Below are 102,887 nucleotides of genomic sequence, written 5' to 3'. Positions count from 1 at the left end.
CCTTCAATTTAAAAATGACATAAAATACATAAGTTGTATCGCATTTGAATGAGTTTCAGTGGCATTATAGGCTCGGTAACATGAATGAGAAGGGAATGAAAGTGATTTAATCCAAAGGGAAGCTACCAGGGTTGAAACTGTAAACAAAAATGGAGTTGGTTCACACTGATGTGTGGGGGCCTTTAGCTGTTACTTCTCTTGGTAGCTCTAACTACTATGTGACATTTATTAATGATGCAAGCAGAAAGGTATGAGTTTTTTCCTGAAAAAGAAATCCGATGTCTTTGATACATTTAAGAGATGGAGAACAATGGTTAAGAATGAGACAAATTTGAAGGTGAAATGCCTACAATCAGATAATGGGGGAAAATACATAAATAATGGAATCAAGATGAGGAAACCATTCCTGGAAAACCTCAACAGAATGGTATGACTGAGAGGATTAACAAAACTTTGAACGAGTGTGCTAGGAGAATGAAATTACATGCGGGGTTGCCGAAGATGTTCTGGTCTGAGGCTATTAGTACTGCTGCCTATTTGATCAAAAGAGGTCCCTCAACACCATTGGATTGCAAAATACCAGATGAGGTTTGGAGCAAGAAAGAGGTAAATTTTTCTTTCTTGAAATTTTTTGGTTGTGTTTCTTATATTCATATTGATTTTGCTACTAGAAATAAACTTGATACTAAATCTCAGATATGTTTATTTATTGGCTATGGTGGTACCGAGTTTAGTTATCACTTTTGGGATAACCAAAGTCGTAAGGTCATCAGTAGCAAGGACGTGATCTTCAATGAAGGTGCATTATATAAAGACAGGTTCAGAACATAGTCTAAGATCACAAGTGATGAAGCCCAGAAGTTTGAAGTGATTTAGTTGAGATATCTTCCAGCTAATTGAGATGGAGAATATTACTTAGGAAACCAAGAGAACATAACCCCAGAAGTAAATTAGAACATTCCTTTGACTGAACTTAGAATTATTATTATAGTTCTCACCTTGAGGCAAACTTGTATTAATCTTGTTGTTTGTTTTCGTGCTTGCTTTTCATTTCTTCCGCGATTATTATTATTGTTCTCGTTAGTTTGGAATTAGGGCGTTTAATTCCTAACACAATACAAAATGACAATGATCCAAAAAGGGGAAGCATGCGTAACACTCCAAAGAGGCATATACCTATTTTCACATTCATTCAAATTATACTAAACCCTAGACATACTCGTAGACAAAAAAATCTAGGCAATCCATTTCACATATCAAAATTCAATACATATCAACTAATAAAATAAAAAGCATATACAACTAAAAATGAGTCATGAATATTGTTTAAAAATTATACGATCAATGTTTTCAAGAAGGCTGAGCTTCACAGTTAAGTAATGAAGACCCTTTATATGATGTAGTCTGAGTTTGTGAAGAACACGAGATCTTAACATTACAAAACTAAGGATCAAACTTTTGAAAAATATACAAATTTATGAAAAAACTAATACAAGCTTAATTAAGTAATAAAAATAACAATCATTTTATCTTTTTCTTTTAAATAGTGGGATTAATAAAGAAAGACAACAATCCCAAAAAAGAAAGCATGCATAAGGCTCCAAATAGGCAAATACCTATTTTCACATTCATTTCAATTAAACTAAACCTAGCTCGTAGACAAAACAAATTAAGCATTTGAGTCCAAATATAAGAATTTAATACAAATAGATAATTAAAATAATAAGCATATTCAACTAAAAATGAGCCATGAATGTTGTTTTAAATATTATACCTTCAGTGTTTTCATGGAGGTAGAGTTTCTTAGTCAAGTAAAGAAGGTTTTTTATGTGATTACTCTGAATTTGTGAAGAATACGAACTCTTAACATTACAAAACTACTAATCAAACTTTTGAAAATGATACAAATTTAAGAAAAACCAATACAAACTAAATTTAGTTAATAAATCATATATCATTTTAACCTTTTGTTTTAAAAAGTAGGTTCACTACAGATACACAACAATCCCAAAAGGGGAAGCATACATATCATATACTATTTTCACATTCATTCCAATATACTAAACCCTAGATATACCTATAGAAAAAAATAAATTAAGAATTCCAACTCCAATATCAAAATTCAATACAACTCAACAAATAAAATAATAAGCATATTCAACTAAAAATAAGCCATGAATATTGTTTTAAATATTATAACATCAGTGTTTTCAAGAAGTTGAGTTTCACAGTAAAGTAGTAATGAAGACTCTTTATGTGATGTACTCTGAATTTGTGAAAAACACAAGCTCTTAACATTACAAAACTATGGATCACAACAATTATTTTTATCTTTATCTTTTAAATAGTGGGATCAATATAGAAAGATAATGATCCCAAAAGGGGAAGCCCGCATAAGGCTTCAAAGAGGCAAATACCTATTTTCACATTCATTTCAATTATACTATACCTAGCCAATATACAAAACAAATTAAGTATTCAAGTCCAATATCTGAATTCAATAAAAATCAACATGTAAAATAATAAGCATATTCAACTAAAAAAAAGCCATGAATAATTTTTTAAATGTTATACTATCAATGTTTTCAAGAAGGTTGAATTTCACATTTAAGTAATTAAGGCTCTCTATGTGACATACTCTAATTTTTTTAAGAACAAGAGTTGTAAACATTACAAAACTGCAGATCAAACTTTTGAAAAAAGTACAAATTTAAGACAAACTAATACAAGCTTAATTAAGTTAACAAAAGAAGCAATCTTTATATCTTTTTCTTTTAAATAGTGGCTTCAATAAAGAAAGACAACAACCCCAAAAAGGAAGCATGCATAAGGCTACAAAGAGGCGTATACCTATTTTCACATTCATTCCAATTATACTAAACTGTAGACATACCCGTAGACAAAAAATGAGAAGATCAAAACACCTTGTTGGTGAAAGCACACATGTAATGAATGCCTTGGGCTTCTCTTAAAGTGCTTGAAGAATCAACAGTGCAAAAGCACCAGTCTTACCGGAGCCAGTTTGTGCAAACCCAATTAGATGTTTTCCTGAAATATTTGGCTCATTTATTAAAAAAATTTAAACAAAATATATTGGTGGTCGTAGTGAGACAAACTTGAAAATGAATAAATAAAAAGAGAGGGAGATGATCGCAAGAATAAACCTTCTAGAGCATGATGAATGACTTCTGCTTGAATCTTAGATGGGGCCTTCCATCCTAGACTTTCACAGGCTTCAGTGAGTGGGTCATAGAGGCCTAAGCTCTTGAAGGTTTTATCTTCCTCAAAATCTGCCATCAGTGTTTTCAAGGAGGTTTGAGTTTCACGATTAAGTAATGAAGGCTCTTTATGTGATGTAGTTTACATTTGTGAAGAAAACAAACTCATAACATTACAAAACTACAGAACAAACTTTTGAAACAAGTAAAAATTTAAGAAAAGGCCAATAAAAGCTTAATTTAAGTTAATAAAAGCATCAATCATTTTTATCTTTTTCTTTTAAATAGTGGATTCAATACAAAAAGACAATGATCCCAAAGAGGGGAAGAATGCATAAGGCTCCAAGGAGGTATATACCTATTTTTACATTCATTCTACTTATACTAAACCCTAGACTTACCCGTAGACAAAAAATAATTAAGCATTCTAGTTCCAATATTAGAATTCAATACAAATTGACAAATAAAATAATAAGTATATTCAACTAAAAATGAGCCATGAATATTGTTATAAATATTATACCATCAACGTTTTCAAGAAGGCCGAGTTTCACAGCTAAGTAATGAAAGCTCTTTATGTGATGTACTCTGAATTTGTGAAAAACACGACCTCTTAACATTACAAAACTACGAATCAAACTTATGAAAAAAGTACACTTTAAGAAAAAGTCAATACAAGCTTAATTAAGTTAATAAAAGCAATAATTATTTTTATCTTTTTCTTTTAAATAGTGGGTTCAATACAGAAAAACAATGATCCCAAAAGAGGAAGCATGCATAAGCCTCCAAAGAGGTATATACCTATTTTCACATTCATTCCAATTATACTAAACCCTTGGCATGCCCGTAGACAAAAAAAAAAGTAAGCATTTCATTTCCAATATCAAAATTTAATAAAAATTGAAAAATAAAATAATAAGCATATTCAACTAAAAATGAGTCATGAATATTGTTTTAAATATTATACATTAATGTTTTCAAGGATTCTAACTTTCACAATTAAGTAATGAAGGCTCAATATGTGGTGTACTCGGAATTTTTGAAGAACACGAGCTTTTAACATTACAAAACTATATATCAAACTTCTGAAAATAGTACAAATTTAAGAAAAAACCAATACAAATTTAATTAAGTTAATAAAAGCATCTATCATTTTTATCTTTTTGTTTTAAATAGTAGGTCAATGTAAAAAGACAATGATCCCAAAAGGGGAGAATGCATTACGCTCCAAAGTGGCATATACCTATTTTCACATTCATTCCCATTATACTAAAACCTAGACAAAAAAATTAAGCATTCTAGTTCTAATATATAATTCAATACATATTGACAAATAAAATAATAAGCATATTCAACTAAAAATGAGCCAAGAATATTGTTTTAAATATTATACCATTAGTGTTTTCAAGAAGATTGAGTTTCACAGTTAAGTAATGAAGGCTCTTTATATGATGTACAATGAATTAGTGAAGAACACGAGCTCTTAACATTACAAAATTATGGATCAAACTTCTGAAAAAAAAAGTACAAATTTAAGAAAACCCAATACAAGCTTAATTAATTTATTAAAAGCAATAATCATATTTTTTTTAAATAATGGAATATAGAAAGACAACAATCCCAAAAGGGGAGCATGCATAAGGGTCCAAAGAGGCATATGCCTATTTTCACATTCATTCCAATTATACTAAACCCTATACGTACCCGTAGACAAAAAAAATTATGAATTCCAATTCCAATATCATAATTTAATACAAATCGACAAATAAAATAATAAGCATATTCAACTAAAAACGAGAAGATTAAAACACCTTGTTGGTGAAAACACACATGCAATGAATACCTAGGGTTTCTCTAAAAGTGTCTGAGGAATCGGTAATGCAAAACCACCAGTCTTACTGAAGCCAGTTTGTGCAAGCCCAATTAAATCTTTTCCTAAAATATTCGGCTCATTTATAAAACAAAGTTAAAAAAATTTATTGGTGGTCGTAGTGAGACGTACTAAAAAAATAATAAATAAAACAAGAGGGAGAATATTGCAAAAATAAACTTTCTATAGCATGAGAAATGACTTGTGCTTGAATCTTAGATGGGGTCTTCCATCCTAGACTTTCACAGGTTTCAGCGAGTAAGTCATAGAGGCCCTAGCTCTTGAAGGTTTTATCTTTTTCAAAATCCGCCATCAGTGTTTTCAAGGAGGTTTGAGTTCCACGGTCAAGTAATGAAGACTCTTTATGTGATTTATTTTACATTTGTGAAGAAAATAAACTCTTAACATTACAAAACTACGAATCAAACTTCTGAAACAAATACGAATTTAAAAAAAAGAAGCTTAATTTAAGTTAATAAAGCATCAATCATTTTTATCTTTTTCCTTTTAATTAGTAGATTCAATACAAAAAGTCAATGATCCCAAAAAGGGGAAGCATGCATAAGGCTCTAAGGAGGTATACACCTATTTTTAGATTCATTCTAATTATACTAAACCCAAGACTTACCTGTAGACAAAAAAAAAAATAAGCATTCCAGTTCCAATATTAGAATTCACTACAAATCAACAAATAAAATAATAATCAAATTCAACTAAAAATGAGACCTGAATATTATTTTATATATTATACCATCAATGTTTTCAAGGTGCCTGAATTTCACAATTAAGTAATGAAGGCTCTTTATGTGATGTACTCTGAATTTGTGAAGAACACGACCTCGTAACATAAAAAAACTACGAATCAAACTTTAGAAAAAAAAGTAAAATTTAAGAAAAAGCCAATACAAGCTTAATTAAGTTAATAAAAGCAACAATCATTTTTATCCTTTTCTTTTAAATAGTGAGTTCAATACAAAAAAGACAATGATCCCAAAAGAGGAAGCATGCATAAGGGTCCAAAGATGCATATACCTATTTTCACATTCATTCCAATTATACTAAACCCTTGACATACCCATAGACAAAAAAATAAACATTACATTTTCAATATCAGAACTTAATACAAATCAACAAATAAAATAATAAGCATATTCAACTAAAAATGAGCCATGAATATTGTCTTATATATTATATCATCAGTGTTTTCAAGGAGTCTAAGTTTCATAGTTAAATAATGAAGGCCCACTCAGAATTTTTGAAGAACACGGGCTTTTAACATTACAAAACTACGGATCAAACTTCTGAAAAAATGTACTAATTTAAGAAAAACCCAATACAAATTTAATTAAGTTAATAAAAGAATCAATCATTTTCATCTTTTTGTTTGAAATAGTGGGTTCAAGACAAAAAAGACAATGATCTCAAAAGGGGAAGCATGCATTAGGCCATATACCTATTTTCACGTTCATTCCAATTATACTATACCCTAGACATACCCGTACAGAAAAAAAATAAGCATTTCAGTTCCAATATCAAAGTTCACCACGAAAAATAAAATAATAAGCTTATTCAACTAAAAATGAGCCATGAATATTATTTTAAATATTATATAATTAGTGTTTTCAAAGGGGCTGAGTTTCACTGGTATGTAATAAAGGCTATCTATGTGATGTACTCTGAATTAGTAAAGAACACGAGCTCTTAACATTATAAAACTACGGACAAAACTTTTGTACTAATTTATGAAAAAGTCAATACAAGCTTAATTAAGTTATTAAAAGCATCAATCATTTTTATCTTTTTTTATTAAATAGTGGGTTCAAAATAGAAAGACAACGATCCCAAAAGGGCAAGCATGCATAAGGGTCCAAAGAGGTATATACCTATTTACACATTCATTCCAATTATACTAATCCTTAACATAACTGTAGACAAAAAAATTATGCATTCCAATTCCAATAGCAAAATTCAATACAAATCAACAAATAAAATAATGAGCATATTCAACTAAAAATGATCCATGAATATTGTTTTAAATATTTTACCATTAGTGTCTTCAAGGAGGCTGAGTTTCATAGTTAAGTAATGAAGGCTCTTTAAGTGATGTACTCTGAATTTGTGAAGAACAAGAGCTCTTAACATTACAAAACTATGAATCAAACTTATGAAAAAGGTACAAATTTTAGAAAAAGTCAATACAAGTTTAATTAAGTTAATAAAAGCAACAATCTTTTTTATCTATTTCTTTTAAATAGTGGGAACAATATAGAAAGACAATAATCCCAAAAGGGGAAGCATGCATAAGGCTCCAAAGAGGCAAATACCTATTTTCACATTGATTTCAATTATACTAAACTTAGACCATAGACAAAACAAATTAAGCATTTGAGTCCAATATCAGAATTCAATACAAATCAACATATAAAATAATAAGCATATTCAACTAAAACAAAACCATGAATATTGATTTAAATATTATACCATTCGTGGTTTCAAGAAGGTTGATTTCCACATTTAAATAAAGAAGGCTCTCTATGTGATATACTCTGAATTTTTTAAGCACAAGAAATATAAACATTACAAAACTACAGATCAATCTTCTGAAAAAAGTACAAATTTAAGAAAAAAACCACTACAAGCTTAGTTAATTTAATAAAAGCAACAACCATTTTTATCCTTTTCGTTTAAATAGTGGGATCAATATAGAAAGACAATGATCCCAAAAGGGGAAGCATACATTAGGCTTCAAAGAGGCAAATACCTATTTTCACATCCATTCCAATTAAACTAAACCCAAGAAATACCCGTTAACAAAAAAATTATGAATTCCAATTGAAATATCATAATTTAATACAAATCGATAAATAAAATAATAAGCATATTCAACTAAAAATGAAAAGATTAAAACACCTTGCTGGTGAAAGCACACATGTAATGAATGCATGGCCTTATCTAAAAGTGCTTGAAGAATCGACAGTGCAAAGCCACCAATCTTACCAGAGCTAGTTTGTATAAGCTCAATTAGATCTTTTCCATAAATATTCAGCTCATTTATAAAAAAAATTTAAATAAAATGTATTGGTGGTCGTAGTGAGATAGACTTAAAAATGAATAAATAAAAAGAGAGGGAGAAGATTGCAAGAATAAACCTTCTAAAACATGAAGAACGACTTCTGCTTGAATCTTAGGTGGGGCCTTCCATCTTAGACTTTCACAGGCTTTAGCGAATGGGTCAAAGAGGCTCAAGCTCTTGAAGATTTTATCTTCATCAAAATCCGCCATCAGTTTTTTCAAGGAGGTTTTAGTTTCACGATAAGTAATGAAGGCGCTTTATGTTATGTATTTAACATTTGTGATGAAAACAAACTCTTAATATTATAGAACTACAGATCAAACTTTTGAAACAATTACAAATTTAAGAAAAAACCAATCAAATCTTAATTTAAGTTAATAAAAGCATCAATCATTTTTATCCTTTTTTTTTAAATAGCGGATTCAATACAAAAAGACAACAATCCCAAAAAGTGGAAGCATGCATAAGGCTCCAAGGAGGCATATACCTATTTTTAAATTTATTCTAATTATACTAAACTCTAGACTTACCCAAAGACAAAAAAAATTAAGCATTCCAGTTCCAATATCAAAATTCAATACAAATCGACAAGTAAAATAATAATCATATTAAACTAAAAATGAGCCATGAATATTGTTTTAGATATTATACCATCAATGTTTTCAAGGAGGTTGAGTTTCATAGTTAACTAATGAAGACTTTTTTATGTGATGTACACGACCTCTTAACATTATAAAACTACGAATCAAACTTCTGAAAAAGTAAAATTTAAGAAATAGCCAATACAAGCTTAATTAAGTTAATAAAACTAATAATAATTTTTATCTTTTTCTTTTACAGAGTGGATTCAATACATAAGGACAATGATCCCAAAAGAGGATGCATGAATATGCCTCCAAAGAGGCATATACCTATTTTCACATTCATTCCAATTATACTAAACCTTTGACATAACCGTAAACAAAAAAAATAAGCATTCCATTTGCAATATCAAAATTAATGCAAATCAAAAAATAAAATAATAAGCATATTCAACTAAAAATGAACCATGAATATTGTTTTAAAAATTATACCATCAATGTTTTCAAGGAGTTTGAGTTTCACAAGTAATAAACACTCCATATGTGTTGTACTCTGAATATTTAAAGAACACGAGCTCTTAACATTACAAAACTACAGATCAAACTTCTTTAAAAGTACACATTTAAGAAAAAACCAATAAAAATTTAATTAAGTTAACAAAAGCATCAATCTTTTATATCTTTTTGTTCGAAATAGTTGGTTCAATATAAAAAAACAATTATCGCAAAAGGGGAGCAAGCATTACGCTCCAAAGAGGCATATACCTATTTTCACATTCATTCCCATTATACTAAACCCTAGACATACCCATAGACAAAATAAAATTAAGCATTTCAGTTCCAATGTTTGAATTCAATACAAATCGATATAGAAAGACAATGATCCCAAAAGGGGAAACATGCATAAGGCTCCAAAGAGGCAAATGCCTATTTTCACATTTATTTCAATTGTTCTAATTCTAACCCATAGACAAAACAAACTAAGCATTCAAGTCCAATATCATAATTTAATACAAATCGACATATAAAATAATAAGCATATTCAACTAAAAATGAGCCATGAATATTGTTATAAATATAATACCATCAATTTTTTCGAGGTTGAGTTTCATAGTTAAGTAATGAAGGCTCTTTATGTAATATACTCTGAATTTGTAAAAAACACAAGCTCTAAACATTACAAAACTACATATCGAACTTTTGAAAAAAGTACAAATTTAAGAAAAAGCAAATACAAACATAATTAAGTGAATAAAAGAAGCAATCTTTTTTATCATTTTCTTTAAAATAGTGGGTTCAATATAGAAAGACAACGATCCCAAAAGATGAAGCATGCATAAGGCTCCAAAGAGGTGTATATATAGTTTCACATTCATTCCAATTATACTAAATCGTAGACAAAAAAATGAGAAGATTAAAACACCTTGTTGGTGAAAGCACACATGCAATGACTGCCTGGGCTTCTCTAAAAATGCTTGAAGAATCGGCAGTGCAAAGCCACTAGTCTTACTAGAGCCAGTTTGTGCAAACCCAATTAGAACTTTTCCTGAAATATTCCCCTCATTTATAAAAAAAAAAAGTTAAATAAAATGTATTGGTGGTCGTAGTGAGATAGACTTAAAAATGAATAAATAAAAAGAGAGGGAGAAGATTGCAATAATAAACCTTCTAAAGCATGAAGAATGACTTTTGTTTGAATTTTAGGTGGGGCCTTCCATCCTAGACTTTAACAGGCTTTAGCGAGTGGGTCACAAAGGCTCAAGCTCTTGAAGGTTTTATCTTCTTCAAAATCTGCCATCTATGTTTTCAAGGAGGTTTTAATTTCACGGTAAGTAATGAAGGCTCTTTATGTTATGTACTTAACATTTGTGATGAAAACAAACTCTTAACATTAGAGAACTACGGATAAAACTTCTGAAACAAGTACGAATTTAAGAAAAAGCCAATAAAATCTTAATTTAAGTTAATAAAAGCATCAATCATTTTTATCCTTTTTTTTAAAAGGGGGATTCAATACAAAAAGACAATGATCCCAAAAAGGGGAAGCATGCATAAGGCTCCAAGGAAGCTTATACCTATTTTTACATTCATTCTAAGTTTACTAAACTCGAGACTTCCCCGTAGACAAAAAAAAATTAAGAATTCTAGTACCAATATCATAATTCAATACAAATCGATAAATAAAATATTAATCATATTCAACTAAAAATTAGCCATGAATATTGTTTTAGATATTATACCATCAGTGTTTTCTAGGAGGTTGAGTTTCATAGTTAACTAATGAAGACATTTTTATGTGATGTACTTTGAATTTGAGAAAAACACGACCTCTTAACGTTACAAAACTACGAATCAAACTTCTAAAAAGTATACTTTAAGAAATAGCAAATACAAGAGTAATTAAGTTAATAAAAGCAATAGTAATTTTTATCTTTTTCTTTTAAAGAGTGGATTCAATACTGAAAGACAATGATCCCTAAACAGGAAGCATGAATAAGCCTCCAAATAGGCATATACTTATTTTCACATTCATTCCAATTATACTAAACCTTTGACATACCTGTAAAAAAAAAAAAAAAGCATTCCATTTCCAATATCAAAATTTAATACAAATCGAAAAATAAAATAATAAGCACATTCAACTAAAATTGAGCCATGAATATTGTTTTAAAAATTATACCGTCAGTGTTTTCAAGGAGTCTGAGTTTCACATTTAAATAATAAAGGCTCCATATGTGTTCTACACTGAATATTTGAAGAACACGAGCTCTTAACATTACAAAACTACGGATCAAACTTCTTTAAAAAGTACGCATATAAGAAAAAACCAATACAAATTTAATTAAGTTAATAAAAGCATCTATCATTTATATTTTTTTGTTTGAAATAGTGGATTCAATATAGAAAAACAATGATTCCAAAAGGGGAGCATGCATTACTCTCCAAAGAGGCATATACGTAAACCATAGACATACCTGTAGACAAAAGAAAATTAAGCATTCCAGTTCCAATATTGGAATTCAATACAAATCGATATAGAAAGACAATGATCCCAAAAGGAGAAGCATGCATAAGGCTCCAAATAGGCAAATACCTATTTTCACATTTATATCAATTGTTCTAATTCTAGCCCATAAACAAAACAAACTTAGCATTCGAGTCCAATATCAGAATTTAATACAAATCGACATATAAAATAATAAGCTTATTCAACTAAAAATGAGTCATGAATATTGTTATAAATATAATACCATCAATTTTTTCAAGGAGGTTGAGTTTCATCTCTTTATGTGATATACTTTGAATTGGTAAATAACACAAGCTCTAATTATTACAAAACAAGATATCGAACTTTTGAAAAAAGTACAAATTTAAGAAAAAGTAAATACAAACATAATCAAGTGAATAAAAGAAGCAATCTTTTTTATCTTTTTCTTTAAAATAGTGGGTTCAATATAGAAAGACAACGATTCCAAAAGAGGAAGCATGCATAAGGATCCAAAGAGGCGTATATATAGTTTTACATTCATTCCAATTATACTAAACCGTAGACAAAAAAATGAGAAGATTAAAACACATTGTTGGTGAAAGCACACCTGCGAAGAATGCCTGGGCTTCTCTAAAAGTACTTGAAGAATCGGCAGTGCAAAGCCACCAGTCTTACTAGAGCCAGTTTGTGCAAGCCCAATTAGATATTTTCCTGAAATATTCTACTCATTTATAAAAGAAAAGTTAAATAAAATGTATTGGTGGTCGTAGTGAGATAGACTTAAAAATGAATAAATATAAAGAGAGGGAGAAGATTGCAAGAATAAACCTTCTAAAGCATGAAGAATGACTTCAGCTTGAATCTTAGGTGGGGCCTTCCATCCTAGACTTTCACAGGCTTTAGCGAGTGGGTCACAGAGGCTCAAGCTCTTGAAGGTTTTATCTTCTTCAAAATCTGCCATCAGTGTTTTCAAGGAGGTTTTAGTTTCATGTTAAATAATGTAGGCTCTTTATGTTATGTACTTAACATTTGAGATGAAAACAAACTCTTAAAATTACAGAACTACGGATCAAACATTTGAAACAAGCGCGAATTTATGAGAAAACCAATAAGATTTTAATTTAAGTTAATAAAAGCATCATTCATTTTTATCCCTTTTTTTAAATAGTGGATTGAAAAAAAAAACAACGAGGTTGATTTTCATAGTTAACTAATGAAGATTTTTTTATGTGATGTACTCTGAATTTGTGAAAAACATGACCTCTTAACATTACAAAACTACGAATCAAACTTCTGAAAAAAGTACATATTTAAGAAAAAACCAATACAAATTTAATTAAGTTAATAAAAACATCAATCATTTAAATCTTTTTGTTTGAAAAAGTGGGTTCAATATAGAAAAACAATGATCCCAAAAGGGGAGCATGCATTACGCTCTAAAGAAGCATATACGTAAACCTTAGACATACTCATAGACAAAAGAAAATTAAGCATTCCAATTCCAATATTAGAATTCAATACAAATCGATATAGAAAGACAATGATCCCAAAAGGGAAAGCATGCATAAGGCTTCAAAGAGGCAAATACCTATTTTCACATTTATATCAATTGTTCTAATTCTAGCTCATAAACAAAACAAACTAAGCATTTGAGTCCAATATCAGAATATATACAAATCGACATAAAATAATAAGCATATTCAACTAAAAATGAGCCATGAATATTGTTATAAATATAATATCATCAATTTTTTCAAGGAGGCTGAGTTTCATAGTTAAGTAATGAAGGCTCTTTATGTGATATACTCTGAATTTGTAAAAAAAACAAACTAAACATTACAAAACTACATATCGAACTTTTGAAAAAAGTATAAATTTAAGAAAAAACAAATACAAACATAATCAAGTGACTAAAAGAAGGAATCTTTTTCTTTAAAATAGTGGGTTCAATATAGAAAGACAACGATCTCAAAAGAGGAAGCATGCATAAGGTTCCAAAGAGCTGTATATATAGTTTCACATTCATTCCAATTATACTAAACCGTAGACAAAAAAATGAGAAGATTAAAACACCTTGTTGGTGAAAGCACACATGCAACGAATGCCTGGGCTTCTCTAAAAGTGTGTGAAGACTCGGCAGTGCAAAACCACTAGTCTTACCAGAGCCAGTTTGTGCAAGCCCAATTAGATCTTTTCCTGAAATTTTCGGCTCATTTATAAAAAAAGGTTAAATAAAATGTATCGGTGGTCATAGTGAGATAGACTTAAAAATGAATAAATAAAAAGAGAGGGAGAAGATTGCAGAGAGGGAGAAGATTGCAAAAATAAACCTTCTAAAGCATGAAGAATGACTTCTACTTGAATCTTATGTGGGACCTTCCATCCTAGACTTTCACAGGCTTTAGCGAGTGGGTCCCAGAGGCTCAAGCTCTTGAAGGTTTTATCTTCTTCAAAATCCGTCATCATTGTTTTCAAGGAGGTTTTAGTTTCACGGTAAGTAATGAAGGCTCTTTATGTTATGTACTTAACATTTGTGATGAAAACAAACTCTTAACATTAGAGAACTACGGATAAAACTTCTGAAACAAGTACGAATTTAAGAAAAAGCCAATAAAATCTTAATTTAAGTTAATAAAAGCATCAATCATTTTTATCTTTTTTTTTAAAAGGGGGATTCAATACAAAAAGACAATGATCCCAAAAAGGGGAAGCATGCATAAGGCTCCAAGGAGGCTTATACCTATTTTTACATTCATTCTAATTATACTAAACTCCAGACGTACCCGTAGAAAAAAAAATTAAACATTCCAGTTCCAATATCAGAATTTAATACAAATCAACAAATAAAATAATAATCATATTCAACTAAAAATGAGCCATGCATATTGTTTTAGATATTATACCATCAGAGTTTTCAAGGAGGTTGAGTTTCATAGTTAATTAATAAAGACTTTTTTATGTGATGTACTCTGAATTTGTGAAAAACACGACCTCTTAATATTACAAAACTACGGATCAAACTTCTTTAAAACGTACACATTTAAGAAAAAATCAATACAAATTTAATTAAGTTAATAAAAGCATCAATCATTTATATCTTTTTGTTTGGAATAGTGGGTTCAGTATAGAAAAACATGATCCCAAAAGGGGAGCATGCATTACGCTCCAAAGAAGCTTATACGTAAACCCTAGACATACCCGTAGACAAAAGAAAATTAAACATTCCAGTTCCAATATTAGAATTCAATATTAATCGATATAGAAAGACAATGATCCCAAAAGGGGAAACATGCATAAGGCTCCAAAGAGTCAAATACCTATTTTCACATTTATATCAATTGTTCTAATTCTAGCCCATAAACAAACCAAACTAAGCATTCGAGTCCAATATCAGAATTTAATACAAATCGACATATAAAATAATAAGCATATTCACCTAAAATGAGCGATGAATATTGTTATAAATATAATATCATCAATTTTTTCAAGGAGGCTGAGTTTCATAGTTAAGTAATGAAGGCTCTTTATGTGATATACTCTGAATTTGTAAAAAAACACAAACTCTAAACATTACAAAACTACATATTGAACTTTTAAAAAAAGTATAAATTTAAGAAAAAGTAAATACAAACATAATCAAGTGAATAAAAGAAGGAATCTTTTTTATCTTTTTCTTTAAAATAGTGGGTTCAATATAGAAAGACAACGATCCCAAAAGAGGAAGCATGCATAAGGCTCCAAAGAGGAGAATATATAGTTTCACATTCATTCCAATTATACTAAACCGTTGACAAAAAATGAGAAGATTAAAACACCTTGTTGGTGAAAGCACACATGCAACGAATGCCTGGGCTTCTCTAAAAGTGCTTGAAGAATCGGTAGTGCAAAGCCACCAATCTTACCAGAGCCAGTTTGTTCAAGCCCAATTAGATCTTTTCCTGAAATATTTGGCTCATTTATAAAAAAAGGTTAAATAAAATGTATCGGTGGTCGTAGTGAGATAGACTTAAAAATGAATAAATAAAAAGAGAGGGATAAGATTGCAAGAATAAACCTTCTAAAGCATGAAGAATGGCTTCTACTTGAATCTTAGGTAGGGCCTTCCATCCTAGACTTTCATAGGCTTTAGCGAGTGGGTCACAGTGGCTCAAGCTCTTGAAGGTTTTATGTTCTTCAAAATCCACCATCAGTGTTTTCAAGGAGGTTTTAGTTTCATGGTAAGTAATGAAGGCTCTTTATGTTATGTACTTAACATTTGTGATGAAAACAAACTCTTAACATTACAGAACTACGAATCAAACTTATGAAACAAGTACGAATTTAAGAAAAAACCAATAAAATCTTAATTTAAGTTAATAAAAGCATCAATCATTTTTATTCTTTTTTTCAAATAGTGGATTCAATAATAAAAGACAACAATCCCAAAAGGGGGAAGCATGCATAAGGCTCCAAGGAGGCATATAACTATTTTAACATTCATTCTAATTATACTAAACTCTAGACTTACCCATAGAAAAAAAAATTAAACATTTCAGTTCCAATATCAAAATTCAATACAAATCGACAAATAAAATAATAATTATACTCAACTAAAAATGAGCGATGGATATTTTTTTAGACATTATACCATCAGTGTTTTCGAGGAGGTTGAGTTTCATAGTTAACTAATGAAGACTTTTTTATGTGATGTACTCAGAATTTGTGAAAAACACGACCTCATAACATTACAAAACTACAGATCAAACTTCTTTAAAATGTACACATTTAAGAAAAAACCAATACAAATTTAATTAAGTTAATAAAAGCATCAATCATTTATATTTTTTTGTTTGAAATAGTGTGTTCAATATAGAAAAACAATGATCCCACAAGGGGAGCATGCATTACGCTCCAAAGAAGCATATACGTAAACCATAGACATACCCGTAGACAAAAGAAAATTAAGCATTCTAGTTCTAATATTAGAATTCAATATAAATCGATATAGAAAGACAATGATCCCAAAAAGTGAAGCATGCATAAGGCTCCAAAGAGGCAAATACTTATTTTCATATTTATATCAATTGTTCTAATTCTAGCCCATAAACAAAACATACTAACCATTTGAGTCCAATATCAGAATTTAATACAAATCGACATATAAAATAATAAGTATATTCAACTAAAAATGAGCCATGAATATTGTTATAAATATAATACCATCAGTTTTTTCAAGGAGGCTGAGTTTCATAGTTAAGTAATGAAGGCTCTTTATGTGATATACTCTGAATTTGTAAAGAACACATGCTCTAAACATTACAAAACTACATTTCGAACTTTTGAAAAAAGTACAAATTTAAGAAAAAGCAAATACAAACATAATCAATTGAATAAAAGAAGGAATATTTTTTATCTTTTTCTTTAAAATAGTGGGTTCAATAAAGAAAGACAACGATCCCAAAAGAGGAAGCATGCATAAGGCTCCAAAGAGGTGTATATATAGTTTCACATTCATTCAAATTATACTAAACATTAGACAAAAAAATGAGAAGATTAAAACACCTTGTTGGTGGAAGCACACATCCAATGAATGCCTGGGCTTCTCTAAAAGTGTTTGAAGAATCGGCAGTGCAAAACCACCAGTCTTACCAGAGCCAGTTTGTGCAAACCCAATTAGATCTTTTCCTGAAATATTCGGCTCATTTATAAAAAAAGTTAAAAAAAAATGTATTGGTGATCGTACTGAGATGGACTTAAAAATGAATAAATAAAAAGAGAGAGAGAAGATTGCAAGAATAAACCATCTAAAGCATGAAGAATGGCTTCTGCTTGAATCTTAGGTGGGGTCTTCCATCCTAGACTTTCACAGGCTTTAGCGAGTGGGTCATAGTGGGTCAAGCTCTTGAAGGTTTTTTCTTCTTCAAAATCCGCCATTTGTGTTTTCAAGAAGGTTTTAGTTTCATGGTAAATAATGAAGGCTCTTTGTGTTATGTGCTTAACATTTGTGATGAAAACACACTCTTAACATTATAGAACTACGGATCAAACTTCTGAAACAAGTACGAATTTAAGAAAAATCCAATAAAATCTTAATTTAAGTTAATAAAAGCATCAATCATTTTTATCTTTTTTTAAATAGTGGATTCAATAATAAAAGACAACGATCCCAAAAAGGCTCTAAGGAGGCATATAACTATTTTTCCATTCATTCTAATTATACTAAACTCTAGACTTACCCATAGAAAATAAAAATTAAACATTCCAATTCCAATACCAGAATACAATACAAATCGACAAATAAAATAATAATTATATTCAACTAAAAATGAGCGATGAATATTGTTTTAGATATTATACCATCAGTGTTTTCAAGGAGGTTGAGTTTCATAGTTAACTAATGAAGACTTTTTTATGTGATGTACTCTGAATTTGTGAAAAACACGACCTCTTAACATTACAAAACTACGGATCAAACTTCTTTAAAAAGTACACATTTAAGAAAAAACCAATACAAATTTAATTAAGTTAATAAAAGCATTAATCACTTATATTTTTTGATTTGAAATAGTGGGTTTGATATAGAAAAACAATGATCCCAAAAGGGGAGCATGCATTACGCTCCAAAGAAGCATATACATAAACCTTAGACATACCTGTAGACAAAAGAAAATTAAGCATTCCAGTTCCAATATTAGAATTCAATACAAATCGATATAGAAAGACAATGATCCCAAAAGGGGAAACATGCATAAGGCTCCAAAGAGGCGTATATATAGTTTCACATTCATTCCAATTATACTAAACCGTAGACAAAAAAATGAGAAGATTAAAACACCTTGTTGGTGAAAGCACACATGCAATGAATGCTTGGGCTTCTTTAAAAGTGCTTGAAGAATCGGTAGTGTGCAAAGCCACCAGTCTTACTAGAGCCAGTTTGTGCAAGCCCAATTAGATCTTTTCCTGAAATATTTCGCTCATTTATAAAAAAAAAAGTTAAATAACATGTATTGGTGGTCGTAGTGAGATAGACTTAAAAATGAATAAATAAAAAGAGAGGGATAAGATTGCAAGAATAAACCTTCTAAAGCATGAAGAATGGTTTCTGCTTGAATCTTAGGTGGGGCCTTCCATCCTAGACTTTCACAGGCTTTAGCGAGTGGGTCACAGTGGCTCAAGCTCTTGAAGGTTTTATCTTCTTCAAAATCTGCCATCAGTGTTTTCAAGGAGGTTTTAGTTTCATGGTAAGTAATGAAAACTCTTTATGTTATGTACTTAACATTTGTGATGAAAACAAACTCTTAACATTACAGAACTACGGATCAAACTTTTGAAACAAGTACGAATTTAAGAAAAATCCAATAAAATCTTAATTTAAGTTAATAAAAGCATCAATCATTTTTATCCTTTTTTTTAAATAGTGGATTCAATAATAAAAGACAACTATCCCAAAAAAGGCAAGCATGCATAAGGCTCCAAGGATGCATATAACTATTTTAACATTCATTCTAATTATACTAAACTCTAGACTTACCCGTAGAAAAAAAAATTAAACATTCCAGTTCCAATATCAGAATTCAATACAAATCGACAAATAAAATAATAATTATATTCAACTAAAAATGAGCGATGGATATTGTTTTATATATTATACCATCAATGTTTTCAAGGAGGTTGAGTTTCATAGTTAACTAATGATGACTTTATTATGTGATGTACTCTGAATTTGTGAAAAACACGACCTAATAACATTACAAAACTACGGATCAAACTTCTTTAAAATGTACACATTTAAGAAAAAACCAATACAAATTTAATTAAGTTAATAAAATCATCAATCATTTATATTTTTTTGTTTGAAATAGTGGGTTCAATATAGAAAAACAATGATCCCAAAAGGGGAGCATGCATTACGCTCCAAAGAAGCATATACGTAAACCCTGGACATACCTGTAGACAAAAGAAAATTAAGCATTCCAATTCCAATATTAGAATTCAATACAAATTGATATAGAAAGACAATGATCCCAAAAGGGGAAGCATGCATAAGGCTCCAAAGAGGCAAATACATATTTTCACATTTATATCAATTGTTCTAATTCTAGCCCATAAACAAAACATACTATGCATTCGAGTCCAATACAAAGTTTAATACAAATCGACATATAAAATAATAAGCTTATTCAACTAAAAATGAGCCATGAATATTGTTATAAATATAATACCATTAGTTTTTTCATGGAGGCTGAGTTTCATAGTTAAGTAATAAAGGCTTTTTATGTGATATACTCTGAATTTGTAAAGAACACATGCTCTAAACATTACAAAACTACATTTCGAACTTTTTAAAAAAGTACAAATTTAAGAAAAAGCAAATACAAACATAATCAATTGAATAAAAGAAGGAATCTTTTTTATCTTTTTCTTTAAAATAGTGGGTTTAATATAGAAAGACAACGATCCCAAAAGAGGAAGCATGCATAAGGCTCCGAAGAGGCGTATATATAGTTTCATATTCATTCCAATTATACTAAACATTAAACAAAAAAATGAGAAGATTAAAACACCTTGTTGGTGAAAGCACACATGCAATGAATGCCTAGGCTTCTCTAAAAGTGCTTGAAGAATCGGTAGTGCAAAGCCACCAGTCTTACCAGAGCCAGTTTGTGCAAGCCCAATTAGATCTTTTCCGGAAATATTCGGCTCATTTATAAAAAAAAAAGTTAAATAACATTTATTGGTGGTCGTTGTGAGATATACTTAAAATGAATAAATAAAAAGAGAGGGAGAAGATTGCTAGAATAAACCTTCTCAAGCATAAAGAATGGCTTCTGCTTGAATCTTAGGTGGGGCCTTCCATCCTAGACTTTCATAGGCTTTAGCGAGTGGATCACATAGGCTCAAGCTCTTGAAAGTTTTATCTTCTTCAAAATCCGCCATCTATGTTTTCATGGAGGTTTTATTTTCACGGTAAGTAATGAAGGCTCTTTATGTTATGTACTTAACATTTGTGATGAAAACAAACTCTTAACATTACAGAACTACAGATCAAACTTTTGAAACAAGTACGACTTTAAGGCTTCAAGGAGGCATATACCTATTTTTACATTCATTCTAGTTATACTAAACTCTAGACTTACCCGTAGACAAAAAAAAAATTAAGCATTCTAGTTCCAATATCAGAATTCAATACATATCTACAAATAAAATAATAATCATATTCAATGAATATTATTTTAGATATTATACCATCAGTGTTTTCAAGGAGGTTGAGTTTCATAGTTAACTAATGAAGACTTTTTTATGTGATGTACTGTGAATTTTTTAAAAACACGACCTCTTAACATTACAAAACTACTTATCAAACTTCTGAAAAAATTACAATTTAAGAAATTGCCAATACAAGCATAATTAAGTTCATAAAAGCAATAGTAATTTTTATCTTTTTATTTTAAAGAGTGGATTCAATACAGAAAGACAATGATCCCAGAAGAGGAAGCATGAATAAGCCTCCAAAGAGACTTATACCTATTTTCACATTCATTCCAATTATTCTAAACCTTTGACATTCCCGTAAACAAAAAAAAAGCATTCCATTTCCAATATCAAAATTTAATACAAATCGATAAATTAAATAAAAAGCATATTCAATTAAAAATGAGCCATGAATATTGTTTTAAAAATTATACCATCAGTGTTTTCAAGGAGTCTGAGTTTCACATTTAAGTAATAAAGGCACCATATGTGTTGTACTCTGAATATTTGAAGAACACGAGCTCTTAACATTACAAAACTAAGGTTCAAACTTCTTTAAAAAGTACACATTTAAGAAAAAACCAATACAAATTTAATTAAGTTAATAAAAGCATCAATCATTTATATCTTTTTGTTTGAAATAGTGAGTTCAATATAGAAAAACATTGATCCCAAAAGGGGAGCATGCATTACGCTCCAAAGAGGCATATACCTATTTTCACGTTCATTCCCATTATACTAAACACTAGACATACCGATAGACAAAAGAAAATTAAGCATTCCAGTTCCAATATTAGAATTCAATACAAATCGATATAGAAAGACAATGACCCCAAAAGGCGAACCGTGCATAAGGCTCCAAAGAGGCAAAACCTATTTTCAAATTTATTTCAATTGTTCTAATTCTAGCCCATAGACAAAACAAACTAAGCATTCGAGTCCAATATCAGAATTTAGTACAAATCGACATATAAAATAATAAGCATATTCAACTAAAAATAATCCGTGAATATTGTTATAAATATAATACCATTAGTTTTTTCAAAGAAGCTGAGTTTCATAGTTAAGTAATGAAGGTTCTATATGTGTTATACTCTGAATTTGTAAAGAACACAAGCTTTAAACATTACAAAACTACATATCGAACTTTTGAAAAAAGTACAAATTTAATAAAAAGTAAATACAAGCATAATTAAGTGAATAAAAGAAGCAATGTTTTTTATCTTTTTCTTTAAAATAGTGGGTTCAATATAGAAAGACAACGATCCCAAAAGATGAAGCATGCATGTGGCTCCAAAGAGGCATATATATAGTTTCACATTCATTCCAATTATACTAAACCGTAGACAAAAAAATGAGAAGATTAAAACAACTTTGTTGGTGAAAGCACACATGCAATGAATGCTTGGGGCTTCCCTAAAAGTGCTTGAAGAATCAGCAATGCAAAAGCATCTGTCTTACCGAAGCCAATTTGTGCAAGCCCAATTAGATCTTTTCTTGAAATATTCGGGTCATTTATATGACAAAGCGAAACAAAATGTATTGGTGGTCGTAGTGAGACGGATTCAAAAATGACTAAATAAAAAGTGAGGGAGAAGATTGCAGTAATAAACTTTCTAGAGCATGAGGAATGAATTCTGCTTGAATCTTAGATGGGGCCTTCCATCCTAGACTTTCACAGGCTTCAGTGAGTGGGTCAAAGAGGCCAAAGCTCTTGAAGGTTTTATCTTCTTCAAAATCCGTCATCAGTGTTTTCAAGGAGGTTCGAGTTTCACGGTTAAGTAATGAAGGCTCATTATGTGATGTGCTCTGCATTTGTGAAGAAAACAAACTCTTAACATTACAAAACTATGGATCAAACTTCTGAAACAAGTACGAATTTAAGAAAAAACAAATAAAAACTTAATTTAAGTTAATAAAAGCATCAATGATTTTTATTTTATTTTTTTAAATAGTGGATTCAATACAAAAAGATAACAATCCCAAAAGGGGAGCATGGAAAAGGCTCCAAGGAGGCATATACCTATTTTTACATGCATTCTAATTATACTAAACCCTAGATTTACCCGTAGACAAAAAAAATTAATCATTTAGTTCCAATATCAAAATTCAATATAAATCGACAAATAAAATAATAAACATATTCAACTAAAAGGAGCCATGAATATTGTTTTAAATATTATACCATCAGTGTTTTCAAGGAGGTGAGTTTCACAATTAAGTAATGAAGGCTCTTTATGCGATGTACTCTAAATTTGTGAAGAACACGACATCTTAACATTACAAAACTACGAATCAAATTTCGGAAAAAAAACAATTTAAGAAAAAACCAATACAAACTTAATTAAGTTAATAAAAACAACAATCATTTTTATCTTTTTCTTTTAAATAGTGGGCTCAATACAGAAAGATAACGATCCCAAAAGAGGTAGCATGCATAAGGCTCCAAAGAGGCATATACTTATTTTTCACATTCATTTCAATTATACTAGACCTAGCCCGAAGAATTCAATATAAATCGACAAATAAAATAATTAGCATATTCAACTAAAATGAGCCATGAATATTGTTTTAAATATTAAAACATTAGTGTTTTCAAGGAAGTTGAGTTTCACAATTAAGTAATGAATGTTCTTAATGTGATGTGCTTTGAATTTGTGAAGAACTTGAGCTCTTAACATTACAATCCTTTAGATCAAACTTCTGAAAATAAGTATAAGCTTAAGAAAAAGCCAAGACAAGCTTAATTAATTTAATAAATGAAATAATTATTTTGATTATTTTTTAAATAGTGGGTTAAATACACAGACAATGATCCCAAAAGGGAAAGCATGCATTAGGCTCCAAAGAGGCATATACCTATTTTCACATTCATTCCAATTATATTAAACCCAAGACATACCCGTAGACAAAAAAAAAAATTAGCATTATATTTCCAATATCAAAATTCAATACAAATCAACAAATAAAATAATAAGCATATTCAACTAAAAATGAGTCATGAATATTGTTATAAATATTAGACCATCAATGTTTTCGAGTCTAAGTTTCACTATTAAGTAATGAAAGTTTTTTATGTGATGTACTCTGAATTTGTGAAGAACATGAGTTTTTAACATTACAAAACTACGGATAAAACTTCTTAAAAAAGTACAAGTTTAAGAAAAAAACACTACAAGCTTAATTAATTTAATAAAGCAACAATCATTTTATCCTTTTCTTTTATATAGTGGGATCAATATAGAAAGATAATAATCCCAAAAGGGGAAGCATGCATAAGGCTTCAAAGAGGCATATACCTATTTTCACATTCATTTGAGTTATATTAAATTGTGCTCGTAGACAAAACAAATTAAGCATTCCACTCCAATATCAGAATTCAATACAAATTGACTAATAAAAAAATAAGCATATTCAACTAAAAATGAGCCATGAATATTATTTTAAATATTATACCATTAGTGTTTTTAAGGAGGTTGAGTTTCACAGTTAAGTAATGAAGATTCTTTATGTGATGTATTCTAAATTTGTGAAGAACATGAGCTTTTAACATTACAAAACTATGGATCAAATTTTTGAAAAAATTACAAATTTAAGAAAAAACCATTACATGATTAATTAAGTTAATAAAGATAAAAAATATTTTTATCCCCTTCTTTTAAATAGTGGGTTCAATACAGAAAGACAACAATCCTGAAAGGGGAAGCATGCATAAGGTACCAAAGAGGCATATACCATTTTCACATTCATTCCAATTATACTAAACCCTAGATATACCCGTGGACAAAAAAATTAAGTATTTCATTTCCAATATCAAAATTCAATACAAATTGATAGTTAAAATAATAAGTCGTGTTCAACTATAAATAAACTAAGAATATTGTTTTAAATTAGGATTCTTTGTGGCACAGAGCTCTCCTCCAGTTGCGGTGGAGAAATAAAAGGATAACAGGTTTTTGGGCTTGAACGGGCGACTGTATTAACACCCCTCCTCGAAAACCTAGACAAGAAGCAAATTTTTTAATGCGCTCTTTTAATAGAAATACGATATTTAACGTCATTGAGGCAATGGGGAGACGATATTTGTTCTTGGGGGGCGCCACGACAAGATAACCCAGCCATGGTGAGTTTTTAACACTCGACCACAATTAGATCGATGATTAGATAATAATCCTTGGGCATGGTATACCCTTTGAATATTTGCGTTGTCTTCCAAAAAAAAAAATTGGATTAAACAAATCGCCTAACTGCAAGTCAATGGAACCAGGTCTCAATGTGTATCGACCTCACTCACCTCAAGCTTAGGCAATTGGTTAGATCCAAGAAATTTCTATACTCCAGCCAGACCTGCCTATACACTAACACTACCCCTCCTGTCTGTTGTATTAGAATTTATTTTTATTTTTTAATAATAATATTGTATTCTTCCCTAGGCGTATTGAATTTTGGATAATGATATTATATATATTTTTTAAAATTAAAATTTTATTATTATTTGTTTTATCTGATATAAATTTTTTATACAAACCAATACATGAACAATATTGATATATCGTATTTAATTTTATGGGGCCTGATATTGTATTGGATGTCGATATAGATACTTTTGGCCGAATTTGTCATCGTAAGGACAAAGTGAATCTGGTATTTATGAGGCCTTTTATTTATATATTGAGGATAACTAGATTATAAGTTTAACTTCGTGTAAGTTATGCCTTGGGTGCTAGAACTTCCTGTGAGACATCCTTTAACCCCTGCTTTCTTCCGTAGATAGCTCGTGAAAGCACTCCGGTAGGCTACCAAAATAATGGTCCAACCAATGTGACAAAACACAGATGGGCTACCGAATTTTTAGCGTGATCAATTTCAGATTAACTAGATGGACAAGTTTGAAGTCAAAATATATGACTTTTAATACCATTTGCCGTTCCAGAACCTAAGAATGAAGGGAAAAAAGACAGGCCGAAATGAATGAGAAACTCAAACCTATTTGCTGTGATATCCCGGACTCTTGTTGGCTCCGTTTTCTGCCTCATAAACGTGAACAAAGAATAATTCCTTCGAAGATTTGTCTGCAGCAATGAATAAAAATTTGAAATTATTTTCCCTATTTTATGGGCTTTGTTTTATAATCCATATGTACCTCAAATTTGATTCTACTAGGCTCTGTACTTTTTCCTTTGGTTTCACTGGCTCTGCTCGGAGTACCAAAGCTTCTTTCGGGAGATCAAAATTTTTATCTTGTCAACACCGTATTCTGTATCATGTTTCTGACAAGTTCATCTCATTCCCTTCCCTATAGTTGATATGGCAGCAAAAAAATAGTTTGATTCACGGATAATTATATATCCATTAGGACGCAGAATTCGATCCACCTCGAGCGGCACATATTTCATCTCACACCTGCAGAAGCAAGCACCAGTCATGCAGTTATGACATGTCATACATGAAAATAAGCTCCATTCTAATTTGCAATTAAATCTAAATGGAAACATGAGAGGGTTTCTAGCATGAGGTCTAGGGTTCAACATGCCAAAAAACTAAAACTAAAAATAAAAATAGATACATATATTCACTTAATGCCATGTATATACTACAGATAAACCCCAAGTGATCAAATCTTCATTTAAGTCAAACCTAACGAAACAGAATTCTTCTATTAGAGATACAACTTCTGTAAAGCATTTTGGTTCTCAATCCTATGATCATGAATGAGTAACAGCATTACCAATGTTGTTCTTGAAAAAAATAAAAAGAAAAATAGCCAGAGACGTTTACATGTGACACTCAGCAATGAAAAGACCATCAAGATGCAAGAGATCATATGTTCGAGGATATGTTTAGAAAACCTCACACCTACAGTAGGAAAAAGAAAGAAAAGCATCTAATTAAGCACAATTGTACAGATAGCAAAAAAAAAGAAAAAAAATATCGAAGTCCATAAGTGAGTACTCACAAATCATGTGTTTTTTTAGGAAGGGAGTTTGAAGCATTTATTTACCAGTCATGGACGGTGCCAATCAGTCCCCGATTGTAGACCGCACCAAGGGTGTTCAGACCATATGAAGAGACGACATTCATGACCCAGATGGGATCATCAATAAGTGTTCATGTCCATAACATTTTGTATCTGATCAGTTCCAAGGGCCAGCAGCAATGTCTTGTAATGCTTTACCCTCACCTTCCACTTACTGTCATCATGTTTCACTGCACTAGCACTTGCACCAGGTACCGCATTAATTCGCTCTGGTGCAACGTGAAGCCGATCAGGCCACTTGGGAGTAGATGTTAGTCCAATCTTTTTCAAATTTTTGTCAGGAGTTACAAGGCAAGACCTGAGAGGGATGTACCATGCAGCATCTGGTTCAGTACTGTCATCACACTTTGGAGGGTAAGCATCAACATCAAGCTTATTATAGCAACTACTATCTGATGCTTTCTGCCATACTGCTATGTCATCCTTTTGGGCATATAGCTTGAAGCACATGCTTTTCAGAAGCTTTTGCAAATCATCATACAGGAGGGCCTGACAGAAACCAGAAGCCACCCAGGCGGAGGATTCTATGTATTTCAATGAGGTAAACACCACCTGAAAAAAGGACAGTCTCTTCATAGTGAGCATATAATATTCAAGTAGAAAATATTATATCAGAGAAGAAAGGGGAAGAAAATAAACATACCGAATTCGGTCCATGGGATAAGACATCTGGAGCAGTGCGCCATATCAAAAGAGTTGGAGGGTAAAGGAAGACGCTGTGTAGAAATGATACCCAAGATGGCAGGGATGCCACGTTCAAGAGCAAACTGAACCTGAGCTTCATGGTTATCTCTTGGTGCAGGAGAAACTGTTAAAATTTCACGGCCCAACAAATCACCACCCCAGCTTGCAACCTGCAACAAAAATGTGAAAAATGAAAACAAAGAGAATTTGATGCAACTCACACATACAATAAAGATATGAAACAATCAACTGTAAATGGACAAGACTTCCTTCTTGGATGTCCATCTAACCTCTGAAAATTCCTAAATTTGGAAGGCCAAATTAATTAGTAAGCGCAAATTTGGGGTGGTCTTCCCATAGTTAACCCCAGAAGTATTTTAAAAAAAAAAAAAAAAAGTTAACCCAAAAAGTAGAATACCCCAAATAATAATCTACAAGGGCATGAGACCTTCTCTCAATGAACTTTAAAGTAACAAAGAGGGATCCAAAGAGTTTAACATCATTTAATTAGTAATTGACAGAATTTAGTCATGCAAGCAGCTTTGGCAATTTGTAAAAGACATCTAACTGAACTAAAAAAGGCCCCCAAATTTAAGCTACTTTAATCTTTTTGTTAGCTTTACTGATCGAAAGAAAATTAGACTGCATAGTTTTGTTGAAAACATGTCATCAAACAATCTATTGTATTTGAAAGCATCATTAGTTGAAAACAAAGCAACTCACCCCACATCCTGTATCAATTGCCGTACGAATAGTTCCATCCTTCGTCTCAGGAATCAAATCTTGCATCAAATGAACATATGCACTGACTCCTCCCTCTGGGAAACATGGTACCTCCCCCAGGAAAGAAGAATTTGTCGCCTTCTTTATGCAGCCAGTTCCGGTTAGACTTCTGTTTGTTAATCCAATCATAGAGCACATTCCTGAAAACAGAAACCATTTGGGAGGCAGAAAATGATCATGCAGTGAGAATGAAATAGGACTAGAAAATTAACTCATAGAAATGTACAAAATGAAATTTCTACAGATAGTTCGCAGAGAAAGCCAGAACAGAGAAATTTAAGAAAACTAGCTTACCTATACCAGCATTGATCTTTGCTCTGAAGCCATCAGGTGGAGGGACTAAGCATTCTTTTCTTTCAAAGAGAGGACAGTGACGCTCCATCAATGTGAGTCGGTGAGTAGCAAACTTTCTCCATCACTAAAAAAAGGTATTTCATTATCAGTGCGGCATAGCAATGAGAGCAACACTCCAGATCAACAGGAAATATTGCATAAAAACAATACTTCAATTTGCACACATAAACAAATGTTCTGACACGTAATTGAATATATTTATGCAGGCAAGCAGCTGTACACATAGTTAGCTAAGAGCGGTAGTGTATACCCTTTAATCTGTGCCTGGTGTGTAATCTTGGTAATCGCTGTCACATTCAGGAAAGCCAACAGGTTTACAGCACAGCCACTTCTGGGAGTAGGAACTGATTGTGCAACCTCTTTTATGATGACTCTGTTCCTCTCAGAGAGAAACACACCGCCAAGATAGAATGAAAATCCACAGAGTATGATAAACTTCAAATACATGGGAACTACCCTGGAGCTCTTCTAAGGATATTTGAGATCTTTATTCTTCATTTTGTCCGACATCAGGAACCTGCTAAAAACCAAAATCCACATAAGAGCATGTTAGTACAGACATACAGATGCATGTGGAAAATGGAAGACAGAAGCGCCACACTACTTTGTCAGCCCTATTGTCTATCACAGAAATAGTCCTGAAAAATCACTTAGCAGTAAAAATTTCCAGGTATCTCGACCTGGAGCATCATGGACCAGCATAAAGACAAAAGAACGTGCCGAAGAAAAATCCATTGGTGGCATTGGTTAAACTAATAGGCTCTAAATTAAAAACTAAAAGTAGAGAGCAACATAAAAATACATGGGATTTAATTGCGAATAGTAGAAAAATTAAGGAGAGGAATGATTGTTCCTTCCCCTAAAGAATTCAAGGATCATCTAACATCTCAATGTGACACTAAAACAAGGTGTAAAGAGAAAAGTAGTGAGTTTGTGTGCCCAAGAAACTAAAATGCTCCATAGTCTAATTGCAGCTACCAGATATCTTTTTCGCACGACTTTTGCAATCAGTAGAATGATGACCCAATCATATAAGTGCCAGAGCCAGCTTAAGGTGTCGCCAGTAAGCCCCGAACACTCTATCACACAAGGCAGACAAGTGTAAGCAATAATTTTTCCTAAGTGAACAAACCAATGGTGTTTTGGCTGAACAGTTGGTATTGTTTCAGCCCCTGGAGTTACTGAAATCAGTCAACAGCCTAAAAAAAATCTCCAAAAAACTTCTAAATCCACATTTTCAAAAACGACTCCCCAAAAAAAAAGAATCTCATTCCATCTATTATTGAGTTTTCTCCGGGAAGTAAATCCACTCATCAACAGCATCGTCCAGCCTCCCGATCAAATTAAATCACATCGAAATTGAACGACAAGTAAGAAACCAATTAGATCTCTCCAAGGCATTTTAGAGATCGATAACTAGCAAAGAAATTAGACAAAACACCTTTACTTATATCCACGCTCTCTCCACCTTCCAAATCTCAACCGATCTTCCCTACGCTGTACGAAAAATTAAAAACAACAAATGAAACCAAAATGAGATAAAACTAAATGGACTGAATCTTATACAAGCATACACAGCACAAAGCACCTTGAAGCAGAATCACGTGCCAAAGCCGAAAACAAAAGCTCTCAACTAAAGAAAGAAGAAAGGGATCCAAAATCGAAAAACACCGCAGAAGCGACAGCTAGCAAGCAACAAATCCTCAAACCGACACAAACAAGCCTCAGCCAAAAGTACCTAATTCGGTCACCAAACCAAATCTTCCTTCTAGGAGAACGCTAATTGTCGAACCGAGGTTTCTCTGTTTCTGTAAACGATCACAAAGGTATCTTAAACAAGTTCAAAGCTGGAGATTACAACATTCTTATTTGCACTGATGTAACAAACATATTCCTTCTGTGAATATGGTTATCAATTATGACATACCTAGAAATTCTAAGGTTAGTTCTGCAGTTGCAACTTTTTACTTTCTTTTTTTCTGAAAACGTGTGACATTGCTTTATAGTAGTCTAATGATGCCTTGGATACCTGGGAATCTTTCCATGGTTCTTGTCGAAATTTTCAAATTGAGTTATGATTCTAGAAACTAAAAAAACAAATGAAGCATGGATGCTTATACTCAATATTCCAAAATGGTTTACTATATTTTTTTTTAAACTTTGATGCAGGATTATATTCATCAAGTGGGTAGGACTACATGTGTTGGATGTTTTGGGGTGGCAATATCATTGGTGAACCAATAAGAGGTGGAGTGGTACATACTGATAGAGAAACTTATTGGTATGGAATTCTCTTGAACTGTTAAACATACATGTGTACTAATCTAAATGCGAAGGTATCCAAGGCATCATTAGACCATTATAAAGCAATGTCACACATTTTCAAAAAAAAGAAGGTAAAAAGTTACCACTGTCAAACTAACCTTAGAATTGCTAGGTATGTCATAATTGATGACCATATCTACAGAAGGAATATGCTAGCTACATCAGTGTAAATAAGAATGTTGCACTCTCCAGCTTGGAACTTGTTTAAGACACCTAGTCTCTTTGCCTGTTACATGAACCAAATGAAATAAATAGAACATATCAAATCTTATTTATTAGCTAAGGCATCATTCTTGGCAGTTAAGACTAACTATCCCAGTAATCGAACAACCAGGTGTAGCACAAGTGAAAAAAGTCTTGGAGATGGTTTGGGCATGCATACGATAGACCCAGTAGTGCACTACTTAGAAGGGGTTTCTTCTTGTCAATGTTACTTTGAGGGGAACGATACCCTGCAACCATCCCATGAGTGTGGGATATACCTTTCTTTTGTAAAAAGGCTGGATAGGTGTTATTCGTTATTAACTTTTTCTTTCTTAATAAAATCATGCACATAGTTGTCAATTAAAAGAAAATCTGTATGTTCATGTTTTCTACGAGATGGTTAAGGAATCAAAAAGAAAACCCTCAACCCATAGGCAACTGTAGCTAGGCCTCTCCCTTGATATAATTGATTGTATTCACAGGAACACCACCAGGTCAAAAATATCCTACTAGTCAGAGTAAGTAGGAGTTCAAATACCCAATACTATTCTGCAGATCACAAAAGTTATTGACCCCCGGTGAAGCCCGTATTTATGATGATATGGGCATACCATCTCAATTCAGATGCTAAAAAACACTGGCTTAGCACCAAATGACTGCCACAAATTTATATGCCACCTCTTCCGAATCCGCAGCTTACGTCAGAAGAAAAGTTTTTAATATCCATTTTCTACTTTTGGAGCTATACTTTTCTTATGAAACTAAGGCAGGATAAGTGTAGATGTAGCCTGGATCTGAAACATCAGCCAAGTCAAAACCAGATTTGGTCATACTTGTTATCCTGGTCCTCAAACCAGAATCAAACAGAAGATGGATTCAATCAACTAACCCCAATCACCCTTTTTGGGTGCGGATATACTTTAATAATTGATGAGGATCTTCATGAATTCTCAATTTTTTTAATAACTGATGGGGATCTTCATGAATTCACAAATTTTATAAAAAAAAATTACTGCACAGTTAGAATTGTCCTGCTAACTTTCATGGCTATAGCAGCTCAAACACTAGGATTTAATACAAACTTGTATTTTTTTACATTGAAAATAAAATCCTACAGTTAGCACCTCAGACAGAATTTATGTACCTTTTTGGTCATAGTAGTAGAGAATAAGTATGTTTTCCGCTCCCGGGGAATAACCCCCAAAATTATATCAATCTCTTTTGAAAAATCCATGTTAATAACCTATCTGTCTCATCCCAAACCTGTAAATGTACAAGCATTCAATAGAATAAAATAAAAAAGCAAGTAAGCAATAAATTAATTTGTGCAAGGAAGGGAGAGAGTGAGTTTACAGCTATGGAAGTAACATGCTACTAAAATGACATAAAGAATATAACTTGGAAAAGAAAAAACTTTTCAGCAATATTTACTTTCATGGAATCGTCTTTCTTACTGTCATTTTAAATTTAAAAAATTCATTTATGGTATATGACCCTTTATGAGAATGGGACAGTAGTAATTTTTGAAATTAAGAATAATAAATAAATGATAAATAGAAAAATAGTCAGGGACGTTTACCTGTGACTCTCAGCAGTGAAAAGACCATCAAGATGCAAGAGATCATATCTTCGAGGATATGTTGAGAAAACCTCACACCTACAGTAGGAAAAAGAAAAAAAAAGTATCTAATTAAGCACAATTGTACAGATGGCAAAAAAAAGAAAAAAAATTCAAGTCCATAAGTGAGTATACCTCACAAATCATGTATTTTTTTAGGAAGGGAGTTTGAAGCATTTATTTACCAGTCATGGATGGTGCCAATCAGTCCCCGATCGTAGACCGCACCAAGGGTGTTTAGACCATATGAAGAGACGACATTCATGACCCAAATGGGATCATCAATAAGTGCTGCAGCAAAACCTCCATATAGAGTGTTCATGTCCATAACATGTTGTATCCGATCTGTTCCAAGGGCCAGCAGCAATGTCTTGTAATGCTTTACCCTCACCTTCCACTTACTGTCATCATGTTTCACTGCACTAGCACTTGCACCAGGTACCGCATTAATTCGCTCTGGTGCAATGTGAAGCCGATCAGGCCACTTGGGAGTAGATGTTAGTCCAATCTTTTTCAAATTTTTGTCAGGAGTTACAAGGCAAGACCTGAGAGGGATGTACCATGCAGCATCTGGTTCAGTACTGTCATCACACTTTGGAGGGTAAGCATCAACATCAAGCTTATTATAGCAACTACTATCTGATGCTTTCTGCCATACTGCTATGTCATCCTTTTGGGCATATAGCTTGAAGCACATGCTTTTCAGAAGCTTCTGCAAATCATCATAATCCTTCTTCTGCTCTGAAATGGTTGTATTCCATCCTTTTCAAAGGTTCTGATAGTTCACAGGAGGGCCTGACAGAAACCAGAAGCCACCTGGGCGGAGGATTCTATGTATTTCAATGAGGTAAATACCACCTGAAAAAAGGACAGAGTTTCTCTTCATAGTGAGCATATAATCTTCTAGTTGAAAATATTATATCAGAGAAGAAAAGGGAAGAAAATAAACATACCGAATGCAGTCCATGGGATAAGACATCTGGAGCAGTGCGCCATATCAAAAGAGTTGGAGGGGAAATGAAGACGCTGTGTAGAAATGATACCCAAGATGGCAGGGATGCCACGTTCAAGAGCAAACTGAACCTGAGCTTCATGGTTATCTCTTGGTGCAAGAGAAACAGTTAAAATTTCACGGCCTAACAAATCACCACCCCAGCTTGCAACCTGCAACAAAAAAGTGAAAATTGAGAAGAAAGAAAATTTGATGCAACTCACACATACAACAAGATATGAAACAATCAACTGTAAATGGACAAGACTTTCGTCATGGATGTCCATCTAACCTCAGAAAATTCCTAAATTTGGAAGGCCAAATCAATTAATAAGCACAATTTTGGGATGGTCTTCCCATGGTTAACCCCAGAAGTATTTAAAAAAAAAAAAGTTAACCCAAAAAGTAGAATACCCCTGATAATAATCTACAAGGGCATGAGGCCTTCTCTCAATGAACTTTAAAGCAACAGAGAGAGATCCAAAGAGTTTAACATCATTTAATTAGTAATTGACAGAATTTAGTTGTGCAAGCAGCTTTGGCAATTTGTAAAAGACATCTAACTGAACTAAAAAAGGCTCCCAAATTCAAGTTACTTTAATCTTTTGTTAGCTTTACTGATCGAATGAAAATTAGACTGCATAGTTTTGTTGAAACATGTCATCAAACAATCTATTCTATTTGAAAGCATCATCAGTTGAAAACAAAGCAACTCACCCCACATCCTGTATCAATTGCCGTACGAATAGTTCCATCCTTCGTCTCAGGAATCAACTCTTGCATCAAATGAACATATGCACTGACTCCTCCCTCTGGGAAACATGGGACCTCCCCCAGGAAAGAAGAATTTGTCGCCTTCTTTATTCAGCCAGTTTTGGTTAGACATCTGTTTGTTAATCCAATCATAGGGCACATTCCTGAAAACAGAAACCATTTGGGAGGCAGCAAATGATCATGCAGTGAGAATGAAATAGGACTAGAAAAATTAACTCAAAGAAACGAAGAAAATGAAATTTCTACAGATAGTTCGCAGAGAAAGCCAGAACAGAGAAATTTAAAAAAACTGGCTTACCTATACCAGCATTGATCTTTGCTCTGAAGCCATCTGATTGACACCTTGTAGCCATCAGGTGGAGGGACTAAGCATTCTTTTCTTTCAAAGAGAGGACAGTGATGGTCCATCAATGTGAGTCGGTGAGTAGCATACTTTCTCCATCACTAAAAAAAAAATATTTCATTATCAGTGCGGCACAACATTGAGAGCAACACTCCAGATTAACAGGAAATATTGCATAAAAATAATACTTCAATTTGCACACATAAACAAATGTTCTGACACGTAATTGAATATATTTATGCAGGCAAGCAGCTGTACACATAGTTAGCTAAGAGTGGTAATGTATACCCTTTAATCTGTGCCTGGTGCGTAATCTTGGTAATCGCTGTCACATTCAGGAAAGACAACAGGTTTAATTTGAAGAGGAACAGCACAGCCACTTCTGGGAGTAGGAACTGATTGTGTAACCTCTTTTGTGATGACTCTATTCCCCTCAGAGAGAAACACACCGCCAAGATAGAATGAAAATCCACAGAGTACGATAAACATCAAATACATGGGAACTACCCTGGAGCTCTTCTCAGGATATTTGAGATCTTTATTCTTCATTTTGTCCGACATCAGAAACCTACTAAAAACCAATATCCACAATAAGAGCATGTTAGTACAGACATACAGATGCATGTGGAAAATGGAAGACAAGAGGGGGCCACACTATTGTCTATCACAGAAATAGTCCATTGGTGGCATTGGTTAAACTAATAGCTCTAAATTAAAAACTAAAAATAGAGAGCAACGTAGATTTAATTGTGAATAGTAGCAAAATTAAGGAGAGGAATGATTGTTCCTTCCCCTAAAGAATTCAAGGATCATCTATCATCTCAATGCGACACTAAAACTCGGTGTAAAGAGAAAAGTAATCAGTTTGTGTGCCCAAGAAACTAAAATGCTCCATAGTGTAATTGCAACTACCAGTTATCTTTTCTGCATGACTTTGCAATCAGTAGAATGATGACCCAATCATATAAGCACCAGAGCCAGTTTAAGGTGTCGCCAGTTAAGCCCAGAACACTCTATCACACAAGGCGGACAAGTGTAAGCAATAATTTTTCCTAAGCAAACAAACTAATGATGTTTTGACTGAACAGTTGGTATTGTTTCAGCCCTCGGAGTTACTGAATCAATCAACAGCCTTAAGAAAAAAATCTCAAAAAAATTTCTATATCCTCATTTTCAAAAACGACTCCCAAAACAAAAAGCATCGCATTCCATCTATTATTGAGTTTTCTCCCGGAAGTAAATCCACACATCAACAGCATTCCAGTTCAAATTACATCACATCGAAATTGAACGATGAGTAAGAAACCAATTAGATCTCTCTAAGACATTTTAGTGATCGACAACTAACAAAGAAATTAGACAAAACACGTTAACTTATTTCCACGCTCTCTCCAGCTTCCAAATCTCAACCGATCTTCCCTAACGCTGTACGAAAAATTAAAAACAACAAATGAAACAAAAATGAGATCCAAATAAATGGACCGAATCATATACTAGCATACACAGCACAAAGCACCTCGAAGCAGAATCACGCTCCACAGCAGAAAACAAAAGCTCTCAACTAAAGAAAGAAGAAAGGGATCCGAAATCGAAAAACACCACAGAAGCGACAACTGGCAAGCAGCAAAAGCTCAGACAGACACAAACAAGCCTCAGCCAAAAGCACCTTATTCGGTCACCAAATCAAATCTTCCTTCCAGGAGAACCCTAATTTACGAACCGAGGTTTCCCCATCTCGGTAAACGATCACAGTGCTACCGCATTAACTGAGATCCCTCTCCCCTCTAGGAAACCCTAAAATAAACAACTCCTGTGACTAGTGTGGCTCGCTGATTCGCTGGGGTGGCTATTTCGTCGGAGAACCAATATGAGATTTAATGGAGAATTCTATTGAACCGTTGAATGTACACGTGATGGATCTATTTCATCTTTTTTGCTTCCGGTTTCGTAAAACAAATTGGGTTGTTGGAAGACAAATACTTTTTATAGTGGAAAGTGCCAACGAAGCCAAAACAAAACTTCTTGTGATAAAGATCAACCACATTATGCCCTTCATCAGTTTGAAGTAGTTAGTGGAGTGCAGATAACATTTCATCTGGATGTTGGGGATAAAGTTGTCCTTCATCTACACGTTATAAAAAAATTCAAATGGTTTCTGACCCTCTTTGCTATTCACCCAAACGAAGGACGCGGGGGTTCGAACCCCAACATTTCTTTTGTTTTTTTCCCCTCTCTCTCCTTGCACTCCCCTCTCTCGCGGTTCCTCATTTTCATTTTTTCTTCCTCTCTCCCGCACCCCCTCTCTCGTCTCCCTGCGCCCCTGACGTCTTTGCTCCCTCTCCTCTCGGACTTTCCTCTCCAGCCTCTACCTTTGCTCCCTCTCTTCTTCGATCTCCGTCTCTCGGTCTTCTCTCGAACTCTCCCTCTCTCGGTCTTTTGATTTTGTTTGATTTCCCCATTTCGATTTTGATTTTCTTCGATTTTGACTTTTGAGCATCAATTGTGTAATTTGTACTTCGATTAGGCATCGATTTCCCCATTCGGCAAAGAGCTTCTAACGCTATTGGCACCGTTGCTGAAGAAGACGATGACCGCTTTTCTCCGTGATCTCATGCCGAGTTGTCGTTCAGAAGAGACAACCCTACGCTGTTCGAAGACGACGACATCTTGCGGAAAAAACTTTTCTGCCCGAGCAGCCTCAACCTAGTCCGAGTTAGCTCGGAATACTGCTTAGGCGAGGGGGAGAAGAAGAAGTTGATCTCCCGAACTATTCGGCACCGGGAAGAGGAAGACGAAGCACTGTTCATCAATATTTCCTAAGTTGAAAATTTCAATTGAGCACCGAGTTTAATTAACTCATTTTTATAATTAATAAAATCAATGGTTTTAAATTTAATGGAAAAATATTTTTAATTAATAATATGTAAAAATATATAGTGTGTTAAAGTTAGTATTTGATAGATTTTTCCTGTTTAATAATGACTTTTTTATGTTAAAGAACATCATATATTATCAATAAATTAATAACTTAAATGTATTATATTCGTTTATGTTATTTTTAACGTTTTTTTATGATTAATCATGTGCACAATTAATTGACTCATGTAATTACTGTATTAATGTACAATAAACAGTAATCTTTAAATAATATAATATATAATTAATTTAATTAGTACATTAATATGTTTTAATTATACATTAAATTAGTTATTCGTGTAGTAATAATATTTATTTTACCTAATTTAATGTTTAAGTATTATATTTTAATTAAGTATACTTTACAAGTTATTAATTCTCTTATTTTCTGTGTTTTCCTTATTTGGGGCACTAACACTGGAAATTGTTTTTCAGTGGATATGAACTTGTCCACACTAACACCCATTTCAAATATGAAGATCATGTAGATGCATGAGATTAAGATTAAGATGAAGATGAAGATCAAATTTTCATTTTGTTGACTAACCCTTCCTATGTTAAAAACTCTTTCGAAATATTCCTCTTTTATTGATGTGGGTATTAAATAAATTGGGTTCGTAAACGAGTAGAAAATGAAAACAAGAATGTTGCTCTCTCCAGATTTGAACTTGTGTAAGGCACCTAGTCTCTTTGCCTGTTACAAGAACCAAATGAAGTAAATAGAACATATCAAAATTTTTTTATCAACTGAGACATCATTCTTAGCAATTAAGACTATCCCAGAACAACCAGGTGTAGCACAAGTGGAAAAAACAAAGGCTTGGAGATTGTTTGGGCATGTATAAGATAGACCCAGTAGTGCACCACTTAGAAGGGGTTTCTTCTTGTCAATGTTACTTTGCCCGAAACGATACCCTGCAACCATCCCATAGGTGCGGGATATACCTTTTTCTTCTCTAAAAAGTTTTATATGAAAAGCATAACAGTTCTCCATTCACTAAAGATTATCTTAATGTACAAAGCAAAAGCACAAAATTGAAATCCAACTCGTATCCACTGTAGTCAGAAACCCCACCCTCCGTAAGTAAAAAAATTCAAATAGCAGGATCAAGAGTCTACTTTATTAGTTATGGAGTATCAAGCAATCAATACCTGAGTCATTTGACCACTTATTGGAATGGCATTCAATCCGAGTTGTCGCAGTATTGGTGACAGTAACCTTGTTGCTTCACAAGTACGGGTAAAGACCATTGATGTACTCCCAGACATCTTGCTAAAAATATATACAAGATAGCAATCTTGGGTATGCAAATATAGGAAGAAGATAAAAGAGAATAACAAAATTCAACGAAAAAAAGCAAATTTACAAGTGAAGTAAAGAAAGAAATGAGAAACAAGAGTGATACATTGATCCAGCAAACAGAGGAAGAAGAGTAAATAGCTCAGCCATAATCGCACCCACTGCCCACATATTTGGAGTAAAAGTGAAATGAATAAGAAAATAATACTTAAATTAAAGAAGTTTGTTATAAATATTATTTCCTTCCAAGAATCTCACCAACAGTAAAGCCATACATGGATACCTAGAGCAGAACTTCTGGTGCTCGTTACCTTCCACAATAGAAAAGGAAAAAAGATAAAGAAGGATCACATTGTGATGAGTATGGAACCTATTTTAGCCTAAAATAAGGAAGGAACTAACTGGAGTACTCACCATCGCGTTGAGACATATTCAGTATATGGTGGCTTAGATGTAACTTCTCGAGCAAGACCAAAATTAGCAATCTTAATAACATCCCTTGTGACCAATAGATTCTCTGCAATTCATGATGAACACATTAGCTAAAGTAAACAAGAACAGAAAAACAAGGATATAAGAACTCTAGAGGCTCATATCTGGATTGAACCTTGCAACTATAGAACCTTGACCAAAACTTTTATTACTAGCAAAGACACAAGAGAATACACCTTCTTGATCTTAACATTAACTTAACAAGGCGTCAACACTCTTATCTGTAATATGGATAGTCATACTGATCCTTTCAGGCCAATCACAAGTTTTTGGGTGGAATCGTCAATCTGCTGCCTTCCAGGCTTAAGATCACGATGGAAATATCCACGTTGATGCATATAGGCACGAGATTGGAACATTTGAAAACACCAGTTTCTAACTTCTGCCTCAGAGAATAGCTTCCCTCGGTCTTTCATGAGCTGGTACAGGTTACACTCCTGAAAGCAATTCAACAATGGACAATGTTAGTGTCAATTTATTAACCACAAACTAAAGAAACTCACATACCAGTCTCTTACAGTACAAGTAATCAAAAGAAATTACATAACAAGATTGTTATGTACAAGTAATAAAAATGGAAGCCTCATTTTTTTTATCGCTTATCAAAACTGAAATAAAACAAAGGAGCAACTGAACTATTCAAGAAGTGTGAGAACTGACATTTTGACATCCTGGCTTCTATATTTAAAGCTTGAGATTTCAATCCGATGATATATACTGATCAAACAAACTGAACCAAATCCAAAAGGATGAAGTTGCAACTAAACTAGGTTTAAATGAAGGTAAGTGACAATATTGGCAGAGCCACATAACATCAGGCATCAAATGAGAGAACTTCCAGTAAAACACAAGACTTATCCAAAGTCTAACCATTCATCACCATGATCATGATTTCCAAAAATAGCTTCCGTGGTTTAGGTAAAAAATCGAACACAGACGCACCAGAAGCCTAAATCCCCTAATCCACGAAAGAAAAACCAGATCTACTGCCAGGTAAAAACCAATAATCCACCACCGAACAATATCAAAACATATAATCGATATTTAACTATGGAAGGCGCCACGACAGGATAACCCAACAACGGTGAGAGATCAACAATCAGATAATAATCGTTGTATCGGTTGACCCATAATTTTTTTTGGATCAAACCAATCACCTACCCCTCTTGTGTATGGATCTCACTCACCTCGGGCGGGCTTAGGCAATTGGTTTGATCCAAGAAATTTCTAGACTCCAGCCAGACCTGCATATACACACTACCCCTCTTGTGTGTTGTATTAGAATTATTCTTCCCCAGGTGTTGAATAGGATGAGTGGTTTTGGTCTAATCAAGTTAGACCTCATTCAAACATAGGTTTGACAGGGTTCAATTGCGCCACTTTTTTTTTTTTTTTGTATATATATATATATATATATATATATTTGGATATTCATGCAGGTAACCTACCTAATTAGATGAACCTACACATTGTGAACCACCAAATTAATGGTCCATCCAGCATTGCAACCGATGTGACAATACACAGATGGGCTACCGAATTAATTTCATATTACCTAGTTTGACATCAGAATAAATAATTTTTAATGACATTGATGTACAATAACCATGATTATGAAAGCTTTACATTTATTTGTTGGACTAGTTTGCGTCAATATCTAATCCTTCCTTAATTGAGAGCTCCTTCTCTAGCATGTATCATTTAATGTCTCCAATTTCGACTGTATTGATACAATACGTGTAGATATTAAATCTTTAATGACCAGTTGGTGATCGGATTGAATGCCCATGATTAGCAGTTTTACAGTAAGGGGGAGTGAAGGAAACGAAGTTCTCATATTATTAAGGTGCATAAGAAAGAACTGCCACTGCCATGGTTTAAGCGTGGCCTCAATCTGATGGAACTGGTTCAGTTGTAAATTACTTTCAAGTCCCCAACCCACAAATAAAAAACAGCCCCTGAAGCTTCTGCATGAACCAAAAACCATTTCAAATAGCAACACAATTTCCTTGTCTGTTATGTTTCTGTTCATGTACAAAACACTACCTGTTCTTCGATTTTTTAAATTTCTTTCTCAACTTCCGTGTTAGTAGTTCTTCAATTTCTTTATCTCCATCATCTTCTCCTCTTCTTCTCTTAAAATCAAAACCTTCCTTCATTTTCTACAAGTTTACCAAGACAAACTATTTAATATCCACATCAATAAAAGTGACATGTTTCAAAGGAGTTTTTAATGAAGTAGTGATCATACCACAAGAGCTTTTCTTTTGGCTTCATTGACTCTTTCCAACATAAAAATAACTTCCTCTTCCTCACACGGAAATTCAGGAAGTTCCTTGCCTGCAACCATTCATTAAAAGAAGTAAAAAAAAAATGAATTAGATCATTCGCACTTGTATTAGAACACATGTCTGTTCAACAGTTCAAGAGAGTTCCGTACCAATCAGCCTCTCTATTAGTATGTACCACTCCACCTCATATTGGTTCAGCAATGAAATGGCCACCCCAGAACGTCCAGCACGTGCAGTCCTACCCACTCGATGAATATAATTCTGCATCAAAGTTAAAAAAAAAAAAAATATCAGTAAAATATTTTGGAATATTGAGTATGATCATCCATGCTTCATATTTTGTTAGTTTTTAGTATCATAATTCAATTTGAAATTTTCTACAAGAACCATGGAAAGATTCCCAAGTATCCAAGGCATCATGAGACTACTATGAAGCAATGCCATTCGTTTTCAGAAAAAAAAGAAAAAAACAAAGGTAAAAAGTTACCTTAGAATTGTTAGGTATGTCATAATTGATGACCATATCTACAGAAGGAATATCTAGCCCTCTGCTAGCTACATCAGTGCAGACAAGAATGTTGCACTCTCCAGTTTTGAACTTGTTTAAGGCACATAGTCTCTTTGCCTGTTACAGGAACCAAATGAAGTAAATAGAACATATCAAATTTTATTTATCAGCTGAGGCATCATTCTTAGCATTTAAGACTAACTACCCCAGTAACCGAACAACCAGCTGTAACACAAGTGAAAAAAAAATCTTGGAGATAGTTCAGCAATGTATAAGATAGACCCAGTACTGCACCACTTAGAAGACGTTTCTTCTTGTCAATGTTACTTTGAGGGGAACAAGATACCCTGCAACCATCCCATAGGTGCGGGATATACCTTTCTTCTGTAAAAAGGCTCGCTAGGCATTATTCATTATTAACTTTTTCTTTCTTAATAAAATCATGCACATAATTGTCAATTTAAAGAAAATCTGAATGTTCATGTTTTCAACGAGATAGTTAAGGAAGCAAAAAGAAAACCCTTAACCCATGGGAAACTGTAGCCAGGCCTCTCCCATGACAGTATTCACAAGAACATCAGGTTAAAAGTATCCTACTAATCAAAGTAGGTAGAAGTTTAAATACCCAATACTATTCTGTAGATCACAAAGTTGTTGACCCCATGTGAAGCCTATATTTATGATGATATGGGCATACCATCTCAACTCAGATGCTAAAGACACTAGCTTAGCACCAAATGACTGCTACAAATTCATATGCCACCTCTTCCAGTTCCGCATTTAGTTCTTAAAATAATTCCAGAGCTTGCTTCGGACGAAGTTTTTAATATCCATTTTCTACTTTTGGAGATATAATTTTCTTATGAAACTAAGGCAGGATAGGTGTAGATGTAGCCTGGATCTGAAGCATCAGTCAAGTCAAAACCAGATTTCGTCATACTCATTGATGCCACAGATTTTATCCTGGTCCTCAAAACAGGATCAAACAGAAGATGGATTGAATCAAACTCCCCTGATGGGACCTAATTCTCACATAGTTCTTCTTTTCCATATATAGTATTCAAAAATAGAAATCATTTACTTTTTTTTTAACTGCTTCAACATATAATCATATACTAATGTCAATCACAATAAAGCTGTTTAATATATGTTCAATGTTGGATTATGGTGCTAAAAGTTCTATTTGAAAAGTATAACAGTTCTCCATCCACTAAAGATTATCGTAATGTACAAATCAAAAGCACAAAATTGAAATCCAACTCATATCCACTGTAGTCAGAAACCTCAACCTCTATAAGTTAAAAAAAATGCAAACAGCAGAAACAAGAGTCTACTTTATTAGTTATGGAGCATCAAGCAATCAATACCTGAGTCATTTGACCACTTATTGGAATCGCATTCAATCCAAGCTGCCGCAGTATTAGTGACAGTAACCTTGTTGATTCACAGGTACGGGTAAAGACCATTGATGTACTCCCAGACATCTCACTAAGAATATATACAAGATAGCAATCCTGGGTACGCAGATATGGAAAGAACACAAAAACATCAAAGTGAAAACTAATGAGTAAAAACTTTTTTTAGAGTACAAAGGAAGGAAATTAACCTTATATTTTGCTGGTACCAACTTATACTGCTGCTTCAGTGTATCAACAGTTGAATATTTTGTGGATGCCTCAAGCTGAAAATATAAAAGAAAATTGAAAATTATGGCCCCCGCTTAGAGATATGTGACAATCCGTAAATGAAGAAGAACAAAAGATTGGGTTTAGATCTACCTTCACAAGGCTCTTAAGGCATGCACGTTGAAGCTTGCTTACCTGCAATAACACAACCACTTAGGCAGCTTGTTTCCCAAAATTATTTCTAAGGCAAAAGACCCCCTCCTATGCTTCAAAGAGTTAGCACCTCAGACAAAATTTATGTACCTTTTTGGTCATAGTAGCAGAGAATAAGTATGTTTTCCGCTCCCGGGGAATAACACTCAAAATTATATCAATCTCTTTTTCAAAATCCATGTTTAATAACCTATCTGCCTCATCCAAAACCTGTAAATGTACAAGAATTCAATATAAATAAAAAAGAAAGTAAGCAATAAATTCATTTGTGCAAGGATGGGAGAAAGTGGGTTTAGAGCTATGGAAATAACATGCTACTAAAATGACATAGAAATATAACTTGGAAAAGAAAAAACTTTTCATCAATCCTCTTTCTTACTGTCATTTTAAATAAAAAAAATTCTTTTACGGTATATGACCCTTCATGAGAATGACACACAGTACTAATTTGGAAATTAAGGATAATAAATAAATGATCTAGAGCACAACAGACAATGGAGGAATCCATTTTTTTCCTTTATCAAACACAAGGAGAAGATTATGTCCAAATGACAAAAGACACTAGGAAGAGTGAGCTCTACCTCCCCCCACCCTTTTTTTTGCAACAGAAGAGGGTTCCCCTACCCTCCCCTGTGTTGCTCGATGGTAAGGAAGGAGGGGGATTCTCAATCCCCACCCCCCCCACAATGATAGAAGAGCTAGCAATCAGGACTCCGTCATCCACTTCACTTGCAAAAACGACGAACCAGGTCTGGACAATCAGTCAATTATAAGTCTTGCACAATAGTGACAAGGAAAAGGGATTGGGTCCAGATGAACCTAGGTCGGTTGGTTCAGTCTGTGTTTTACAACACTGGTCCAAAAAAGCAAAGCACCATAAATAATTCATAACATAATTGTCAAACAAAAAACCACACAGCAACCAGAAACGGCAAAAAAAGCACAGAAGCTACCAAACTCCTTTTTCTTGTTGGTCTTACTGCTTTCATCATTCCAAGGGTTGAAGAATGGACAGGTAGATGACCACATTATATCAGCACGTAATGAAAACGTCACCTTGGGCCAACCAACTCTTGCTAGATTGTATTATTTTCTCAGAGTCACAACCAACACATCCACATTTCTCTGATTTTTTTTTGTCAACTGACTGAACAAGGAACCAGAATTCAGAGATTCTCTAACATGAAACAGCATGACCAAAGTCGTGAAACACGAGAATTCCTTGAGGAACATAATTGTTTCTAACAAGCTCAAGCTAGTAAATGATAGCCCACTAGAGGCAAAAAATGTAAAATTCCTGCTGAAATTAAGAACTTTACGAATGATCTCTTCTAATGTGGATGGCCAATCCTTGGTAAAAACACACAAACAGAAATCTTAGTATTCAAGGTTTTTTTTTCAGACACAGAAATTCTCAATTCACCAACATTGCCTACCACTCTGGAGTTTGAAAAAAAAAAACTTTGTATCTCATGAGGATTGGAGAAAAACGAATGACCTTAGGGAATTTTTCTTTGAGATCTATTTTTTGAACATCATAGCTTTTACGCTACTACAATGAGTTCCTAGCAATAAATACCAAACTTTGCATTTCAGCCACTTGACTTAATTAACAGAAATTTTATACTTAAGAAAACCTCATACCAAGAACTTCAAAGAGCGCAGGTTGAAACCCTTAGTATTAGAGAGGTGATCCAGAAGGCGTCCTGGAGTCGCAACCTAAAAACAAAATCAATAGAAAAAATGAATATTAAATTAAAACACATGGCCATGAAGATAAGTTTTAAAAATCAAACAGCAGGCCTTCACCAGAAAAATGTCTCAGAATTATCAGCAGACACTCATCACTGAAATAAGATAGTATTAAAGTTGAGTTAAATAGAGAAGCTCTGAAAGTTTACCACAATATGAGGCCGCTTTTCAATAGCCTTTTGCTGTGCTACATGTTCTACTCCTCCAACTAGCTGCATTTAAGTTCAAATTTTCATGATCAACAAAGTCAAATACGAAAGAATCAGAAATTGAAACAAACCACACATGATAAAATATAAAGTTTTTCCTGTTTTGAATAGTGAATACAAATTTTTTTCTAAAATAATGAGAATTTCATTAAGATGAAGCATGAAAAAAGGTTTTTTACAATAATGAGAATTTCATTAAGATGAATCACATGAAAAAAGAATAGGGAAAGGCCAAACAAGCAAATGATAACAACTGGAATAGAAAATATGGGAACAACTAAAGGATAGCTCTCTCCTACAACAAATTGCTGACAAGAGACACAACATGGACCAAAGATCAGGCATAGAATTAGTGCTTCATACAGAATGAGCCCTACAAATCTAGACTCATCAAACTAGATCATGAATCTTATCATAATACCAAGAAAATGCCAAGGTCAAACACAATGTCAAGAGAACCATCCAATAACCACTGATGAATCATCCTCCATGATCAACGAGGAAGAAAAATACTGCCAAGAGAGTCACATCCTGTGCAGGAGAGAGAAAATCTTCCAACAATGAATAGAACAGTGGATAACTACAGACCAAATGATCAAGGATCCATATTGACAATAAGAGATTTTTTTACAGGTGATAGTAACAATTAGATATTGACAAACAACAACAAGCCCAATTTCAAAAAATAAAAAAATAAAAAAAGGAAGAAGAAGAAGACAAGCCAATCTGACACAATGGCTATGGGTGTTCAACCAAAGGCCATTCAGTCAATGTCAGGGCCAGGATCTCCATATATGGGCATGCGGAAACCACAGTTTATGTTACAAAGATCTACTAAATCTTTACTCTCTCTCATGGTCAAAAGCACAACAAGATTGTTAGATATTAAAAAAAACATTTTTTTGAACTAATAAAAGGATTTTATTGATATCAAATATCATACGAGGAGGTAGGGAAACCCATCTATTACGTCACAAATTTAAAACACTCCCGACAACAAGATGTTGTCAAGACACTGTAGGCTACAGAAGCAGAATTTGCTAATCGAGTATAAGAGCCTCCTAATACCGGTTAATGATTCTGAGGTGAACTTTGATGCAACTTTAACATGGCATATAAGAAATTTCAAGAACACCCACGCTTGAGGGAGAGTCAAAAATAGTCCCACATGGGTCATAAAACTCAATTTTGATGGATTGCCTGAGGCAACCGAAGTCCTGCAGGGTTTGGAGGTGTCTTCAGGACACATGAAAAAGTCATTCTTGCTTTCTATTCTGGACCTCTTCGAAATTCTGATACTAACACAGCTGAACTTCAAGCTCTTAGACATGGAATTCTTATCTTCAAAGAACAGCCGAGCACACAATTATGAATTGAAGGTGACTCCAACATGGCGATTGGATGGTTCTCTAAAGATTTGGATCCTCCTTAGCAACATCAGCAGACCTTTCATGACATTACAAAAATCTCCTTTCAGTTTGTTTGTTCTTGGAACTATGCTTATTACTTGAAAAGAGGTCTCCTATCCCATCAGTTTGCTAGATTGGGTCATCATCAACAATATATTATAATCACCACAATATTGCAATTAACATTAGTAACCAAGAGAGAGTCAGAGACTTCTCATGCTTCTGACTGTCTTAAAAAAGAAAATAAAATAAAAAGAAGTAGAAGAAGAAAGAAGACTCACAACAGCACATTTTGCATTAATGCTAGAGCCTAGGGCTTGAAATTGTTCTGCTATTTGAATGGCCAGTTCCCTGAAGAAGAAAATGAGGTGAGACAACTGGAAGTAAATATGGAGGAACAAAAAATAGATGATAAAAGAAAATGAGAAGATTAAAACACCTTGTTGGTGAAAGCACACATGCAATGAATGCCTGGGGCTTCTCTAAAAGTGCTTGAAGAATTGGCAATGCAAAAGCACCAGTCTTACCGGAGCCAGTTTGAGCAAGCCCAATTAGATCTTTTCCTGAAATATTCAGCTCATTTATAAAACAAAGTTAAACAAAATATATTGGTGGTCGTAGCGAGATGAACTCAAAAATAAATAAATAAAAAGAGAAGGAGAAGATTGCAAGAATAAACCTTCTAGCGCATGAGGAATGGCATCTGCTTGAATCTTAGATGGGGCCTTCCATCCTAGACTTTCACAGGCTTCAGCGAGTGGGTCACAGAGGCCCAAGCTCTTGAAGGTTTTATCTTCTTCAAAATCCGCCATCAGTGTTTTCAAGGAGACTTCAGTTTCACGGTTAAGTAATGAAGGCTCTTTATGTGATGTACTCTGCATTTGTGAAGAACACGGGCTCTTAACATTACAAAACTATAGATCAAATTTCTGAAAAAAGTACAAATTAAAAATAAAAAAAACAATACAAAGTTAATTTAAATTAATAAAAGCAACAATCATTTTTATCTTTTTCTTTTAAATAGTGGATTCAATACAAAAAGACAACAATCCCAAAAGGGGAAGCATGCATAAGGCTTCAAAGAGGCATATACCTATATGCACATTCATTCCAATTATACTAAACCCTAGACATACCCGTAGGCAAAAAAAAATTAAGCATTTCAGTTTCAATATCAGAATTCAATACAAATAGACAAATAAAATAATAAGCATATTCAACTGAAAATGAGCCATGAATATTGTTATAAATATTATAAAACTGCAATGCATTCAAAAATATTAAAAAAAAAAAAAAGCAATCAAAGACATCTCTTCTTCATACGTTGAACAACAACCCCATGGCAAGTAAACCAACCCATGAAATAGTACAAAACAAATATAACTTTGACTTTATCATTAAGTAAAATCCTTCCCAGTAGTCTATCACCTCTTTTAGATTGCCCTTATGCCTGACAAGCTGAGGATTTTTATAATTTCTTATGCCATATCCTTACCAGCAAACTCTTTGAATAGTGTGACACAAATCCCAAGATATCCTTCCATATCCTTACCAAGGGAACTAAACAAATAAAAGAAGGATAAAGATGATACAGGAGAACATACCCACTAATTTCACAAGAGAGAGCATAAAACAAAAATAGGAGACAAGAGAAACTTCAGTAGTCATTTATTGCACCAAGCAACACAAAACCATGTAACATATCAAACCAAACTCAAAAAATAAAAAATAAAATTTTTCTTTAATGCAAATGAATAGAAAATTTTAAAAAATAGAATCAAGTGTTAGATTAAAAAAAAAAGTGCAAAGATAATGCAAAAACACAGAAGGGCAGGCACAACCAGCAAATAAGAAATGAAAATTAACAACAGAATTGTCCATAGAGAAATCAAGAAAGAAGAGCTGACAAAAAAAAAAAAAAGACAATGTTATTGTTTTAGTGGAAGGTTTCAACCTGATTAACTCAAAAATTAAGAATGAGAGTTAAGTGTAAAATGCATTACTGTAAAAAAGATATATATGTAAGAAAATATGAAATCAGGGGTATTTTGATCATTACACATGTATATTTGTGATCTCTATTGGCTAAGAAGGTCATAGGATAGTGGGACATCAATCGGGTTATGTTTTCTATTTCGTTTTTGCTTTATATGGCTGTATAGAGCAAAAGTATGTACTAAAGGCAATTTGACCTTTTTAGTTGTCTTTTCACTTAAATGATATAATAAAAAAGATTAGGACTTGAGTTGCCTTATGGTTGCTGCTCTACACACAGTTTTCTTCTCTCTTATCTCTCTTTTCCTTCTTCATCTCCTCTGTATTTATTTATTATACAAATTTACATGGTATCAAAGTCATAAAATTCAAGCTTGGCAAGTTCTACACAGTCCCCATTCCTTTTTTTTTAAGACAACAACTTTTACTGGGAGAATTTCTACAAAAGGTCAGACCTTTTCACCTTTCCTTGAGCCATAACTACTTGGTCGATGGCTCGTACTACCAATTGAGCAATTATTATGTGTTATTGTGCCCCTAAAGGGTTATCTCCTATCTCTGCTCAGATCTCGATCACTCTTTTTTTTTTTTTTTGAGAAAGGTGAGAGTATATTAAGCTAAAAGACGAAGAACAACAAAAACTGGAGGATATCGACTGGGCTCGAGTTGCACCAGCGGTCGGTCAGACGGCAAAGAGCTGATCGTCAATGAGTTGTCTGAAGACCGACGACAGAAGGAAGCAAAAAGGGAGAAAATTTGCAGAAGTTCGAAGTGAGGCCGCACGGTTTTTTTTTTTGTTTTTTTTTTTTTTGTGCAAAGACGATTGGAAGGTTCTGGGTGTCGTTGACGGCAGGGAAAGCAGACTTCAGCGACGGAAAGAGGAAAGGGAAAATAAGAGGAAGGTTTCCCATACCTGGAGGCTCGGCGATCTGTCACAAAGGGTCTCCGGCGAAGCAACGGGCTTTGGTGTTGGTTGCTTAGACAGGAAGTTTTAGTCAAATGATTCTTCGGCCTTGATACCAAATCTGATGTGGGTCAAGCTTCAGATTGTTGCAGTGAAGAGATTTGAAGAAAATAAAGAAGAAGGAGAAGGAGAAGAAAGGAAAAGAGAGGAGACGGAATTGTGTGAGCCCATGTTCTTTTAAGAAGGCAGAATTAAAATTTTCAATTCATTCAATAATTATTCAATTACACATATAACGGGTTTAAATAACGACCAAACCCTTAAAATTTTAAAATAACTAAAATACCCTCAATAAGTAAAAATGCTCCTAAAGACCAAAATACCCAATTAGCCCTAATCCACTTCAGGTATATCAATTTCAAAATTCTAAACCTAATATACCTCTCATCGTACTTAAATCAAATCAGAGCATGATATTTTAGAACCAATTCAACCTTAATCCAAATTTAGGAACTTCAATTTCATCGTTCTAAACTCAATGTAGTTCTAATAATATTTAAATCAAACAAAATATGACATTTCAGAACTCAAATTGACCCTAATCCAACTCAGGAGTCTCAATGTCATATTTTTTTTACACCCAACTTTTTTTAATCATGCTTAGGGTTTAGGGTTTAGGGCTTAGGGCTTAGGATTTGGGGCTTTGGCTTAGGGATTAGGTTTTAGGTTTTTAGGCTTGGAGCTTAGGGTTTGGGGTTTAGAGTTTAGGGTTTAGGTTTGGGTTACGATTAAGTTTTAGGGTTTAAGGTTTAGGGTTTAGGGTTTAGGGTTTAGGTTGAGGGTTTAAAGTTTAGGAGGGTTTCAAACCCTAAAGCCTAACAAATTGGTAAGGGTTTAGGCCCTAAACACACAAAATTGCATTTTAAAAAAAAAAACAGAAATCAACTTCGATTAATCAGGGTTTAGGGTTTAGTTAGGGTTTAGGGTTTCAAACAATAAAACATTGGGAAGGGATTAGGGTTTATTGAATTTACCGAAAACAAATACAACATTCAATGGCATAGAAATCCATAAACTAAAATACATAAAATTAATAAATGCAGAGATCAATTCAATCAACTTTAAATTAAACTGAGCAACAACTTCAATTTAAATCGCGGTTTAATTTATCTGTAATTGACAGAAAACACATTAAAAAAATCAGAAATTAAACTGTAAATCACACGAAAAATCAATACAATAATTAAATATAGAAATTATATTCGATTAACAGAAACCATAAAAAATTACCCTGCTCGATCGGGTTCAGAATTTCGGGTTTGGAGGGTGAGAGGAGTACAATACGGCTTCGGTCTTGAGAGAGGGGGCGAACGATAGGGTTTTGAAAGAGGGGGCGCCGAGAGGATGAACAGAGGGGAACGAAGAAGGGTGAGAGACGTGGCTGAGACGAAGCTTGGGTTGAGAGGAAGAGAAGGCGGCTGAGAAGGGGGCGTCGTATGGTAAGACCTAGCGGCGGTAGCAGGGGAGCACCGACCGAGCCTGCACGGCGAGAGGAAGGCGTCGAAGGTCTGAAGTGTCGAGGCACGGCGAGAAGGCGAGAGGAGTCGAAGGATGCCAGAAGCGTCGTGACCGGAAGCAGAGATGAGCCTTTAAATATTTAAAATTACATTGATATATGTTTCTATTCTTCCCATTTATACTTTGGTTTGCTTCTATCTCATTAACCTCTATATACGTAATGAGTTTCTTTGTCCTTTTCTCGTCTTTCTTATTTTCCCTTCTCTCTGACTATCTTTCCTTATGTGGGACCCACTTTCTTAGACCTATTGATTGCAATCTAATAAACATCATAACCATCTTTCATGACCATTATATATTCTCCATGAGAAGTGATTGAATTCACTAATTGCATTCCAAATCAATGGAACTTTGGTAACATTAAAATCTCTTAAATTTAGTGTAAAATTTAGTTGAACTAGGCTATCTTGGACCTATTGCCTCCACTAGGTCAAAAAACTATAAAAGAAGTTAATCAAAATTCAATTGATTCAATTGAGTCTTGTTAGTGACTTTGGTTAGAAATTTATATCATAGCTTCAAATAAAATACTATTAGTGTCTTAGGAGAAAATTACATGAAATTTTTTTTAAAAATTTCAAGAAAAATTAAAATGGACCTATTAGTGCATTTTTTAGGAAAATAAACGTAAATTAACAATCAATCTCATATATTATCATACTTGTCAGATAAATTCTATTTAAGTAAAATATAAAACATTATGATGAAAAATTATTTTGTATTAAAAGTATTACATTGTCAAATATTTATTAAAAAAATCATATACTATATTGGCTGAAAAATTTTACCTAAAATATTATATGATTTTCTTGGTAAAAATTTTAAGTTATAAAAATATTTTCAGGAAACACGAGGTACTAATGGTCTCTGAAAATATTTTTCTAGTACTTTTTGGAAAAGCACTAACAAGCCCTTAGTGTCACCCTAAGTCTAATGTACACAAGAAGAGAGAGATTTTTGTAATTCAGCTAGAATTTATCAACTTTCGTAAAGTGCTCATCTTTAATCTCACTTTTCTCCTTTTCCCATAAGAGAATTATAATTTATACACTATTTTTCCTTGTATGCAAAAGTCCCTAAGCTCCGTTGACCAATCAGAAGCCATAATTTGGGCGCCAAATATGCGGATCTACGCGCGGCAAACTGCAATTTTAATCCATGAATTTACAAACCTACGCCATTCGTCTCACTCAAGACGAACGTGCACGACGACGGATTATTGTAATGGCACAGACGAAAGCAGCACTGTGCGATACGTCTCTGTCGAATACTTCATTCTTTACTTCCGTGGTGTCTCAGGCTACCGATTTGGAGGCGCAGACGTGAAAAAGCCGTGGAACGGAGAAAGTGAGAATCGGAAACAGAGAAACGCGACAAAACAAGTAATCATTTTCCCTTTCTCTTTGCCTTTTTTCTTCAAGTACTGCTCAAAAAGCTCTGCTACCTTCCGTAACTCCAGTTTCAGTCTGCGACTCTGTTTTCTTACTACAACGTGGAAAAGAATCGGTGCTCGTTCTGGCTTTTTTTAATTTCCATTATTCAAAGATTTACCGACGGTAGAAATTAGTTCTGGCGAGATTCTAATATTTTTAGAATTTTCGTGGTTTTGAAATTCAACTCCAGATCTGTGATTTCTGTGCAAGGTTCAGGGATAGGAACTGTAACTAGCAGTGATTGAAGTGAAATTTGAACTTAAAAGAAGTTTAGGCTCATAAAATAAACGATTATCTGGCTTTTGAATTTCTACTATCTACAGTAGAATTTAATTTGGTCGAAGATACTAACATTTTTAGCATGGTTTTGATATTCAATTCCAGATCTTTGCCTGTGCTAGTTTGATCGGTAATAGGAACTGTTACCAGCAATGATTGAAGCTTAAGACTTCTGAGACTCCTCAACGTTTTTCAATTTTATGAGGTTCATTGCGGACAGTATATTCAAGTATACTCGTCTAAACTTTCAGAAGAGTCCAAATGTCAGATCAAAGTATCAAACAATCTATTTCGAGTTTCAAAGTTTCCTTCTCCATTTGTTGAAGCACTACTAAACGCTAGGTTAAGCTTCGTTCCGTAAAATCAGTTTCGGTTTTGCTCATTTTCACATTTCGGCTATTGAAAGAAAAATCTCTCGACGGTTGCATTTTCTGTCCAAGTAGTAGACATTTAAAATATTTTCATGCTTTTAAGTTTCAAGTCCAGATCCGGACTCTCTGAAAGTTTCAGTGATAGTCGAAGTCTAAGTAGCAGTGATTGAAGTGAAATTTGGATCTTTCAGATTGAACTATCAATTTCCAGTTTCAAAAATCATCTGATTGACTTTTTCCTGCTCTGAAGTCTTGGAGGCAGCGCACAATGCACAGAAGCAGAGTCAATATCTAACAGATCTTTTACTGTAATCGCAGTTGCCTCTGATCTATATCATTATATACCCAAAAAGTTTGAATTATTGGAAGGATTTGGTCAATGGTAGACTTCAAGACGAAGCTGTCGGCCGCTAAAGGAATGAGAATACTACCAGCCAGTCCAAACTCTGATATTAAAAAACCTTCGCTACGTGGAAATGAATGGCACGACAACTGCCTTTAACAGTTAGGTGTTTTGTATAAGTTACATTGCTCATGCACTACTCAAGGTGATTTAAAATGGGATGTCAATACTATTAACGGGTGACACATGAAGTGTTCATATGATGATCACGTCAAAAGGTGAATGGGACTGATTTTATGGATAAATAAGTCTCATTCATGTTCTTCTAATCCCGTAGCTAAATTAGGTGTAGTCAACAGTAATTTTTGCTTTAGTGTAGTCCTACGAATTGCACCATTTCAGATGGGTGAACGGGTCTACATAACCAATCCTGTGTTATAGCATATCTGAAATGGGCTAACAAGTCCTTATTCTCTTTATTCAAAGGTTGAATGGGTTTAATTTTTTATCGCCCTTAGAGTGTGCTTTATGTTAGTAGGAAAGTGTGGGAAAAAATATCATAGAAATTTTTTTTTATTTACCCAATTTTGCAGTATTTATGTCATTTTTGGGGATGAAGTTTTTTCTCCCTTGATTCTTCTTGATTCTTGTTATCTTTAAAAAATATTAAAAAAATAATAAAAATAAATTTCTGATTATTCAAAGAGAAAACTATAGGGAAAAAAAACCAAAAAACATATAAAAAGCCTTTTGAACGTAGGCCTATAGCCATTCCTCAAGATGAAGCGTGTGACAAGAATTCGTGACTGAGTTTGGTGATATTAGTGATATAAACAATTGTTCGAAAGGCTTTTTATATATTTTAGTACCTTATTTCCATCTTTCTAAACTTCTAGACACATCATGTCTGAATTACTTTTTGCTAAGCACAAGATAGATAAATTTAAAATTAATTACCTATAATTTCAGCTATTTCAGATTACATCAAATAATTCATATTTTTATAATCTGGAGATACCATGTCAAGAGGCTGACCAATATAATCTAAAAGACTAGTCGGTTAAGAGTGGCTTTGTGCGGAAAACCACCGGTCACAGGAGTGGATGGAACTATCCTATCAAGTATTATTATAATAAAGAATACAACATCTAAAAAAATTAAATGTAAAAACAACTCGTTAATTAATTATTTAAATAACCTAAAATGAATCGGCATTATTAGTGCCCTTACAAGAGCATGATTTGGACTTATTTTTTACACGGGTCGGCCCACTACCAAACTTTCCCTTCCTAAGTATTTTATTCCAGCCGAATACGAAGCCACCTCCTTTCTATATGGGGCTTAAGATCGCATGAGCCCACGCATTTCATGCCGTCGTCTCGGGAGCTCAGTCATTGTCGTCGTCTCTGATCCTCAAGTTTGGCTGGGGCGCCGATCTTAGCAGCCGCTACAAAGCTGTTTTAATCATTTCCATTTTTATCTATCTTGTCAAAATTATTAACGAAGCTTGCCAAAATTAGGCGAGCAGATAATTACTTTTTGTCTTTTTCGTTAATTAATCGTGATATTTTGACTCAAATTCGAGAATCAGCAAAACTCGGCCTAACTTAATATCATCCAAATAATTAGCCAACCCGACCGACGAATCGCAAGTTAGGCTGCTCGGTTCGGCCTGCCTCAACCGCTGACTTATACTATTGCAACTGTTGGAGACTTCAAAACGAAATTGACGACTGCGACGCAGTCTTCTTGCGTGTATTATCAAAAATGCCCTCTCGGCTTTAAAAATAAATAAAAGGAAAGTATCCGACGGCCAGGATTGTCGGGACTCGATTTACGGATAGGATCATAGTGGTTTCCCACGACCGTGAGATGACCGGCTACGCCGGTTTCCATATTGCCGGGAGGTAGAAATGCCTGGACTCAGGAACAATCTTGTGTTCTCCACACGTCTTCAGGGTTCAGATTTGCGGCCGAGGAGAGGTTTTGTGAGCTAGTTCAACCGTAGTTCAGGTATGCTTTTGGTTTTCGATGTTTCTAATTCCTTTGATTTGAATTTGATTTTGTTTTCATTGTTTTTTTTTGTTGGATTTCTGAATGGAATTCGACGGATGGATCTCTTTTCGATTTCCGCCATCCTTTTTCGGTTTCGAATAGAAGAAGAGTACGAATGGATGGAGGAAATTTAGGTCGATTTGGTCATAACCTAGCAGGAAATTCAGATTGTTTGATTTATTAGCTGTGTTTGCTTTCGCTGGGTGTTTTGATATTTGGGACGGAAATTTTGCCATGTTAGGAATTTTATTTCAAAGGGTTGTCGTGGATACTGTTTGTGCTGTCGTTTCGATTGTCGATCGAAGGAGTTTAGCACCTTCTCGAGGTACCAATAAATGGTGGTATGGTTTTGGTTTATTCACGCTCGTTTTTATTTACAATGTTGTTTGTTCCTTTTTTATTTTCTTCTTGGTGGATGAGTACCGAAATTGGTGGATTAGTGTAAAAAACTGTAGGGCTCTTCACTTCGCTTTGTTGTTTCTGAAAGACTTTTACTTGAATTTATGACTGTTTCAAAACCTGATCGCCGATCGGTTACTTTTATGGTAGTGGGTATAACTATATTTTGGTTTCTTCTGTTTTTATCAGGTTTAGTTGCAGCCATTAAAGTTATCTCCTCGTTTCTTCTGCAGTTTAAGCTGTTGTCACAATGGAATTTTTCTTAAGAGGCAGAAATGAGGATTTTTCATCAACAGACAGTTCTCTTGGCCATATGGACATCCAAAGATGCCCATTCCTGAGAAATATCAATGAGCCCACAAACTTTTCCTTCTCATCACCTGTGAGTTTCCCTCTGCCGGTAAGTTCTTTAACCATTATTTCAGTTACTCCTTGTGATTTTTGTTGTACTCGTGCTTCTTAATTTGATGAGCCTATTCTGCTACGTAACTTTGGTGTTGAATTAAGCTGATTAATCGACTATCTTGACTTACCAGATACGGGGAGCGAAAGGTCCCATTTTCGAGGATGGGCCCAATTTTGATATGGCATTTAGGCTTTTCCATGGACGTGATGGAGTGGTTCCTCTGTCAGGAAAGCCATTTTCACACCCTGATATATCACCAATGGAGCAGCCTGCACCTCAATTCAACCCATTGGCTGCAAAGGCAGCAACAATAAGTCTCTCAGCATTTGGCCTTGGTGGACCATTCAGCTTTGACGCTTTTTCTGATAAATGGAAGAAGCAAAAGAAGAAATCATCAAAGAAAGAGTCTTCGTCTCAGGTGAATACCTCTTTTTAACCCAACCAAATTACATTATGTGTATTCTCATAAAAGAATTGTTTTCTGGTTGCCTTCTGACATTCATTGTCCTTAACCTTCCAGGGAGGTGAATCATTACATGAGGCTATGAGCAATGAATGGTTGCTAACAGGAAACTGTCCAATAGCAAAGTCGTACAGGGCTGTGAGCAAAGTCCTGCCCCTCGTTGCAAAGGCTCTACAGCCTCCTGCAGGAATGAAGTTCAAATGCCCCCCAGCAGTTGTCGCTGCAAGGGCAGCCCTGGCCCGCACGGCACTTGTGAAGACACTTCGCCCACAGCCTCTCCAATCCAAGATGCTTGTGATTGCTATGTTGGGCATGGCAGCCAATGTTCCCCTGGGTATATGGAGAGAACACACGAAGAAATTCTCTCCTTCCTGGTTTATTGCTGTGCATGCAGCTGTGCCCTTCATAGCCATGCTAAGGAAGTCAGTTTTGATGCCAAAGACAGCTATGGCGTTCACAATCGCTGCATCAATTATGGGTCAGGTCATTGGTTCCAGGGCTGAGAGGCATCGGTTGCAAGCACTGGCACAAGCAGGAGAAGCAACCAAGCAAGCAGAGGCAGTGGACAATGGCAATCAACTTGGTGGCCCTCCCGGTGAGATGGTGGTTGGTATAACCGGTTCTGGGCACTGCAGCAAGGTCGTCTGGAATGCAACTCCATTAAAGGCAAGTACAGGTTCCCCCTCTCCAGCGGCCAATATGTGTTTCTGAGTTTCGTTGTGAATTGAGTGTTTGCCATTTGACCAACAACTCCGAAATCGCTTTCTGCGCCTTCAGAGTGGTGTTGGTCACCAGAAAATTAATTTGGAAATAAAAATAAGAGAAAATTGTTATTGCAGCTGTATTGTTATATGGATTTCTAGATCTTCTAGTTATATTGGAACTGAAAGGAAATGGCCTCTTTTATCTGTAAAATAATATTTTAATCCAGACCTACTGATTGGATTAGTTGTATTGTACTTCTCAACTCTCAAAAAGTCCAGCAATTAAATTACATAAGTCTAGTAGACACTACTAACCCCATAACAAAAATAGAGCAATTTGCAGCTTAGGGATGTGTTCAAGAGGATTCGGGCTTCAGAGCTGTAACGTGCGTATTGGCGTTATGGAACTTGTAACGTCAGATATATCTCAATTTCGAGATTAATATCTGGATGTTCTATGAATATGTCCTCTCTTTGCATGGGAGGTATTTCATGTTAATATCGTTATTAACAAATATGGAAGATGTATCTATGCAAGGCTTCCCTCGCCCGCAAGGTTGTTGAACAGGTTGTGCAAAAATTGAAGTTAAAAGCAGAAAGATGCGGTCTGGAAGCAGCTCAACAACCACAAAGAAGAGGTCAATACAGGCACCGTAGTATAAAATGTCAGCAAGTGGGCACATGCTTTAGCGAGTAAGTCAAAGGAGCCAACCACCAATATGGGATACTTTTTTCTGCGTTGCTGCTATTAAATATCTCACCCACTCCAACAGGCAGGCTTCGAATGAGAGAGTCTGGGCTGAGTTTTATCGACCCAGTAAACAGCCCAATACATAGCAGTGATGATCTTGGCCCAAGTTGACCATGCTCAGTTTTCATTTCAAGGTAAATATGAAAAAGAATCCGGTTCCAATTTAACCCGATAGAATCGGCTGGTTTGGTCCGATTTTAACAATATCGGTTTATATTACAATTTATCGTGTTGGATTTTACGGGGCCCGATACCAATACCGGTATGGGGCACCCCTTCCTATACTGGACATACTGCTTTAAGATTTTTCACATAGTTATTACCAATTCACATCCAACTCTTTTTCAGCGTAATGGAAACCTTGTCCAAGCTCCAACTTGACTGTCACGATTGAAAAATTTATGGCATCTGATCAAAGAACATGGCCGCCATAGGCAGCCACAATTAAGCTTTTCATTGCTGAAACATTCAAAGCTTTGTGAACCACCACACCTCTCAGTCGTCTCCAGTTGAAGCTTTAATGACAGTGTCGGCAGAAGCTAAAACAAGAGCTCTGCTGGTTTTGTCAGAGATAGCATAATCAGTTAATAAACCCAGAACCAGAAACGAGTTCTGCATTAGTCAAGTTATTCATGAAAAATTTTGAATTGCTTTGGAGTTTAGAGTTTAAGATGCCATCAAGAGCACTAGAGGAGAATTTGCAGTACCCAATTGAGAAGATAAGAAGCCAACTGTTGGCATGAGCTGTTCCAGAGGAGGAATCTTTCAAGAGGAACAAGTCCGAAAATCAGAGCTGAAATCTGATCCGAGAAAACAGAGGAGATCTGAGAAATTGCAGGAGCTCAATGAAATTGAAAAAATGTAGTTTTCTCAGCGACCTCTAATGTCTTTTTCTCATTTGTTCCTAGCAGGACAATAGGATCATAGTGAAGCAGCCAAAACTAAGTTATCTCCTTACACTGAAGCTGGTTTTAGGAAGCTGGTTTATCTCATTTTGAGGCCATAGTTGATCCAGCTTACAGTTAACTGAACCACATAAAACCACTAATGATTCATCACCAGTCCACAAACGCTTCATCGGCTATCCGTCGTGAAAAATTAAAATTCTTTCCAGTGCTGACATCTACATTACAGCTGCACCTTCCAGCACTGACATCTAAATTGAAATTCATACTGTTGACTGAGGATCACAATAGCACATGACAAAGGACTCCTGATACAACTAGTAATTTTTTCAGGGTAGGTTGAATGAGAAAGGTGCTCTTCTCACCAGATAAACCAGTATACTTGGTGAGGTGAGGTGGATCAAGCAAATCAAAGACTCCACAGAACTTCTGAGCTTCTGGCATTATGAGGTTCAACCTTAAGCCATTTGAGTTCTGGATTGTTGAACACTCCTTCAAGACTGATCACAATCATTGCTCAGCCAAAGTGAGTGACCGTTCAGCCTCGACCCTATGAAGATATCCCAGTCTCTGCTCTTGACGAATACCACGTCGGAAGCAATTTGATAGTCTTTACCATCTGAACCCCAGTTATATAATTGATGTAAGACTAACAAGTTCACGACATGAAGAACTAACATTCATACTAATATAAAAAAACACAGACAGATAAAGCCATAACTTTCCTATACAACAGAGCTCTTTTGATACCTACAGTATATATGGAGGTTTCAGCTCAATACCACATAGAGGGTGAGATCTTGGGGTTAAAGTCTCATGAGAATTTGAAGAATTGTGTATATGTGTGTTTGCAAGAAATATTCAAAAGAAAAACATTTCAAGAAATACATAATGAATTCTCATTACAAACAATCTACACAAAGACTAACATCATTGATCAAACTAGATACAAGAAAGAATATGAAGGACTAGCAAAAGAACTCGTGTACAAAATTATGCACTTACCTCAGGATGAAACACAAAAGAATACCTTTAGAAGAATCCAAAAAAAGACCTAGGTCTACTCTTCAGGCAGCTTTATGTTGGCTTCTCAATTCTCGAAGTCAATAATTAGAATAGCTCTATTTGGAATGATGATGCCAAGAAGAGAGCAGAAATTGAGATACGAAATTGGGAATTTGATGATCAAGAGAGCCGCCATGGATTCAATAACAAGTATTATCATCATTTGTTTTGGGACTCCAATATAAGGGTATTATTTAACAACAATGAAGCCCCCACTAAGCATTTGAAAATGTAGCTTCCATCAGCTAAACTAGAGCTTGGTCAAGGCCTATCTTACAGCAGGGAACTGACTCAAGTTTGTGAATTTTCAATAGAGAATCAGCAGTTTCTGTTGGGTTAACACCGGAGATAAGCAATCTCTTTACTGAAACACAGGGTCCCGAAGGCAACATTCTCAGATTCATCAACCATATTTCCCACTTTCAGCTGATCATGATGATCTGTGACTAGGCAATGAGATTAGATTGCAACACATGGAACTGAAATTCATGGGAAGTAATTTAGAAAAACTAATAGTTCACAAGCCAACTTCAGTCCTTTCTGCCTCTTTGGATTCAAATTAAATAGTGTAGTTGATCTCTCCCATAGCCATTCTCTCCAGAAGTTAGCTAAGCAGAGTATGAAAAAATAATTCCACCGACCATAATCTTGTAGAAGCAGAACTCTTCTAAAATACCTTTTGTTCCTCTCATTTTTCCATTCAAATTTTTAGTTTTATGTATGAAAAAGGATAGACTGGGAATGACGGCCACACCAGATGAGCAAGGAATTAACCAACACAATGTTTCAATCAGGCTCTCTACAGCACAAATTTCAAGATTCAGTTCTATTTGAAACCAGAACCGACTAAGATATGAACTGAAAAAGAATGTAACCAGAAATTATTAAAATGTTTATATTATTAATTTCATGATAAAATTTTACAAGAAAGATTATATATTGCCAAGGAAAGACAAACACCCGACACTCAGAAAACAGTACTCAGTTACTCTTTCAGAAACAAACCTAAAAATAAACAAACCAAGCCGCCACAATACTCTGCTCTGTCACCTTGGATAATTCTTTCTCACTCTGCAGTAGGTGAAGCTTCTGAGTTCCAGAAACAGAAACCTCCACACTCTCCTTTTCTTCTTCTTGGCCAAGGCAATGATCAAGTGATCGAGAGCTCTGATTCCATTGAAAGAAGTTGAAAGCCATTCACGAGCAGACAAGTGATTAAAGTTTCCAACAGACAGAATCAATGGTGTAGATTAATCTAATTTTTGCCACATAGAGAAATTGCTGAACAGGTAGTTTTAGATTAACCTAGTCGTACTTCTCCCTCCATGAGTAGACAAGGAAGAGAATCCAAGAGATGCTCAATAGAATATCTCCCACGACTTGACGAGGCAAATCGCGGGCAAGGTCTTCCAAGCGCCGTTCGAAATAAACCCTCCAGACAGCGCAAGCGAGGTGGAGGAGCGAGCATCCCCTGGCAAAGAAGCTTTGGAAATCTCTGTCCTTGACAAAAGCGACCATGAAGAGAAAGAAGCCAATGGTACAAAGTAGCATGCCGGAGAAGGCGTCAGATGTCTGGAGAAGGAGCTGATCGCGGGGAGTGGATCCCACGAGCCTGCTGGCGACCTCCGTGCCGTGACCAACCACAGATATCTCATTCTGGTAGAACATCATGAGTGCTCCGCAGGTGACGGCAATCGCCGAGTGAAGAAGACACATCACCATGAAACCTGACCCCATCTATCCCGATCAGGTATAACCAAAAGCCCTAACTCCACTCTCCCATACCCTCCAATGTTACCAGAAACGCGCCACCATTAATATAAACCGAAATCGCTAGCTCTGCAACTCCCAGCCAAAACAAGAACAGGGTTACTCTCAGCTTCAATTTCCGATTCTAGGTATCTAACCTTTCGGGGTCAGCGCCCGGCAGTGAATAGCCCGTGTCGTTTTTCTACAATTCCACCCACGATGATCCGATGGGTTTCATGGATCGGGGAACGCCTACCGAGATATGAGTGACACCCATGTCGATCCTTCGTCTTCTTCAGTCTACGAATCTACTCTCTCTCCGTATCTCCCGACCAACTCTCTTTCCCACGTTACAGTCTCTGGTAAGATTAACCCAATTTCACTCTTCCAGCTGTTCCCACTTCCTAGTGATTACTCTCCTGGGTTTTCTCCTCTCTCATCAAATAAATTACCCTGTTACACACTACAGAAACTGTCCAGATAATAAGAGTTCCATTTCCGGTAAGAACTCCTCTGCGGTCAAATGAAACAAAAGAATTCTGTTATTCAATTATACAGATAACAGATTCCCCCTGCCTTATCGTCTCCTTTGTTTGCATTCCGAAGAGAGCGAGAGCGATACCAGCAAGGAGACGAGATAATCACGCTTCCCCGAACCCCCAAAAATAAAAATAAAATATTAATTAAATTCAATATTCCTTACTTAAATTAAATAAAAATAGAAAACAAAAATAAATATATTTAAATATATAGTTCACTTGCACTTTCAGCAATAACGATTTCGATTTCACCAGAACATCCGATATCTATATCAGCTGATAAAGTTCCAGAAGTGTCGGCTAATCTTGTTGGTCAAGAAAAGGGGACGATGCTAAAAACCAAGACTAAATGTATTTCTGCAATCAGGGATCTATTCTGGTAGGACAGGCAACTAAAAGAAGCTTCCGAGGGGGCCAGGGAGAAGATGGCAGCTGGAAGCATCGCCCTATCTTTCTTGGAGCCAACGCCTCGCATCTGAGAATGGCTGAACGGATGATCTGTGATTCTCGGTTCTTGCGATTGAGGCACGTGAAGGGTGAAAAGAAAATTTAATTTTGAAGCGAGCAGCACCAGTTCTGGAGAATTTTAAAGGAACAGTGGATTATATGTTTATGTTACGGGTTGCAACTTGCAAGTGGGAAAGCTTATCCTTATTTTGATGATTTAATTAGCTCTATGCCTCTACCTGAATCTAATATAGTTTAATCTAATAAGAATGCAGAGCTCGATCTACAGGTAATACTCTCTCCCTCTCCTGTGCCCCTTAGTTCCTTCTCCTCCGTCTCGTCTCCTTTCCCTCCCTTTCCCCCGGTTCCCCCCTTCTTCTCTTATGTTATCTTCATCCACCCCTTTCATTCCGTCCCTTCCCTTCCTCTCCTTTGTCTCCTCTCCTTTCCCTCCCTCTCCCTCTTCTCTCCCCCGGTTTTCCCCCTCTTCGTGCCCATTTTTTGGACTTAACACTGTTTCACATGAGAGATATTATTTAACTTATCTGTTTTGGGAGATCTATTGAGCGGGTTGTGGATGAGATTTTAAGATTTTCTTATTCAATGATTCTAAGATTGACTGGGAAGCACAATCACGTCTTTCTCTTTCGTTTTCTTTTTCAGCTGTGAGCCACTATTTTCTTCTTCTGTTGTGAGCCACTATTTTCTTTTTCTGCTATGAGCTACTTTTTTTTTTTTTCTGTTGTGAGCCACTGTTAGATTGACGGGGAGGCTTTCAACTTTGATTTAGAAAAAAGGGTGAAGAGAGTTGTTGACTCGATTGACCAAGCTACATCAATTCCCTTACCAATTGAGTAGGCAAACCCAGTCTAATCAACCAAGTTTTGATCTAATCTTAGTCTTATAAGACATTGACCTAGATAGGAGTTTAGGTCTTGTTAACTCTGATCCAATTAATTTGAATTTTATAAAACAAGTATTATTGTGTGAATTTGTTGTTTCACTATAAAACTAGTTTTATTAGAGGTCCCATTAGACCTTTCAATATTGATTCTATTATGTATGACCGACAGAATGAATAGGTTTTATATCATGCCTTTTTGTGTTAAATAAATACTCTTTGCACCATTGACTGAAGGGAGTGATAGAGCTCTTCTATCTGTTTGCAATAATGAGGTTATAATTCTGATTAAGAAGGCTATCTTTGTGAAAAGAGATGAAGCAAAGGTAGGCCTTTGCATGGAGATGTTAAAAGAAAAGAATTGAGACATAAAAGAGAATATATGGTTGGTGGGGAATGGGTTTTGGTACCCAGACAAAAAATTTATGAATTTCTTTTGAAAAAATTTGAATGCTTCCCAGTTGCTTTAAATGCAATTATTATTCCTAATCCCTCATTCAATTAGGCATGGTTGTTCCTTGTGCTCCATTGACTGATGTGGGAGGTAATACCTGAGTAGATGTGGGAGGTAATACCTGAGTATATGCTTGGTCCTTTCACTCTCAAACACTCTAGAGGGTCTTCTATGTGCTAAGAAGTCGATGCAACGAAAGCAGCTCTTGTCTCTCACCAGACTTTACATCTTGTTTCCGGAGGGACAACTAATGAGGTAGGTGGTGTTGCTGACAAGCTTGTTTGAGGGAAGAAGTAAGACTTGACTCCAACACAATGAGTTAGAAAATTGCAAGAGGGGAGTCTTACCACTCATGTTAGTGCATTGTTGTGGCATTTGCAATTCATATATCACTTGTCTATTGGTTGGTCAAAGACACTTGGTAAAGAATTGCTCCTAAACTAGATTTAGTGGAGATTAAATACTTGAACAAACATTGTTACTGAGAATACCTTCTCTTCTTAAGAAATTCTGTCTCCATGTTGGTAAAATCAACTTCTTATCGAAGATGTGGATGGGATTGCAGCCACAGACTAGTGTCGGTTCAAGCAAAGCTGACATGATTATGTTTAAATCATTTTGGAGTTTTTTAGTGCTAATTAGGGTTGGTTTAATATAAGATTGTTTGGTCATGTATGATTGATCTTTGAGAATTGAATGCAAATGTGTCCTTGTGTGCATCAAGAACACATGTTTTGTAAGATGACAGAGATGGCTTGAATCAAGGTTTTATAACACAACATAAAACAAAGAAAATAAAGCAATAAATGATTCTACATATTTATTACATATGATTTTTAAAAAATAATCGATGATAAATTCTGAATACCTTTGTTGAAGTACTACAATATGGGGATTTATACATTCAATCATCTACTTAACTTTGATACATCCTCACTCTGCCAAATTGCCTCATCTAAATTTTTTGGAAGTCTTTTTGATAATAACTACTAATCAAATTTGATGTAGCCTTACATCATCTGAAATCAGCTCTCCTAAACTCCTAAATGAATCACATAATACCCAATAGGTATCGGTGAAGCGGACAACCCTGGCTGATATCGGTTACAAATGGGATGTGAGAATCAATAGGATAGGAATAAGGAACTCTGACACTGCAAAAGGACCAACTCAAAATATAGAAATCTCACCCAACGGTAAGCCAAGAGAAGGTGCAAAAGCTGACATGAAGCAAAAGCATCCATGAAATGGAGAATCCTACCAAATATGAAGACAGCCTTTCCCCATTATAGCCAAGTGAATTAGAGTAAGTTCTCTTTGGTGTTTCCTCAACTGTTAATACCTATTAAAATGAGGATGCCAACAAATATCAAGGAACAACTTTCAGGATTCGATAAAAAACTTAACAACAGTATGCATGATTAGGACCGTGGCATTTGGACACCTAATGGACAGGATACTCTGATTCCAATAATCAGGACATATGAATGGCAAAGAGACTTGGAAGCAAAGTAGATACAGAAAGCAGCAGAAGAGAAAATCAAAGCTGAAATATTAAAGGGAAAAGTGGCTGAATAAGCTTTTCATGCCTTCAACTCTCAGGTTTTCTCACTGAAATTAACAGTTGATTGAAAAGCTCAGACAGCCCAAGTATTTTACCGTATTTAACAGTTAGCCAGCCCATGGCAGAGAAATATGCTACAAGCACACATGCCCCCCTACATTGAGCAGCACAGACTGCAATATGAGATTTCGAAGAACTCCATTTTGCTGCCAACCTGAGTTTGGTTACTTGAAGAAATCTAATGAAGATTATGAAAAGGACCGAGATCAGCATCCCACAAATGAGTCCTGATGTTGCACCCAAAAAGATGTTTTGAGAACTTTCTCTATTGGTTGACAAGGAATCCATAAAGCTTGCGAAGCTGTTGATACATGAAAAGGGTCCGATTAGTTTTGGAGAGAAAAAAAATATAATTACACTTTATAAATACATTATGCATCATACATCTTATGTGGCAAAACTAGAAAAGTAAAATCAGAAATGGCCGTAGTAGAGAGTGAGATAATTGACAAAGGAAGAAGATAATCGTTTGACAAGAGTTTGGGCCTGTCATATCAGACCTAAAAGTACATCAGTTAGAATGGTTTCAAATATTAATTAAGACACCAACAAGAAAAAGAAACCAAAAATGACATGGATCGAATTTGCACAAAATGACTTGAAGAGAGAACCACACAATAGAGCTAGCAACTCATATAGCAGATACAATATGATTTATTTTTATTTTTTTTTGAAAAGGATGTATATATTAACAAAAAAGAATTACAACAGATACAACTTAGTTAGAACAAAGATTCGTCAATGATGCTCATATGCAACCACCACAGATAATGTAAGGGTCCATGAGAACTGCTGGAACCTTAGGTGGAGAAAAGGTACACTTCAAATTCTCAAAGCATCATACCCAGCAATTAGGCAGTTAACCTAGATTCAATCCTAATTCTAACTACATTCATGTGCAACAAAGACAACAAATAGGCAATTTATGTCCCTAAAATAACACTCACAACATGGAAGTTCTTCTAATCATCTCAAGCACAGAAGGATCTTCTTCTTGGCACTTGAAAAAACTGTCAAAGAACATATCCACTTTGGAATTGCTGGGCCTATACTTGCAGTCATACGTTTCATTCACCTGGCAAGAAGGCACTGTAATTAGGATGATTTCATCAAGAACCATGAAAAGTAAAACAGATGAAGCAATGTAAACACAGCAAGGAACACTCATACAATTGACAAATATGACACAGCTCGGAAAGCTTGATATCATAAGATACATAGGCTATTATGTTTCTATTGGAATAGTCCCACATTAGAAAGATATTGTGCTTAGCATTTGCAAAAAGGCTTTCTAACTTTTGTTAGTAATTTTAGGATAGACTTCGACCCAATTTTAATATAACATTAGAGCACATACCTCAACATGGGCCTCAACCAAAAAAAATGATCGAGATTAGCAGCCATAAAGAGGGTCTACACTTGAGAGGGAGTGTTAAAATAGTCTAACATAGATCCAAGATTGGAAGTATCCTATCTTTAATATTTGGGAAGATGTTTCCTAGCTTTGGCTGGTCATTTTGGAATAGACTTGAACCCAATTTTAACAGTTTCTAAAATGTTTTGAGAAGAACAAAGCCAAATTTCCAGCCTTCCACATTGATGACCATAAATCTTTCTAAAGTTTTCTGAGGTGTGCAAATTTAGATGAAATCTATTCATCCTGTAATCATGCACAAACGTGTAATAAACCTCAAGACTAACTCCTAAGAAGAAATCATGTATACAATTATTGGACTGTCAAAAATTTCCTCAACAGCACAATTAATCAACTGACCCCTCGTACAAGAATATGTACTACACAAGCACTTCCAAGGCTCTGTATTTCTCTGTTGAGCATCTACAGAATTTGAATTCTAATAGCATCGTTTGTTAATTGATCATTATTCCAATACTCCTCAAAAGCACATTTTTCTCAATATAAAAAAAAACGGATTGGAAAAGATCAATTCTAAATACAGTTAAGCCTTACCTTTTGTGAAACTCTAAATTCTGAGGCCTGCATGTTGGCCATAAATGAAAGAACGTATACAGACATGAATCATCAGTACAGAAGTTGCTGATAGTTTCACTTTAAAGGTGCTTAAAGTCCAAACATAAAGATACAGTGAGCTTACAGAAGCTTAAACTTGGAACAACATTTTTCATGCTTAGATAAAAGAACAAGACAAATTTCCATCCTATGAACAATTAATTGTAATAAATACAATCATCATAATGAAAAACGGTAATCCAATTTTGATTAGAACCTTTATATAAAAGCTCTTTGTAGTGTTCCCAATAAAATAGGGAATTAAACATTTATCCGTGAATTGAGAATTTTTTTATGGATCCAAAACAACATTTAGAAGTGCAGGAAGTTACATAAGTGTTAGCAAAACAGGACAAGAGTTGCCACAATTTGCATAAAATACCTTAAATTTATCTTTTATCAACCATGCAGTGCCAAAGCCAGGCCTGCAGTCAAGAGGAAGGGCCTCCTTTGGAGCCTCCGCCACTGCATATCGTCTCTCACCAGAAGTTTCCTCATATTCCACCTGAAAAACGAGCTTAAATTAACTAGAGAAAGAATCCTAATCTGAGCAGATATTTTACATATATAATTTAATGAGTGAAAAATCATGCAAAAAGGTACCTAATTGGTTTTTTTGTTGTTTTGTGTGTGTGTGTGTGTGTGTGTGTGTGCCAAATAAAGGACTAACATAAAACCTCATCAACATGGATGGGCCGCATGTAAAATTATAAAGATGATAATAGTAATCAAGTAAAGAAGAGTTTTTGAGATGCTCTGCACACAATGATAAACTTGTTAGAAGAGTTCTGTAAGTTTAGAGAGAGTAACAAGCAAGAAATAGAGGAAGATTGAAAAATATATGGATGACTTAAAAAAGGCCAACCCAGCAATGGAACCAGCAGATGATACAACAGAAAAGACCAAAACTGGCTGGCCACATCAAAGTTGTGACAAGGCTCAGATGCCGATTATGACAATGATGATGATGGATATGCAAACCAGGAGATGCATCTATATCAATTGGTTAGCAAGCACACGCTGGGTTCCTGTCATTTTGTAAAGGCAGAAAAAGCAAAGAAAAAAAAAAAGGTGTCATCAGGAAAATTTTGAAAGACATCATAAGACTGGGATAGGAGAGAAATAAGTAATGTCTCAAAACACCTACCTACACATAAGAATCACAAACCTTATATTCCACAACATGAAGAAAACCAATGTTTCTAAACTGGAATGAAACACAAGGAGGCATGGTGAACAAACATAGTTGACAAAAGATAACAATGCAAAATTGAAGAACTGAAAACGGCTCAAAGCATTGGATATGAGAGCTTAAACGAAAATATTATTCTCAAAAAAAGACAATAAGCAGCTTAATTCTACTTTTCTAGCTCATTTAGGTGTTAACAAATCAACAGAAAATGCCAAATCTAGACATGATTCTTCATTATCCAAAGTCTACAGAGTGTACAGCTGTGTTTTTTCTAATATGACCTAATAAAAAGATCAGGGTATTTACCTTGAAGACAGAAGCCCAGTAGTAATCATATCGACATCTAAACTTTCTTCTTTCCATAGGATAAAACACATGTTTAGCATTGTAATTGAGGACACCAAGTTCACAGACTTTCGTTGACCTCAGATCCACTCCTGAACATCACCAAATATCATCTTCCTTAAATTCAAATGATAAAATATTTAGAATAAGCAACTGCAGAAATACCGACAGTACATGAAGTTAAGGAAAAGTTTATTCTTAGTATTTTCGAAAACACCCACAGACCATACTGCTGGGCAGAAAAATTTCCGCGTCATTTCCATATGTCAGTTATTCTTATAGTAGCAAACTTTTCTAAAAAGTAACTTGAACAAAATTTCATCTCCTAACTGACGGTGCGTACAAAAGTCGCCCAGCTTACTAAAGCTAAAGGGCAAACAATTACCCAAAATAAAAAAATTAAACATAATCAACCAACTTAACAACGACAAACAGCCGAGGGTAAGGTCAAGCGAATTTCGATCAGGCAAACACTTGAATAAATAATACGACATAATACATTCGAATCGTTGCCAGAACTAAAGTTTAAATAAACAGCTCTCAACAGAAGAAACCCTAACATTAAGAACAGATTTCAAGTATAAATAACAGGAAAATAAAACAACCCCATGGCAAAAAATAAAAAAAAAGCAACTCACTGCTTGACACGATCCTGCACTGTGCATCAAAAAAAGCCGGACCAGAGTCGAACAAATTGCCAATCACGACCGCAACAAACCCGAACAGGAACGAAAACACGAACGAAACGATCAAAACAAAAATAAGAGTAAAAAAAAACCGGAACAAGTTCCTCCTGCCATTATTTATCACAGGGGAATCCATGAACAACCAGACTAAGCCGAATTCATGGCAGATTTATCCTTCTCTCCACGATTCCCTAACACCGGAGACAGCCACCGGTGATCGGGAGAGACGAACTGGAAAGGGGAGAGCTCAGGGGTGAGGAAGCTATGTTGCGTGAATGGGGCGCTGGGTTGGATTTTGTCGGGAGGCATTTATTGCGTTTTCAAGTGGGAGGTGCTTGTCCGACGGCTAGACCGGGAAGTCTGAGTGGAGAAAGAAACAAAATTGGTGGCAAATGCAGATTTTTGTTCGCGGGAATCAAATATGAGATCTTTCTTTCGTCTAATTACATACGTACCCTTTGAATATGTTTGAAAATCATGGTCTGACGACTCGCCAATTCAACTAGGTTTTTTACCTGGCCGAGTCGGTTCCTGGGGTCAGAACCGCCCGTGCACCTGACATCCTACATTTAAAGAATCAGGTCGACTCGGATTTTCAAGACTCTGAGTCGGGTCCTAAGTTCGAATAAACCTTGGTTTCAATACCTACATACTTGGTTCCTTACTAATAATCATATACGTTTATAATATATAATTTTCATAATTTGTTTAATATTAATTAAATAAAAACCTCAATTGATTGGTGAAAATAATCTCATAGAGGTTAATGTCGTATAAATTTATAATTATTAGTAAAAAAACTTGTTAATTTTGACTAGTCTGAGATAAACGTTTTTAAATTCATTTTGAGTACTTTTATTTTCTAAATGTTGAAAAATAAGAGAGAGAAAACAATTAATCTTTTTCAATACAAGATGACAACAATGAAGGGCAGACGAAAGAATCGTCACTAACCAAGTTTATTTACTCTAAAGTGAACTTAAATCAAAAGAGAACTAGTCCGTCGGACACCTCTCCTATTGCTTCCCATGATTAGGACCCTCTTCGTGTAAAAGAGTCTCATCCGTGGAGACAATGAGAGGGGGATACCTGAAATCTCGAGTACAAATGTTCTATTTATTTTTTTACACAGATTGTAAAGTTGGGTCCAAGGTCCATCCCAGAATGATTAGTTAACTTAGGAATCCTCTTTTCCAACTAATAAACTCAAGACTTTTGTACTCACTAATTTATATAGGACTATTCCTTAACACTCCCTCTCATGTGTAGGCCCTCTTTTATGTTTCTACATGTGGATAATTTGGGTGAAAGTCCTCATATGAGTACCTGCTATGATACCATGTGAAGTTGGGTCCAAAGCCTATCCCAGAATGACTAATCAACTTAAGAAACCTTTTTTCTAACTAATAAATTCAAAATTTTTCTACTCACTAATATATGTGTGACTATTCCTTAACACATATGGTTTTTTTTTTTTTATTCCACTAACGTTGTTCTTTATGGGCATAGACAGCTATCTCAAAGAATTAAAAATGCCTGAGATGGCAATTTTAAAAATAACATGTAGAATGTAAGTGGGTAATTTGTTAAAACAGATTCAATGAGTTGCAGTATGCAATTCTATAGTGGAATTCAGGTCATGATTATTAGATCTTGTTGCATAAATAATTGCAAATCGGGAATTTATATCTGACAATCCAAGAAAGTCCATGTTATTTAATATTTGACTGATCAGGCCTGTTGTGATTCCATGCTATTTGACAAGAAGGTGAAATAAACAGGTACCTAAGATTTTTTATACATATTGCCCAATAAACTGTCATGAAGCCAAAGTCCAAACAAATATTAGCCTGCCAAACATATCATCGGATATAACATGTTATGTGTATCAGAAACACATCCAAACAAGAACCTTAACTGGTGAATGTGAGGTACAACCCTACAAGAGGGTTGTGTAGCTGAATGTGAAGAATAAGATGTGAATTTGATACTATTCAATTTTGTTTCTACATGTTATCTGCATAAGTTCGGTTATGGTAAAAAGTATCGAATCGAACCATGGAAGTAGTGTGACATCCCTTAAAAGCATGTCGACACATGCACTCTGTTCATTGAAACATCAAGTAGACTGGGATATCGGTTTGTCTTACATCTTGCCAGACTCCGATAGGATCCTTTCAATTTCGTCCAAAAGGCGCTCCTTTTCATTTGCCAAATCATCATTTTGCTTCTGAAGCTCTTCGATCTGTTTTGTTTGCTCAGAATCCTTCCTGAAATCAAAGAGTAAACTCGCCTAAGAAGAAGTGATTGTGAATGTGCAGGGGCTGTCGGGTGGTGCTTTCTAGTGGATCCAACTAGTGCTTTTTGTGGAGCATGGTAAGCTAGAATTTACAATAATTGCAGCTTATTTCTCCTCTTTAGAGGTTAAACAGGATACTCTTGATAAGGAGGCAGCATGCTAATGATATGGAATCACAAATCGGTACACTAGCAAATGATGGAGAAGTTAATCTAAAGATAATACACAGCAGGTAGAAAAAAACTAATGTTTAAACACATCATTATACAGCCATGATACGAATGAAGTTAGAAGAAACAGGCAAGTTTGGCAACCTGGGCAATCACTTGATATGAATGCTTAGAGGGTGATCATATCCCGTAATGAAAAATACCATGTACAACAGGATATAACCATGGTAATTTGTTTTTAATGACCTTAGCTATCTAAGACAAATTTACTAATGAGGCAAAACATGACAATAATTTCTATTTACTGAAAGCGATAGTGGTATGCACCTGTTCATAAAAGACAAATTAAGTTTGAGTGATCGCACTTCCTTCTCGAGATTTTCACACCGCTTTAGAACAGCTTGCATATCTGATGGAATCGCTGGTGTCATGTTTCTTTCCTTTGCCTCTGCCATTCTAAATTACCAACAAGAAATTAAATAAAAGAACCAAAAAAACACAGAGGCAAACTGAAGTCTTCCATTAACTGTCCCCAAAAATAAAAATAAAAGATGTTAGCAAAAGAAATAATTATCAAGTTTTCATACAGAAGCATGACTTGAAAATACAAAACCTAAAAGACCCAACCTAAAATATTTGAAAACAAAATTATGAATTCCATTCCACAAACAGATCCCTTGCAGAAACCAGAAAGGAGTCGATTCAAACTCAGGAAGACCCAAAATTTTCAAATTTTAGTTTCTAAATCCATATTGAATGCATGTTACTGAAATTTATCCATTTTCTTCAATTAGGATAAGCTACAAAGTTAACACTACATACTTTCTTGATCGCTCCACCCTGCGCTTCTTTGTAGGGTCCCCCTTGTCCACTGCAGAAACTTCTTTTAAGTTAGAATCAAAGTACAAAAGGTAAATAAGTGCAGCAGACAAGCAGAATTTAATTTTTGTCATCTGCAAGAGTTTTTCTATTTTTGCAATAAAACTACCTAATCTACAATGAAATTTAGTCTTCTTATTTTTTTGGTGAATTTTAGTCTTCCTATTTGACTACTTGTATGGACAATCAAATCTGGTAAAGTTTCTGAATTCTTGTAAATAAAAGAGACATACGGCTATAGGAAAGTAGATGAGGTCTAGATTGCAACTAGAGACGTATAAGAAAAGAGTCTTAGATATGAAAAAATAAACCAAAAAGTAAGCTTTAATACTTTAATATCAATACCTGAACCTCCTGATGTCAAAGATCCCATCCGAATTAGACTTCCTCTCTGCAACGATAGCATAAGCACGGTGCACAATGAATGAATACTTCAAAGCAAAAATATTCCAACAGAACTGAAAGCAATTATTCCAAACTTAAGTCCATCGGACTTACCTTCTGCTCATCCTTTTCATTATTCTCAAATATCCTTTCCCTGAACTCTGTGATGCAGAAGAAAATCAAATCCTTAAAAAATAGTGATATAGTCTGCTCACCTAGCCAACATGCTACAAAATATTGTGAGTGTTACCACACACCTTTGCCTTTAGAACCATGATTAGCACTGCCACTCCTTATTTGTTTCCTTGAGCTCTCACAGACAGATAATGCTTGTCCTGAGCTTGTGGGTCCATCACATACATCTAAACCAGTAGATAATACAGGTGCTGCAGCTGATGACTCACTCTGTGAAGGTTCTTGGGACACAGAAGTCCTCTGCACAGGATTTACAGGTGCAACAAAATTTTCTATATCTATTTCTATACATTCTTCAACTGTTTGTAGATTTCCAAAATCCTTCAGTTGCATGAGAGATGCTCCTTGAAAAGTTCCTAATGAATTAGGCATCTGGTTTGCTGCCTCTTCATCATTGCTCATGTTGGTAGTGCCTTCTTGAGACCCATAATATCCAAAAGAACTAGCTCTGACAAGTTCCTTGTCGACATGGTTGCTGAGCTTCTTGCGCTCGAGAGTACCCTTCAGCATACTCACCACAGAGGAAACAGCATCTTGAGTGGGCATTGTTGGAATGCTGAATGGTGATGAAGGTGAATTGGATGGAGAGAAGAATGTCCCTAGTTGACCTGACACTTCGCCTATTAGAGCATCGGAAGTGCCATCCATGGGATTGAAGGTGCCTCCACAAGCGTTGGGCATCGGTTCAACCCCACTTGACATTTGGATTTGCGTTGCAGCATACCTCCTCCTGAAAGACATGGGATATCCACATGAAGGCTCTACAGCAGTAAAGTTTGTACATTAATTCAAGAACAAATATGCTGTCATGTCTCTTGAGATGTACATCAGCGTGGATCAAATTACAGATGTTCAAATTCATCTCATTGTACTTGGAAAGAAATGAAGTTACCGTAGTTCAGAGGATCTGCTCCTTGTCATTGGTTGAGAGCTTTGAAACCATGCCTGCAAAATGATAAAGAACGAGATTATGAGCCAAATGAACAAATCAATCATCCACTATCTTATTGATATCCACGAGGAAGATGTGATAAGCAAACCTTGGCCAAGAACAAATTACTAGCCTGTACTCCTTTTTCGACTACATTCCTGATAAAAATAGGAAATATAGTTAATTACAGATTAATAAGGAGCTGAAACATTTCATTAGATAACTACCCCTTAACAGGAAATCTTGTTTGTTTATTATTCTGAACATATACATAGGATTTCCAATCTCAAATATGTCAAATGTAATAAAAAAGACAGTACAGATCAGTCTTTAGAAGATATCAAGTGCATGGCAGTAATACTTTTCCAAATGAAAATTCTTCAAAGGAATTAGAATCAGCTAGCTTGATACATGCATCTAGGGCATGGATAAAGATGCAATTAACTTTTTTGGCACACATTACACCACAATCCTAAATTCTGCCATGATATGTCTGAAGATTTGGTACAAACTCCTTGAGGCTACCTGAGTGGCAGCTGGTTGTCATATGAAGTTTCCTCAAGCATGTTCACGTTTTGCTGAGATAAATTGCTGTTGCCACGTTTGTTGTGAAGTGTGGCCCCGTTTGGTTGAGTAGATAAAGCGGCAAGTTCAGTGGACAGCCTGCATTTTAGACATGGATGGATATTATAAGAATGTTCTAGTAGAAACATGGTTGACACAAAGCTAGAGATATCGAATACTAATGTTACAAATATTCAATCTAAGTAAAACTTTAAACAAAAAATGCATCTGCCATCATTGGAGACATTAAGAATATGAATTTCACCTTCTAGATGCTTGACGAGTACGTTGTGATATGCTTCCATTAATCTGCAAGGATAGCATCTCTATTAAAGATTGAAGTCTGGGAGGAAACCTAGTAGGAACCAAACTAGCATTTCAAGTACATTAGTAGGAGGCATAAACAACAAACAGACTATCACTGTAACAAATCAGAATCATGACTTCTTCTCCCTTTGAAGTGATCAGTGTTACAGGGACAGAAAAGACTAAGAACTCATACTTTGATTTTCAGTAATATTCTTGGCCATGGAGTGTATGCCTGTGTATTTATGTATGTATGTCCTTATTCAGTTATATGCAAGACCATTAGAAGCATTGAATAAATTACACAGGGGCTAAAGAGTAGCAGATTTCACTATAAAAGTAAAACAACGAGCAAGTCACGGCAGAAACTTGGTGCCTGTGGGAAAACAACAAAGTTTTTGACAGAGGAGAAACAAACAAACAGCAGTTGTAGTAAAGTACTAAATTCATGGCAGTCATCTTCCAAATGAAGCTCAGATTCAAACATAAAGCGAATCTTTTTGAAAAACAACTAAGAAAGCCCACTTGATTAGCTTCATCCTGATCAAGACCTGTGGAGTTTATCATTTGGTGCCAAACAACAAGAAAAGAATGTCGAGCAGAGCTCTTAGTAGGCTCAATTTGAACTTTCAGTTTTAATGTTGTTGACTAAAATTTCCATTATCATAAACTTTAAAGAGCATAAATATAAAAAAGGCGCAGTGAAAATTGCTTGCCTCTCCATTCGTGAGCCAACTATTGAAGAGCTCCTCACTGTCTGCTCGAAATGTCTGAGACAGATTCTTAAACCCTAGAGTCTCCATGGTTGGAGCTGCCATGCCTATAGAGCCTTCCATCAAGGTTTTCAAGAAAATCTCTTCACTTGAATTTCTGTACAAGTCCGAAAAAGTCCTCCCAACTGTCTCCATGAAAATCTTCTCTGCAGCAGCGATCCTGTGAGATGACTGAGATTGTAGTGGACTTGGATTATGATGATTAATTCCTGCTAGCTGTGAAGAATCGTTTACTAATTCATTCTCACTTCCATCTTCAATCATATTATCTGATAATCCACCTCTTCACAATATGGAAATACAAAAACCACTTAGAGAACTTAAAGGAACTAAAAACATATGTCACAGAAGTTACTAACCCAACTAAGACATTTGATTTCGCCTATAATCTCAAGTTCCCGGTAGACCTTCTCGTCTTCAACATGAATAAATGAAGTAAATTAAAGCAACAGAATCCAACTCAGTGAAAAACTCCCACGCGAACTTCCCGGAGATCGATAAATGAATTTCCCCTTAAATTTCGAGAAAGAATAAACTAAACAACATTTGTAAGCCGATGCAAATTGCTCATCTAGCAAAAGACGAAGTGCAATATAGCAGACGAAGAAAAGCTACAAATAACAAAAACCTTTAAAAAACAACAAACATAGACACTACTCAGAACCTGAGAGAAAGAAAAATAAAAAATTTCTCTTGCCACCACTAAACCCCACGCGTACGCAATACAATAAATCAACTCACCTGGATTTTCACATAGTTTAAGCATTAAAAAACTAGCAAACAAACGAATCTTCCATTTTGCTGTCCTTGAGATTCCGAAGCCGAATAATGTCTTTTTCTGTAGAGGAAAGCAACTCTACGTTCCCAAGGTGGGTGAAACTGGATGGTGGTGAATCGCAAATCCATAAACTACAGCGGAAATCATTCCGGAAATGTTTACAGAGCTACTCATCGGATGCAAACGGAAGAAAATAATTTGAAATTGGGGTGGATGGAGACGGAAATTGGCGCGACGGCAGCCTTGACAAGTTAGCTGCTGCCACTTTCATTATTTTAGTCGAGCGGCGGTTGGACCCAGAATCTTTGGGAGCGGTTTACATTCACATTCGTGGCTTTTATAAATTTATACACAGGAAATCACATGAACCCAACGTCAAATGATGAGCCATATATTAGATCACCTGGACTGTTTGGTCCACGAAACATCTCATGGGACCCTCAAGTGACGAACAACTAATGAATTTACATGGTATTCGAAGATTGACCTCTATAAGTGAGGTTAATGAGTACAAAGAGAGAAAAGAGAATTCAGCAGTCAATGGAAGGAGAGTGAAGGAGCTTAAATTTAATTCACTTGGAATACATCCTTTTCAAATTGAGTTACTCCTTTTTTATGGGTTTTTTTTAAGAGATCAAGCAAAGCCTGCCATGACATAAACAATTACCTAACATCACTCCTTTGGTAGTTTTTCTACCAAATCAAATAACTAATTCAAAAATATCAACAGCTGCCCATGGTCATGGCCTATTTGAGATGGTGACTTGGGTCAAGGAACTCGAAGTTGCATTCAAGACACATTGTTACAAGCAAGCGACAATATTCATCAATCTATATAGATTAATACATCTTGTGTCACCCTCTTCATGCCATGGTTTCACCATTTTTCAAGTCGATTATTCAATTTGTAGAATTTAATCAATATTCATCCCAATTTTTTGAGTATGCTTCACTCGACTGTAAATAAACCTAATTTGGATCAAGCTCAAAGATGAATGCCTTGAACTTGATCTTACCTCTCTCTTTTTAATCATTTTTATTAGTTCAAGTTCACCTATTGATTTCAGCAAATCGACATGAATCGATTGCATAGGGTTGAAGTTTTAGGGTTTTGCTTTCAATCCAAGTACTAGGTTGTGAGACCACACTTTGCTATTGTTCTAAATAGAATGTTTACAATCTCAACTTGGGGTACATGAACAAGTTTGACCATGATAATCTTATGACAGTTTTTAATGTTCCATTAACTCTAGAGTTTATAGAATCTAAGGGTTTGTTTGGAACCCCTAGATAAAATGATAATTTGATCATTATTATTCCCAAAATTAATTAGTGAAAATAAAATAATTATCAAATTCTCTTTTTTACTATCTATTTTTGGGATTAATAATGGTCAAATTCTCATTTTCTTTTATTTTTCATGGGGTTCTAAGCAAACCCTAAAGATTAAATATATTTTGAAATGTTGGCATGAAAAAATTCTCGTAAAATGCTTCAAAATGAAACAACAAGGGTTATATGCAAATTTGAGGATGAAGATTAACTACACAATGAATAATTAAACACTGGTGTATTGTTAATCCGTGTCTTTAGTACCTAACACAATCGAAATAATCACAAAAGCAACCAATGGGAACAAATCAATTAAATTAGTTAATGGAAGAGCAAGTTAGTGTCTATAGTTGAAGAATTATAATTTATACTTGATGTATTACACTCTTAGTCTTTTAAATACTAAAAGACTGGCTAACCAACCCCCGCCAACTATTTTATTTGGTCCATGTTTGCAAGGTCGGCTTCCAAAAAGCTACTCCCACCCGATTCCCTTAGGGGCTGTTTAGAAGCCATGGAAAAGAAAATAATAATTTGAACAATATTATTCTAAAAAATAGTTAGTAAAAATGAGATAATTATCAAATTCTCCTTTTCGCTAACTAATTTTGAAAATAATAATAATTTAATTTTTACTTTATTTTATTTTCTTTTATTTTCCATGAGGTTTCAAACAAGCCCTTAGACTGACAACCATGTAAGGGAGGGAAAACACATTTAAATGTGTTTTTTGGTCTTTCAACGAAGAAGAATTAACGTTATTTGGAGTTCATTTCAGATAAACTTTTGGATTATATATATTTTTTATACATTTTACGGCATGTTTTAATCATGGGCTTTCAACTTGAGTCAACTCACCTTCCGAAAGAACTGTCTAGGACTCGGGCGATCCAATTGACTCAGATTTTCGAGTAACCAAGTCGATTCTCAAGTTCAAATAAAAAAATATAAATGGATAATCTATAGTTGTCAGGATTCAAGAATGCCCAATTCATAACCTTGTGAGGGTAAGAAACTAGGGAGTAATAATATAAATATTTTGAGGGTGCTGATTTTAGGGTTTTTTCTAGTTCCTATACCCTCACGAATCTAGATTAACTCAGCCAAGTCACAGGTTAACTCAGCGAGTCAAAAGACCACAAACAACCTCATACGGTCGGTCGTATTTAAGGCCTAAGGATTTACCCCTCATCAAATGGGAACCCTAACTGGGCTTCCACGACCTAACGCTGTTCATCGGTCAAAGCAACTCTTTCTTCCTGTATTTGTCGCAAGAACAAAATGGCTTGTCCATATTGTCAGTAAGCCCAGTTTCGTTAATCACTGAAACAGAATTAACAAATGAAGTTCCTGCAGATCTCTCCACCTACCTCATTGAAACCATCATCTACGGTGCTTGCCACTTCAATTTCAAACGATGAGCTGCATGTTTAGAGAACACATTCCGTAAAAGCTGAAAACTTTAATTCACTATCGGAATAACGATTATTTAATTGACTGTGTACTGTAGATTAATACAGAATGATTGGTTCGTCTTCCTCTGCAAGGCGTCTTCCTGTTTAACGGAACAGATCATCGAACAGTCAAAATAAAAGACTTCTGTTTCCGCAGTCTCTGTCTCTCTTTTCCAGTATTCCTCTTACTCAGTCTGCCTCTGCGTCACACTCGACAACTTTGGGAAAAGAGAAAGAGAAAAGGAAAAGCGGTGATCTTACCCAGAAGTCGTTTTGCTTGTCGAGAAAGGACCCTAAAGCGAAGTGGAGAGGGAAAAGTCGCCGCTGCATGAACGTCGACTGAAAAGAATTAAAGGAATATTGAAGGGTGTTTGCGCGTTTCAAGACGGCAGAGATCCATGTCTGGCGGAGGCGAAAATAGGAAATACTTGCAGGCGCTCTTCATCCCTCGCGATTGCAGCTGCTGCAGCGCCCAGAGAAAAGTGGATGACAAGAGAGTGATTACTGCAGGGTGCTGCCAAGGGTGTCTGGCCAGCAACAGCAAAGGGACCAGGTTGCTTCTTAAGGAACGGTTAATCTAAACTCGGTCACTTCAGTTTTTACTTGAACCTTGGTTCTAACTCGAACTTTAAATAAATCTCGTTAAGTATAGTTAGTCAAATTTGAGATTTTTTAAACTTGGCTTTTATTTATTAGCACAGTTTTTTTTTCAAAATTATCTTTTACTCTTATTGTTCTTGTTAATTCCCTCTTTAATTGGTTGATAATTATTTTTATTTACCTCAAACCTCAAAGACGATAGTTCAATCCTTTTAAGTCCCCCAACATCTAATATTGTTGTATTTCAATGAAATAAACACATGGAAGTATTTACTTTTTTTTTATGTTTACTAAGTAAGTTATTATATATTAGTATATTCATTGTAAAGTCTTAGACTTCTCTGCAATAGCTCGTAGTTTAATAGTACTTAGGGGTGGCATCGAATAGAGCCGGTTTGCAAGTGGCTTGAACTCAGCTCGGTTCGATTTTATCTGGATCTTGAACTGAGTTTGAGATCCAGATTAGGCTCGTTTAAGTTAACGAGCCGAGTTTAATCAAACCATAGTTATGTTCGAAAGCTCGCGAATCGGCTCGTTAACTCAACAATTGCCCAAGAGCGGGTATTGTCTTTATCTTCGTCTTGACTTCTCGGGAATTAGGGGTACATGGAAACAACGTTCGACAACTTTCTTCTCTTCGATTTCTTCCTCCCTCTGTCTGCCTTCGCCGATCCTTATCACTATTGAGCCCCTCCCTCAACCTTCTCTCCTTTTCTCTATCTCTGTCTCTCGTTCCTCCTTTCCCGATGCTTCTGTGTCATTGTCATTGTCGTCATCGCAATACGCTACCAGCGTCGCCCCCTCCTCTTCTTTGTCTCTGTCTTTCATTCCCCCCTCCCCAAACACTTCTGCCGACACCCTCACTGTTGCCTGCTCCCCTCCCCACCTTTGAATTTTTTTATTATAGATTATATCATAACCTTGTTATGTTCCTATAATATGTGGTATAAATGTTTTTTAAAGTGAAAACATTTCCCTTTCCCCCTAAGTAGGAAGGGTATTTCAGAAATCTATCCTATTCCTTGAAATATATAAAAAAAGGCTTATGCCTTTACTTATTTAGTGCAAGTACTAGAGTTAATATGATTACACCTTGGTACTTGGTTCAACATTATCACTTGTTTTCTGAAGGTTGGAATTTTTTATAAACTTGTTTGAGGTACAAATTAGTAAAGAAACTATATGATGCTAGATGCAGTTGTAATTTGTAGCTCCTCTTATTGTTTGAGGTACTCTCTTAATGTTAACTCCACTCAAGTTTTTTCAGAAGAACATATTGGTAGCGTTTCAGAATTGTTGTTGTATGAATCCATGTTCCAAAGAAAAACGAAAAATAAGCATGTGATTAAGTCATCCAAAACTATTTTTTGTAAATTTTGTCTCTGTCTCGATGATCTAGTTTTCCAATCCTTGAATCAAAATGATCTGATTGAGTACAAATTGACAAAATTAGCGTTATTTTTTAAAGGAATGTTTTTGTGTTTGTTTATTGAATAAAGTTTATACATAATTATACAGTTTTTTATGAATAATTTGATGCATAGTGTTTAAATAATTTTATACAAGGTTAATATATAGAGGTTATGCTCAATTTTATTAAAATGTATGCATAATTTTATATATAATTTATTTAACATGTATTTTATGCAAAATTTTAAATGTAAATTAGAGTTTGAATTGGGACTCAAACTCTGATTAAAATTATTGAGTTTGAGTTTGATTGCAATTTTAAGCTTGATGCTAGGGTCAGCTCAAATTTGAAATATTTAAATAAAGTTCGAATAAAGGCAAGTTAGAAATCCACGCCACCCCTAATAATAGTAAGTTTATTATAATATTTTATTTATTTATTTTATAATTTTAAATATACGTTAAAGCTCGAAGTCCGATTTTAAGTCGGGAACTCAAACTCTTCAAACTCTTCAAACTCAAACTCGTCATCCTCTCCTTTCCACTTACGGAGTAAAGGCAAGTCGTCGCTTTATTAACCGGAGCAGCGGCAGCGTTAAGCAGCTCGACCGTCCTTTTTACACTCCGTCCTCACCTGTTTCCACTCGAAAAGCCTTAGCGCAAAAAACGTACCAAGTTCAAGCTACAACATGATTGCAATGGGGCCGACGAGTAGGTACGATTATGGGAGCCAATTCGCCAAACCAGTACGACTAGTTTAATTTAAAAGCCGCGAAATGTTCAAACCTAACTTTCAAATTTCCTTGCCGATTTTTCTGTAGTATCGTGAGCGGGTTAGCGTGTCCAATCGTTTTCGTTGATCAGTTGGATAGTTGGCGCGCCCGACTTGTAAGTACTAACCTGACACCTATGCTGATTCCGATCGTGGCCCCACCTTGCAAGAGTATCTTTCACTTGAGTTATTCTTAAATTTTAATTTTCTTAATTTATATTCTTATATATATCTATATATGTATATATATTATATTAAACCTAAGAGCTAGTTTTTTTTTTTAAGCGTAGCACATTGTAAATAATTATAAAATGTTATTAGATAAATACTATTCGAATATTTATGTCATTTTGATTCGTCGGATTATTCCCCCTAGTCTTCAGTTGACTTCTGCATGATTAGGCCCTCGGCACGAGAATCAATCTCGGCTACCAAAATCCTAGCGAAAAGTTAGGAGCCCACTGGCATGGACCACTTTCATGGGACCTACCCCACTCCGGTGGTTTAACTGTACTTGTTCTTAAAGGGTATGGGCATTACAGTAATTCACTAAACGGAACGGGCAAAATCTCGTATCCGCTATCGCAAAAAATGGACACGAGAACTTCTTTCAAACGCCAATTTCATCGGGTCTCGTGACGTCTGTCCTTCCCGCCCATGCAGTCTGCGTCCGCCACCGGCAACCGTCGACCGGATATGGCACGGCCATCGCCCGTCACCGTATCTGGCACGTGGTTAGGTCATTTGTCTCATTCGTCTTTGAGAACTCTCGCGAGTGTTACTTCCTCCCAACGCCAGCCGTTGGTTTTGGTGGAGCCGCTTGATCTCGACGGGTGTCATCGCGTAAATGGACCCCACCTCCGCAAAAGGCCATCCTCAGACGCGCGCCTGCACGTAGCGTGGCTCGTTTCAAACCCGATCCCTCTCTTATTTTGTTGTTTGTAAATTTTCATTTCTCGTTTTAGCGGCGGTTTTTCCAATACAATACTCTCTCCGTCGACAGTAAACCGGGAAAGAAAGACAGAGGCGTCGACGGAATTGCACCGTTTTCGCACCCGGTTTTTGATTTTTCGGTGAAATGAGGCTGTTCAGGTGTGTTGACGCTTGAAGCCTTCGAACGCTGATCCTTTTGCTGTGAGATTGATGTTGTCAGGGCTCTTGTACCATTTGACTCCATCATGTTTTTTTATTTTTTTATTTTGCTTATTTTGGATTTACTTCGAACGCCTGTGGATCTCGAAGAATTCAGAAGTTCTTCTTATTATGGTGCTGGATTTTCGAGATCTTCCGAAATTTTGGTAGTGGTCAAGTAATTCTGTTTGTAGTAAGGATTGAGGATTCTTATCGTCCGAAAAAAAAGTGGAAGAGGAGAGTTGGGCTAAATTTGGTCGATCGGATTTGCAGGAACCAAATGTTGTGATTCATTAGTATGAAAGTGAAACTTACTAGAGGTTCTGGAAAGAGAAATTGAGATGTCGAAGGTCGTCTATGAAGGATGGATGGTCCGATACGGGCGGAGAAAGATCGGACGTTCGTTCATTCATATGCGATATTTTGTTCTTGAATCTCGCCTGCTTGCTTATTACAAAAAGAAACCTCAGGATAACGTGGTAAGATTCAAAATGTTTACGCATTTCTCCTTATCTAGAGAAAATTTTCGTTATTTTGGTTAAAAATGCAAATTTCATTGTTTAGAAGGTAAAGGTTCTTTAATTTACATTTCCAGTTTATTTGGTCGAACGACATACTCTTTGCGATTCAATAGTCGGTTGTATATGCTCTAACTTTGCGAAGAAGCAATGTTACTCAGGTTCCGCTCATTTACTAATAGTACATTTGATCATACTTAGGTTCCGATTAAAACATTTCTCATTGACGGAAGCTGTAGGGTGGAGGATCGAGGCTTGAAGACGCATCATGGACATGTGAGTTTTATCTTCTACTTCCTTTTCCATGTTCTTTACTTTTTTCATATATCTGTAGTTTATCAAGTTCATCTATCACTCATGATGCTTTGATACCTTGAGTTCCATTTTATGGTCGAAGACGAACTTCTTTTAGCAACTGAGGTCAATAATGATTGTTTGGACCGTAACTTGGAAGTTGATTTGTTTTAACTGAGGCAAGGTTGTTCATTTTCTGAAGATAAGTAGCGGATGCCGTGCTCTTACAAACAATATTGAAAACTTGTTGAACTTGTAGATACTTCTTTTCCTTTTTTTAAAAAGAACTAATAGCTGCATATGGTTTGTTTAGTAAATTTGCTAGTTAGTTATAATGATGGGATTGACAGGTTATAGAAAATTGTTTGGAATTTATGGCTTGCATGGTGATATTCAATATAAAAAAATGTGATAGACAGGAAGGTTGCTGGATGCAAATGTGGCTTGGTAAAGGATTAAGGATTTTATATGTTTCATCCTTGCTCTAGCAGTGAATACTGGTCAACAATCCATTTTGAGTAATTGCTAGTTTTTTATTCTTACTTTTGGCATTTGCTTGGCCAATTACACTGCCCTGTCTGACCATTCTTTGTTTCTAACAGATGGTTTATGTTTTGTGTGTTTACAACAAGAAAGAGAAGTACCATCGAATTACGGTGTGTGGGCCTTACTCAATCACTTTTTAGTATTATTAAGAAACTCTCCTCTGCAGTAGTGTTTACTTAAACACATCATTCACTGCTATTTTAGTCTGCATTACTGCCATTATTTGGCCACATGAAAATTTTAAGCAACCTGGAGACTTAGGACATTTGCAAATTGAAAAGTTGCTTCATGATGAAATAGAAGATTAGGCTAAAATTTTAGAGAGAGCCAATAAAAATTAGAGCTTAAGTGGTAAGAATGGGGCCATGAATCTAAGAAACACAATACAAGAGGTTTGGTCAAAGAATAAAAGGAATTGATAGCCATTCTTGATCCTAATTGATAAGTTATTCTGATTAGGCCTTTGGTTCAATGGCTACAAAGGATGGGGTCTATACTGTGAGATATAGGGTTCAAATCTCTCCAGGGATTGGGCTGTAATGTGTGCATAACCAACATTCATCAAATAAAATGAATTGCCCATGCTGAATTTCTTTCCAGTTCTATTCTAGCTAAACCTTTCTCTTCTCTGTATCTGTTTTCCTTGATTTAGATGGCGGCATTTAACATACAGGAGGCTTTGTTATGGAAGGAAAAGATTGAATCCATCATTGATCAGGTGTTTGCTTTTACGTTGCAAGAGACTTATTTTTGTGTTCTCAGAGAGCACCTAAGTCTATAATATTTTCCAAAAAGATATCCCTGTTAAAGATTTGTGTTACCTTTTCTTTATCTTATTTTACCTTTATTTGTGCCTAGAATGTTGGACTCTCTCTTCAATGTCCCCCTTCTTTTTTCTTTCTACCTTTTCTTTATCTTATTTTACTTTTTCTCATCCCTAGAATGTGGTGCTGTCTATTCAATACTCCTCCCCAGCTTCCCCCTTCCTTCTCTCTCTCTCTCTCTCTCCCAAGGAAAGAAAATTCATCTTCTGCCAAATGCAAAATGAAATGTGTCCTTCGGATAAACTAATCATGCTTGTACTGGTTGCAGCATCAGGGTTCAATGTTTCCTAATGGTAACAAGACTTATGCTTCATTTGAGTATAAATCTGGACTTGATCATGGAAGGAATTTTTCCTCATCGGATCGTGATAGTCAGTAAGTAACTATGTGTTTTCTCATTTGTAGTAAGGTTGAAAAAGTAAACTTAGTAAATAAGAAATCTACTTTTTTTTGTCCTAGGTCAATTGCAACTTGACTTCCATTCTTTTCTATTAGCTGCTTTGTTCAAGATAGCTGAAAGTGTAATGGAATCATCTGCAGTCATCTGACTTGTAACCAAATTTAAGTATGAAAAACTAGAGAATAGTGTTCAATGAGTTGATGCAGAGGGAATGTTAGAGATGGGGAAACAAGGGCTAGGTAAGTTATGGACAACCAGTGGGACTGCAAGGTAGCAGTTAGCACCCACACAAAAAACCAATCATGCTAATCTCATACTCATTGTCCTCCTGGTGATTTAATTGCTAAAAACACGGAAAAGGCACAACACAGTGGTGGAGAAATTAAGGGAGGGAGTATCTCATCTGGGTCAAATAGCTTTTCCTATACTACTAATATGTGCTCATTTTTCAAATTAAAAATGTGTTTATTCCGTCTGCATGGATAATAAGTACAAATAAGTAACATTTGTATTACTTCATATTCAGTAACCAAGAATACTATTACTCCCTTTCTCTTCCTCTATGTATAATGCGAATTAATGCTTATAAATAACCCTTTGTAGATGATTCTCTTATTACCTGCATCAAAGTTATTTTTATTTCGGCTATGCACTGTCCAAAGTTATGCAAAATTTTGAATTGAATTTACACTGGTTTATAGATGTTATAATGGTCATTTTTAGATGGTTTGAATTATGCCAATTGGATGTTATTATAGCTAACAAATGAGTGAACAAGATCATGTCGAATAGGTATAGAGTACTCGTTGCATCTTTCTTGACTAATAAATTTTGCAGATTCCACTTTCTTGAGATTGTTTCCCTGAAAAGATATCAGCGGTCAGCAACAGAAGCTTATAATATTAAAGACATGTTAAAAAAATTCTAATACCTGAATTTTTTTTTCAAACACTAAATATGGACTAATATGGAATCAGGCAGATAGCCTTGCTTTTGATCTGGTGGTTTTGCAAGGAGAAGTTATTCCTTTTGCCTGCAAACATTGCTTTAAGGTTCCTTTAAGAAGGTTTTTTATTTTTATTTTGTTGAGTAGCACTCTTCAGGAATGTTGCTGAACTTTGATAGTCATTTCTTACTTTTTCTCTTTATTTCCTCGATGACTTGATTATTCTATTGCTTGTCTTTGCAATATTTGAATTATTTTCTCTTATATGTTTTGCATATTTTTTTTATTTTTTATTTATTATATTACTATTGTAGGTGCAGTGCTCAGGAGGATGGGGATGAAAGCAACCATCCCTCCTTGCTGCGAAGAACAACAATTGGAAATGGTAATTGAACATTCATGAGTAAAAGTTTTAGTCAGCTTTCTGGATTGAGCCATTAGCTTAATGGCTACCCAAGTCCTCCAGTTGCCTGGTGGATCTTCGGTTTGTGTGTCTGTGTTTAACATTCCCAAGAAAGTTCTGGTATGATAGGTGGGGGTTAGTGACAAAGGACTTTATAAGTTAGGGAGGATTGACAAATCTTTGGATTTGTGGATTTTATAAGTTCCATGGATTTTAAAATTCAATAGTCAGTAAAACTCAAATTAAATCAAAGGATTTTTAAAATCTTGAGTTATTGAGATAAATGGATGTGAAAAATTATTACTAAATTGTAATTAAATTATACTTAAATTTGTAATTACAAATTTTTTTGTTTTAAACATAGTTATTTTAAGTTATAATTAAAAAAAATGTGGTTTGTTTTTCCCTTGGGCTCCATCAAATTCACTTTTAATGGTAGTTCTTTTGGCAACCTGGGGCCAGCGATGTAGGTGGGTCTTCAGAGACTTGGAGGGCTTGATTTTACTAGCCTTTGCAGTGCCAATTAGCCAATCAGATTGCACTACAGCAGAAATTAAAGCTCTAAATCAAGGGGTGAAGCTGTATGCTCAAATATTGTCCGGGGCACTCATCATTGAAGGGGATTCAGCCTTGGTCATCAACTGGATGAAAGGAACAGCGATGCCTCCATGGAGGCTTTGGTGTATTTTTGAGGAAACTAAGAATTATGTAGTTTCTTTGATATTTCTTGGCAGCATGAGCATGAGGCTAACTCTGTGGTAGATTCTCTTGCCAAAGAGGATGTCTCCCGAGTCTCTCTTGTAACTGGTGCCTCCTTGTCATTTGTTTGAGGGGCCTCTCTAAGCTTGTATTCTTTGTCTCTAGATAATAAAGATTTTGTCATTAAAAAAAGTAGTTTGTTTAAGTTTGAAACTTGACATAACACTAAAAATTGAAAATAATTATTTTATATTTTTATCTTCATCATTAAAATTTAGAAAAATTAGATGGCATTTAATTTTCAAATTTGTTTAAAGTTAATTTAAGTGAAAATTTTAGAAAGAACACTAAAATTGAGAAAAAAACATTGATTAGAATAATTAATTGAAAACCCACAGGTGGTAACCTCTCTCTCTGCGCATGGAGGAGATGATTGGAAGGCTAGGAGCTTCTCCCTCCTAGTCATATGTTAGGTGGGAGGGTGGAGGAGGTGTTGGATGTGGGGAGAAAAGAATATGGGGGGAAGGGGGGTTCTCTCTCTTCTCTCATTGATTTTTGCAAAGAGGAGAGAGAGGGGGGCTCCGCCTTTGCATTTCCCATTTGCTGTTGATGGAACGATGAGGGGAGATGGGAGGAAGGAGCCTCAGTGACTGAGAGGAGGGACTGGGTAGGAGAGAATCATGCAGAACGAGAGGAAAGTGGAGGAGGATGCCATGTAGAACGAGAGGAAAGAGCCCTCAATAGAGAAGTCTGTACTGGATTTTTAAGTCTGACCTCTAGAGGTTTGACTTTTTTGCTTTTTGAACTGTTTGAGGGGTTTTGTGATAGATTGTCAGCTCTGGATTTTCAAAGTCAGGGTGAAATCCTTCTTCAACAACCCCTGATTTATACAAATTCGGCTGAAGTCTGGGGATTGTCAAATCCTGGACATTTCACTTATCCCCCGTATGTGTTGGTTTGCCTATTGTCTTATGCAGTAAAATCAGGCTTCTGTCTGTGGGCAGGTCCTCCCGAATCAATACTTGACTGGACACGTGAACTTGATTTGGGATTATCGAATCATAATAACAGTGATCAAGTCTTCTCTAGGAAGCATTGGCGTCTGGTCCGATGTCAGAATGGTACTTGCTCTCTTGTACCTTTTGTAACTGGATTCTTTAAACAGGGAGAACTGTTAATTAATTGTGATGTTAATTTGCAGGACTTCGGATTTTTGAAGAGCTTCTTGAAGTTGATTATCTAGTTAGTGATAAGTCTTCATTCTTTTTTTTTTCTCTGTTTGTTTTGTTACCATGTCTCACACTAAATTGAAATATGTGCTCATGTGTGCAGCCAAGAAGCTGTAGTAGGGCAATGAAGGCTGTAGGAGTGGTGGAGGCTTCCTGTGAGGCCATATTTGAGCTTGTAATGGGGATGGATGGGACACGGTTTGAGTGAGTTCCTTCTCCATTCAACTACAGGTTCTGTGGTTTAAATGTTTGATTTAATTGAGGTTGAGGATACTGTTTCCTGTATTTCCGGTTCTACAGAAAGTCTCTCTCGTGTTTCAAATAAAATTATTTCATGGGGCATATCTGGCTTTCTATCATGTGCATGGACAGATTATACATGGTGGTGAAGGCTTTTTGGTAGGATTTGTAAGCAGAAATGCATCTGTTTTTATGGCATGCTTATCGTTATACATTCTTCATAGACATAGTTTTCTTATACTCCAATCTATGTTCCACCATCTCATTCTTCACTTGGAGGGCAGCTCTGCTTACTTTAAAAAATTGAGGCACCTGTCTCAATTATATTGAGTTACTTTGGTTCTTATGTCAGTGTCATTCGGTGTTTGATGATACATGTGGTACTATTCATTAATATTAAACCATCTTTTACACACTCCCATTCTGATAATTTCTTATGCTGGGTTGTGTTATGTCCTCATCTGTAAGACAGTAAATCACGAGGATATGGTAGTGTTAGGTGCCTTGCAGTGTTTATTGGTTGCATTATGCCTACTTTTTTGACTTTGTAGGTGGGATTGCAGTTTTCAGTATGGTAGCTTAGTTGAAGAGGTAGACGGACACACTGCTATACTTTACCATAGACTGCAATTGGACTGGTTTCCAATGTAATGTTCTTTCTTACAGAACCACTCACTTTGAGTAAAATTTAGCATTGAAAATTATAATTTTTCTAAGTTAAGAGCTTGGCATGCTTGACTTTCAATGTGATTATTTAACGCATAAATTTGGTAGCCATAAATTCATAGTAAATTGTCTAACCAGTAATTGTTTCTCTAGGTTCGTGTGGCCCCGTGACCTCTGTTATGTGCGTTACTGGAGGCGTAATGATGATGGAAGCTATGGTGAATTTCATAACAGAGAATACAAATTACTGGAGGTTTCTATTGTGCTTTTTTGTTTCTAAATTAGCATTTATGTGTGACTTGATGTTGCAGTTGTGTTATTTCGCTCTAGGGAGCACAAAGACTGTGGTCCACAACCTGGATTTGTGCGTGCCCACATTGAGAGTACTGTCACTATCTTGCTCCCAAATGTGATGAAGTTTAGACATCCTTAGTAATTACCATCATAAACTTTCTGCTTACATTTTTACTTGTAGTAAACCTTTTTGAATTGAAATGTTTGGCAGGTGGTGGATTTAACATTTCACCCCTAAAACCTAGAAATGGGAGGCCTCGGACACAAGTTCAGCATCTTATGCAAATTGATCTGAAAGGTTGGGGAATAGGTTATGTACCTTCGTTTCAGCAACATTGCTTTCTCCACATGTTGAATAGCGTTGCTGGTAAGTTCTTCGTACCTTTTCCAGTGCCATGTGTTGAAGTTTCATTGCATATTTGTGACATTCATGTGGTTTCACAGGCTCCTAATATTTCCTTTTCCAGTGTATCATAACATCTAGTTTTTTCATGAAATAAAGAAGCCATTAACCATTTTAAGGTTTTCAATAGCATTTTGTGTTTATGGGTAGATTCACATGTTGCAGAAGAACTCCGCACTATATTACATTCATTTATTCTTTCGATGTTGGTTGGTGGATTGGAAGTAATGGATGTGGCAGAACTGACATGGATGGAAGTCATGGGGAAGGCCTTGAAAAGGTCTCACCCCATAGTTTAGAGAGGGCTTTGATGACAATAACTATGATACCATCCTTTTCAGTTATATATTTTATTATATCTGCAAAATTTTAAAGTGAATAAATGCTTCATTTCTTCTAGTTCAAATGTGTGATTCTGAACATAAACTGAAGAAGAAAAAAAGAAAATCAAGTGTTAGGACTTAATTTTATAAAAAACAAAATCTGCTAGGAGTGTCTGCTGCTGCTTTGTGCATCGTTTTGATCCTGCTAAGTAGGTCCTTGCTATGTAGCTCTATGTAGTGATTGTGTTTCATGGATCAGTGCATGTGAATATTTTTGAAATGGTCTTTAATCTTTCTTGTTGCTAATGCAGGGTTGCGTGATTGGTTTTCCCAGACCGATGAGAGCCTTGCAGCTTCGAGGATTCCTGTGATGGTCAACATGAACTCAGCTTCTGTTCGATCCAAGAAGAATCAGAAATCCCAAGAACCTTCAGTTCAGCATACACTGCCACTAGATCAGTTAAATTCTGCTAGCAGAAACTCCAATATGATGGATGAATATTCAGATGATGAAGATGAATTCCAAGTTGCTGATACTGAGCCAGAGGTCCAGCTCCCGGTCCTGCTCTCTAATATTTTGGATCATATCAGATTCCTTTATCAGAATATTAATTTTCTTTAGTTGCAGGTAGAGATTGTCAGGCTTGAAAATGAGTGCAAGAAGTTAGGTGAGTTACTATTCTTCTCAGTTTGTTACTATTTTCGAATCAAGTCTCCACAGTAACATCTTTATCTAATTGTAGTTATTGATGAGGAACCAACGGATCAAATTGATTTGTTCTGCTTTTCTGGCAATCTACGTCGAAATGACCGTGATAACAGTCGTGATTGTTGGAGAATATCTGATGGGAACAACTTTAGAGTCCGCAGCCAACATTTTACATTTGACAAAAGCAAGGTTGGCAGATTTTGATTGATGCATATTAAAATGTAGTGCAACTTGTTATTCTGGTTACTTTTTCTGTCTTTCTGTTTTTTTTTTCTTGAAATGGTGATGTGCTTTTATTCAATAGAGCTTAAAGAGGTTCAACATAGAGTTGCAGCGTAAAGTACTACGTAGGATACAATGGCTAAGGTGAAAAATGGACGAAAGACAATATTAGTTTTAGTGACCCCAGGGCTTATGGGGTTATGGTGTTCAGAGACAAATTCCAGGGCCCTCTCCATGTTGAGGATGATTCCAAATGCATGATCAATTGATGCTTCGAGAAAAAGAGCTTCCCTGGCGTCACTGGTCTTGCTATTTTGAAATTCTGGAGCTAGCAACTTCTATTGTTTGGCTGATTTCTTTGTTAAAATGGGGTTTCTCACTAATACCTTATTGTCAAGGACGACCCCCCCCCCCCCCCCCCCTGTTTGTAGTTTTACCTTTGGCCTAATGAAATCACACTTTTCTCAAAAAAAAGACTTCTGCAACGATCTCTGCATCTGAATTCACTGATCTTGGGATATGGTGCCATTCAATCTGCCAACAGGTGATGGTCAGATATTTCATCAATAGCTGCCCAAATTCCCGGGGGGGTGGTTGTAGTGGATCTCTTACTAGTGCTGAATCTCTGTCAACTATAGGTGCTGCTGGCTAATGCCTGTCAATAGTGCCCTTGATTCTGCCTCACTGGAGCTGCAGTGCTTTTCTGGTCCGGAGGAAGCTAGGAGGACAGACCCCACAATGTTTCTGCTTACTCTGCCAACCCCTGTAGGGCCTGGGTTATCAAGGGGAGACAACTCAAAATTCATCTGTAGCCAATTGTCAGGAGGGAGCTCCGGTACGAGCATAGTTGGGGGCCTTGGATCAGAGATATTCATAACCATTTTCCACTGCTTCCTGATTAGTGAGCTTGGGAATGGGGGTAGGCAGTTTAAGGTGTTGTTGGCCCATTGGAGAATTCTGGGCATCACCTTTTCAATTATTTATCCCAGTGAGCTTGATGTCCCTCAAATGTTCTTTCTGTTTCTTTCCAGCCACAAGTGCCATGGCATTGCGACTGTTGCAGCTTTCCAGAGCAATATACTGTGTTTGTGTTAGGCCCAAGACCTTGCTGGATGAAGTTTGAGAATTTGCTTTGCATGCAAATTGCAATGCCAAATTTGGAGAAGATTGCTCCCCAAACCTTGTTACTGAACTTGCAGTAAGAGGAAGTGAATTCTAGTTTCTTCTTCCTCCCCACATAGTTTGCAGAGGCATCTTATCTCTTTATCAGCTTATCATAGCTTGTGGACATGGTGGCGTTGAGGGATAATCTCATAGCTTACAACCTAAAGGTTATTTTCTTTGGTAACTAAGCTAAAGTTTGAAGCAGCTAATAAACCAATTCCTGTTAGAGGAGCTGGTGGCAAGTTGGGGGATCAAGATGGTGCCCAAGAGGACTCACCATGCATTTCCCGAGTCCTGTGGGTTGTTTGTCATTGTCTCTTTGGGTTGGTTTCCCATCAGTTTTTACTCTCTGATGGTCTTTGAATTGTCCACTAAGGTTGCAGGTCACATTCTCAAGGGTCACCTACTCTGAAACCTTTGCATATAAGTCTGGCCCCATCCCATTTTGTCTGTAGGACATGAAATCGTTTGTTTTCAAGAAAAAAAAAATGAAAGCTTTTTTGCCTTGTCTTCAGTCTTTCATGGACCTAATTAATATTGTAATTAACATAGTGAAGAGATAATGCATATGATTAGTGTTTACAAAACATTGTCAAGTGCAAATCTTCCTTATGTCTACTTAGGGAAAATTAGTGAAGATATCCGAGTGTATTTTATAAGTGTCCTAGTGAGAGACAAACCCTTTGTATGTTAGAATCACATTTGGAAAAAGAACAGAAGAGGGCACTGGGTTGATGGTACTTTACTGGGGGCACGATCATGTCTCATTTTTATTTGTTTTAAGGAAGCTTCTTGAGTCTATATTCTGGTTTGGTGTGGCATGAAGATCCCTCTTTTAAGTAATTTAATTTTAAGAACTCTGGATTTAATTTATAAACATTTTTTTCTTCTACTGATAATAGAAACAGAAAAACTCTTTTGATGGGTCCCAATTTTTTGTTTTTCATAAACATAAACTGTCTGTATAACAACATAAAGGGAACGTATCAGCAGTGTAGGCATCTGCCACTCTACTGAAAAGTATTGGAGAATATCTTGTATAACAGTAACGCTATCACATAACAATTATTGACAATGTGTTTTCTCATATATTTTAGTTATGTTTACCTGTAATGAATATCTACCTGCTGTTTTGCAGATTCCTGCTGGAAAGCATCTGATGGAACTTGTGGCAGTTGATTGGTTTAAGGACACTAAAAGAATGGACCATGTTGCAAGACGCAACGGCTGTGCTGCTCAGGTAAACCTCTTTACCTTTTATTTGAGCTTTGGATGATCCTTTGCCATTTGCACCATGATATTTAAGTTAACAAGTTGCATTGAAAGTGGTATCTTCTCAAAAAGAATACAACTGCTTGTTTTGTCAAAAATTTATTAAGTGCGCCATCTTGATGCAGGTAGCGTCAGAGAAAGGATATTTCTCATTGGTTATAAATCTTCAGGTGGAGAGTGCTGTGTTTTTTTTTTTTTTAATCAAATTGAAAATAATGTGCAAACTGCTTTAGTTTGATATGGTTCACAAGCACCTGTTTAAACTCAATTTGCAGTATGAACCTGAAATGTTGATATTGCAATTTGTTTAGGTTCCTGGATCAACCCATTACAGCATGGTATTTTATTTTGTAACAAAGTACCTAGTACCTGGTTCATTAATGCAGCGTTTTGTTGATGGTGATGATGAGTTCCGCAATAGTAGGTTCAAGCTTATACCATCCGTGCCCAAGGTTCTTTTCTGTCTTGGTCCCCAATTTAGCTTCTTGTATATTTTTTGCATTTTTTCCCTTGATTCTATTGCCAAATTGTGTTTAGGGCTCTTGGATTGTGCGGCAAAGCGTTGGAAGCACCCCTTGCTTACTGGGGAAGGCTGTTGACTGTAATTATATTCGTGAACCAAAGTACTTGGAAGTATGGACATCCCTCCTTTCTCGGATAAGTTGATATTCTCAAGTAAATTTACTAAATAGGCTGACACACATTGTCTCTGATGTAGATAGATGTTGATATTGGTTCTTCGACAGTGGCCAATGGGGTTTTGGGGCTTGTGTGCGGAGTAATTACAACGTTGGTGGTTGACATGGCTTTTCTCGTACAGGCATGCACATCCTTCACGAACTTCCTTTTACCTGTAAATTTCTTTATTTTAATTAGATTAAAAGGGAACATGCTGATACAAGTACTTTTGTCTTAATTTCACAAATTTCTCCTCACTTATTTTTTAGAGTCTTTGGATGTTACCTTTGTAGGGAAATACAATTGATGAGCTCCCTGAGCGTCTTATTGGTGCTGTTCGTGTATCACATATAGAGCTGTCTTCAGCAGTAGTTCCACAGCTTGAAGATTCAAACAACTGAGAACCACTGTAACAGTTATCGATATTCTTTTGCTTCGCCCTAGCATTACATCTTTAGTCACACTGCATGTAGTGTTGAGAGCTGTCATTGCAGGCAAAATCCAAATGGTCCGATTCTCATGCTCTTTCAATAAAAGACCAATCCATTTCTCCAGGAATTCTCTCAGTAGACACTGGGATTTGCAGAAAGAGAATATTACTTGCTTTGGATTATATACATGGTTTAATGTCTGAGAAAGCATTTCAGACAGTATAACAGATCGATAAAGTTCTAGGTTAGGGGGAGGGGGGTGCTAATGTAAATATCATTCTTTTTGTATGTGTGGCATGTATTAGTATGTTTTTTGGAGTTTTTAGGCAATGTAATATGAGATTCTGTTAGAGGATTTATCATCCAGAAAATGGAAAAACGTCTGGAGGTTGAAAGCTCAATATTTGCTCAACCGAATGCAAGAAACACGTTCATAAATTCTGTGTGGCTCGCTCCCAATTCATTTGCATTACTGGGTGGTGAAGCCTTGCTCTATTTCAGGCTTTGCGCTTACCAGACTCGTAACAGTTCACACACTTCATCTGGGTAGAGAATGTTTTATCTAGATCCACCATTAAAAAAAAAAGCTATTCTTATAAAGTGTTAAAAGTACCATTCAGTTCTAATAAAATGCTCGACCTAATTGTTTTATTATAGTTGTTTGTGATTTCAAGCGGGTCATGCCGGATTAGAGCTGTAAAATAGTTGAAAAGGGTAATGTATTCTGTTACCTATTCTGACCATTCCATAGGGTTAATTACCTCTGCTTTATTCGAGATCAGTGAGAGTGTAATGACCCACATGAAGTATAAATTATCATAGAAAAGCACGCACAAAAGTAAAAGTTGTATAAACCTACAAAAATGTTATTCAGACATAGTAACAAAGCTTTAGCTAAATGTATTATATAATCAAGTTGTTATTTAATCTAATATAGATGGAAAATTAGATGATCACGTAAAGCATACAAGTAAACAGGTATTGTAACAATTTTTTAAATAGGTAACAAGTTGGAACAAATAATTGCATCAAATTACCTGTCGTATCTCTGTGGTGAGGCTCCATAGACTGGAAACATATTCAAGCCCACAAACTTGACAGATTCCACAGTCCACTATTTTCGGGCCTTTTTGTTTTTCTTTTTAGCAAATTCCAACTATTTCTATTTTTTTCTGTTTTTTAATGGATATCGGCGTCCCGAAGAGCTGAAAAGAACGCAAATTACTCACATCTCACCTCTCCGTGGCCTTCCACTCTCTTTTCTTCTCTCGGAGCGCGGATTCCAGAAACTCCTTGCGTCCGTTGAAACCTACGAGCCCTACACCGGCAGAGCGAAGATGCTGAGAGTTGCGGGGAGGAGACTCTCTTCTCTCTCATGGCGGCCAAATCCGATGTCCTCCGCCGTCGTCTCGAGGAACATCCTCAACGGGGACTACGCGTCTCATGATTCCAGATCCGTCGCCTCTCCGCGCGGCATTTTCGACAGGTCGTCGTTTCGCGATCCGATTAGAGGTTAGATTTTTATGAGCTTTTCTCTTTGCTCTTTTGAAATAGGGTTTTTAGCTTGCCAATCGACGTTGATGATATTGGAGGAAGAGCGCAGTGTTTTGGTTTTTGTCCCTTTTATTTCGGCGATTTTACGTTGTGTTTTTTGCTTATTTATATTAAGATGTGCAGTTGATACATTTGCAATTGGTTTCTTTACGACTTGGATTTGGAAAGCTTCTTATTTGATTTTACTTTTAATTGAAATTATTTTGATTATCGAATGAATAGATAAGATGGGGAATGTAATGGGTCGATGCGGGTACTATTTATTTGGAAACGAAAATAATAAAGGCTAATACGGTTTTTTCGCCGTCGCAAAGTTGAGAGCGTTATGATAAGCATGTACTCTTCCGTGTGAAGGAGATAAAGGTGATTTTACTTCTCATCACAAGCTTCTGGGAATTTCGTTTCCTAGGGACGTGCTTCAGGGTTTAAATTTCGTGTATTGATCGAAAGTGTAAAATTATCTATCTTGATTTTTTTTATTTCTTCTTCTGAATTTTATCTTCGTACTTCAATGTTTTAAAAAATGGCTCTGCTTTCTATTTGAGCTTCTGCTGCGGTATATTTGTTGACAACCTGATCTTCTTGAAGCAAAATCATACTTTTGGGTGTCTTGCACTTTTGGCTTAATGGTTACATGAAGAATTTTCTACTGTGAGGTGTTGGGTTCAAGTCTAACCAGGAAAAGGATTTCAACATTCAAAAAATTCAAACTTTTGGATTTTGGCTCATTCTATTGAGCTTTTATTTCTGATGAGACAAAGGTTCCTTTGGGAGATCTTTTGTTCATACAAATCTTATATTTGTTATCATCATAGGAAAAATTGGAAGTTTTAAACGTGTTCCAATGTTAGAAAATAACCTAGTTGAGCTTGTTATTATATTGTTGTTTGCGTTTGAAAAACTTTGGAAACTGCCTTTTTAATTATGCAAATTCGCTGGGTTGTGTTCATTTGTACTCTCCACTAGTGCCTTGATCCTCATGCTTAATTGCACTCATCCTTGTTATGAAAAGAGAATTGGATTTCAAGATTGGGTGCTTTGACCTGCCTTCTTGCTGAACTCAATCTTATAAAGTCCATAAATGATTTCAGGATTCTAATTATACTCTAGGCTTGATGTTAGTTCAAAATCACTAACTATGACATCCCCTCCCCTGTGGCGTCATTGGGACATTTTTTGGGAGATTATTGAAATTTGCTCATTATTATCTTGTATTTGGTCTCACATTCCAAGATTCGCAAATTCGGCAGCCGATGTGTTTGCTAAAAACGGAGCTACCCTACAATCCCTGGTTGTCAGGGAGATGCTCTCTTCTTTGTAATTTCTGTAATTTCTTGTTTATATTATATACATCTTTTTAAAAAAAAAAAAACTTTTATGGAAAGTAAAAGATCTACTGATTGTTTTACTTTGCAAATAATTCTTTAGTTTTGAAATTGGAAGTATGTGATTGGGCAAATATGGCCAGTATTTGATTTTAGATGCAAAAATGTGTAAATCAATTTCATATATCTGGTCATTGTTTGGGCACCCAAAAAATTGATTTAGTGTAGCTACTTTGGCCAGGTATAGGTCAATTCACAGTTTTATGTCTGGTCCTTTGTATTTTCTCCTGTTTAATTAATACATCTTTTTCAAAAAAAAAATAGGTCAATTCACAGTTTTATGTCCCTGGTTGAAATGGGGTATTTTTTAAGTAAAATTTTATTGTTTACGTAAAAATGGTCATGGCATTCTGACTGAAGCTCAGTGGTAGTTCATACATTGCTCTTATAGTGGAAGGGAACTCAGCATTCGTTTTAAGTTTGTGAAGATAAACTCCTTACCCCCTGGAGACTAGCTCATGATTTTTATGAGATTTATGACTTGTGTAAGCATCTAGATGTCTCTTGTCAGAGAATTCCTATATTTATGAGATTTTTATGTGATTTAATTTGCTATTCATGAAGGTCCTTCTGTTGGCTCAGTCTGGATAACAGTTGCTCTTATCTTGATTTTGGTACATAGTAGTTGGCAACACTTGCATCTGTGTTGGGTATTAAGTTTGTTTCTTTTAGTGACCTTTAGGAAACATTTATTATGTGTCTAATATACATGTTTTGAAGGCAGACTGAAGTATATGATTCATGCACTGTCATGCCAACGGGACAGTTTCCTGCTCATTTGCAGAGTGCTTGCAAAAATTCATCCTATGAAGCAGTTTCTCAATTGAGTTATGTTTTCTTTTGACGTTGGCAATTTTGTACTGCTTATGGTGTTTCTAATAATTTTGTTTGTTGGCTAACATGGCAGGGTTTGCCTCAGAATCACTTGTTCATCAACCTGATATGGGGCTGTCTGACCTTCCTGCAACAGTGGTGGCTGTGAAGAACCCTACCTCCAAAATTGTTTATGACGAACACAACCATGAGCGCTTCCCACCTGGTGACCCCAGCAAGCGAGCATTTGCATACTTTGTCTTGACCGGTGGGAGATTTGTTTATGCATCCTTGATCAGGTTGCTGGTTCTCAAGTTTGTTTTGAGCATGTCTGCTAGCAAGGACGTTCTGGCTTTGGCTTCCATCGAGGTTGACCTTTCCAGCATTGAGCCCGGTAGCACAGTAACAGTCAAATGGCGTGGCAAGCCTGTATTTATCAGGCGCCGAACTGAGGATGACATCAAACTTGCCAACAGTGTCGATGTGGCATCCCTGCGACACCCAGAGGAAGACGCTGTGAGGGTTAAGAACCCAGAGTGGCTTGTGGTGGTAGGGGTTTGTACCCATCTTGGTTGCATTCCTTTGCCCAATGCAGGAGATTTTGGTGGGTGGTTCTGCCCTTGCCATGGATCTCACTACGACATTTCTGGTAGGATACGCAAGGGACCTGCTCCCTTCAACCTTGAAGTACCAACTTATTCCTTCTTGGATGAGAACAAGTTACTGGTTGGATGAGGTGCTACTGTGTTTGAAATTTGCAGTGCTAGAAACTGGATTTCACATTTCCAAAGATATTTGCAGAGACTTGTTCAAGATATTTTTTGAGCGAGTTTTTAGCCTCTTCCTTTTTTCTTTTTTCTTTCAAAGCCTGTAACTACCCAGGCTCAGTTTTTTTTCGAATAATTCTACTCACTTTGTGGCACTCCATGTTGCATTAAGAAGCTCCTGGAGGATGTTATAACAAGGTTGTGCATGGTTCAATATTGATGCAGGGTAACATGTAATAATAAAGTGAAAACATTTCCCGATGGACCTGAACTTGGTCCGACTGCGGTTTATGGTTATGGCAAAGCAGGTTATATGTCATTAAGTTGGCCCGAGGTCAGGGGCCTCATACCTCAGAGCGTGCAATTGTTGATCTAGTGAATGAACCTGTCCAACCAAATCCTGCTCTGACTCGCTGAGTCGGAAAACCATGCCACGCCCAGTCGGAGTCACCAATCCATGCTCTAAAAACATAAAAAAACTCGTATTAGTTCCTTGCGAAGAGGGAGGCGCCGGTTTGTCTTTCTTCTAACCGTTCGAACTCGCAGAGTAACTACCTCCGCGCGCCCTTCCTCCCTCCGGTCTCCCGCTTTTTACCTTTTTCTTTTATCATGATCACTCCCTGATTCCCCCACAGCCGCTGGCATCGGCACACAAGATATCTCCCACGATTCAGAAGAGTTCTCATTGAAAGATTGACGAGAGCAGCAGTGGCTTCCAGGGT

At 35.4% G+C, this 102,887-nt stretch overlaps 7 protein-coding genes and 2 pseudogenes across 14 annotated transcripts; 3 read left to right on the top strand and 6 right to left on the bottom strand.

The window, feature by feature from the left end:
- Window positions 1-25,630: 25,630 nt before the first annotated feature.
- Window positions 25,631-33,233, bottom strand: LOC137967149 (probable methyltransferase PMT20; annotated as a pseudogene).
- On the bottom strand, window positions 33,149-35,636 carry LOC137967150 (probable methyltransferase PMT20; annotated as a pseudogene).
- A 5,963-nt stretch (window positions 35,637-41,599) lies between these two features.
- Window positions 41,600-52,330, bottom strand: LOC137934677 (DEAD-box ATP-dependent RNA helicase 10-like). 3 transcript variants are annotated; one of them, XM_068779155.1, is made up of 15 exons: window positions 51,980-52,330; window positions 50,699-50,825; window positions 48,470-48,665; window positions 48,230-48,353; window positions 48,072-48,141; window positions 46,322-46,384; window positions 46,065-46,139; window positions 44,511-44,630; window positions 44,361-44,402; window positions 44,189-44,263; window positions 43,950-44,096; window positions 42,562-42,699; window positions 42,224-42,335; window positions 42,035-42,123; window positions 41,600-41,945 (listed from the first exon to the last, which is right to left on the bottom strand). In XM_068779155.1, the coding sequence occupies exons 3-15, from the start codon at window positions 48,600-48,602 to the stop codon at window positions 41,826-41,828; spliced, it is 1,308 nt and encodes a 435-aa protein (XP_068635256.1). In that variant the 5' UTR covers window positions 48,603-48,665; window positions 50,699-50,825; window positions 51,980-52,330; the 3' UTR covers window positions 41,600-41,825. The 3 variants fall into 3 exon arrangements, with proteins under 3 accessions (XP_068635256.1, XP_068635254.1, XP_068635255.1); XM_068779153.1 differs by having other exon boundaries at window positions 50,699-50,810; XM_068779154.1 differs by lacking the exon at window positions 50,699-50,825.
- A 4,276-nt stretch (window positions 52,331-56,606) lies between these two features.
- LOC137934512 (uncharacterized) lies at window positions 56,607-58,975 on the top strand. Of its 2 annotated transcripts, none has more exons than XM_068778898.1 (4): window positions 56,607-56,706; window positions 57,381-57,547; window positions 57,684-57,971; window positions 58,074-58,975. In XM_068778898.1, exons 2-4 carry the CDS (start codon window positions 57,398-57,400, stop codon window positions 58,725-58,727), a joined length of 1,092 nt encoding a protein of 363 aa, XP_068634999.1. In that variant the 5' UTR covers window positions 56,607-56,706; window positions 57,381-57,397; the 3' UTR covers window positions 58,728-58,975. The 2 variants fall into 2 exon arrangements, with proteins under 2 accessions (XP_068634999.1, XP_068635000.1); XM_068778899.1 differs by having other exon boundaries at window positions 57,337-57,547.
- A 3,369-nt stretch (window positions 58,976-62,344) lies between these two features.
- On the bottom strand, window positions 62,345-63,768 carry LOC137934973 (uncharacterized). The gene has a single exon (XM_068779579.1). It carries the CDS (start codon window positions 63,176-63,178, stop codon window positions 62,747-62,749), a length of 432 nt encoding a protein of 143 aa, XP_068635680.1. The 5' UTR covers window positions 63,179-63,768; the 3' UTR covers window positions 62,345-62,746.
- Window positions 63,769-66,397: 2,629 nt separating this feature from the next.
- Window positions 66,398-71,771, bottom strand: LOC137934792 (uncharacterized). Of its 2 annotated transcripts, XM_068779322.1 has the most exons (6): window positions 71,360-71,771; window positions 70,683-70,813; window positions 69,567-69,689; window positions 68,103-68,230; window positions 67,191-67,456; window positions 66,398-66,873 (listed from the first exon to the last, which is right to left on the bottom strand). In XM_068779322.1, exons 1-6 carry the CDS (start codon window positions 71,541-71,543, stop codon window positions 66,860-66,862), a joined length of 846 nt encoding a protein of 281 aa, XP_068635423.1. In that variant the 5' UTR covers window positions 71,544-71,771; the 3' UTR covers window positions 66,398-66,859. The 2 variants fall into 2 exon arrangements, with proteins under 2 accessions (XP_068635423.1, XP_068635421.1); XM_068779320.1 differs by lacking the exon at window positions 66,398-66,873 and having other exon boundaries at window positions 66,921-67,456.
- A 1,405-nt stretch (window positions 71,772-73,176) lies between these two features.
- LOC137934916 (protein CYCLOPS-like) lies at window positions 73,177-78,950 on the bottom strand. 2 transcript variants are annotated; one of them, XM_068779504.1, is made up of 12 exons: window positions 78,650-78,950; window positions 77,852-78,068; window positions 77,095-77,138; window positions 76,791-76,928; window positions 76,375-76,423; window positions 76,227-76,279; window positions 75,397-76,064; window positions 75,254-75,300; window positions 75,101-75,146; window positions 74,699-74,747; window positions 74,204-74,332; window positions 73,177-73,677 (listed from the first exon to the last, which is right to left on the bottom strand). In XM_068779504.1, the coding sequence occupies exons 2-12, from the start codon at window positions 78,041-78,043 to the stop codon at window positions 73,554-73,556; spliced, it is 1,539 nt and encodes a 512-aa protein (XP_068635605.1). In that variant the 5' UTR covers window positions 78,044-78,068; window positions 78,650-78,950; the 3' UTR covers window positions 73,177-73,553. The 2 variants fall into 2 exon arrangements, with proteins under 2 accessions (XP_068635605.1, XP_068635604.1); XM_068779503.1 differs by lacking the exon at window positions 78,650-78,950 and having other exon boundaries at window positions 77,852-78,181.
- A 6,276-nt stretch (window positions 78,951-85,226) lies between these two features.
- On the top strand, window positions 85,227-98,070 carry LOC137967228 (protein ENHANCED DISEASE RESISTANCE 2-like). 3 transcript variants are annotated; one of them, XM_068813745.1, is made up of 23 exons: window positions 85,227-85,346; window positions 85,659-85,864; window positions 86,105-86,179; window positions 86,800-86,853; window positions 87,396-87,461; window positions 87,836-87,942; window positions 89,228-89,298; window positions 91,020-91,136; window positions 91,217-91,257; window positions 91,348-91,448; window positions 92,036-92,131; window positions 92,304-92,368; window positions 92,462-92,533; window positions 92,656-92,811; window positions 93,482-93,717; window positions 93,799-93,838; window positions 93,914-94,068; window positions 96,404-96,505; window positions 96,663-96,707; window positions 96,849-96,989; window positions 97,075-97,170; window positions 97,256-97,357; window positions 97,509-98,070. In XM_068813745.1, exons 2-23 carry the CDS (start codon window positions 85,727-85,729, stop codon window positions 97,614-97,616), a joined length of 2,184 nt encoding a protein of 727 aa, XP_068669846.1. In that variant the 5' UTR covers window positions 85,227-85,346; window positions 85,659-85,726; the 3' UTR covers window positions 97,617-98,070. The 3 variants fall into 3 exon arrangements, with proteins under 3 accessions (XP_068669846.1, XP_068669848.1, XP_068669847.1); XM_068813747.1 differs by having other exon boundaries at window positions 97,284-97,357; window positions 97,509-97,593; XM_068813746.1 differs by having other exon boundaries at window positions 97,260-97,357; window positions 97,509-97,593.
- Window positions 98,071-98,843: 773 nt separating this feature from the next.
- Window positions 98,844-102,458, top strand: LOC137934251 (cytochrome b-c1 complex subunit Rieske-4, mitochondrial-like). The gene is made up of 2 exons (XM_068778529.1): window positions 98,844-99,158; window positions 101,493-102,458. The coding sequence occupies exons 1-2, from the start codon at window positions 98,984-98,986 to the stop codon at window positions 102,131-102,133; spliced, it is 816 nt and encodes a 271-aa protein (XP_068634630.1). The 5' UTR covers window positions 98,844-98,983; the 3' UTR covers window positions 102,134-102,458.
- The last annotated feature ends 429 nt before the right edge of the window (window positions 102,459-102,887 follow it).

Source organism: Aristolochia californica, unplaced genomic scaffold (assembly GCF_029961685.1).
Source record: "Aristolochia californica isolate CCGP_79_NKW_82.1479 unplaced genomic scaffold, dmAriCali1.0.hap1 SCAF_6, whole genome shotgun sequence".
NCBI lineage: Eukaryota > Viridiplantae > Streptophyta > Magnoliopsida > Piperales > Aristolochiaceae > Aristolochia > Aristolochia californica.
This window is presented reverse-complemented; position numbering and strand designations above follow the sequence as displayed.

Coding starts and splice junctions, on each gene's coding strand:
- LOC137934677 (XM_068779155.1), bottom strand. CDS start 48,602: ATGGCGGATTTTGAAGAAGATAAAACCTTCAAGAGCTTGGGCCTCTGT. Junction 46,140..46,321: donor AAAAGCGGCCTCATATTGTG/GTAAACTTTCAG, acceptor TTTTGTTTTTAG/GTTGCGACTCCAGGACGCCT. Junction 42,336..42,561: donor ACATACCTAACAATTCTAAG/GTAACTTTTTAC, acceptor ACTTTGATGCAG/AATTATATTCATCGAGTGGG.
- LOC137934512 (XM_068778898.1), top strand. CDS start 57,398: ATGGAATTTTTCTTAAGAGGCAGAAATGAGGATTTTTCATCAACAGAC. Junction 57,548..57,683: donor CTGTGAGTTTCCCTCTGCCG/GTAAGTTCTTTA, acceptor TTGACTTACCAG/ATACGGGGAGCGAAAGGTCC. Junction 57,972..58,073: donor AGAAAGAGTCTTCGTCTCAG/GTGAATACCTCT, acceptor TTAACCTTCCAG/GGAGGTGAATCATTACATGA.
- LOC137934973 (XM_068779579.1), bottom strand. CDS start 63,178: ATGGGGTCAGGTTTCATGGTGATGTGTCTTCTTCACTCGGCGATTGCC.
- LOC137934792 (XM_068779320.1), bottom strand. CDS start 71,543: ATGGATTCCCCTGTGATAAATAATGGCAGGAGGAACTTGTTCCGGTTT. Junction 69,690..70,682: donor ACTGGGCTTCTGTCTTCAAG/GTAAATACCCTG, acceptor CTCGTTTTTCAG/GTGGAATATGAGGAAACTTC. Junction 68,231..69,566: donor TGATAAAAGATAAATTTAAG/GTATTTTATGCA, acceptor CCTTCTTGCCAG/GTGAATGAAACGTATGACTG.
- LOC137934916 (XM_068779503.1), bottom strand. CDS start 78,172: ATGATTGAAGATGGAAGTGAGAATGAATTAGTAAACGATTCTTCACAG. Junction 77,139..77,851: donor GTTGGCTCACGAATGGAGAG/GCAAGCAATTTT, acceptor CTATCCTTGCAG/ATTAATGGAAGCATATCACA. Junction 73,678..74,203: donor AATTTGTCTTTTATGAACAG/GTGCATACCACT, acceptor CTTTGATTTCAG/GAAGGATTCTGAGCAAACAA.
- LOC137967228 (XM_068813745.1), top strand. CDS start 85,727: ATGTCGAAGGTCGTCTATGAAGGATGGATGGTCCGATACGGGCGGAGA. Junction 85,865..86,104: donor AGAAACCTCAGGATAACGTG/GTAAGATTCAAA, acceptor GATCATACTTAG/GTTCCGATTAAAACATTTCT. Junction 97,358..97,508: donor ACATGGCTTTTCTCGTACAG/GCATGCACATCC, acceptor TTACCTTTGTAG/GGAAATACAATTGATGAGCT.
- LOC137934251 (XM_068778529.1), top strand. CDS start 98,984: ATGCTGAGAGTTGCGGGGAGGAGACTCTCTTCTCTCTCATGGCGGCCA. Junction 99,159..101,492: donor GTTTCGCGATCCGATTAGAG/GTTAGATTTTTA, acceptor CTAACATGGCAG/GGTTTGCCTCAGAATCACTT.